Source organism: Pseudophryne corroboree, chromosome 8, assembly GCF_028390025.1.
Source record: "Pseudophryne corroboree isolate aPseCor3 chromosome 8, aPseCor3.hap2, whole genome shotgun sequence".
Lineage (NCBI taxonomy): Eukaryota > Metazoa > Chordata > Amphibia > Anura > Myobatrachidae > Pseudophryne > Pseudophryne corroboree.
The window spans coordinates 438,026,510-438,170,688 of NC_086451.1; the positions used below are offsets into that span (position 1 = coordinate 438,026,510).

Below are 144,179 nucleotides of genomic sequence, written 5' to 3' on the forward strand. Positions count from 1 at the left end.
GGGTTGTCACTGATGTCAGGCCTTGCCGTGAAATTTTGGGTCAAATATTCCATACAATCATGTGTGTCCTCCTTTGTATTAAATCCTCCTTCCCCACCACTCTCATCCTCCACCCTTTGTGCCTGTCCAGGCACACCTGGGAGATATGTTGCAGGATTTAATGCACTGCATCTCCTTATGGTGATGTTTACGGGGGCCATTAGTGCTAATTCCCATCTTGTAAACCGCGCTGATGAGACGTGCCTGGTTTGGGCAGAATTTAGCAAGGCTGACACTGCATGTGGTGTATGAATTGTGAGGTTGTGACCTAGCACTACATCTTCGCTTTTCGTTACTAGCAATGCTATCGCAGCAACGCTTCGCAAGCATGTGGGGAGGGATCGCGCTACCGTATCTAGCTGAGCGCTATAATATGCTACCGGCCTGCTGGCATCACCGTGCTTTTGGGTTAGGACGCCTGCCGCGCAACCAGCACTTTCTGTTCCGTACAGCTCAAAGGGTTTCCCATAGTCTGGCATACCTAATGCTGGTGCCTGCGTTAGGCACTGTTTAAGTCTCTCAAATGCCATTTCGGACTCGTCTGTATGCGAAATCCGATCAGGCTTGTTTGAGGAGACCATCTCCTGCAAAGGTAACGCTAGAATGGAAAATCCTGGGATCCAGTTACGGCAATACCCACACATTCCTAAAAATGTTCTGATTTGTTGCTGGGTTTGTGGCAGAGTCACGTCTCTAATTGCTTGAATTCTATCAGCGGTCAGGTGTCTCAGTCCTTGTGTTAGACAGTGTCCCAAATATTTTACTTTAGTTTGGCATAATTGTAACTTGTCTTTGGAAACCTTGTGTCCTGTGTCTGAAAGATGAAACAGGAGCTGTTTCGTATCTTTCAGGGACGCTTCCAATGAATCTGAACACAGCAGTAAATCATCCACATACTGTATCAATATTGATCCACTCTCTGGTTGGAAAGACTGTAAACAATCATGCAAAGCCTGGGAAAATATACTTGGACTATCTATGAAACCTTGTGGTAACCGAGTCCATGTGTATTGGACTCCTCTGTATGTAAATGCGAACAAATATTGGCTGTCAGGGTGCAGAGGTACCGAAAAGAAAGCGGAGCAGAGGTCAATAACAGTGAAAAATTTCGCAGTGGGAGGGATTTGCATAAGGATGACAGCTGGATTTGGCACTACGGGGAACTGACTCTCAACTATTTTGTTAATCCCCCTTAGATCCTGCACTAGCCGGTAACCCCTCCCCCCACTCTTTTTAACAGGGAAGATGGGACTATTGGCAGTGCTGGATGTTCTTACCAGAATGCCCTGTTGTAGCAAGCGCTCTATTACAGTATACACTCCTAACTCCACCTCTGGCTTCAGAGGGTACTGTGGGATTTTTGGAGCTATCCTACCATCTTTTACTTGTACAACTACCGGAGCTACGTTTGCCATTAATCCAGTGTCCTGTCCATCTTTAGTCCAAAGTGACTCTGGTATCTGAGATGTCATTTCTTCTACTTGGGATGGAGTCCTATTTGTCATAATGGTATGTGACATTAATTTTGATGGGGAGTCGCACTTCCTGAGCGTGATTCTCAGGTATGTCCAAGAATACACCTTCAGGAGTACAATAAATGACGCACCCCATTTTACACAATAAGTCTCTTCCCAGGAGATTAGTCGGTGCCGATGCAGCCAGCAAAAAGGAATGCTTGGTATGTAAAGGCCCTATTGTAATCTCGGCTGGTTTGCTAACAGGGTAGTGCTGGACTACTCCCGTTACTCCCATGGCTGGAATTGTCTTACCAGTGGTTCTCATGCCCACTGTCGAATTTATCACTGATTTGGCCGCCCCCGTATCTACAAGAAAGTTTAATGATTTACCAGCTACTTTAATTGCAATTTCGGGTTCACTTCCAAGACTTGCAATCAATTTTACTGGCTGCAGATTACAGGTATGGCCACACCCCTATTGGGTATGGTGACCTTCCTGAATCCCGCTGGCAGCAACTACTTGTGAAGGGGTTAAATGGGAACTACCAGAGGCGTGCCAGTCTCTGTTTGGGGGGTATCTTTTTGTTTCCCCTGCATGTGGCTCATAACTCCGTCTCTGTGGACCCTGATCCCAATGTCGTGTGTCGTGTCGTTGTCTAGGGGGTTGGTATGATCTTTGTGAATTTTTCGCTCTACAGTCTCGTGCTATGTGTCCCTGTTTATGACAAAAATAACATGTTACCACATTTGACTTACCCACAGGGTTTGGTGATTTAAACGAAGGCTGTTTTGTGGTCAGGGCCTGTATACTTACGGACATTAACTTATCACCTTGTGACTCCCTGTGTCTGGTGATATTCCGGTCGTGATCAATAGCAGCCTCTCTCAAAGTAGCCACCGACAGACCTCGCCAACATGGTTGCGTGGTCTGTACCCTTGTCTTTAATGCTTCTTTTAAACCATCCATTAGCACAGATACTGCTACTTCTTGATGGTTTGCATTGGTCCTAATGTCCTCTATGCCAGTGTATTTTGCCATTTCTAATAGTGCCCGGTGAAAATAATCAGCAGCTGTTTCTGTCTCTTTTTGTTTAATGGAAAAAATTCTATTCCATTTGGCTACAGCTGGAAAATACTCCTTTAACTGTAAATTTATTCTTTTTACATTATCTTTGTTGTACACATCTGTAAGAGGTACATCCTGATCTAATCCACAGTCAGCTAAAAATTGAGCTGCGTCGACATTGGAGGGTAAACATGCCCTCAGCAATATCTGCCAGTCTTTGTTATTGGGCTCTAAAATGTTCCCTAGGTCTCTGATGTATTTTTGGCTAGCAACTAAATCTTTCCTAGGGTCAGGGAATTCAGACACTATGGTTCTTAATTCCATTCGGGAAAACGGGCTGTACATGGCAATGTTCCTAACAGGAGTGACTCCTGAAGTGTCCGTTTTCCCATTTGGCACTGCTATTACCCTAACAGGATTAAGTCTAGCAACATCATTCTGTGTAGATTCTACAGCCTGTGGTGAAACAATTTCAGCATAGTGTATGGTGCCGTACTTACCCGTTGATACGACCTCACCTGTCCCTCCACTAGGGGCCTTTGTTACTAATCTCGGGGGTGGAGCCATGCCTACTGTTGTCTCTGCTATGGTGGCTGCTAGAGAGAGTGCCGATATTGTTGCCGATTCGTCCTCTTGATCACACTCCTGGCGAAAGTTCAAAACAGGGTACAACTTGCACGGGTTAATACTTGCATTGGTTAACTTATTAACATTTACACAGTTGCTAAGTGTTTGTTTGTTACACCCTAGTGCGTCATTCTCCGCAACCAATTTCTCTCCTGATATGTATGGTGGCGGTGGGGCCGTGGCTATCAGTTTCCTGATAGGATTAGATCCCGCCGCCTGAGCCAATCCTCTCTGTATTTCACCCTCCTGTTGCCATAACTGCAAATAATCATAATGTTTGATTCGTCTCTTTGCTGATTTAATGAGACATATCCTCCTCCTTAGATTTTGTAACACTTCTGGGCTAAAGCTGCCTACTCTTGGGAATTTCTTCCCGTCATGTACAGTCATTCTCTCCCATTCATCACATAAAACTTCTGTGTGTGAACCGTATTTTTCACACATTACATACCTTGCCGACCCGACTGGTCGGTTCACTGAATCAACCCGAACCGAGGTTGATCGCCCCCTTCCTGAACAACTGGCCCCCATACCTGCAGGTGTTGCTTTCACTACCTCTGACCTTAATCAGGGTCTTCAGCGAACCCTTACAATAACCAAAATGTTCAAGATAGGCTGACGGTGAAGTTTACCGAGTACCTCACTCACTCGCCCACGCCGACCAATATGCCTACACACTGTTATAGCGCTGGCGTACTCGACCCAGGGCCCCTATGAACCTTTGTTTACTGGAACATGTAAGTGTGATCCGAAGAGCATTAACCCTTTCCAGTAACTGTGGGGTTGTCGGATAATTCCTGAGTGACCAGCGAACTTCCCATTTTGAAAAATAAAAAATGACACAAATCACGTTAGAATGTACAAATAGCGTTTATGACCCCTCCCGTACACAAATGGTACTAGGTCAGATTACTAACTAATGCACACAATTACGTGCGGTACAATCGTTCAGTACATAAGCAACTAATCTTATGTACGGAGCGACCAACGGAATCGACATTCGGCAGCTGCGAATTCCTTCAGCCTGAGCTTTATGGCCTATATGGGTTCCGCCCCAACCCTTCTTGGTGTTGGGCTACTTGACTCTATAGCGGACTTCTTTGTCTGCTGTACCTAGACCTCCTGGTCTGTTATACGACCTCCTGGTCTGACCTCCTGGTCTGCTACAGTATGACCTCCTGGTCTGCTACACTCTAATGCTCTTTATATGTTTAACAAGGGATGCCTCCCTAGCCACCATGTATGTTACTTACACGTATGTACCTTCACGAGAACTCGATGATTTCTGTGGTTCAATCCCCAAAATTGTAAAAACTTATATATGTAAAACACTCACTCACCACATGTACACTTTTGTTTCTATTTCTATTTCTGCGCAGAAATTTTTCTTTAGACCAGATGTGTTGTAAATTTGGAGAAGGATCTGTTAGTCTAAATTTCGGACACTAAAAATAGACTTGCGCTATTTATCGCGTTGCCACCTCTTCGCCTGTTAAAAATAACACTTATCGTGTGATTTGAGTTACGTGGGCGTACCCAGACGCTCCGTTGCGTAATTTACGCTGCGTGCGTCGGCCTTTGCGTACTCGAGTCTCACCTTTTGTTAGAGACACGTGTACACCAGTCTTTTATCCACCGTAACACAACTAACACGTTTATCAATGTAGATGATCCTCGATCGTCTACCGAGCACCACACCAATCTCTCCTTGTACCTTTAGGTAGAGCTGCGTGTGTGCTTTACAATTTATCCCTTAATATATTACTTTTACACTTTAACTATGAAATAGCGACAAATCTCTCTTAGCACGTTTATCAATTATAAAATGGCAAACAGGAGAGTGATATATGAAAATACACGAATGAAAAGAAATGCAGATATATGCGTGCGTGTGTACGCAAGACAGAAATAAACAGTTTTAAAAGACACTAGCGTTTTGTTCTTACCTCCGGTTCCGGATTCCCTCAGCACCCTTTACTAAGCGAAGCAGACGCTTATCCAGACAGCACTATGAGGAATATGATCTCCCGCCCTTTGCTGATGGATAATGTCTGCTGTAATTACCTAGCAGAGATATGTGAAGGACGGACGAGCCGCCAATTGATAAAGCTAAATATTTATCTTATTTAAAACCCTTTGAGAGGTCTAAGAACACTGTACGCTATTGACGTATGGAATACCGTAAGGGTACGCACGGTGCGTAACAATCGCTTAGCCGTAGTCGAGACGCTCAAGTGTGTGAGAGGAGACTGGCACTGCTGCTGTCTGTACTGTACCTGTGCTGTGTATACATGTCATGGTGTAGTAGTGTGTGAGAGGAGACTGGCACTGCTGCTGTGTGTACTGTACCTGTGCTGTGTATACATGTCATGGTATAGTAGTGTGTGAGAGGAGACTGGCACTGCTGCTGTCTGTGCTGTACCTGAGCTGTGTGTACATGTAATGGTGTAGTAGTGTGTGAGAGGAGACTGGCACTGCTGCTGTCTGTACTGTACCTGTGCTGTGTATACATGTCATGGTGTAGTAGTGTGTGAGGAGGAGACTGGCACTGCTGCTGTCTGTACTGTACCTGTGCTGTGTATACATGTCATGGTGTAGTAGTAGTGTGAGGAGAGACTGGCACTGCTGCTGTCTGTACTGTACCTGTGCTGTGTGTACATGTCATGGTGTAGTAGTGTGTGAGGAGGAGACTGGCACTGCTGCTGCTGTCTGTGCTGTACCTGTGCTGTGTATACATAGTGTAGTAGTGTGTGAGGGTAGATTGGCACTCTCTATACTGTACCTGTGTATACATGGTGTAGTAGTGTGTGAGGGTAGATTGGCGCTGTCTGTACTGTACCTGTGCTGTGTGTACATGTCATGGTGTAGTAGTGTGTGAGGAGGAGACTGGCGCTGCTGTCTGTACTGTACTGTACCTGTGCTGTGTATACATGTCATGGTATAGTAGTGTGTGAGAGGAGACTGGCACTGCTGCTGTCTGTACTGTACCTGTGTTGTGTATACATGTCATGGTGTAGTAGTGTGTGTGAGGAGACTGGCACTGCTGTCTGTACTGTACCTGTGCTGTGTGTACATGTCATGGTGTAGTAGTGTGTGAGGAGGAGACTGGCACGGCTGCTGTCTGTACTGTACCTGTGCTGTGTATACATGTCATGGTGTAGTAGTGTGTGATGGGAGACTGGCACTGCTGCTGTCTGTACTGTACCTGTGCTGTGTGTACATGTCATGGTGTAGTAGTGTGTGAGGGGAGACTGGCACTGCTGCTGTCTGTACTGTACCTGTGCTGTGTATACATGTCATGGTGTAGTAGTGTGTGAGAGGAGACTGGCACTGCTGCTGTGTGTACTGTACCTGTGCTGTGTGTACATGTCATGGTGTAGTAGTGTGTGAGGAGGAGACTGGCACTGCTGCTGTCTGTACTGTACCTGTGCTGTGTATACATGTCATGGTGTAGTAGTGTGTGAGGAGGAGACTGGCACTGCTGCTGTCTGTACTGTACCTGTGCTGTGTGTACATGTCATGGTGTAGTAGTGTGTGAGAGGAGACTGCCACTGCTGCTGTCTGTACTGTACCTGTGCTGTGTATACATGTCATGGTGTAGTAGTGTGTGAGGGGATACTAGCACTGCTGCTGTCTGTACTGTACCTGTGCTGTTTATACATGTCATGGTGTAGTAGTGTATGAGGGGAGACTGGCACTGCTGCTGTCTGTACTGTACCTGTGCTGTGTATACATGTCATGGTGTAGTAGTGTGTGAGGGGAGCCTGACACTGCTGCTGTGTGTACTGTACCTGTGCTGTGTGTACATGTCATGGTATAGTAGTGTGTGAGGGGAGCCTGACACTGCTGCTGTGTGTACTGTACCTGTGCTGTGTATACATGTCATGGTGTAGTAGTGTGTAAGGGGAGACTGGCTCTGCTGCTGTCTGTACTGTACCTGTGCTGTGTATACATGTCATGGTGTAGTAGTGTGTGAGGGGAGACTGGCACTGCTGCTGTCTGTACTGTACCTGTGCTGTGTATACATGTCATGATGTAGTAGTGTGTGAGAGGAGACTGGCACTGCTGCTGTCTGTACTGTACCTGTGCTGTGTATACATGTCATGGTGTAGTAGTGTGTGAGAGGAGACTGGTGCTGCTGCTGTCTGTACTGTACCTGTGCTGTGTATACATGTCATGGTGTAGTAGTGTGTGAGGAGGAGACTGGCACTGCTGCTGTCTGTACTGTACCTGTGCTATGTGTACATGTCATGGTGTAGTAGTGTGTGAGGAGGAGACTGGCACTGCTGCTGTGTGTACTGTACCTGTGCTGTGTATACATGTCATGGTGTAGTAGTGTGTGAGGAGGAGACTGGCACTGCTGCTGTCTGTACTGTACCTGTGCTGTGTATACATGTCATGGTGTAGTAGTGTGTGAGGAGGAGACTGGCACTGCTGCTGTGTGTACTGTACCTGTGCTGTGTATACATGTCATGGTGTAGTAGTATGTGAGGAGGAGATTGGCACTGCTGCTGTCTGTACTGTACGTGTGCTGTGTATACATGTCATGGTGTAGTAGTGTGTGAGGAGGAGACTGGCACTGCTGCTGTCTGTACTGTACCTGTGCTGTGTATACATGTCATGGTGTAGTAGTGTGTGAGGGGAGACTGGCACTGCTGCTGTCTGTACTGTACCTGTGCTGTGTGTACATGTCATGGTGTAGTAGTGTGTGAGGGGAGACTGGCACTGCTGCTGTCTGTACTGTACCTGTGCTGTGTATACATGTCATGTCATGGTGTAGTAGTGTGTGAGAGGAGACTGGCACTGCTGCTGTCTGTACTGTACCTGTGCTGTGTATACATGTCATGGTGTAGTAGTGTGTGAGGAGGAGACTGGCACTGCTGCTGTGTGTACTGTACCTGTGCTGTGTATACATGTCATGGTGTAGTAGTGTGTGAGGGGAGACTGGCACTGCTGCTGTCTGTACTGTACCTGTGCTGTGTACATGTCATGGTGTAGTAGTGTGTGAGGAGAGACTGGCAGTGCTGCTGTCTGTACTGTACCTGTGCTGTGTATACATGTCATGGTGTAGTAGTGTGTGAGAGGAGACTGGCACTGCTGCTGTCTGTACTGTACCTGTGCTGTGTATACATGTCATGGTGTAGTAGTAGTGTGTGAGGGGAGACTGGCACTGCTGCTGCTGTCTGTACTGTACCTGTGCTGTGTATACATGTCATGGTGTAGTAGTGTGTGAGAGGAGACTGGCACTGCTGCTGTCTGTACTGTACCTGTGCTGTGTATACATGTCATGGTGTAGTAGTGTGTGAGGAGGAGACTGGCACTGCTGCTGCTGTCTGTACTGTACCTGTGCTATGTGTACATGTCATGGTGTAGTAGTGTGTGAGGAGGAGACTGGCACTGCTGCTGTGTGTACTGTACCTGTGCTGTGTATACATGTCATGGTGTAGTAGTGTGTGAGGGGAGACTGGCACTGCTGCTGTGTGTACTGTACCTGTGCTGTGTATACATGTCATGGTGTAGTAGTGTGTGAGAGGAGACTGGCACTGCTGCTGTGTGTACTGTACCTGTGCTGTGTACATGTCATGGTGTAGTAGTGTGTGAGGAGAGACTGGCACTGCTGCTGTCTGTACTGTACCTCTGCTGTGTGTACATGTCATGGTGTAGTAGTGTGTAAGGAGACTGGCACTGCTGCTGTCTGTACTGTACCTGTGCTGTGTATACATGTCATGGTGTAGTAGTGTGTGAGAGGAGACTGGCACTGCTGCTGTCTGTACTGTACCTGTGCTGTGTGTACATGTCATGGTGTAGTAGTGTGTGAGGGGAGACTGGCACTGCTGCTGTCTGTAATGTACCTGTGCTGTGTGTACATGTCATGGTGTAGTAGTGTGTGAGGAGAGACTGGCACTGCTGCTGTCTGTACTGTACCTGTGCTGTGTACATGTCATGGTGTAGTAGTGTGTGAGGGGAGACTGGCACTGCTGCTGTCTGTACTGTACCTGTGCTGTGTACATGTCATGGTGTAGTAGTGTGTGAGGGGAGACTGGCACTGCTGCTGTCTGTACTGTACCTGTGCTGTGTATACATGTCATGGTGTAGTAGTGTGTGAGGAGACTGGCACTGCTGCTGTCTCTACTGTACCTGTGCTGTGTATACATGTCATGGTGTAGTAGTGTGTGAGGGGAGACTGGCGCTGCTGTCTGTACTGTACCTGTGCTGTGTATACATGTCATGGTGCAGTAGTGTGTGAGGGGAGACTGGCGCTGCTGTCTGTACTGTACCTGTGCTGTGTATACATGTCATGGTGTAGTAGTGTGTGAGGAGGAGACTGGCACTGCTGCTGTCTGTACTGTACCTGTGCTGTGTGTACATGTCATGGTGTAGTAGTGTGTGAGAGGAGACTGGCACTGCTGCTGTCTGTACTGTACCTGTGCTGTGTATACATGTCATGGTGTAGTAGTGTGTGAGGGGAGACTGGCACTGCTGCTGTGTGTACTGTACCTGTGCTGTGTGTACATGTCATGGTGTAGTAGTGTGTGAGGAGGAGACTGGCACTGCTGCTGTGTGTACTGTACCTGTGCTGTGTATACATGTCATGGTGTAATAGTGTGTGAGGAGGAGACTGGCACTGCTGCTGTCTGTACTGTACCTGTGCTGTGTATACATGTCATGGTGTAGTAGTGTGTGAGGAGGAGACTGGCACTGCTGCTGTCTGTACTGTACCTGTGCTGTGTATACATGTCATGGTGTAGTAGTAATGTGTGAGAGGAGACTGGCACTGCTGCTGTCTGTACTGTACCTGTGCTGTGTATACATGTCATGGTGTAGTAGTAATGTGTGAGAGGAGACTGGCACTGCTGCTGTGTGTACTGTACCTGTGCTGTGTATACATGTCATGGTGTAATAGTGTGTGAGGAGGAGACTGGCACTGCTGCTGTCTGTACTGTACCTGTGCTGTGTGTACATGTCATGGTGTAGTAGTGTGTGAGAGGAGACTGGCACTGCTGCTGTCTGTACTGTACCTGTGCTGTGTATACATGTCATGGTGTAGTAGTAATGTGTGAGAGGAGACTGGCAGTGCTGCTGTCTGTACTGTACCTGTGCTGTGTATACATGTCATGGTGTAGTAGTGTGTGAGGAGGAGACTGGCACTGCTGCTGTGTGTACTGTACCTGTGCTGTGTATACATGTCATGGTGTAATAGTGTGTGAGGAGAGACTGGCACTGCTGCTGTCTGTACTGTACCTGTGCTGTGTGTACATGTCATGGTGTAGTAGTGTGTGAGAGTAGACTGGCACTGCTGCTGTCTGTACTGTACCTGTGCTGTGTATACATGTCATGGTGTAGTAGTGTGTGAGGAGGAGACTGGCACTGCTGCTGTCTGTACTGTACCTGTGCTGTGTGTACATGTCATGGTGTAGTAGTGTGTGAGAGGAGACTGGCACTGCTGCTGTCTGTACTGTACCTGTGCTGTGTGTACATGTCATGGTGTAGTAGTGTGTGAGGAGTAGACTGGCACTGCTGCTGTCTGTACTGTACCTGTGCTGTGTGTACATGTCATGGTGTAGTAGTGTGTGAGGGGAGACTGGCACTGCTGCTGTCTGTACTGTACCTGTGCTGTGTGTACATGTCATGGTGTAGTAGTGTGTGAGGAGGAGACTGGCATTGCTGCTGTCTGTACTGTACCTGTGCTGTGTATACATGTCATGGTGTATTAGTGTGTGAGGGGAGACTGGCACTGCTGCTGTCTGTACTGTACCTGTGCTGTGTGTACATGTCATGGTGTAGTAGTGTGTGAGGAGTAGACTGGCACTGCTGCTGTCTGTACTGTACCTGTGCTGTGTGTACATGTCATGGTGTAGTAGTGTGTGAGGGGAGACTGGCACTGCTGCTGTCTGTACTGTACCTGTGCTGTGTATACATGTCATGGTGTATTAGTGTGTGAGGGGAGACTGGCACTGCTGCTGTCTGTACTGTACCTGTGCTGTGTGTACATGTCATGGTGTAGTAGTGTGTGAGAGGAGACTGGCACTGCTGCTGTCTGTACTGTACCTGTGCTGTGTATACATGCAGTGCCAGATTAAGGGCCACATGGGCCTGGAGCGGAAATATATGAAGGGCCTATTGTATGCCGCCACGGTGAGTGTAACCATCACCGTGGGGGTATGACTGTTGTGGAGGTGTGACCAATATTGTGGGGGCGTGGCATGTGTCATGGGGTGTAATTAGAACTAGAACTTTGCGGGCCCCTTAGCAACATTTTGAAGTGGCCCCCTGCAGCTTCTAGAGACACCTCTCTCTGCAGTGCTCCACCAGTGTTAGTAATGTACTGTTTATTAGGAGAAAGCTCCGCCACTGATAAAACTACAAAATAATGTAAATTGACAATTCTAGAAACACTGCATTGCAATAAAACAGACTAAATGGGACAATGGGGGTAATTCTGAGTTGATCGCAGCAGGAACTTTGTTAGCAGTTGGGCAAAACCATGTGCACTGCAGGTGGGGCAGATATAACATGTGCAGAGAGTTAGATTTCTTGCCCAACTGCTAACAAAGGTCCTGCTGCGATCAACTCAGAATTACCCAAGGCAGGTGATTAGGGTAGAAAAATGCAAGCATCACCACCCCAGAAATATTTTTTCCAAATAGCACTCTGCACTGCAGTGATACCACCACCTCCTTACTGTATGTGCAGTTTGTTTTTATTCTACCTGTACTGTACGTGTAACCCCTGCTCTTACATGTGTATCAATTTCCCCATCATACTGTATGTTATACCATGTAACACACAAGTTTCCGAACAACTACACATATACTGAGACCAACATCCTCAATAGGGTCACAAGCCCGGTGCCATAATCCTGGGCGAGCGCATGTCGGGCTGCAGGATAGGTAAGCCATGGGGGGGGGGGGGGATTAAGGTTAGGTTTAGGCTGCGGGAGGATGGTTAGGGTTAGGATGAGGGTGAGTTAGGTTTAGGTACCCCCGGGGAGGGGTAAGGTTAGGCTGTGGGAAAGGGGGGAGGGTTAGCTTTAGGTAGCGGGAAAGGGGGGTTAGGTTTAGGCACCCATGGGGACGGTTAGGCTGTGGAGAGGGTGGGTAGGTTTAGGCTGCTGCAAGGGAGGGTTAGGGGACCATTGGGGAAAGGTAACTATACTTACCCTCCCCCTGTCGGGATTCTGAATAGCGGGATGCTGCAGTCGGTATTCTGACTGCCGGCATCCTGTTCACTGGCATTTTAATCCCTACTTATTTGTGCTATGCTTACAGATACTTTCATTCACATATACTGTATAACGCTTTGCTCTTACCTGTGTCACAACTGAATAACCAACACTAAATGATTTATTTTTTACTTACATGAAGGATCTCTTTGCAAATAGTTTTTTTTTTTTTTTTTAAATGTCCTATGTACTTTTACAAATAATCTAAAGCATAGAACGTGATTATAGGGCATCCCCAACTGACATACTTTATGTCTCAAACATGACATGGTTATTTAACTGGAGGTCTACTGCTTAGCAGATAAAACAGTATTGGCAAAAGTATTGCCCTTTCACCCCAAGTGATAAACTCTCTGACCTTCCATTCTCTGAACATCCCCTAATCCTTCATGTTCCGCGGGAGACGACTACGTTGCAAGTGCTTCCTGAACCTGGATTCCTTCAACAGCAGCCAGTTTAATGCCTATGCATGACACAAGGGGAGTGACAGATCGCACGGTATCTGTAATAAGGTGGCTGGGGAGGCCGGGGCCAGCCAGCCAGCCACAAGGGGGTGAGTAGTATTCAGATGGAACTCCTGGGTGGCCAGGCTCTTATGCGTCCCCTGCCATTGCCAGGCATCAGGAAAATTTGTTTAGTCGGAAGCCTATGGCTGGATGCTGCAGGGGGAGCGACGGGACTCGTGGTGGCCTGGGCTCTGTAGAAGCCGCGCCCCTGGTGTGACATCACATGCTGAGAAGGACGCGCTTAGACCCTGTGCAGCGCCGCACTGCAATCAGTATTATGTCAGGGATTCTTGCTTTTTCCGACGAACAGGGCATAGGAGGGAAAATTTTGCGGTGGCTATTTTATATAGGTAGGTCCGTGGACAACTGCTGAAATGCTGTGCAAGCCGGGGAAAACAAAATACTATCCCCAAGTTCAGCAGACCCTGTGGGCCTATTTTCATTGGGGGCTTGGAGCTGCAGCTCCATCCGCCCCATTGTTAATCCGGCCATGTATACATGTCATGGTGTAGTAGTGTGTGAGAGGAGACTGGTACTGCTGCTGTCTGTACTGTACCTGTGCTGTGTATACATGTCATGGTGTAGTAGTAATGTGTGAGAGGAGACTGGCACTGCTGCTGTCTGTACTGTACCTGTGCTGTGTGTACATGTCATGGTGTAGTAGTAATGTGTGAGAGGAGACTGGCACTGCTGCTGTCTGTACTGTACCTGTGCTGTGTATACATGTCATGGTGTAGTAGTGTGTGAGAGGAGACTGGTACTGCTGCTGTCTGTACTGTACCTGTGCTGTGTATACATGTCATGGTGTAGTAGTGTGTGAGGGGAGACTGGCACTGCTGATGTCTGTACTGTACCTGTGCTGTGTATACATGTCATGGTGTAGTAGTGTGTGAGGAGAGACTGGCACTGCTGCTGTCTGTACTGTACCTGTGCTGTGTATACATGTCATGGTGTAGTAGTGTGTGAGAGGAGACTGGCACTGCTGCTGTCTGTACTGTACCTGTGCTGTGTATACATGTCATGGTGAGTAGTGTATGAGGGGAGACTGGTGCTGCTGCTGTCTGTACTGTACCTGTGCTGTGTATACATGTCATGGTGTATTAGTGTGTGAGGAGGAGACTGGCACTGCTGCTGTCTGTACTGTACCTGTGCTCTGTATACATGTCATGGTGTAGTAGTGTGTGAGAGGAGACTGGCACTGCTGCTGTCTGTACTGTACCTGTGCTGTGTGTACATGTCATGGTGTAGTAGTGTGTGAGGAGGAGACTGGCACTGCTGCTGTCTGTACTGTACCTGTGCTGTGTATACATGTCATGGTGTAGTAGTGTGTGAGGAGGAGACTGGCACTGCTGCTGTCTGTACTGTACCTGTGCTGTGTATACATGTCATGGTGTAGAAGTGTGTGAGGGGAGACTGGCACTGCTGCTGTCTGTACTGTACCTGTGCTGTGTGTACATGTCATGGTGTAGTAGTGTGTGAGGAGGAGACTGGCACTGCTGCTGTCTGTACTATACCTGTGCTGTGTATACATGTCATGGTGTAGTAGTGTGTGAGGGGAGACTGGCACTGCTGCTGTCTGTACTGTACCTGTGCTGTGTATACATGTCATGGTGTAGTAGTGTGTGAGGGGAGACTGGCACTGCTGCTGTCTGTACTGTACCTGTGCTGTGTATACATGTCATGGTGTAGTAGTGTGTGAGGGGAGACTGGCACTGCTGCTGTCTGTACTGTACCTGTGCTGTGTGTACATGTCATGGTGTAGTAGTGTGTGAGGAGGAGACTGGCACTGCTGCTGTCTGTACTATACCTGTGCTGTGTATACATGTCATGGTGTAGTAGTGTGTGAGGGGAGACTGGCACTGCTGCTGTCTGTACTGTACCTGTGCTGTGTATACATGTCATGGTGTAGTAGTGTGTGAGGGGAGACTGGCACTGCTGCTGTCTGTACTGTACCTGTGCTGTGTATACATGTCATGGTGTAGTAGTGTGTGAGGGGAGACTGGCACTGCTGCTGTCTGTACTGTACCTGTGCTGTGTGTACATGTCATGGTGTAGTAGTGTGTGAGGGGAGACTGGCACTGCTGCTGTCTGTACTGTACCTGTGCTATGTGTACATGTCATGGTGTAGTAGTGTGTGAGGGGAGACTGGCACTGCTGCTATCTGTACTGTACCTGTGCTGTGTATACATGTCATGGTGTAGTAGTGTGTGAGGGGAATACTGGTGCTGCTGCTGTCTGTGCTGTACCTGTGCTGTGTATACATGGTGTAGTACTGTGTGAGGGTAGATTGGCGTGGTCTGTACTGTACCTGTGCTGTGTGTCAGTGGTGAAAGTGGAATATATAAATGGCAGTATGAAAGTTTGCACAGCCAGTCAGTAAGTACCTGTGAGTAATGAAAGTACTAGGGCAGCACTTAATTTGTCTGCTTAGTTGTATACAGTGACACAAACAAATGGAAAATACAACCAACAGCGCTAGAATACAATGCACAATTACAACCAAACCTCCCTTTTCTAGGGTTGGAATCTCCCGAAGGACTGATCTTTCAAAAATCCCCTTGAATCCTCCATTAAGTTCCTCTCATGTGATGTATCATGTACAGCAAAACAAAAAAAACTCCAATGGTGCAGTATGTCTAAATTCGGGTTAGGGATATCACTCTCGTGTATTATATTCTGGAACAATGTAAAGATAGTACATGGAACCCTTCACCTTCTTTTTAATAAGAGTGATAGCTGATATACCGTACTGACAGGAAAGGAAGCAGTAATGTGTACATAAAGGTATCTTTAATTCCTATATGCACGGGTATCGAGATTGAAAAGTTATCAATCCCGGGATACCCGGGATTGTGTTGACGATTCTAAAATTAAAATATTCAGTGCCCCCCCCCCTCCCTTCCTAGCCCACAGAACTGCTCACCATCGTCTTGTAGTGCGGGTGGGTCATTTGCTGTAGGCAGCCATGTGCGGTTCGGGCAGGGTGGGCATCTGGCGTTAGACTGTGCAGCATGACCTCTGACTTCACGTCACGCTGCGCAGTGCGCACAGCTGGGGGCAGGGGGAGCCGGGAGGAAGGAGCTGGGCAGCATCTGAGCCTCCTGAGGACGCTCCATGCTGCCTTGCATTGAAAAAACAAGGGGGCTTTCTAATCCCGAAATCCTGGGATTGAATCCCGGCCAATTTTAGGCCTAAATCCTGGGATTGGCCACCCTAGTCGTACCCCAACTCACAGTGGTATGAGGGAAAAATACACATAAAGGTATCTTTGTGCCTTAGGTGAATGGTTGGGCGTTTTCCAACTCACGGTTAGAAATGCTGGATCAAGCACATAACAGTATCTTCCAACATGTCAAGAGTCACGGAAGAGAAAGGGTATTTCTTAAATACAATCCCATACAAATTGAGTAGCATATGGATACGTCCAAGATAAAAAAAATACGTTTTAAAATCAATATAAAATGTAAAATTCCTAGGGGTTCAAGACACAATGCTACTAAGGGAGAAGGCCGTGGGAAAATATGATTGAATCACAGGAATAGTTTTTAATTTTAGTAATTATATTAAGGTTATCTTATTAGCCCTACGCAACTACAGTATGTAGCACTGCTTCATTTTCTTTCTACCTATAAGTTGGGGTGCTACTGTACATTATATTGCTCAAACCAATGGGAAGACCTGAGCGAAGCAGCTTCCACAGATCCATCACGTTGGGAAGTAAGCATTACTGAAGTTTACCTGTGTTTGTTCATAGGTCATTCTCTGCAATGCTTCTCGTGTTTTGATGAATGTGTAGACAAGACCACCACAACGTGTGGCCCCGGGGCCCAATGCATGATACGTGATACATGGCTGGGTAAGACTTCCTGATTATGCCATTCTGTGAGATGTTATGTAATAATGTGTCTTTGATCATGTCACCGTCTATTAATAACAAGTTACTTTAACTACTCCCCGTACAAGCAAATATGCCACAGGGTCCTTATAGCACGCACACATTAAGCGTTATTGGTGACTCATTCAGTATGTCTTCTCCATTATACCTCTCATTACCATCACACCCGCAGGATGGACATACGGCATCATGCTGGCAGATGGGGGCCTGTGGCATTTACTGCCGTGGAGGACTGTGACTCTAGCCACTCTTTTCCTTGTGACCACTCTTTCAGTACCCTAATTGGCCTTTATATGAGATACACTTCACTGGACCAATGGATCGCACTAGAATAGCCAAGTTCTCCAAGTTAAATAAGTCTCTCACAGTGGAGATTTACCAAAGATTGGAGAGTGATGAAGTGGAGAGTATAAGGGAGTCATTCCGAGTTGATCGTAGCTGTGCTAAATTTAGCACAGCTACGATCATCTTCCCTAACAAACGGGGGGTGGACGCTCAGCACAGGGCTAGTCCGCATCGCATTTCAGTCCGGCGCCTGCACAAATACAAAAGCATGGCACAGCGGCGATGCTTTTGTATTTGTGGAGTAACTCCGGGCCAGCGCAGCTCCTGCAGCTGGCCGGGAGTTGATCGTCGCTGCCACTGGCCGCAGTGACTTGAGACGCCACTGGCCACAGAGACGTCACGCAGCCGCCACGGCCCGCCCCCCCAACGGTCTGGCAAAGCCTGCGTTGGCCGGACTGCGCCCCCTAAACGGCGGCTTGATGCCACCGTCCAGCCCCCTCCCGCCTTGCAACCGCCTCTGCCTGTCAATCAGGCAGAGGCAATCGCTACTGAACGACGGCCTTCGGTCGTCCAGCATGCAGTGCGCCGGCGCATGCGCAATTCGGACCCGATCGCTGTGCTGCGATAAGCTGCAGCGAGCGATCGGGTTGGAATGACCTCCAAAGTACCAGTCAATCCTCTTCTGTCATGTTACGAGTTGGGTACGGGACATCGGTGGTCAGAATTCCGAGAGCAGTTTCCCGACTGACCATAATCCCGACAGGTTTGAGCAACTAAACTAACCCTACCATTCCCTTCATGCAGCCTAACCCTAACCCTCCCCTCTCACAGCCTAACCGTAACCCTCCCCCTAGTACCTAAACCTAACCTCCCCCCCGCAACCTAAACATAACCCTCCCCGGCATACTTACGTTTGGGATTCCGGCATCGGTATTCTGTCCGTGTGGATGCCAACTACAGCACATTCCCATGTTACAGGCTGTGTTTGAAGAATGGCTATAAGTTGATTAGTTGGTACTTTATCACTCTCCATTTTAGCTATCTCCAACGTTTGGAAAAGGGGAGCCTTGGTAGAGATAATGTGGAGTAGTTGCCCAAAACGCCCAATCAATTTTTAAATCGTTTTTTTTTGTGTGTGTTTTCGCTGTACAGTGACCGGGAACCCCAATTAGTGCACCGTGTCCCTTCGCATGGCGAGCAAACCGCTGCGCTCGGCACAGGTTACCGTTCCCAATCGTAGTCCACGTGGATTGTAGAGTATGAAAAAGTTCAATAAAAGAAAAAAAAAGTGAAAAACTCATGTCGACCTTTTGACCTGTCGACCTAGAACAAGTTGACCTAGAGACCCTGTCAACCTAGAAACCCTGTCGACCTAGTTACTGTCGACCAATAGTGGTCGACATAAACACTGTTGACCTAAGTCTTGTCGACCTAGAGACCGGATACCCACAGATATGTCCGCTTACATACGTATGGTAGCAGCAGCTTCTGCTTCCCATGCAGCATATCCCACGGAAGCCGGCGGAGGTGGCGGGGAGCGATGCTTCCACTACCCATAATTGCACGGTGGAGCCGGCAGAGGTTCATAAGCAGGGGTAGCAGGGAGCGGCGATAGTGCACATACATACGCATGCTCCCCACTACCATAGCATTCAATGGGGGAGCTGGACGCTGTGAGAGGATGTGCTATGCCGCAATGCGCGCCGGGAGATGCGGTCTCCCGCAGCAACAGTGCAGGAGGACACATCTATAGTCATTTGGTTCATTTGTACGCTAATCTTTTTTTCCATCATATCAATGACTCTCTCCCTCTCTCATCCTCTCTGTGATCATCCTGCTGTTACACTCTTATATCCTCTTTTCCATACCTGTCTCATCTGAAGCTTTCCTAGTTCTTCCAGTTCCAACTCTGTCCACCACACACACCTCAAGTGTACAGTATGTGACAATTCAGAGTCATATTGAAAGAATTACTGTATACTGGCCACACATACAGTGATACAGGCAAATTGACCCCACGTCACCCCTCTTGTTTGGCCAGTGGTGCAAGTAGAAATATTTCCTTAGTGGTACTGAGTGATGAAGAATGGGCGTGGTCACATGCTGCTAGTGGGAGTGGCTACATGACACTAGACACTAGTGGGAGTGGCTACATGACACTAGTGGCGTGGCCACACGACAGCCCCTTTTTTTGTTTTTTATCTGGAGGCAAGGCTAAACATATATAGTAGTACCTCCAATATAATGGAAATACTGTATATAGTGATACCTCCAGTATAATAGAAAATAGGATTTTGGTACCTACCAGTAAATCCTTTTCTCTTAGTCCGTAGAGGATGCTGGGGACTCCAAATGGACCATGGGGTATAAACGGATCCGCAGGAGCTTGGTCACACTATAAAGACTTAAACTGGGTGTGAACTGGCTCCTCCCTCTATGCCCCTCCTCCAGACCTCAGTTAGAAATCTATGCCCAGGAGAGATGGACAATTTCGAGGAAAGAATTTATTGTTATAAACACGGTGAGTGTCATACCAGCTCACACCTCAAACACACCGTAGAACGTGGCAGTCAGTAGAATACCAGCCAACGGCATGAACAAAACACAGCTACATGCTGAGAAAATATGTAACACAACCCGTGTGTCCACAGAAGCAAAAATACGACCCCGCATGCTATGTCATGAACAACGGTAGCAACCGCCAGATAGAGAAGACACACCACCAGGGTGTAACCAAAAGCAATAACTGCAGACACGGTACGCACTGGGATGGGCGCCCAGCATCCTCTACGGACTAAGAGAAAAGGATTTACCGGTAGGTACCAAAATCCTATTTTCTCATACGTCCTAGAGGATGCTGGGGATTCCAAAAGGACCATGGGGTTTATACCAAAGCTCCAAAACGGGCGGGAGAGTGCGGACGACTGCAGCACCGAATGAGCAAACGTAAGGTCCCCAACAATCAGAGTATCAAACTTGTAAAGCATCGCAAAAGCGTTTGACCCCGACCAAGAATCCGCTCGGCAAAGTTGAACCGCCGAGACTCCTCGGGCATTCGCCCAAGAAAAGCCCATCCTCCCAAAAGAAGGAACCTCCACCGACTTCGGTGACGGCAAAGCAGCCTTAGAACGAACATGCCAAACCGCATCACAGATTCAGCATGTAACAAACTGCATAACGCAGTCTCCCAAAGTAAGCTGGGAACATACCAGATAAACAGGGCCTCTGTTTCTCCAAACTGAGCCAAATTGATGACTTGTATACTCAAATCCCTGGCTAGATCAAGGGAATTTGAACCAGCTAATGCCTAAGTAACCCCCGGCATCAAAATAGGCCGACTTCTGCGAAAATCAGAAACCACTCTTGGTAGAACTACCAACCCAGTGGCGCACGCAGGGGAGGTTTCCGAGTACCTGGAGACCCCCACCTTATGAGCCAACATTTTTATATTTGAGACGGAGACAAGAGTGTCTCCGTCTCAGTAAAAGCCACGATCGCGTACGCGTACGCGACAGCGGAACTGTAGCAGCAGAGAGCTATGTAGCTCTCTGCATGAAGAATGTCCTGGGGGAGCTGCTGGCTGCGCATGCTCAGCCATAGCAGCTCCCTCCGTCGGTCCGTCCACACAGTGCAGCCGTCTGCTCCCGCCTCCCGGCCCCTGATGGTACAGTACTATATATTCAAAATGTATACTGTATACTGTATACAGTGTGATAAGTTTGTGTGTATGTATGTTTGTGTGTGTGCTTCTGTGTACGTACGTTACGTACGTACGTACGTACGTACGTACGAGGTACGGTATGTGTGTCTGTATGAATGAATGGGTGTGCTGTGCTGTATGTATGTATGTATGTATGTATGTATGTATGTATATATATGTGTATATATATATATATATATATGTATATATGTACTGTATATATATATATATATATATATATGTATATATATATACACACACACATATATATGTGTGTGTGTGTGTGTGTGTTGGTATATATATATATATATATATATATACATATACATACTCACACATGTACACACATACACATGGAAACCCCACTGACTGGATCCTGCGTTTGCCCCTGCAACCGAGTACTCAGTTCCTCTCTATCCACCTAAAAGATCAAACAAGGCTCTTGTGAGACAAAACCACCACTTCCGACACCCGCCTTGCGGACGTCAAAGTCAAAAGCCTGACCACTTTCCAAAAGAGAAATTTCGTAAAGAAACTTAATAGGCTAGCCTCCACATCGGCTTGTAATGTATGGATAAGCAGGACCTAGCTGAAAGTCCTCCATAGGAGCCTTCCTGGATACACACCGAGACACATAATTACTCCAACAACAGTTGTAACGCTGTACCGTCAGCTCTTGCCTAGCCTGAAGAATTGAAGAAACGACTTCACTGGGAACACCCATTCGGCTTAGGATACGACCTTCAACCGCCCCGCCGTTAGACGCAGCCGCGGTAAGTCCTGATACACGCCCCGATCTTGTTGTAACATTACCTCACGTAAAGGAAGAGGGCAGTCATTTTCTATGAGTAAACCATGAAAATTGGATAGCCAACTATCTCTGGTTAGACCGGATTTCAGAGGATCATCGGAACCATCGATCATCTTACGTTTACCACTGTCAGAAAAGTGAAAGCGGAGAGGCCACCTAGACCGACTAAAAACACCCACGGTGTCACGAGGATGTCCGCTGCTATATCCTGAGTGTCCCTTAACCTGGAACAATCTCCTCGAGGCCTCTCGTTGAGGCGAGACGCCAACATGTCCAATTGCGACACTCCACAAAGACTTGTCACGTCTGGGAAAGCTTCTCGATGATGACAGTATTTTTCCGGGCTGAATATCATGTCCGCAAAGGAAATCTATTTCTCCGTCGTTTACCTCCGGAACGAAGACTGCTAACATAGCGTTTACCAGACTTCCCCCTCAACTGCAAACTGTGCATCTTCTGCTTTTTCCTTGTTCCGCCCTAGCGGCTTACTTACGCCATTGCTGACAAGGCTTCTGGCAGAATTAACATGGCAGAACACGAAGAATACGTTCGTCTAAAATAGCTCTTAATTCAAAAAAACTTACAGCAGACAAGTTTCCCAACCTGACCTCATCATCTGGAAATACGTCCCTTGCAAAGGACTGCTCCCCAGCTTCGGAGATCTATTGCACGGACACCAAATTCTAAACCTGGATCCCTAACCTTCATTCCTCTAGAAGGAAAGAACCGAGCAGACACCACAGGAGCGATGTCCTGGCCGTTTTGATTATATTTCGGTGCATGCGCAGGTGAGACCCGGACCACCTTTCAAACTGGTCCCATGAAAATCACTCTGGTATTAGACCTGCTCTCCGAAAAAAAGTCCACTTATGCCGCATCCATCTGTCTTATTAATGGAACCTATTGATGAGGTGTCACCTCAAAGCCGATCCAACTCTGGATCCTCAGACCTCTTTCCTCAGGAAAACACGAACCTTAACCGGTCAGTATCTACTCTGAAACCCACTTCTGACATCTGCGTCGTTGGGAACAGGCCAATTCCTGCGCCGAAGAACAGTCAGAGATAAACAACGATATGCACCGTCTTACAGGGACAACCAGACACTGTCCTGAACGTGACGCACCTCTGTATGGCGTTGCGTGTTACCTTCCCTTCCATAGGGGAGAGGCAAAATCTATTAGAAAAACGGTAAGGGGAAACAACCGTAACTCAGAATGTTCCCCTTTGGCTTCTATGAATAACTCACAGGTCCTAGTCTACTCCTGGACTAACTGAAAATTAGTAGACAAGTGGTCACCGGAGAGGGGACCAGCCAGATAGACTCAGCAACAAGTGGTGTATGTAGTGGAAACAGCAACTACGTCCACTTCTGAGAACCTAACAAGGCTGCAGAACACTTACCTTTTCACCTTCCACTGTCTACACAGAAAAGGAAAAAAGAACGGTCTCGAACCGGTTAAACGACTGCATCCCACAAAAGAATGCGTCACCAACCGTTGTGAAGGAGGTTAACTCACGAATTTAGACTTCCCAGCGGATACCGCCGAGATTGACTGAACAGAGGTCACACCAACCAGCTGTATACCTCCCACCAGCATCTCCCGGAGACCTCCTCTGCATTTTTCTAGTCACACCACCTGCTGTCACGTGGCAGCCTGCTGTAATGTTATAAGGAAAAATAAACATAGGCAAGCCTACCCACTCTGGGTAATATAATTCTACCGGATGCCTACCCGACTACGACACTCCCTCAAGTGCATACATTGCAAATAAGGTCAAAGTATAGAAATAAAATTTCACTTAGCTGCCTGTGTATGATCCTTTGCGACCGGACTCTGCATCGACCAGGAGTTGATTGTCATCATTTTCTCTCCGCGTTGTGAAGAGACTAATATTCGGACTCCTTGAGAGGATCGAAACCAACTCGTCCCGGCCAATCTAGAGCTTAATCAACAGAGCGACCACCACATGAGAAGATAACCATTATTTCAGCATTCATGGATATACATAATGTAATACACAATAAAACACCCATATCGTAATCATGCATATATAAAGTCATATCTACACATATATACATAACCTATATGCAAGTGGATTGTCCAGACCCGTCAGGTCCCTAGTGACAGTAATGTGTTGTGAATATGTATGACCATGTACTGACGTGCCCCCGATGTGGATCTAGCAGGAACTTTACGGCCGACAGAAACTGAGTAAATGTCGACAGCATGGAATAGTAAGCGGGCAGAAATAATAATAATCTTGGAACCCCAAGGGGTCTGAGGGAAGCATACCTCTACAATTGTAATAACACTCCCCCTACTTATATATATATATATATATATATAAAATATATATATACCAATACAGGCACAAGGCAATAACAGCCTGTTCATTCTTTTACCCAGACATTACTGTTGATGCCGACAGGGCATCGACCGACCACCGTGTCTTCCCTAGCGTGTTTACTTGTTTTTAAGTACACAAAAGTAACCTGCCAATACTTAGTTGTTTGAATCAAGTACCGTCAAGCGTCGGCGAAACCGACAGTTATCCCCACAGGCGCCTTTGACAAAGCCCTCACACCTGTCGATACATGTCGACTAACCAATAGTGGGTAAATAAAAAGGGAAACAGTGTATTTATGTATTACAACAAGGATTCTGCGTCCATTATCAATCCTAATGATATATGACACCCATACAGCATTAAAACACTCTGTGCCCCCCTTCCTTCTTAGTACACAGCAAGTCCCGGTGGGGGACTTAGGAAAATGGCGCTGACCCCTCTGTGAGGGCTAAGCTCCGCCCCTTCCCGGCGCGCTTAAGCCCGCTCGACAAAAAAAAAAAAATATATATATATATATATATATATATACCCTATATTGAGCCAGGGGACCCTACACAGGGAGATTTCACCTCTGGGAGGGCAACAGAACCCAAACACTATGTCCCGCACTGTGTTTGTGCTTGACGGGGACAGCAGGGAAAAATGGCGCTGACTCTGTGTGTGAGGCTAAGCTCCGCCCCTCTTGGCGCGCTATAGCCCCCCTGTATATCTAAAACCAAACAGGCCGAGCACTAAATATAGGGTAAAGACTCTATATTTACCCAGCACCATGCTGCTCAGGGCGCCCCCCTGCGCGCCCTGCATCCCAGGCAACCGATCGGGAAGCGGGAGCCCCGGCGCGACGTGCAACCGCCGCTCTCATGGCGGCGCCCGGGAGCTCTAACTATCTATGCTGCCCAGGGCGCCACCACCCCCCGGCGCCCTGCACCCATGGCGGCCGACGGGGACCACGGCATAACGCGCCTGCAGGGGTCTGTATACAGAGCCCCCGGCAGCGCGAGTTAGAGAACTGGTAAGAACTAACTCGCTGTCCATGGCGCTCCCCCCCCCCCCCCGCGCGCGCCCTGCACCCGTATAAGCGGTGGCGGGGAAATCATTAAAGTATGTTGGCGGGGGATGAACCATGGTGCTTCGACACCTAAATGCTTTTTTGCTAGTTTTTCACCTTAAGAAGACCAGTAACTTGGTGCCCAGGGCACCCCCCCCCCCCCCCCCCCCCAGCGCCCTGCACCCTGAGAGTGCCGTTGGTTTGTGGGAGCATGGAGCGCAGCACTACCACTGTACCTCTGTTACTGAAGTCTTCTGCCGTCTGAAGTCTTCTTTTCTTCCAATACTCACCCGACTTCTTTCTTCTGGCTTCTGTGAGGGGGGTGATGGCGCGGCTCCGGGAACAAGCAGCTAGGCGCACCAAGTGATCGAACCCTCTGGAGCTAATGGTGTCCAGTAGCCGAGAAGCAGAGCCTTGAAATTAACAGAAGTAGGTCTGCTTCTCTCCCCTCACTCCCACGCTGCAGGGAGCCTGTAGCCAGCAGGTCTCCCTGAAAATAAAAAACCTAATATAAAGTCTTTCAGAGAAATTCAGTGGAGCTCCCCTAGTGTGTGACCCATCACTCCTGGGCACAAAGTCTTACTGAGGTCTGGAGGAGGGGCATAGAGGGAGGAGCCAGTTCACACCCAGTTTAAGTCTCTATAGTGTGCCCAAGCTCCTGCGGATCCGTCTATACCCCACGGTCCTTTTGGAATCCCCAGCATCCTCTAGGACGTATGAGAAATATATAGTGATACCTCCAGTATAATAGAAATATATAGTGATACCTCCAGTATAATAGAAATATAAAGTAATGCCCCCATTATATCAGGAAAATACAGCCACCGTTGCACTCCCAGTAACCCTGACAAAGTGGGAGGAGCCGTCATGCTGCCAAGCTTATTACTTTGTGGCGCATTATAATTGTGGTAATGGCAAAGTGTGTGGCAGGTGGTACTGAGTACCCGCTGCCAAATTCTTATGGGTACTCCGTACCCGAGCGTACCTGCATACTTGCAACGCTGTGCTTGGCCCGAAACAACTATTTAGTTACTGTTTGGTTGATTTCTGAGCTAGCCTGTAACTCCAGTTGGCCTTTAAGCATGGTAACTGCACTGAGAGGGCCACATAATGTTCATTTGATCCGCTGGGCCCCCAATATCTCTAATGCTCCAGCTCTGCTCTCCAGCCATGTTGGGGACATGCCACTTCTGTCAACAATCAACATCCAAATTATATGAATGGGAAGTTCCCAGGGGAACGAGCAGTGACAACAGACAGCAGCTGCTTCTCTGATACAGGCCAGCAATTATCAGTATATGGCTGGCCTTATAACCAGGGCCGTTTCTTGGGGCAGGCGAGCAGTGCAGCCGCACTGGGCGCCCGCCGCGGCACTAACTGTGGCTCCCTGCTTCCCCCTCCTATTTCTCCCCGAGTAACCCGCTCGGGGGGTGGAGTTTCACGGAATGACGCGGTTGCGTCGTTACGTCACGACGCAACCCCGTCACTCCGCGAACCCCCCCCCTTCCCCCCTGAGCGGAGTACAGAGGGGGATCCAAGTTAGGAAGAGGGAAAGGCCGGCGCAAGGAGCGACTGGTGAGGCGGGCCGAACAGCGGTAATCGCCTCTGTAAGTATTCTCTCTCTCTCTCTCTCAATGTGTAAAATGGGGACACCTGCCGTAATGTGTGAAATGGGGACTCTTGCCTGCCGTAGTGTGGGGATTTAATGTATCAAGGGCATTGCGGTGTGTGGCATAATATGGTGCATGGGGCATTACTGTGTGGGGCTTAATATGGTAGATTTTTTTTTTCCTGTGGTTGTCGTGATCTGTTGGAGCAGGGTCAAAACTGGATTGTGAGGTAGTCTTTTCAGACGAGGCCATGCCCATTTAAATGAGGTCACACCCATTTAGATGAGGCCACGGCCCCTTGCCGGGTGCGCGCGCAAGTTTTTTTTTTTATCTAGGTGTGGGGGGCACATTTTTTTATGTCATGGGGGGGCGCATTTTTAAATCTCGCACTGGGAGCCAAATTGGTTAGAAACAGCCCTGCTTATAACATTGGAGGTACTGGGGGTCTCACTGTACCGCGCCCCAGTGATAAGACCATTCTTTTTTTTTTTGTGTGTGTTTTTTTACACACTTCTTTTTTATTTTGGCAAAACACTCAGAAGAAAATGTCCCGTTTTAACAAAATGTTCCTGGTTATACAATTCCTTGTCTGTGGTGCCTCTGTGAAGGGTATGGGTCGTTGGGTCAACTTAAGTCGACATGACCTAGCTTGACAGGTAAAAAGGTCGACATGAGTTTTTTGGACTGTTTTTGATGTCGTTTTCTCTGTAAAGTGACGGGGAACCCTAATTAGTGCACCGTGTTCGCTCGCCATGCTTCGGGCAAGGTGCCTCACTCCGCTACCGCTTCACTCGGCACAGGTTACCGTTCCAATCGTAGTCCACGTGGACCGTTAAGTATGAAAAATTCCAAAAGTTTTTTTAAAAAGTGAAAAACTCATGTCGACCTTTTGACCCGTCGCCCTAGTACATGTCGACCTAATGCCCATGTCGACATAATGCTAATGTCAACCTTAAGTGGTCTACCTAATGACTGTCGACCTAAATTGGGTTGACCTGACGACCGTATCCCTCTGTGAAGGCAAGTTCCCCAGACAAATTACCCATTTGCCCTGTCAAATGGGTAATGACACAACAGATGCGACATGTTTTCACAATCCTTAAAGGACACCTTCTGTGACGCCAACAGAGAACAAAATAGTACAAATGTATGTTTTCCCCTTTCCACAGTAAAATTAGGATTAAGATTAGGGATAGATTTATCACAGTTTGGATAGGTAGAGTGGTGGGGTCTATTCATGAAGCAGTGAAAAGTGTGGAGAAGTGAGCCTGTGGAGAAGTTGCCCATGTTACTTCAATGCTGATTGGTTGCCATGGGCAACTTCTCCACTGGCTCACTTCTCCACACTTTTCCCTGCTTTATGAATAGACCCCAAAGTACCAACCAACCAACCAACCAACCAACCAGCTGCCATGTTGCAGGCTGTGGGGCAGATGTACTAAGCCTTGGAGAGTGATAAAGTGGAGAGAGATAAACTACCAGCAACCAACTCCTAACTGTCGTTTTTCAAACAAAACCTGTATCTCTCTCCACTCTATCACTCCCCAAGGCTTAGTACAGTACATCTCCTCCACAAATGACAGGAGCTGATTGGTAGGTACTTTATCTCTCTCAATAGCTTTGATAAATATGCCCCCTAGTGGCAAGAGGCTTGACTTTCCTGGCACCATGGGGTGCGCACAGAAGCCCTTTTGTATAGGGATCTCACAGCACCATTATTGGCACAGGGCTACAGCTATACAGTATGGTACATTCTTCCTGTATATCACGTATTATTATATCTCCATGACAGGGGCTGGACGGAAAAGTCGGCAAAAGGACTGCCTGGACGCGCAGCGCTGCATTATGCATTCCAACGATCGCTCATCAATCCAGTGGTGCTGTGATACGGACCTGTGCAATGCGGATTTTCCCAGAACAACTCCTGCGACCACCTCACCACCTATGACCACTGGCACTAATATGACTACGACACTAGGTAAGTGTAATTTGCTGCAGTATGTTAGAATAAGAGTCATTGTACAAGTAAACAAGGGTAATAGTATAAGTAACATTTAGAAATAGATGGTTTGTGAATATATTTTATTTGTCCAGTGATTTACAGTGGAAGGATATGAATGTTTATACCAGGCACTATAGAGCTAGAAGACAAATAATGACATGACAGCTTCCTCCCTTACAGCTTCATTAAGTAGGACCAGCTAGTAAATAGGGGATCTGTATGTAATCCTGGCGGACGGAATTGTGATGTTCCTGAGTGGTCTAGCACAGACCGCTCAGAACACATCTCTCCCCCCCGCTCAGCACACAGCGCAATGTGCTGAGCGAGGGGGGGGGGGGGGGGTTGGACTGACCCGATGGCCGCTCATATCACCCAGCGGTGAAATGAGCGACCTGCTAGATTGTGCCTGCATACAGGCCAATCTAGCACCGGCGATAGCGACGTGTGGGACCACGTGTCACTGTCGCCGGCACACACGGAGCGATGTATTTTGCTAATTTCTAAGCAATCTAGTCAGATTGCTTAGAAATTAGCTGACCATTGCTCCGTGTGTACCCCCCTTAACCCTATTCTCCCCCCTTAGTGCCTAAAGGGGGGTACACACGGAGAGATCCGTGTTTAAATTCTAAGCAGTCTGACTAGATTGCTTAGAAGTTAAGCACGGATCTCTCTGTGTGTAAGCCCCACAGCGATAGCGATGTGCGGTCCCGCGCATCACTATCGCCGGCGCTAGATTGGCCTGCATGCAGACACAATCTAGCACATCGCTCATTTCACCACTGTGTGGCCCCCTCGCTCAGTACAGATCGCGCTGTGCTGAGCGGGGGGTAAGATGTGTGCTGACCGGTCTGTGCTAGATCACTCAGCACACATCTCCCCGTGTGTACGGGGCTTAACCCTAACCTCCCCCTTAGTGCCTAATCCTAACCCCCCTTTCTGCAGCCTAAATCTACACCCCTCCCTTCTTCACTGGTGATGCCCAGCCCCATCCCCCCTGCCTGCAGTCTAACCCTAACCTCCACCCCTTCCTCTGCAGCCTAACCCTAAACCCCCGGGTTAAAACGAAATCCTAACCCTTACGACAATACTTAGCTTTGGGATCCCGGCTGTCAGTACCCTGGCATCAGGATGCTGACCTGGTTGGAATTCCAGCGTCGGTCTTCTGACAGCTGTCGGGATTACAGTGTCGGTATTTCAGGTGCTGGGATCCCAACAGCCGGGATCCTGAACGTATACCCTAAATAGCAACATAGGCAACCAAGGGGAGAGAAAGAAAGAGAGAGAGCGCTCTCTAGTGTAGTATTATTGAGACAACAACAAAAAAAGGTGCACAAGTACTGTAATTTATATATGTACGTACTGTAAGTGCCCTGTGCATAATATGTACATACCTGTATATAACAATGGGTCCGAGTCAGACCTGATAGCTGCTGTGCGTTTTCCCAAACGTTTTCATGGTGGGTGTGTGACGTCAGCTCCGGTCCCGATCAGCTTGATTCCATCGCACTGGAGGAATAAGTATTGCGCTACGCACACATTGCACAGAATGGGAAAAACATTCAATGGTGAGTGTGATGGGAACGGTTTTGCAGCTGTCCGCTGACTGAGGGGAATTTTCGCACAGCGTACACATGCAATCGCACACTTGCAGTGGACAAGTTTTCACTCCCCCTGGGGGGCGACTATCTGATCGCAGGACAGTGTAATTTGCAGCACAGCGATCAGGTCTGCATTAGGCCCTATATTTCCAAAGTAAAAATTGTGGTAAATAAAAAAGGTTTATACAGTGCTCCTCAAAGATAAGTCCTGTAAGTGTTTGAAAATATATACTGCATATAGGTTCACACATGGGAAGGCAAGAGATCAGTGAAACTGCAGTAACTGAGGATATATTATCCATGTACCAGAAGATCAATATACTCACCAGTCTAGGGAGCTGGTCTGCGCTGCTTCTGCTGGGCTGCCCGGCGCCGGCCCCTGTGCGCTGCGGTGACCCCCAGTGCTGTAAGGTGCGCTGGCGCTTTGCAGCATCACTTTACTGCACCGGGGTCACATTGCAGCACATGGGGGACCCGGCGCCAGGCAGCGCTCACCGGCGCAGCGGACACCGGTGAGTATTTTTTTTTGTTTTTTGTTTTTTAACTTTTTTTAACTTTTTACACTGTGATGAGCTTGTGTGTCCATCGGACACACAGAGCTGATCACATTGACGGGTCCCCGCTCAGCTTTCTCTGCCAGGGGCAGAGAAAGCTGGGCAAATGCCAAATTATTGCAGTGCAGTGCGATGTGGATTACTAAAAAAAAATTTGAATTAAAGGGTTTGGAGCAGTTTTTCATGAAATGCCCTAAATGCCCTAAATGCCCTTTATTTTCACACCCTTTTCACATTATTTTAGTATCACCTGAATGTATTAATGTTAATAAATAGACCTCTTAGTACATCTGCCCCAGGAGAGGCCCCTCCCCACACTGACATGTACAGACATACTGTAGGAATTGTGGAGCAGTGAAAGGCGCACCCTTCTGTCAGTACTTGGGACTTAATTCCGAGTTGTTCGCTCGCTAGCAGTTTTTAGCAGCCGTGCAAACGCTAAGCCGCTGCCCACTGGGAGTGTATTTTAGCTTAGCAGAAGTGCGACCGAAAGGATCGCAGAGCGGCTACAAAAAAAGATTGTGCAGTTTCCGAGCAGCTCCAGACCTACTCAGCGCTTGCGATCACTTCAGACTATTAAGTTCCTGTTTTGACGTCGTGGACACGCCCTGCGTTAAGCCAGCATTTCCCCAGGCGTTTTTTCCACACACTCCCAGAAAACGGTCAGTTACCTTCCTTGAAACACCCACTTCATGTCAATCACTCTGCGGCGAGCAGTGCAACTGAAAAGCGTCGCTAGACCTTGTGTGAAACTACTTCGGCTGTTGTGAAAGTACGTCGCGCGTGCGCATTGCGCCACTTACGCATGTGCAGAAGTGCCGATTTTTAACTAAACGCTGCACTGCGACCGAAAACAGCTAGCGATCAACTCGGAATGACCACCTTGGAGCCTGCATACCCAGCGCCTTCTGTAGTGACACTGCTACATCTCTTGGGGAGGGCAGGGTGATAGAGATGGGGGAGAGAGATAGACAGACAAGAAGAGGATAGAGATGAGAGAGAGAGAGGGAAGATCTGCTGTAAGGAGAGAGTATTGACTGCATAGGAGAGGAAAGAGTTAAACATCTGGGGAGGGGTGGACCTAGCTGTGAGGAAAGTACAGCCTTCTTTAGGGGGAGGGTTTGCTATATATAGGGAAGGAGAGGCCATCTTAAGTCTCTTGGTGATTTGCTTTGGGGTGAGTGCTGCTTTGCAGAATCCCCCGATTTTCTTTTTCGGATTTATACATTTCAGTGTTTTGTCAGCTAGTCATGGGCAAAGTGATTCACTGAGCTGAGCTGAGACACATGACTCAGTTCAGTGAAGTGTCTGGAGTCAGTGTCTCGGCACATGAGTCATGACTCATCTGTAGTGGAATGTGTTGCAGAGACTGCACATGAATCAGTGAGTTGCCAGTGCTGGAGGATCAGTGCTGGACTCATGGAGTTATTCAGCTGCAGTGATTGTACAGTGTATCTGGGGGAGGCAGCTGCTTATGCCCTGATTGTTAATAATATGTTAACATAGATTTACTGTTATGTTGATATATTATTAATAACCACTTATTGCATACTAGTTATAGAATATGACATTACTTTTGGCTGAGGAGAGAAAGCTTAACAGCCATGAAACACATCATTCATTCTGTAACTAAACCAAATAAAACGTTTTTTTTTTTTATCTTGCATACTTTGCTAATTGGATGATTTTAGGTGGCCTTGGATTTATTATATTATCCACTATCTAGCCTCCAGGGAGTTTGCCACCCACAATCACACTGAGCAGGATCAGTGAGCACTGAGCCGAGAGCCCTGTACCACAGGGGCTCCACCTCCTGCTGCATGAATCAGATTCATTCACTGAGTCACTGAGTCTACACAGTGTACAACTGTCTCCCTCACTGGCAGACTCAGGAGGAATCATGATTCATGACATGGATCAGGCACAGCAGCAGAGCACTCACTGACTGGTGAGTCGTGACTGCTCCCTCCCCCCTCCCACTGGGTGTCACCTGGTATAGCCTCTGGCCAATCACAGCTAAAGACAGCAGAACACACTGACTGAAGGACACAGGACACAGAGTTTCCTCCCTCTGTCTGAGAGAAGCTGCTGCTGCTGCTGTCTCGACTCACGAGACAGTGAGTGACTCGAATCATTCACACTTCCTGATGATTCCAGTCACTGTGTTGAGACAGAGAGTCAGTAGCCATCTCTATTGTCAGCTCCCTGCATTTAGGTCACACATCAGTGCTCTGGCTGCCACTCGCCCACGACGGTCCGCCGGGACCCCAGCCCGTTACCGCTCATCGGGCGGTGGGGGCTGGTTCCGGGGGCGAGCTGGCTGGCCCTGGGGATGGCGTCCCGTCTCCTAGGGCCTCCTCGAGGGATCTGGCGGAAGCCGGGCCGGATGTGACTGGCGGGAGCGGCCGACGAGGAGGATCAGAGAGGGAGTCAGGCCGCCCGGAGGTGGGCGGGCAGCAGCCCTTGCCTCCGGGCATGGCCGGGGAAGCCCCAGTGCCGGGTGCCCGCGGGAGCGCGCCGCGCCAGGCGCTCATCCAGGGACCGGAGACTGAGTTCGATGCCCAGCTCTTCCCCCTTGCCGGGGCCGGCTAGTGGTTCCAGGCGGGGGGAGGGCACTGGGCGGGGGACGGTGGCCAGCCGAGCGAGGCCTGTCGCAGGGCCTCGCACGGCGTCATCCCCAAACGCTTCGGCTGAGAGAGCACGGACCGGAAGCGGTGGGACGCGCGCGCGCCCACGCGCGGCGCCGCTCGCGCACGTGTGCGCGCAGCGGCGCCGCTTTCCTCCTTGTCTCCTCAGCCCTCTCCCCCGCAGCCGGAACACGGTGTGGAGCGGGGAGGGAGGGGGAGAGGCAGTGATCAACCAGGTTAAGCTAATGGAGCTCTTAATGCAGGAGCCCAGACAAGAGGCCTTGTGGTGACAGAGAGCAGTGGGGCGCGCGCCCGAGGTGCGCGCGCGCCCACGCTCGCCTCTGGCGCCGCTAGCCGCGCACGTGTGTGCGCAGCAGCGCCGCCGGCCCTGCTGTCTCCCCTGCTATCTCCCAGGCAGCCGGAGTCCGGCGGGAGCCGGGGGGAGAGGGGAGACAGGGCAATTATGATCACTGGCAGGGCAGTGCGATACCAAGGAGAAGGGGTGCGGCAGCAAGAGGTCACCGGGTGCGCGAGCCCGTGTCCACTGAAAGCGGAGCAGTGCGCGCGCGCTCTGCTGCGCCGCGGGGTTCCCGGTCTTTTCAGATCACTCCCCCAGGGCCGGAATCTAGCGGCCTGCGGGGGAGGAGGGGGGACAGGGAATGGGTTAGTGGCCGCGGGGCTGCTGCACGCGCCGCAGGAGCTTGCGGCGGTCCCACCCCCCCCCCTCTGCGGCATCGGATAGTTCCGATACACGGGAAGAGGGGACAAATTCGGAGGCGAGGGCAGTGCGGGCGTCGACAGCGGTGCCTCCGCTTTCCCGCAAGGGCAGCGTGCGTCGGATGCCCGGCACACGCATGTCGGGCGGCGAGTGCGTGGTCGCACGCGGGCCCCGGCGAAGGACCCAGGACCGCGTTTTGGGGCAGTCACGACCCCTCCGGAGCGCTGGCTCGGCCCTGGCCACAGCGGTGAAGGTGTTAGGGCCGCTAGCCGCAGCTGCCTCCCCTAGAACGGCTGTTCGTTCCGGCGGGCTGCGGGCTATGGCGGCGCAGCGGGTGGCACGCGCCTGCCGTGAGCTCGGGACGGTCGCCGCAGAATTACAACAGGGTCCAGGGCAGGACGCGGGGGAGCTCACGGCCGCAACGCCCCCAGCACTGAGGCCGCGGCATGTGCCGCGAGTGCTGGAGGGGTCCTCCGCTTCTTCCTCTTTTTCAAGGGAGCTCGGGGATGAGGCGATGGCAGATTTCGAGGAGGAAGGCAACGATTTGGACGCGCCGGAAGATTCCATGTCGGGGCAGTCGGCGGCATCAGGTAAGGTGGTGCAGTCGGTATTCGGGTTCCTCCACGAGCTCTAGTTCGCGTAGTTCTTCCTCTTCCTCATCTTCAATGTCGTCACAGGCGTCCGAAGTCAGTAGCACAACTAGGGCAAAGAAGCGGGCAACTAAATTCGCCAAGAGGGCAGCGGAACAGGCGCAAGCGGCTTAGCGAGGAAGCGCGTAGGGCCAAGAAGCTCGCAATTTGCCCGGTGTCGTGCGATTCGTCTATACTGCTGTACTGCGGGGGCTGCGAGATAGCTGCCGCAAGAAGATTTGGAGGGGCGACTTCGTGGACGTGTTCGTATTGACGAAGGTCGCGAAGAAAGAGTATAAGGTGGTGGCGCAAAGAAGGGCATCGGGGCTGAGGCATTCCGTACCTTCGATAATTGCCTGGCCGGGTTCTGGGTCTTCGCGGCATCTTACCTGGAGGACAGGCCGGCAGAGCACACGAATATAATTAGGTACCTGCATCTCGTACATGACATGCAGCGCACGTCTTCGGGATCGGAGTGGCGCAGGTACGATCAGGAATTCAGGGAACAACAGGAAGGTTTGCAGGTCATGGACTTCGGGTTCAAGGACGTTGAGGTTGGGCTCAAGGTCACCCGGGCTTCGCTACAGGCGGAGGAGCCCCGGAAGCCGGGGGCGGACGGGCACCACGCAGGGTCGTCCTCCCAGTGGTTCGGCGCGGACGGCGGATTGGCCAAGTCAGGTAGGTCGGCAGTCCGCGCAGGGGGGCGTGCCACCACAAAAGGAAAATGTTTCACGTTTAACAACGCGGCGTGTTCCTTCGGGGGATGACTTGGTCATCTCTCCAGTGGGGGTGGTTCCTAAGAAGGCTCCAGGCGCCTTCTGGCTCATTTGAGTTCGCTTTTAGGTGTGTACTGCCGGAAGCTGTGAAGGGCGACTGCGGGGTGTGCCAGAACGCACCATTTCGTGCGTTTGTCCTCAGAGATTAAGAGGGATTTGGCAATATGGGCCTCGTTCCTCGAGGACTTCAACGGGGTGTGTACTGTATATGGCAGGCCCCAATGGCGGACAGCGCTAGGTTGCAGCTGTTCACCGACGCAGCGGGCGCCTCTGGATTCGGTTGCCATCTGGAGGGATCTTGGTGCGCGGCCTCGTGGCCGGCAGAATGGCATCGCGGGGGTTTCACGAAGGACCTTTTGCTTCTGGAGTTTTTCCCATTATGGTGGCGTTGGAGGTCTGGGGCGATCGGCTGGCTAATCGCAGCATTTTGTTTAGATGCGATTATCTGGGCGTGGTGCATGCGATTAATAACCAGAGGGCAAAGTCGTTGGTGGTTATGCGGGTGCTAGGGCAATTGCTTTTGACATGCTTGCATAGGAACCTGTGGTTCCGCGCGCAACATGTGCCCGGTTTGGAGAATGGGATTGTCGACGCTTTGTCGCGAGGACAGTGGGAGAGGTGTTGGTTGTTGGCACCTGAGGCCAACGAGCAAGGTTTTCATTGTCCCGGTTAGGTTTGGCAGGTGATCGGGCCGGACTGGAGGGTCTAGCGTTGCGGTCAGTAGCGCCAGCCACGCTCAAGGCTTACGAACAAGCTTGGAGTGAATGGGAGGAGTTTGTCCAAGGGCGTCAGCATCAAGGTAAGAGTAGGCATCGGCTGATGCTTTCTTTTATGTGGCAGCTTTAGGTCACGAGCAGTGGTATCGCGGTATTTGGCAGGCATCTCATTTTTCTGCAAGCTGCGAGGCGTCCCTGACGTAACAAAAAGCGAGGTTCTGCGGAAGGCAATGAAAGGGTGGGCGCGAGTTGCGCCGTCGCCACCGGATAGGAGGCGGCCCATCGATGCGGCTTTGTTGCCAGCCGTCATCGAGGCGGTAGGGCGAGTCGCGTCGTCCAAGTTTGAGACGCTTTTGTTTAGTTTGGCGTTCTCAATGGCTTACCACGGGGCCTTTCGAGTTTCTGAGTTGGTAGCGCCTTCCAAGAGAGCAGATTCGCGCATGCTGGTCGGGGACGTGGTAGTGGGTGAGAGGTCCTTGCTGTGCAGGTTGCGACGCTCCAAGACGGATCAAGTGGGGAGAGGGCGCTGGGTTACAATGGTTCCAGCGCTAGAGGAGAGCGTTTGCCCAGTTGGCTGGCAAGGCAATATGTGGTGGTGCGACCCGTTAAGGAGGGGTCTTGGCTGTTGCATTATGATGGGCTGCCAGTCACGAAATACCAGTTTCGTTGGATGCTGAGTCGTTGTTTGGCGGGCTTGGGCCTCCCACCCACTGCTTTCGGTACCCATTCCTTTCGCATAGGCGCAGCGACGTCGGCTGCTGCGGCGGGTTGCTCCAGAACTGAAATCCAAGCGGTGGGGCGATGGAAGTCGTCAAGTTACAGACGATATATTCGCCCCGTCACATGAGAGGTCGGTTTGCGCTTGGGGCTTTGTTTAAATGGCAATGTATTACGTTGTTCCAGTTCTGTGATTTTATGGTGTTGTGCGTCTGTTGGTGTTCCCCCTTTTTTATCCTACTCAGGGATTAGCTACTCGCCGTTGCTGGCATGAGTCGGCAGCGGGGGTCTGGAGTTATTTGCGATTTTTTGCCTGACTTGACGGACTGAATTCTAATCTATAATTCGGCTAATTTGGTCTAATCAGAGTCCCTCAGCAGGTCTTTACGTTTCACCTCCAGCTGAGTTATTACATGTGTTTCCCATTTTATATCCCCCCCTCTTTTTTTATTTCGTTTGTTTTATTTGATCCTTCCCCTTTGTGTCTTTAATTGCGCTTTAAATTGGCAACGGAACATGGTGCAGTCGGCTAGGCCGTGACTGCTGCAATGGCGAGATCTAAAGTTTTCTTTTTTGGCAGATCCTTCAGTATAAACAATTAATAAGCCTCTTAGTAATCAATTCTACCCCTCTTTTTCCCTTCAGGATGGTTTGGAGACTATTTGCCCATTTGGGTGGTTGGCCACTCTTACATTTACTGGGCGGCCAGGTTTGTGGCCTCGGAAGGGTCTCAGGCATTGCTAGGAACACAGGGTGTCAGATGGCTTGGCTGGCGAGGAATGATGTGGGGTGAGCTGTGGAGTAGGTTAGTGAGTCAGGCCAGCAAGCATGGAGTCCCTAGGGTTTTGGTTGTCCATCTAGGTGGCAACGACCTGGGGAAGAGGACATCCTTGGATCTGCGGTGGGCCATGATACAGGATCTGGCAAGTGTGACCGCGGCATGGACCAATTGTGTGTTGGTTTTTTCCATGATGGTGCCAAGATTGTGTTGGAGGGGTGTGGCGGATGGTCGCCAGATTGATGAGGCCCGGAAAAAGGTGAACGGAGCGGTGGCAAAGTGGGTGCTGTCCCACGGTGGGAGGGTGGTTCGCCACCCGAGGATACGGTTCAGAGACAGCCACCTTTTCCGGCGCGATGGAGTACATCTATCCAATGAGGGGATGATGTTTTTTCTGGAGGATCTAGGTTTCGCTTTGCAGGAGTTAGGGTAGGTTTATGGTGGCGGTGCGAAAGACTTTGGGGATGAGTCTTTCGCTGTTGGCGGAAAAGAACGGCAGTTTTGTATTGTAGGGAAAACTGTAGTGTTTTTTACAGTTTGTTGTGGTTTAGGTGCACTCACCTCCATCGACTTATGGCCGCTTGACCACCCGTCCGGGAAGGCAGCGGCAGGGCACCCAGGAGCGGTGGGTAGTCACTGTGGGGGTTGAGTTGTCACCTATTACCGGTTTATAGTAAGTTTTAGTAAATTTATAGGGTTAGTTATTTAAAGTTAATTCAGATTAATTGAGCCGTTCTTTTGGGCCGCCACCATATGCCAGCTGGAGCGGCATATTAAATTAATTTCTTTATTACAGGTTTCCTAATGGATAGGGACAAATAAATAGCTAGCAATTTTCTGCCAAAATTCAAGTCTCAGTGTCGTTATTTCTGGTTCTAGGTTATGAATGCTTTACTTTCAAAGAAAGGGGTCCACCAAATATCACTAAGATGTTTAGGAGAGAGTATTGACTGCATAGGAGAGGAAAGAGTTAAACATCTGGGGAGGGGTGGACCTAGCTGTGAGGAAAGTACAGCCTTCTTTAGGGGGAGGGTTTGCTATATATAGGGAAGGAGAGGCCATCTTAAGTCTCTTGGTGATTTGCTTTCCCACCCTCCCGCCCTGGTATTAAGAATTTGTGGCACGTGGGCTTTGGCTTTAAGTTGTTGGCTGTTTTCGTTGGCTATTTATTGGCGAAAAAGAACGGCAGTTTTGTATTGTAGGGAAAACTGTAGTGTTTTTTACAGTTTGTTGTGGTTTAGGTGCACTCACCTCCATCGACTTATGGCCGCTTGACCACCCGTCCGGGAAGGCAGCGGCAGGGCACCCAGGAGCGGTGGGTAGTCACTGTGGGGGTTGAGTTGTCACCTATTACCGGTTTATAGTAAGTTTTAGTAAATTTATAGGGTTAGTTATTTAAAGTTAATTCAGATTAATTGAGCCGTTCTTTTGGGCCGCCACCATATGCCAGCTGGAGCGGCATATTAAATTAATTTCTTTATTACAGGTTTCCTAATGGATAGGGACAAATAAATAGCTAGCAATTTTCTGCCAAAATTCAAGTCTCAGTGTCGTTATTTCTGGTTCTAGGTTATGAATGCTTTACTTTCAAAGAAAGGGGTCCACCAAATATCACTAAGATGTTTATAAAATTGTGTTCTACTTCTAACTCCATTTTGCAATGCATTTCCTAAGCTGGGCATTTGGTACCATTCACTTATTCACAGCTGTGCTGCTTTCCTAAAATATTTCCTCTGTGTCTGTGGCACTTGCCTGCAAAACACAACAGATAGCAAGGGAAAAAATCTTACAGGGGAAGTGGCACGTAGAGCTTTACTTTCACATTAATCTTTGCATAATAATATATATCATACTTACCTACTCTCCCGGAAGCTGCGGGAGGCTCCCGTTTTTTGGGGTAGCCCTCCGCACCCCCGGAAGAGAGGGCAGGTCTCCCGCATCCTGCTCGCACCCTAGTGATGCGAGCAGGATGGAGAGATAACCTCCCGCATTTGCGGGTCCGTCGAGTGGAGAAGGGGTTAAAATGTCACAGCCCGGCCCCGCCCCCCGAAGACACTGCAGCGTCTCCTCTCCGGGCTTCTCCCGGAGAGGAGAAAAAAAATGTAGGTAAGTATGATGTATATCTATTTATATGTGGAGAGAGAGAGAGAGAGAGAGAGAGAGAAGGAGGGAGGAAAGACAGAGAGAGGGAAAGCGAAAGGACAGATAGAGGTTGGGAGGGAAGGTAAAGAAGAATTCCCAAAATATATTGCTACTGGGCCCCATAGCAATGGCATCCCTTTCATCCACTATAACTAGGGGCCTAATTCAGACATGATTGCTAGGGTGCATTTTTTGCAGCCCTGCGATCAGATAGTCGCCGCCTACGGGGGGGCTAATTCGGTGCGCAGGTTTGCAAACGCTTTTGTAGGAGAGCTGCACAAACATCAGTTTGCGCAGTCTCTGCGCAGCCCAGGACTAACTCAGCTGCTGCAATGTAATCCTGCTGATCGGGGCCGAAGCTGACGTCAGACTCCCTCCCTCCAAATGTCTGAGCCCGCATGCGTTTTTCTGGACGCTCCTGTAAAACGGTCCGTTGCCACCCACAAATGGCCACTTCCTGTCAATCACCTTGTGATCGCCTGTGCGATCGCTCTTTTCGCACCATCCAATCGCTGAGCACCGATGCACGGTGCTGTTGTGCAACGCGCCGGCAGATTGCAGTGCACACGCATGCACAGTTCACATCTGATCGTACGCTGTGCGAAAACGCACAGCAGCGATCAGGCCTGAATACCCCCCCATGATTTATTTTTTATTTAGATTTCAGTTTGAATACACCCCACCGAAATCTAACTCTCTCTACACATGTTACATCTGCCCCACCTGCAATGCACATGGGGGGTAATTCCAAGTTAATTGCAGCAGGAAATTTTTTAGCAGTTGGGCAAAACCATGTGCACTGCAGGGGGGGCAGATATAACATGTGCAGAGAGAGTTAGATTTGGGTGGGTTATTTTGTTTCTGTGCAGGGTAAATACTGGCTGCTTTATTTTTACACTGCAAATTAGATTGCAGATTGAACACACCTCACCCAAATCTAACACTCTCTGCACATGTTATATCTGCCCCCCCCCCCCCCCCGCAGTGCACATGGTTTTGCCCAATTGCTAACAAATTTGCTGCTGCGATCAGATGTGAATTAGGCCCTTACACTTGGATCCTCCACAAGTGGTGACTTCCTTACAGATTGTCGTGTTTCAGCCACTTTCTTCTTTGTGTCTTTTATCCTGAACTGAGATATCAAGGGGCCTATAACAAAAAGTATTTGCGGCTATGTCCCAGAAAACACCAGTTTTCGGGTGCTAACCACAAATACTGGGTATCCCCCCATATGTATGAAGGAGGGATCGCAGCAGGTATCGGAGATACCTGCTGCGATTCCTCCATTTCCGCCCGCAGCCTGCTCTCCATTGCTGCCCGCAGTGTGCCCGATGTATCAATTCGGATTCCCGATATTGACCCCTGCAGCTACCGCAATTTCCTGATTGCAGTAGCCCATTGTAGCCTATGGGCTACATATCGCGGGATGTAGTTCCGGCAAGGTTCCACGGGAATTCTCCGCCGGAAACGGCCCCTGTGCACAGCTGTCACTATGAAAGCGTATGCGCAGAGGCCCGGACGCCTCGCTTGGCACGTCGCAGGGATGGGTGATACATGCCGCCGATAGGATCGCACATTTGCAATGCGATCCTGGGTGGTAAGATGCCGCTTGATAAATGAGCCCCCAAAGTGTCTCAACCACTGTCACTTGTATCTTCCAGGTGTTCCGCTGAAGTGTTATACATGTAGTGCGCTTTGTCTCGTGAAGTCAGAGACCACCTGTAATGCGCAGGAGGTTTGTTCAACCAACACAGCACAATTCGGTGAGTAGTATTTTATTAATTTTTTTTTAACTGTTATGAAATGACACTTGCAGAATCAGACCAGTCACTGGTAAAGCTGTTAAGTAAATGGAGCCACCCACAATGCAACACGATAGCAGGGGTGGTCTTCAGTATGCCGACTGTCGAGATCCCGGCGCAGTGTGGCGAGCGCAGCGAGCCCGCAAGGGGTTTATTTGTGCTCGCCACGCCGTCGGTATGCAGGCGTCGGGCTCCCGGCGCAGGTATGCTGGTCGCCGGGAGCCCGGCCGCCGGCATACCATACTACACCCGATAGCAGGCCTGATTCAGAGGTGGATGGTAATCCCATCGCGACCACCTCTTTGTATGCAGCGGTATTGAGAAGTTATGCTAATGCCACAGCCGCTGGGATTTGTACTGGCTGCATCTCTTATCCGCACATCGGACGCAGCATCAATCTTCCCAGAAACCTTATGGCTGCTCAGAATGTTTATCGGAAACTAAGACACCTGGTCCTGCGAAACTTCATACAAAGACACAGGCGCTGGCTGTGACATGCTCACAAAACGCTTGCAGCATGCCCTCATTTCTCAAGCCCCCCCCCCTCCCCCATTACCACCCATAAATGCTCCCTCATTGACTATCACTATGCATCCAAATCCTCCGCCATCCATGAACCATGGACGCATTTTCTGTAAAAAAAGAAGCAAAAAGATGCTCGATGCTAGAAGATTCTCACCCGACCTGGCGTGACATATCTGTATGTGCCTGTTGTGGCTGTACTGCACTGCTGTCCCTTGAGGGAAGGGGGGGGGGAGTTGGGATGAGAGGGAATGGATACGTGGTAATGTTATTTCTATGGGGTGTACGGCTTCCCTGTGCTAAAATCCTAAAGCACCTGTGTGTTCACTGAGGTTAACTGGACTCCAATTTTGCGCCTGGCTACAATATACAGATGGAGCCTCGCTCATCTAGGCTTCTCTGCTGCACCTAGGTGCACCAAGGCTTATTAGCATAAGCCTTTCATCTTTTGTTCTCAGCTGCAATACAATACAGAGAGAACAATACAGCAGGGGATTAAGTCAATGACTCCTATTAAAGGAATAGATGAGCAGGGCTCCATCTGTATGTAATATGCAGTACAGGAATGAGTGGCACTCGCTCTGCACCATAGATGGATCATTGGGGAACTCTATTTCAGTAAATTAAGTTCTACAGGTGGTGACTGACTAGTAAAGAAAATCAGTGAAATTCGTTAAGAGCAAAAACAATAGGAGTAGAAATGTAAGCAGTAAAAGCTGTGCAGAGGGGCCGGTGTAGAGGTGGGACGTACGGACATTTATTTTATGTAGGAGAAGAAGGACCTAAGAAGAAGTTACCTTGCATCTGACGCACCTTGTGATGCAGACAACTCAATAACAGTAGTGTATTGCCGTATAATACATACACTAGGCTGATGCCAGGCGTACCACTGCGTGTGTGTATGCTGATAGATTCATAAGCATTATGGGGACTATTTATCATTTAGTATTTGCTGAATATTCCACAAAAACACTCTGACGCACCTATTTGTGGATATCGCCCTAATAAACATCCTAGTGATATTTGGTGGACCCCTTTTATTAAAGTAAACCTTAGTTACCTTCTATACCAGTAAATAAAGACACGGAGACATGATTTTGGCAGAAAAATTGCTAGCTATTTATTTGACCCTAACCATAGCAAACCTGTAAATGGAAAAATTTGTTAAGCTGCCGAATCAGCCGGCAAAATGGTGGCAGAAAAAAGAACGGCTCTATTAACCTATTGGTAAACTTAAATTGGTAAACTGACCGAAACCGTCCAACACCTTATCAAAAACCGGTAATAGGTGTCAACACAACCCCCACAGTGACTTCCCACCGCTCCTGGGTGCCCTGCCGCTGCCTCCCGGATGGGTGGTCGAGCGGCCATTAAGTCGATGGAGGTGAGTGCACCTAAACCAAATAAACTGAAACTTACTACCTATATAAACGATACAACTACAAACTGCCGTTCTTTTCCGCCTATAAATAGCCAACGAATGAAAACCAGCCAGCAATTAAAACGCCAATGCACTCCGCATAAAACAAAACAACCTCTATCCCATAGGGCGGGAGGGCGGGAAGGAAATTCAAACAGCAAAGAGGCCCAAAATGGCCACTGCAGTCTATATATACCCTAACCCTCCCCCTTTTCCTAAGGCTGTACTACCTCACAGCTAGGTCCACCCCTCACAGGATGTTTAACCCATTCCTCTCCTATGTAGTCAATTCTTTCTCCTAAACATCCTAGTGATATTTGGTGGACCCCTTTTATTAAAGTAAACCTTAGTTACCTTCTATACCAGTAAATAAAGACACGGAGACATGATTTTGGCAGAAAAATTGCTAGCTATTTATTTGACCCTAACCATAGCAAACCTGTAAATGGAAAAATTTGTTAAGCTGCCGAATCAGCCGGCAAAATGGTGGCAGAAAAAAGAACGGCTCTATTAACCTATTGGTAAACTTAAATTGGTAAACTGACCGAAACCGTCCAACACCTTATCAAAAACCGGTAATAGGTGTCAACACAACCCCCACAGTGACTTCCCACCGCTCCTGGGTGCCCTGCCGCTGCCTCCCGGATGGGTGGTCGAGCGGCCATTAAGTCGATGGAGGTGAGTGCACCTAAACCAAATAAACTGAAACTTACTACCTATATAAACGATACAACTACAAACTGCCGTTCTTTTCCGCCAAAAGCGAAGGACTCCCTCCCAGAGTCCTCGCACCGCCACCATAACCTACCCTAACTCCTGCAACACTAGGAACAGATCCTCCAGGAAAAACATCATCCCCTCATTGGATAGATGTACACCATCAGGCCGAAAAAGGTGTTTGTCTCGGAACCGAATCCTAGGGTGGCGAACCACTTTGCCTCCGTGGGCCAAGACCCACTTCGCCACCGCCCCATTCACCTTTATCCTGGCCTCATCTATTACGCGTCCGTCCTCCACACCGCGCCAACTCAACCTTGGCACCATCAGGGAAAAAACCAATACACAATTGGTCCATGCTGCGGCCACCTTTGCCAGATCTTGTATCATGGCCCACCGTAGCTCCAAGGAAGTCCTCTTCCCCAGGTCGTTGCCACCTAAGTGGACAACCAAAACCTTGGGAACTCCATGCTTCCTAGCTTGACTGACTAATCTACTCAATAGATCTGTCCACATCATTCCTCGCCAACCAAGCCATCTGATTCCCTGACCTCCAGGAAACCTCTGAGCCGTATCAGAGGCCAAAAACCTAGCTGCCCAAAAGACATAAGAGTGGCCAACCACCCAAACGGACAAGCCATCAGCGAAACAACCTGAATGGAAGGAAAAGGGGTAAAATGTGTTACTAAAATCTATGCCATAAATCGAAATTGCGTTCACCTGAAGGATCTGCCAAAAAGAAAAATTATTTTTATATTCCTAAGTCGCAGCAGTCACGGCCTAGCCGATCTCCCGAGGTTCTAATAAATTTGAAGCAAAAGCATTAAGACATTAAGGGAAAGGAAAAAAGAAATCAAAACGAAATCAAACGGGGGGGGGGGGGGGGGGGTATGAAAAAAGAGGGTAAAACATGAAATAACTCAGCTGGAGGTGAAAGCATAAAAACCTGCTGAGGGACTTTGATAGCACAGATTAGCCGAATTAATGATTAGAATTCAGTCCGTCAAGTCAGGCAAAAATAGCAAAATAACTCCAGACCCCCGCTGTCGGCTCACGCCCGCAGCGGCAAGTGGCTAATCCCTGAGTAGGATCACACACGGTAAACGAACCAACATACAGTGAACATAACATATGCATAAACCAATCAAACCTTATCTTACACTAACTTATTGACGCCAGCTACGCTTACGCAAAGTATCTCAGGCGACGGGGCGAATGTACCGCTTATAACAGGACGACTTCCATCGTCCCACCGCCTGGATCTGTGCTCCCGAAAAACCCGCGGCCGCTGCCGCCGTAGCAGCCCCAATGCGGATGGAGTGTGTACCGAAGTGGGAGGGGGAAAGGCCCAGGCTCGTCAGACAGCGACCCATCATCCACCGAAATTGGAACTTTGTTACCGGCAGCCCATCATAGTGCAGCAACCACGACCCCCGACAGTCGGGCCTTACTGCTCCATATTGTATTGCCAACCGTACCGGGCATATGCTCTCCTCAAGTGCCGGAACCAGTGTGACCCATCGGCCCTTCCCCACCTGGTCCGTCTTAGAGCGTCGCAATCTGCACAGCAAGGACCTCCCACTCACCACTACGTCCCCCACCAGCATGCGCGAATCCGTTTGCTTAGAAGGCGCTACCAACTCCGAAATCCTAAAAGCGCCGTGGTAGGCCATCGAGAACGCCAATCTAAAAAGCAGCGATTCAAACATAGACGATGCGATGGCTCCAACCGACCCAATGATGCCAGGCAGCAAAGCTGCATCAATGGGCCGCCTCCTGTCAGGCGGCGTAGGTGCTACGCGCGCCCATCCTTTCATAGCCTTAAGCAGAATCACGCTTTTCGTCAGATCGGGAACACCCTTAATTCTGCAGAAGAACGCAATGCCAGCCAAGTACCGGGACACCACCGCTCTAGATCTACCCGAAACATAAAGCTGCCAAATAAAAGAAAGCATCATCCGATGCCCGCTCTTACCTCGTTGCTTCCGTCCTCTAGCAAATTCTTCCCATTCGCTCCAGGCCTGTTCGTAAGCCTTAAGCGTGGATGGCGCGACCGATCGCAGTGCTAGACCTTCCAGTCCGGCTCGATGACCTGCCAGACATAACCGGGACAATGAAAACCCCGTTGATCGGCCTCGGGAGCCAACAAGTAAAACCTATCCCAATGCCCTCGCGATAGCGCATCAGCGACCCCGTTCTCCAGACCCGGCACATGCTGCGCACGGAACCACACGTTCCTGCGCAGACAAGTAAGCAGCAACTGCCCTAGCACCCGCAGCACCACCAGCGATTTAGCCCTCTGGTTGTTAATCGCGTGCACCACGCCCAGATTGTCGCATCTGAACAGGATGCTGCGATGCGCTAGCCTCTCGCCCCAGATCTCCAGCGCAACCATGATGGGAAAAAGCTCCAGGAGCAGTAGGTCCCTAGTGAGACCCGCCTGGTGCCATTCCGCTGGCCACGATGCCGCGCACCAAGATCCCTCCAGATAGCACCCAAAACCGGATGCCCCTGCCGCGTCGGTGAAAAGCTGCAATCTGGCGCTATCTACCGTCGGTGCCTGCCATATTCGAACCCCGTTAAAATCTTCCAGGAACGAGGCCCACACTGCCAGATCTCTTTTTATCTCGGCCGACAACCGTACAAAGTGGTGCGGCCTGGCACACCCCGCGGTTGCTCTTTCCAGCTTCCGGCAGAAAACCCTGCCCATCGGGATGACCCGACAAGCAAAGTTAAACATGCCCAGCAAGGATTGCGCCTGCCGCAGCTTAACCTTACGCGAGCCCATGAACTGGCCAATGGCCTCGCGAAGCTTAGCCACTTTGTCCAAAGGCAGGCGACACTCGCCTGCCACTGTGTCGATCTCGATACCCAGAAATGACAGGCAAGAGATCGGCCCCTCCGTTTTGTCTTCGGCAACTGGCACTCCGAAGTGACAAAACAATGCTCGTATACTGAAAAGCAGGTTGCCGCACCGCGGCGAACCTGCCGGACCCGTACAAAGGAAATCATCGAGGTAATGGGCAACGCCGTGCCCACCCGACGAAGACTCAACGCACCAATGTAGGAAGGTGCTAAAGCGTTCAAAATACGAGCATGAAACGGAACATCCCATCGGCAAACATTTGTCGATGAAATATTCCGATCCAATCCGGAAACCCATAAAACGGAATGAGTCTGGATGGAGGGGTAGCAATCTGAACGCGGATTCGACGTCAATCTTTGCCACAAGGGCCCCAGCTCCGTAGCTGCGGACCAAATTGAGCGCCTCGTCAAACGATTGATATACCACCGAGCAATGACCCGGAGGTATAGCGTCGTTGACCGAGGCCCCCGGTGGGAAGGAGAGGTGCTGGATCAGTCGGAAGGCCCCTGGTTTCTTCTTGGGTACCACCCCCACCGGGGAGATGACGAGATCAGCCACGGGGGGTGATGCAAACGGCCCCGCCATCCTGCCCAGCCTGACCTCCTTATCGACTTTTTCCCGCAACACTAAAGGCAATGCCCGAGCCGACTGAAGGTTCCTCTGCGCCCTAACTGTAACCTCGCTTGCAACAGGCAAGCGGAACCCAAAACTAAAACCCTCGTATAAAAACCCGGCATCCTCCTTATTCGGATACCAACTCAACCATTTACGCATAGCCTTTAACCTAATTGGCGTTGGCGCCCTGAGGAGCACTTCCGCCGGGTGCTCCTCTAGAGTAGGGTTGTTTAGCGCGGGGACCCTGCCGAGTATTCTTGAAGCAGGAGGAGGCAGGGTGGGAACCCCCGCAATGGAGGCAAGCGTGACGGAACCGACACTGCTTGCCGTAGGTACATGCCGCGTTGTTAAACGCGAAGCATAACCCTTTCGTCGCTGTCTGTTTCCCAGTCCGAACGGCCGACCTAACTGGCTTGGCCGACCCGCCGTCCCCGCCGGGCGCATGGGCGGACGGCCCGACCCGGTGTCCGTCCGCCCCTGTGCCCCGGGGCTCCTTGGCCTGCTGCGAGGCCCTGGTGACCCTAAGCCAAACCTCCATGTCCTTGAACCCGAAGTCCATAACGTACAACCCGTCCTGTTTCTCTCTGAACTCCTCATCATATCTACGCCATTCGTCACCCGCCGAAGTGCGTTGCATATCATGCACGAGGTGCAGGTACCGGATGACATTCATATGCTCGTCTGGCCTATCCTCAAGGTAACAAGCAGCGAAAACCCAAAACCCCGCCAGCCAGTTATCGAACGTGCAAAATGCCTCGGCCCCTATGCCCTTCTTAGCGGTAGCTGCCTTGAACTCTTTCTTCGCGCCTTTCGTCAAGACGAAGACATCCACGTAGTCCCCCCTACGAATGCTTTTGCTGCAGCTATCCCTAAGCCCCCGCATGACAGCGGTATATTCGCAGCGAACCACGCCTGGCAAGTCGCGCCGCTTCCTAGCCTTGCGAGATTCTTTGCTAACCCGCCTTCGCCTCTTATGCCTCTCTTGCCTCCCAGCCGCCTTTTTGGCGTATTTGATCGCCCTTTTCCTCGCCTTCGCCGTGCTACTTATGTCGGACACCGCCGAGGAAAGGGAGGAGGAGGAAGAAGAGGAAGAAGAGGACGAAGGGGACGAGCTGCGCGAACTTGAAGGAGTACTCGCAACCGACCCAGACTGCTCCGCCTCACCTGAAGCCGTAGAATGGTCGGATCCAGATTCCTCAGGCGCGATGTACGAAACGTCCTCAACTTCCGATTCCGCTTCCTCCGTATCTGTCTGATCAACTGCGGGCAAAAAGGGGGAAGAGGACCCAGAGACACACAGAGGCGAGCGCCTAGCACTTCCAGGCGCTGGCGTGCCGTATGAACGCACATTCTCATCTCGCCGTGGCTGCTGCTGCAGCTGAGCCGCGGCCGCACCAAGCTCGCGGCACGCACGCGCTACCCTCTGCGCGGCCGAGCCCGCACCCGCGCCCGATGCGCTAGGAAACCCCCCGGACCCAACCTCGCGCTCGGGGGCCGCTGAGAGCGGACCCAAAGCTGCCACCACCGTGGCGAGGGCCGCAGCGAACGCGTCTTGCGTTAAATTTGTACCCCGTGTCGTAGGAGCGCCGCCTGCTGGTTGCCGAGCGGGCGGAACGCGCCGTGTGGACCCGCCGCTGGGCACGGGAAGCCATGACCCATCCGGACCACAAATCGGTCGGCCCTGTGGGGAAAGGTCCGTAGTGCCTGGGCACCTCACCCTGGACATAGACCCCCCCCTGCTTCCTGTGCCCGCTCGCCCAGGTCCCCCGGAAGTGCCGGATGAGCTGCCCTGCCCAGCCCGGGAGGCCCCGCTCTGCGCATCATGTGACGCCCGCGGCGCCGTGCGTACCGCACTGCTGGGCGAAAGGCCCCGAAAACCTGGTTGATCTCTACCAGGCCTACTTTCCCTCCTCGCCCCGCCGGAAGCAATCCGCAGCGAGGAGGGCTGAGGGGACACGGAACGATGCGGCGTCGCTGCGCGCACCCGCGTGCGAGCGACGCCGCAGCCGCGCGTTGGCGCGCGCGCCCGTCGTGCGCGCGCCCCACCGCCTCCTGTCCCGGCGCCCCCCGCCGCCGATGCAGCCTCTTGCTGAGCATTTCTATCCGACGATCCCGCGCTGGGCTCACCGACGGGCCCAGGCCGGATCGCCGTAACTCCTGACGCCCGCCCAGCTCTCCCCCGCCGCGTGGAGCCTCTAAGCGGCCCTGGCAGGCGGGACCGGCCGGGTGTCACAGCAGCGGGTGCCGAGCGGCGTCCAGCAAGGCGCGCCGGCGCGCGCCCGCGGGCTCCCACCGTCCCGACACCCCCGACCTCCCCCGGAGGCGAGGACCGTTGGTCCCCTCTCTCCAGGAGGTCAGACCTCCGGGCCGCCACGCGCCGCCCACCGCGGCCGCCAGCAGCTACACCCGCGACCGCAGGGTCGCCGGAGGAGCGTGTCCTGCGCCCTGGACCCAACGACCTCGGAGCAGCCCCATGTGCAGCAGAGGCCTCCCCGGCGCCGGACATCCCGGCCCCGGGCTCAGCCCCGCTGGTCTGGTAACGGGCTGGTGCGCCTACTGATCGGCGTGGGCGGCTGGAGGCCATATTATAATTTGATTCCACAAACAAGTGTACTAAATATAAAAGGGTGAAACAATCTGCCAGGCAGAACTCACCCCAAGGAAATTCAAACAGCAAAGAGGCCCAAAATGGCCACTGCAGTCTATATATACCCTAACCCTCCCCCTTTTCCTAAGGCTGTACTACCTCACAGCTAGGTCCACCCCTCACAGGATGTTTAACCCATTCCTCTCCTATGTAGTCAATTCTTTCTCCTTATGGTGCCGCGGGCACTTTGCATCGGCTGTGGACCCGATGCATGGAACACCTGTGAGGTGTGTTACTGGCGCAGGGTGTGAGGTCCGGAACCCCCCCAGGGGCCCGTGGGCACTGCACACCCTACATCTATTATAGATATGCCCTTGTACAGAACTGTCACCGCCCTACTTGTACACATCCTAATAATGTAATAAAAATAAAAATAGGATTTTAATACCTACCGGTAAATCCTTTTCTCTTAGTCCGTAGAGGATGCTGGGGACTCCAAAAGGACCATGGGGTATAGACGGGATCCGCAGGAGACATGGGCACACTATAAGACTTTGAATGGGTGTGAACTGGCTCCTCCCTCTATGCCCCTCCTCCAGACCCCAGTTATAGAACTGTGCCCAGGGAGACGGTCATTTAGAGGAAAGAATTTCATACCAGCTCACACCTTAAACATGCCGAGAACGTGGCCTTCAATAGAACACCAGCCGATGGCATGAAAAAATATACAGCAATATGCTGACCGAAATTGTAACACAACCTGTGTGTAAACACGACCAATAGTAGAAAACCGCATGCCATGGCATGAATAACGTCATCAACAGACTGACTGAAAAGCAACCCAACGTATGTAACCATAACCAACAACTGCAGATACAGTACGCACTGGGACGGGCGCCCAGCATCCTCTACGCACTTAGAGAACAGGATTTACCGGTAGGTATTAAAATCCTATTTTCTCATACGTCCTAGAGGATGCTGGGGACTCCAAAAGGACCATGGGGTCTATACCAAAGCTCTAGAACGGGCGGGAGAGTGCGGATGACTCTGCAGCACCGAATTGCCCAAACAAGAGGGCCTCAACAGCCAGGGTATCAAACTTGTAAAATATTTGCAAAATCGTTTTAACCCAACGAAGCAGCTGCTCTGCAAGGCTATAAACCCGAGACCCCTCGGGCAGCAGCCCAGTATGAGCCCACCTACTTGGTAGAATGGGCTTTCACCGATTTCAGTAACGGCAATCCAGCCGTAATACGAGCAAGCTTAATCGTATTACAGATCCAGCATGCAATAGTCTGCTTGGAAGCAGGAACCCCAATCTTGTTGGGAGCATATAGGATAAACAGAACCTCCGTTTTCCTGATCTGTGCCAATCTGTCAACACAAATGTTCAAAATTCCGACCACATCGAGATACTCCAATGTCGCCCAGGTGTCAGTAGCCACCGCCACCACAATAGGGTGGTTCAATTGAAACCGATGAAACCACTTTTGGCAGAAACTGTTGCCGAGTTCTCTACTCCGCTCTATCTTCATGGAAGATTAAACAGGGCTCTTGTGAGACCAAACCGGCAACTCAGACACCCGCCTTGCGGATGCCAAGGTCAACCGCATGATCACTTTCCAAGTGAGGAATTTCAACTTAACCATACTGAAAAGTTCAATCTAAGAAATTGCAGTAACCGCAACACCACGTAAAGATCCCATGGTGTCTCAAAGGTACAAAGGGAGGATGGATGTGTAAGACTCCTTTTACCAAAGTATAAACTTCTGGAAAGGAGGCCCATTGTTATTTTTGGAAGACAACCGATAAGGCTGAAATCTGAACCTTAATCGAGCCCAACCTAAGATCGCCTCCACACGATCTTGTAAGAAAAGAAGGGAGAAAACGATCCAACTGGAATTCTTCCGTAGGAACTTTCTTGGATTCATACCAAGACACAAAATTTCCCCCAAATATGGTGGTAATGATTTGACGTTACTCCCTTTCTGACTGAAGAAGAGTAGGGAAGACTTCACTGGGAATACCCTACCGGGCTGGGATCCGATGTTCCATCTCCAAGTTGTCAATGGAAACCGCGGTAAGTCTTGGAACACACACGGCCCCTGCTATAACAGATCCTCTCGCAGATGAAGAGGTCAGGGATCTCCTATGAGTAAACGCTGAAGAACCGGATACCAGCCCTCCTTGACCAGTCTGGAGCAAGGAGGATCATCTGAACTTTTGTTCTTCTTATAAGTTTTAACATCTCTGGAAAGAGTGGAAGTGAAGGCAACACATAGGCCGACCGAAACACCCACGGTGTCACTAGGGCGTCCGCCGCTATCACTTAAGGGACCCTCGACCCGTAACAAAATTTCTGAAGTTTCTTGTCGAGGCGAGACGCCATCTTGTCTATTTGCGGAACTCTCCAAAGACTTATCACTTCTGTGAAAACCGCTTGATGAAGTCTCAATGTATCCGCCGAGGAAGCCTGCTTCCCAGTTGTCCACTCCTGGAACAAACATTGCTGATAGAGCGCGTAAATGTTTTCGTCGCCCAGCGGAAAATCTTTCTGGCTTCTACCATTTCTTCTCCGGTTATTGTCTGTAGAAAAACGTTATAAACGGCCCTTAACTCTAGACCGTTCATGGGGCGACAAGTATCCTAACATGACACTTGTCCTCAGTGAGAATTGCGCCGCTACCACAGGAGCGAGATACTAGTCTTGAAACCATGATTATCCCAGGTGGGAACCGGACCACTTGTCCAACAGGTCCCGCTAAACACTCAGGCCTGCAACCTGTCCACTGAATGGCCTCGTAGGCCCCAACCAACTTTTTCAGCAACTGAATGTATCGACGGATTGACACCGTTGCAGGACCGCCAGACTCTGAATTCTCAGAGTTTCCACCTTTCTTTTTTTTTTTTTTTGGAAGCAAATAAACTCTTCTCAGTACTGCCTCTAAAAATATTACCCAACCCGATCTCTGGGTCGTTGGGACCAACAGGGATACTGGCAAGTCCTGTTGTTGAAGAACTGTCAAGGAGAAAACAACGTTTTGCACCATGCAGCTTCTTGATCTCTCCGTAATTCGGAGAGCGATCCAGTACAGAATAAATATGACTCCTTACTATCGAAGGAAACCCATCATACAGCCATCACCCTGGCGAAATGGTAACAACAATCCTGAATCGCAAATCTCAGGCAAGCCTAATGCAGAAGAAACCGTAATTAGACCTCCTTACTCCACTTTCAGAGTGGAGAACCCTGCCATGAGAGATTCCCACATGGAGTTTAAGTAGGAAAATTGGGAATTGTCTGACTGAGTCGTCCAGCCTCGGGAGCACAAAAAAACTTGAACAACAGCTTCTTCTTTTTTTTTTTTTTTATGACCGGAATAGCAGGACAATGACCTGATCCTGACACAACTCTTGTATTGCGTCACATACTACCTGTGATGAGGAGGATTGGTAAGGTTGATTTGAAAAAAATCAGTGAGGGGGACGTCTGGAACTCCCGTATGTTCCCCTAGGGACTATATCCTTTACTCACTTGTCCCTGTCCTTTCCGGGACTGACTGAAGAGTTTTAGACGAGGTCCCACCAGTAGGGGCCCCCACAAGATAGACCCAACGTCCCACGGAGGACGTGGCAGAAAAAATGGATGATTTCTGCTCCTGTGAACCTGAAAAGGCAGCTGACCTCTTACCTTTTTTTTTTTTTTACCTTCCCTTACCTGCAAAGAAAGTGGAATCCTTATCTATTCGGTCGAAATGACTGCATCCTACAACAATGCGTCACCAACATAGGGCAAGAAGGTAGACTTACCTGTGGCACCTGCCGAGAGCATATTAACAAGGCCATCACCAAACCAGGCTTCACCTTCATGGGGAAGAGACTCCACTTCTTTTCAGAGTCAGCATTTGTGAATCCACAACGCCCTCCTAGCCGAGACCGCCATGGAAGTGGCCCGCGCACCCAAGAGTTCCATCCCTTACAGTCGCACGGCAGTATGTTGCAATGTCCTAGACATGACCCAACTTAAGGAGTATCACATCTCTCCTCAGGGTAATTATATCGGATGACAAAGTAACCGACCATTTCTGAATACAAGCACTCCCTCCTGCGCATGCAATGCAAGTATAATCAAAGCATATAATTAAAATATCACTTAGCTTCCTGTAAACGATCCTTTGTGACAGGGCCCCGTGCAGAACAGGGGTTGACTCTCACTTTATTCTATCCATGGCGGGAAAAGAATAAACACTCGGACTCCTCGTGATGATTTGAAACCATCTTGTCACGGCTGACCTAGAGTTATTCAACAGAGCGACCAGCACGAGAAGGAAATGTTTACTTCAGCATTCATTATAATATTTTTGTAGAAATATACACATTTAAATACACACATATATCTATATATACATATCTCATATATATATATATATATATTTTTTTTTTTTTTGTTGTTGTCAGGAACAGCAGGGTCCCTAGTGACATTAATGCGTTCTTAATGTGTATGAACATGTACTGAATGCCGACGTTGTGGATCTAATCAGGAAACATTATGGTCGACCTAAGATATAGTATTTGTGTCGACAGCAGGGAGTAGTAACATGTATGCAAAATAACATGTATGCGACCCCGAGGGCTCTGAGGGAAATATATACATATTTTTAATATTACGCCCCCACAAATATTACTACGTCTGTGCTCGAGCTACAGATCAATGCAACCGTACCATACATATACATATATATCTCCTATATAATAGCCCTGTGACTCTGTGCCTGGCACAGATCTGGGTGGGTGGATGCAGGCCAGGAACAGTCCCCTCCCTCGGTCCGCCCATCCCCTCCCCATCTCCGCCCACTCCCCTCCTCCCCGTACACCCCCTGCACCCTGGTGACACTGCTGCCCGTGAGTCTTGCGGCTGCCGCACAGTCTGGAGGAGAATGCCGTGGATGACCTCTGACTGCCGCCCCCGCCCCCCTCCCACCCGCAGCACCCACAGTGTCCACCACATCTGCCCCCCACCTGCGACACACACGCCTCGCTCCTCCCCACACATGCAGCACCCACCCACGGCACTCCCGCCCCTCCCCCACCCGCGGCAAACGCCTCTCCCCTACCCGCGGCACTCCCGCCCCCTCCCCCACCCGTTGCACCCATACCTGCAGCAACCCCGCCCCTCCACCACCCGCGGCACTCTCGCCCCCTCCCCCACCCGCGGCACCCCTGCCCCTTCCACACCCGCAGCACCCACAGCACTCACCACATCTGTCCCCCACTTACGGTACACGCCCCTCCCCCACCAGCGCCACTCCCACCCCCTCCCCCACCCGTAGCACCCACAAACCCCGCCACCCCCGCCCCTCCCCCACCTGCGGCACCCCCGCCCCTCTCCCACCCCCATACCCACCTCTGCCCGCCGCTACACCCCTGCACCCTCCACCCCACCCGCGGCTCCCCCACCCGCCCTTCCCCCACCCGCGACACCCACAGTATCCACCACATCCGCCCCCCACGGGCGGCACTCCCACCCCCTCCCCCACCCGTAGCACCCACACCCGCAGCATCCCCCGCCCCTCCCCCACCCGTGGCACTCGCGCCCTACCCGCAGCACCCCCCGCCCCTTCCAAACCCGCTGCACCTGCCACATCCATCCCCCACCCCGGCACACACTCCTCCACCACCCACGGCACTCCCACCCCCTCCCCCACCTGTATCACCTACATCCCGCAAAACTCCTGCCCCTCCCCCACCCGCAGCACCCCCGCACCTCCCACACCCCCATACCCATCTCTCCCCCCCACTACACCCCTGCACCCTCCACCCCACCCACCCCTCCCCCACCCGCGGCACCCCTGAACCTCCCCCACCCCACCCCCATACCCCACCCGCACCTCCCCCACCCACGACACCCACAACATCCACCACATCTGCCCCCCCACTTGGGCCCTCCCCCACCCGCAGCACCCCCGCACCTCCCCCACCCCCATACCCATCTCTCCCCCCCACTACACCCCTGCACCCTCCACCCCACCCGCCCCTCCCCCACCCGCGGCACCCCTGCACCTCCCCCCCCGCACCCTCCACCCCACCCGCACCTCCCCCACCCACGACACCCACAGCATCCACCACATCTGCCCCCCCCACTCGCGGCACACGCCCCTCCCCTGCCTGCTGCACTCCCTCCCCCACCGGTAGCACCCCCTCCCCCACCCGCACCAGCCCCGCACCTCCCCCACCCACCCCCATACCCAACTCTCCCCCCCGCAACACTCCTGCACCCTACATTGGATTAATAAAAAAAAGTAATACTGTGGCCATTATGTGTCTAAGCCACACTGCTACCTGTGGCCATTGTGTATAAGTGGCGCTGCTACCTGGGGGCACTGTGTGTATACGCGGCTCTGCTACCAGTGGCCATTGTGTGTATAAGTGGTGCTGCTACCTGTGGCCATTGTGTGTATAAGCGGTTCAGCTACCTGTGGCTACTGTGTGTATAAGCGCCTCTGTTACCTATGGGAATTGTGTGTAGAAGTGGCACTGCTACCTGTGGTCATTGTGTGTCTAAACTGCTTTGCTACCTGTGGGCACATTGTGTATAAATGTCTCTGCTACCTGTGGGCACTGTGTGTATAAGCTGCTCTGCTACCTGTGGGCACTGTGTGTATAAGCGGCTCTGCTACCTGTGGGCACTGTGTGTATAAGCGGCTCTGCTACCTGTGGGCACTGTGTGTATAAGCGGCTCTGCTACCTGTGGGCACTTTGTGTATAAGCTGCTCTGCTACCTGTGGGCACTGTGTGTATAAGCGGCTCTGCTACCTGTGGGCACTGTGTGTATAAGCGGCTCAGCTACCTGTGTCCATTGTGTATATACGCGGCTGTGATACCTGTGGCGTAACGGGTCGTAGCCTCTTGCAACGGTATTTTCTGTCTAACACCATCCCTCTCTTTATCCTCTCTCTACCACCCTGCCTCTCCCTATCCTTTACCCATCGCACAGCATTTCTGTACATTCCCTTTCTCCCTCCCTACGCCTCTCTATTTTTTCTCAAACGGACACCATTTCTGTATGCCCTCTATACTGCCCTGCGTTTCTGGATGTTATCTACCGGCCTGCGTATATTCAAAGGCGTGCAGGGGTTAATGGGGCGTAGCCCCTAACGACGGTGTGAACAGCGCCCGTAGGGCGCGATGAATCACCTAGTATATATATATATATATATATATATATATATATACACACAGGTATAGCTTTTTTGAAATGCATCACATCATCATGTTAATTTATACCCAGTCATATTAGTTGGTGCCGACAGGGTCACCCACATACGTCTGTGTCTCCCATATAGTGTTTACTTTGGAAAAGCATACAACTGCTGACATGCTGACAATTAATCTCATGAACCAAGTATCATCAGGAGTCGGCGGTGCCGACAGAGGGATTCCCATAGCCGTTTGTGGCAGAGCACTCACACATGCAGACACACGTGTACTAAACACCATCGACATTACACTGACTATAATGGGTAGATCCCAGTATCTGACAGGGAAAACACATAAAACGTTTACCAACTCATCTACCACACGCTCATTATATATAATGAGCTGTGCAACCGTGTTTTGGCGGGGCCAGCATCTCTGAGGAGAAAATGGCGCTGGATAGAGTGGTGAGGGCTAAGCCACGCCCCCCTTATCAGCGCGCTTCAGTCCCGTTAGTTATTTACGTTATTATACTGGCGGGGGTCTGTATACAGTGCCTAAGCACTGTATACCACTTTGCCAGGTCATAACATGAGGTATATTGCTGCCCAGGGCGCCCCCCCTGCGCCCTGCACCCTTGTAGTGCCGCTTGTGTGTGGGAGCAATGGCGCGCAGCGCGACCGCTGCGCGGAACCTCAGACTCTGAAGTCTTCTGCCGTCACTGAAGTCTTCTGTTCTTCCTTTACTCACCTGGCTTCTTTCTTCTGGCTTCTGTGAGGGGGTTGACGGCGCGGCTCCGGGAACAAGCAGCTAGGCGCACCAAGTGATCAGACCCTCTGGAGCTAATGGTGTCCAGTAGCCAAAGAAGCAGCGCCTTTGAACTCACAGAAGTAGGTCTGCTTCTCTCCCCTCAATCTCATGCAGCAGGGAGCCTGTAGCCAGCAGGTCTCCCTGAAAATAATAAACCTAACATAGGGGGTGATTCCGAGTTGTTCGCTGGTTGCCGATTTTCGCTATACTGCGATTATCCGCTAACTGCGCATGCGCAATGTTCGCAGAGCGCATGCGCTTAGTTATTTTACACAAAAGTTAGGTATTTTACTCACGGCATTACGAAGCTTTTTCATCGCTGTGGTGATCGTAGTGTGATTGACAGGAAGTGGGTGTTTCTGGACGGAAACTGGACGTTTTATGGGAGTGTGCGGAAAAACGCAGGCGTTTGAGTTCCAAAACGCGGGAGTGTCTGGATAAACGGGGGAGTGGCTGGGCGAACGTTGGGTGTGTTTGTGACGTCAAACCAGGAACGAAAGGACTGAGCTGGTCGCAATGGCTGAGTAAGTCTGGAGCTACTCAGAAACTGCGGGGTAATCGTTACGAGAAAATTAGCGAAGCTTTCGTTCGCAATTCTGCTGTGCTAAGATACACTCCCAGTAGGCGGCGGTTTAGCGTGTGCAATGCTGCTAAAAGCAGCTAGCGAGCGAACAACTCGGAATCACCCCCATAAAGTCTTTTCAGAGAAACTCAGGAGAGCTCCCCTAGTGTGTATGCAGTCTCTCTGGGCACAGAATCTAACTGAGGTCTGGAGGAGAGGCATAGAGGGAGGAGCCAGTTCACACCCATTCAAAGTCTTATAGTGTGTCCATGTCTCCTGCGGATCCCGTCTATACCCCATGGTCCTTTTGGAGTCCCCAGCATCCTCTAGGACGTATGAGAAATCCTATTAATTAAAGCTGAATGTCACATTTACTAATATTAAGTACAACACGGGTCCCTAATCCAGAGATGTTTACCTGGAACCTATGTGTGCACTCTCTCTTATATGTTGGATGTAATTTAACCCTCCGTGGCATACGGTAGGTTTCTTTTTATAATATGAAAAAAATATGCAAAAATCAATGTTACATTATAAAAAAGTATGTTCCCACTTGCAAACAATGGGGGTAATTCTGAGTTGATCGCAGCAGGACATTTTTTAGCAGTTGGGCAAAACCATGTGCACTGCAGGGGGGGCAGATATAACATGTGCAGAGAGAGTTAGATTTGGGTGGGTTATAGTGTTTCTGTGCAGGGTAAATACTGGCTGCTTTATTTTTACACTTCAATTTAGATTGCAGATTGAACTCACCACACCCAAATCTAACTCTCTCTGCACATGTTATATCTGCCCCCCCTGCAGTGCACATGGTTTTGCCCAACTGCTAAAAAATTTCCTGCTGCGATCAACTTGGAATTACCCCCAATGTGCAGAGAACAACAAAATTACTTTGCTAATTCTAATACTAATCGGGAACATTAGCCAACAGGTGGTTAAGATGGGATGCGTTTAGCATCCTGGCTTTTGGGTTGCCGGCGGTCATGTGACCAATGCTGGGATCCCGACACTTCTCAGGACACAGGAGTCGGATCACTAACAGCCGACATCCGCAAGGTGAGTATCAGGGTAAGGGTTAGGGTCAGCGCCTGGGGGTGGTTGGGTTAGGGTTAGGCACTGGGGGGATGGGTTAGCTCTAGCTACCTCCCCCCCTCCCCGAGGGTTAGCCGTAGCTGAGACGCCCGGGGGGTTATCCCTAGCCGCCACCCCCCAAGGGTTAGGGTTGGGGACAGGAGGGAGGAATAAAAATACTTACCCCCTCCGATGTCGGGCTCTATAATGTCGGGATGCCACAGTCCGTCAGCATCACGACAACCGGGATATAGTATGTATTCCGTTATGATATGTGCAACTCAAAATCCAAAAGCAAAGATGCAGGCGTGCAGATGTGTTTTTACTCCATGTAATTGAGATGCTGTTTTTTACTCCTCTTTATATTATTTGTTAACAGTTACTTATATAGCGCACACATATTCAGCAGAGCTCATTATAATAGGCCCAAAGTGGGGATAGGTAGGTGTTAAATCAGTGATGGCTACAGACCCTCCTGAAATGAGGGATTGCATCGGCTGCAGCCCTGAAACACAGAAGTGCTGTCACATTGGAAGAGCTTCCTGCTAATCACAGTCCACAGAAAACTCCTCCCCCCTGGGATTACCAATCTGGTGTGTGATTAGCACAAGAAAGCGCTTCAGCGTGACGCCAGTTTGCTTACTGGGGACGGTGGTTTACCAGGCGGGCTGTAGCCCCTAAGCTATAATTAGTCACACAAAACAGACGACAAAAAAGCAAACAAAAAGTTGTAAATGTGAATAGGCAGATTTCAAAGCGGTTTTACTGTCAAACTGTATTTCTCTATGAACTAACGAGGCTGCACTCTGTGTAAGTACATACAAGTGTACAGACAAGCGACCTGAAATCATTCTCTGTTTTTGCATTACAGGTGGAGTAAACTTCAACTCGCGAGGGTGCGCAAACACCTCAATCTGCTCTACAGTGACCAATCAGAACGTTGCTGGTACAAATATGGCAATCAAACATGAATGCTGTAACACCAACCTGTGCAATTCTGGGAATCGTCATTCTGCCATTCACCGAGGGTTTCCTGCTGTTGTCCTGGCAGCTGTACTGGCGGTGTGGACTGCCATGACGCCCTGACTGTGATAAAGGATGTCTGAGATCGCCATAACGTTTGTCTGCCATTCATTCGCTGCTGTTTCAATGGGTCTCACAGGTATTTCTGTACATGGAAAACGGGAATTACTTAAATATTAACAAAATATATTCATCTTATCACCCTGAATATTTTTTTTCCCCATTAAAGTATCCAACTACAGTATCTTGAGTTTGGTTGGCTTTCAATAAAATAATTTTCTTTTACCATTGTCACGGCTACATTTGCTTTTGTTCTTTTAAATATATTTTATTAATCACTCTTCAATTAGCAAGTCTTAAGGGAAGATTGATGCAAAGAATGAAATAACGTGAAAGGAAGGCAGGGGCATATGACAAGACAATGGGGGTGATTCAGACCTGATCGATGGGCTGCTAACTTTGCTGTAGTGCGTTCAGATAGTCGCCGCTGTGCAAGTGTGTGATCCCATGTGTACACCGAGCTACAAAAATCCAGTGTGTGCAGTATGGACCTCATTCCGAGTTGATCGCTAGCTGCTTTCGTTCGCAGCGCAGCGATCAGTTCAAAAATCGTCAATTCTGCGCATGCGTATGGGGCGCACTGCGCACGCACGTCGTACTTTCACAAAAGCCAATGTAGTTTTACACAAGCACTAGCGACGCTTTTCAGTCGCACTGCTGATCAGTGATTGACAGGAAGTGGGTGTTTCTGGGAGGTAACTGAGCGGTTTCGGGAGTGTGTGTAAAAACACAGGCGTGCCAGATAAAAACGCAGGAGTGGCTGGAGAAACATAGGCGTGGCTGGCCGAACGCAGGGCGTGTTTGTGACGTCAAAACAGGAACTAAATAGTCTGAAGTCATCGCAAGGTAGGAGTAGGTCTGGAGCTGCTCTGAAACTGCACAATCTTTTTTTTAGTAGCAACGCTGCGATCCTTTCGTTCGCACTTCTGCTAAGCTAAGATACACTCCCAGTGGGAGGCGGCTTAGCGTTTGCACGGCTGCTAAAAGCAGCTAGCGAGCGAACAACTCGGAATGAGGGCCTATGTACGCAGCCCAGGAATTACTCCTACAGAGCGATAAGAACAGGATGATCGGGGCCGAAGCTGACGTCAGACACTCCCTGAAAATGCTTGGACACTCCTGCGTTTTTCCAGACACTCCCAGTAAACGGTCAGTCGCCACCGACAAACAGCCTCTTCCTGTCAATCACCTTGTGAACGCCCGTGCAAATAAAATTTCAGCACCATCCTGTTGCTGACCGGCGCTGCCCGTTGTTGTTGGCCGACGCGTGTGCACATTGAGGTGCATATGCATGCGCAGTTAATGCCTGATCACCCGCTGTGCGAAAACGCACAGCAGCGATCAGATCTGAATATTCCCCTATGAAAGATATCCAGCTAGGACAGTGGTTCTCAAACTGTGTGCAGCGGCACCCTGGGGAGCCTCAGGGGATTTGCAGGGGTGCGCTGGGTTGGTGATCTAAGACCAAATTACATTATTTATGGTCAGTGTAATAGGCAAAACCAGTGCTGGTGGCTGCCAGTCATAAAATATGTGGCCAAACAGAAGCAAATCCTGTCCCTCACCACACACCTGACCCTAAGAATGACATGTAAACACAATTTACTTCATTTAATGTTTCTTTCTAAATTTCTCAATAAGAATCTCTTGGCCTAGGGGTGCTGTGCCCCCAGCATGCGTTAACAAGGATTGCAAATTCTGCTACTTATCAGAATTTGCAATCCAACCTTCAGCACGTGTTCCCGTTGCGTCTGCCTACGGTGGGCCATTACCGATGGCGTCATAAGGGCAGGCAATGTCGCTGATTGCTGTGTGAGTCCTTAAGGCATCCCCCTTTATACATCATCCTCAGAGCCCCTCTTCATGCCCCTTTGTATACAAGCCTCAGAGCCCCTCCATCATGCAACTTATAATGCCAACCTCATAGCACCTCAGTCATGCCCCTTTATATGCCAACCTCCGAGCCCCTTCAGTCATTATAATTTCTAATTTACCTTACCTAAAAAAATTACATTTATTTGCTGGATATTCTTTCTTTATAAAGTTATTGCTTCAAACGCCAGAAAGGTTTTATTCAAGTTCCCCATATACAATTGTCTACTTGGGGCATTGCTCCACTGCAATATGGCAGCTCCCACTCTACTTAGGGTGTTGTTCCACTGCAATATGGCAGCTCCCACTCTACTTGGGGTGTTGTTCCACTGCAATATGGCAGCTCCAATTCTACTTGGGGTGTTGTTCCACTACAGTATGGCAGCTCCCACTCTACTTGGGGAGTTGTGCCACTGCAATATGGCAGCTACCACTCTACTTGGGGTGTTGTTCCACTACAGTATGGCAGCTCCTACTCTACTTGGGGAGTTGTGCCACTGGAATATGGCAGCTCCCACGCTACTTGGGCTGTTGTTCCACTACGATATAGCCAGCTCCCACTCTACTTGGGGTGTTGTTTTAATGCAATATGGCAGCTCCCACTCTACTTGGGGTGTTGTTCTACTGCAATATGGCAGCTCCCACTCTACTTGGGGTGTTGTGCCACTGCAATATGGCAGCTCCCACTCTACTTGGGGTGTTGTGCCACTGCAATATGGCAGCTCCCACTCTATTTGGGGTGTTGTTTTAATGCAATATGGCAGCTCCCACTCTACCTGGGGTGTTGTTCCACTGCGATATGGCAGCTCCCACTCTACTTGGGGTGTTTTTCCACTACAGTATGGCAGCTACCACTCTACTTGGGGTGCTGTGTCACTGCAATATGGCAGATCCCACTTCATTTCTCCCATTTCATTTCTGCAAGTATGTCGTGCAAATAATTTCTGTCAATATTTTATTGATATGTCATATTAAATACAGTGAAAAACAATGACGTTAAATTACTGTGTCCGTAAAACACTTGGCGGACTACCCCGACAGTAACATATTATGCAATCTGTATAGCTTAAACATAGATCCCGGAAGTGAACAAGCCCGTAAGGGCGAAACGCGTTTTCCACGCAGGGACCACTCCGTGGAAGGACCCGATGGCACCAGCTGCACCCAGGACATGACATCCCTATCACTCCCTCTGACTGTCACACTGGGAGTTTCGTAAGCCTGCACCCGCTGGGTGAAAGCAACCTTTACTATTACACCTATTGTGACAAGAACACTGGGATAGTGTTTGAGGGCAGGTATATTTGTCCCAGGTTCTTGTCTTACATGTTTTAGAAAATGTTAACTTCTAGGAAAAATGCTTTTTGTTTTGTCTGAACCTTTTCAGTTTGCTGTAAAAGCTGGGTAAAGGCTCTGAGAGAGAGATAAGGCGAGTTCTAGACATTGGGCCCAGTTCGGGTCTTTGGCCTCACAGAGGGCTAATCAGGGTTTCAGCTGTGTAAGTGTGTTATAGTGCTGCTAACCTGATTAGTATGGGCAGACTGCCTGGGAAGGCTGAGGGATCTGTGTGTGAGAGACACGCTTTCTGATGCAAGTGAGCTATACAGTATGTACTGAAGAACTCTGTGTTTTGTTTAGTGACAGTTAGGAATATCTTATGTTTAGTTAGTGCCGGACAGGCAAGGTATTTTTATTTTGGGGTTTGTTTTATTTTCTGTTTCAATAAAACTGGCCGGGGTCAGTTGTACCAGAAACTGGACTTGTGTTGTTCCTCAGCTGCTGCGTGCTACCATATTCCCCAGGAAAAGGCGCCTTGCACCCCTACAGTGTTACAACTTGGTGGAGAATGCGAGCAACCCCGTTCTGCGCATAAGTGAAAGCAGCAGCTTTGTGAGGCCTGCAGAAAACGGTGGTTTATGCAGATACAGCCCAGTGTGAAGTTACTGAGACTCACCCCTGAGGGTTTGATATATGTCTTGGGTGAAAGCAGCTACAAAGCCGCCTGAAAAATCTGTCGACATGGAGGATCTGCTTAAAGCCTTGCTGCAAGCTACAGCGGCTCAGCAGGAGGCCAACCGACAGCAGCAGGTGGCAATGGAGGAAAATAGGAGACAGCAGCAGGTGGCTATTGACGAACTTTACCGGCAACAGCGTCAGGATAGAGAGGCCTTAACAGAAGTGGTGCAGAGCCTTGCAGCCCGGATTGGAGATGTGGCCGTCAGTGCTCCGACCAGCTCTAGTTCTATACGGGCCAGTCACTTCTTGCAGAAAATGACAGAGGCTGACGATGTGGAGGCCTACTTGACCACGTTTGAAAGGACTGCAGAGCGTGAGAACTGGCCAAAAGCACAGTGGGCCAGTCTGCTGGCACCTTTTCTGTCAGGTGAGCCCCAAAAAGCGTACTTTGATTTAAGCCCTGCTGAGGCTCGGGACTATGATAAACTAAAGACTGAGATCCTGACCCGCCTGGGAGTCACGCTGTCAGTACGAGCACAACGGGTGCACCGTTGGGTGTACGCCATGGAGAAGCCTCCGCGCTCTCAGATGCACGACCTTATTCAGCTAACAAAAAAATGGCTACAGCCAGAGACATTAACTGGTCCCCAGATGGTTGAAAGAGTCGTCATGGACCGCTACTTGAGATCTTTGCCCATGGTCCTGCGCAAGTGGGTGAGCCATGGAAACCCGGGTACTGCTGACCAATTAGTAGACATGGTAGAGCGGTATTTGGCAGCAGAGGAACTACTGATGACCACCCAGCAACCCATAGATCCTCGACAGCGCCCTTCAGTAAAGACTGGTAAGACTGTTCCGTGGGAAAACGTTGCTGGGCGGTTAAGAGAACGCAAGGCTGGAGAGACTGTAAACACTGGCCCTGGAGACAGGCCAATGGGGCTAGAACGGTCTATGTTGCCCAAACGGGTTGATAATCGTGTGGTTAAATGTTTTAGATGTGGTATGCCAGGTCATGTTGTTGCCAATTGCCCAGTCATGCAAGAACCCATGCAATGTGATGCTGCCTTTGAATGTCGCAGAATGTCTTTCTTTGCTAGGTTAGCCTGTACTGTGGTACCTTCACCTGAGCTGGAAAAACAAATGTGTGATGTGTTCTTAGAGGGTAACCGGGTAGAGGCCTTGCTAGATTCAGGAAGTTTAGTTACCCTCGTGAAAGCTGGGTTAGTGAACCCCTTAAAGGTCCAGCAAATACCTATTGGGGTAACTTGCATACATGGGGATACCCAACATTATGCCACTGCTGAGGTGAATATAGAAACTTGTTGTGGGTCAGCAATGGTTAAAGTGGGACTGGTCCCTACCTTGGTGCATGAGGCCATAATAGGGAGGGATTTTCCTCATTTTTGGAAACTGTGGGAATCACGGTTATCAACAGATGTGAGAAGTAAAAAGCCAGTTGATAATACCGGTGATTTTATGGATGTACGTGGGTCTTCGGAACTTTCTGGCCCTTTGCCTTTTGCTAGTTTGGCTGGGGAAGTGACAGATGGGGAGTCCAGTGAGGACCCTCTTGCCGGGAACAGAGACATAGTAGTTAGAACTGAAAGCGTGCCTGACCTGGAGGTAAAGAAGGATCTGTTTGCGTCTGAACAGTTAAAGGATCCTACCTTAATAAAGGCTAGAGAGAATGTTAAGATTGTTAATGGGGAACCTGTGGTACCAGGTGACAGGGTTACGTATCCCCACATGGCCATCTGTAATGAGCTCTTGTACCACATTGTCAAAAGGGGTGAGGATGTGGTAGAACAGCTGGTAGTTCCCCAGCCTTATCGGAGAACGGTACTAGATTTAGCTCATAGTCACGTTACCGCAGGACATTTACGGGCAGAAAAAACCACTGAAAGAGTTTTACAAAGGTTCTTTTGGCCAGGGGTTTATAAAGAAGTGTCTGAATATTGTTCTTCCTGTCCTGAATGCCAGTATCATGCCCCTAGACCCCATTTCAGGAGCCCACTAGTTCCCATGCCTATTATAGAGGTCCCGTTTGACAGAATAGCCATGGATCTCGTGGGGCCCTTGTTAAAGTCTGCTCGGGGCCATCAGTATATCCTGGTAATTATGGACTATGCCACTCGATATCCTGAGGCTGTCCCTTTACGCACTATCACAACCAAGGCGATAGCTAAGGAGCTGGTGCAGGTATTTAGTAGAGTGGGAATACCAAAAGAAATTTTGACTGACCAAGGTACTCCATTTATGTCAAGGATCATGAAAGAATTGTGCAAGTTATTTAAGGTCACTCACCTCAGGACGTCCATCTACCATCCCCAAACTGACGGGTTGGTGGAAAGGTTTAATAAAACATTAAAAAGTATGTTAAAAAAGGTTGTTGAGAGAGATGGGAAAAACTGGGATTGTTTGTTGCCCTACTTGTTAATGGCCATCAGAGAAGTTCCTCAGTCCTCTACGGGGTTTTCTCCATTTGATTTGTTGTATGGTAGACACCCCAGAGGGCTGTTGGATATTGCCAAAGAGACGTGGGAAGGACAGCCCACTCCTTATAGAAGCGTTATTGAGCATGTAACACAAATGCAGGATAGGATTGCAGCCGTGGTACCTGTTGTCAGAGAGCACATGGAACAGGCCCAAAGTGCTCAACAGAGGGTCTATAACCGGAGTGCCAAGATACGGGAATTTGCTCCTGGAGATAGAGTTCTTGTTTTGGTACCCACTGTGGAAAGCAAATTCCTAGCTAAATGGCAGGGTCCATTTGAGATTAGGGAAAAAGTGAATGAGGTTAATTACAAAGTATACCAGCCGGGAAAGAGAAAACCCGAACAGATTTACCATGTTAACTTAATCAAACCCTGGAAAGATAGGTTGTCTCTGTCAGCGGAGCCTTGCCCTTCGGTGTCTTCACCCCGGTTGCTTCCCGCAGTGAAGGTGTCAGAGACATTATCAGCTGATCAGAACAATCAGGTTAAAGAATTTCTCATCCAAAATAGGGAGGTATTTTCAGAGCTGCCTGGCCGAACGACCATAATAAAACATGACATTGTCACAGAACCAGGGGTCAGGGTTCATTTAAAGCCATATAGGATTCCTGAAGCTCAGCGAGAAGCTATTTCTAAGGAAGTTAAAACCATGTTAGAACTTGGAGTCATAGAGGAGTCTAACAGTGAGTGGTCCAGTCCCATAGTGCTCATCCCGAAGCCCGACGGTAGCATACGCTTCTGTAATGACTTTCGTAAGTTAAATGAGGTGTCCAAGTTTGACGCATACCCCATGCCCCGTGTGGATGAGCTTGTAGAAAGGCTGGGAACAGCCAGGTTTCTCACCACATTGGACCTGACCAAAGGTTACTGGCAAATACCTTTATCTGATAGCGCCAAAGAAAAAACAGCCTTTTCGGTTCCGGAGGGGCTGTACCAGTATAAGATGTTACCCTTTGGGTTGCATGGGGCTCCAGCAACCTTTCAACGGGCGATGGATAAAATTTTGAGGCCCCATAGAAAATATGCAGCTGCCTATTTGGATGATGTGGTAATTCACAGTACAGACTGGGGGTCCCATTTGGTTAAAGTACAAGCAGTACTGGACTCAATCAGAGAGGCAGGGTTAACTGCTAACCCAAAGAAGTGCTGCCTCGCAATGGAGGAGGTCAAATACTTGGGCTTCACCATAGGCAGAGGTCTGATTAGGCCCCAATTGAATAAAGTTGATGCTATTCAAAACTGGCCTCGTCCAGTGAATAAAAAACAGGTAAGGGCTTTTTTGGGAATTACTGGGTACTATAGACGGTTTATTCCTAATTTTGCGACCACAGCGGTGCCGTTGTCAGACCTTACCAAAGGGAAGCAGTCAAATGTGGTGAAATGGAACCCTGATGCAGAAAAGGCGTTCCAAGCGTTAAAAGTGGCTTTGTGTTCACAACCGGTGTTGATAACACCAGATTTTTCAAAAGAATTTGTGGTACAGACAGATGCCTCAGAGGTAGGGATAGGTGCTGTGCTGTCCCAAACCAGAGATGGGGACGAACACCCTATCATTTATTTGAGTAGGAAACTCAATGAGCATGAAAAAAGGTATGCCATTGTGGAAAAGGAGGCTTTGGCCATTAAGTGGGCACTAGATACCTTGAGATATTACCTCTTGGGTAGACAATTCAGACTAGTGACAGACCATGCCCCTTTAAAATGGATGTATGTAAATAGAGGCAAGAATGCTCGTGTAACTAGATGGTTTCTAGCGTTGCAGGACTTTAAGTTTACTGTCGAACATAGACCGGGAACACAATTGGCCAACGCAGATGCATTGTCTCGCATCTTCTGTTTGGGGGCTACAAGTGTTCCGGCCCCTAGGTCGAAACAGGGGAGGGGGATATGTGACAAGAACACTGGGATAGTGTTTGAGGGCAGGTATATTTGTCCCAGGTTCTTGTCTTACATATTTTAGAAAATGTTAACTTCTAGGAAAAATGCTTTTTGTTTTGTCTGAACCTTTTCAGTTTGCTGTAAAAGCTGGGTAAAGGCTCTGAGAGAGAGATAAGGCGAGTTCTAGACATTGGGCCCAGTTCGGGTCTTTGGCCTCACAGAGGGCTAATCAGGGTTTCAGCTGTGTAAGTGTGTTATAGTGCTGCTAACCTGATTAGTATGGGCAGACTGCCTGGGAAGGCTGAGGGATCTGTGTGTGAGAGACACGCTTTCTGATGCAAGTGAGCTATACAGTATGTACTGAAGAACTCTGTGTTTTGTTTAGTGACAGTTAGGAATATCTTATGTTTAGTTAGTGCCGGACAGGCAAGGTATTTTTATTTTGGGGTTTGTTTTATTTTCTGTTTCAATAAAACTGGCCGGGGTCAGTTGTACCAGAAACTGGACTTGTGTTGTTCCTCAGCTGCTGCGTGCTACCATATTCCCCAGGAAAAGGCGCCTTGCACCCCTACAGTGTTACACTATATACTCATATCTATCACACTTTGTAATTATATGTGAGTAGTATACCTGGATACAGTCTTATGTGTATTGTGGGTATACCCACATTTGCTGCACAGCTGTTTATATGCGGTCAGTGTACACATATGTACGAGATTATTATAGCCAGGTCAACCAGCTATCTCTGTTTATCTTTGTGTGCGGCAAATAGTTTATAAGTATCAGTGACCAGTTTGAGTCACTAACAATTAATATACTGTCCGGATTAACAGTTTATTTACAAGTGATACCACTGTTACTTCTCAGCTTATTCTCCCCCTCTTTTTAGACTTATATAAAAGTTATCTTTAGACAATAATCAGTAAGTGCAAAAATTGCATACATTTCTTCCACAGGGTCTTGTAATAGAATTATGCCCAATTTCTTCTGATTACAACAATACTTGATGTCTCCAGTTAGGAGAATATATGTCTAGATTCACACATGATTCATAAATCTGCCTGACGTTTTAGGTTTTCTTGGAGTTTTTTTACTCCTACACAACTTCTTATTAAATTATAAAAATAATAAAAAATAATAAAAAAATCAATAACTTAAAAGACAATAATTCTGTACAAAAATGTATTTATTTTTTCTTTCAAAAAAATTTTTTTTTCTGACTTACTATCTTTCCGTGGACTCTCATCCATGATCCAGGGCGCACGACACCACGGTGGTGGTAGTCGTTGCACCTTGCCTAACGGGAAAGCAGATCCACACTTTATATCCTATCCTCTTTCAAATTATATTCTTTACTGTGTCCATATAGGTGCACTCTCATTGGTACATAGTTCCTCTACTATCATACCACGCTGCTAATGCCCGATCTCGTCCGATCTAGGAAGCTAAACAGCGTCGGGCTGGGTCAGTACCTGGAGAGGAGACTCCATGGGAATACCCGGAGTTGTAGAGTAGGAACTATTCCCTTTATTTAAAAGGTGAACACCAACAGCAGTATCACCACTAATCTTTTTTCTTTCCTTTGCTCTGTTATATAACAGTTCAGTGTCAGGTTTTGACAACAGTAACAGATATCCAAAATAGGTGTGTAATCCGAGCAACTGGTGGCCAGCCAAGTGTATAACATAGATCCAACCATATTGGTTCTTTGAAGATACATACATCACACACTGTGTTCCTTCCTTACTCTCATCAATACAGAATTTCTGTACTGGTCAGGTGAAGTGGCTGTTAGACAAACAAGTGTCTACAACCATTCTAAAAAGACCAGAACATTTTTAACATTTTTTCATATATTATTCACAATCCTTTCTACTTCACATTTTGGATCATAGATGGGTAACGATTTTAATTTTGAATAATAAACGGATGTTTTAAATATTTTCCTGACACACTTTTGAAGAACTTTCTTCCTTGCATAGGTGTGCGCAGGGGGGGTTCCTGGTGCGCACAGGCACCCCCTAATGTCTGGCACCCCGATCTCGCATGCCTGATGCAGCGATCGCGAGCAGGCTGATTACTGTCCCCTCTGCGCTGCACCCTGTCAGGAATGCATTACTGACTGGACGCCTGGGTTAATCAAGGGTGCCACTGACACCGGCTTTCAAATTCCCAGCTCCACCTCCATATACAAAAACAGCGTGATGTGATTACGTCATGCTGCTCGCATGCCCACCCGTCACATGCCACTTCTCTCCTTCTATGCTATGCCAACGTCAGCCACTGATGAGGAGCAGCATGCAGCCAGCGTTCCTCTTAGGAGCTTGCAGGGGAAAGAGAGGGGCAGCAAGACCAGGCTGAAGAGGAGCAGTGTAATTACAGTGAGTGTTCGTTTGGTGCACACCACAACATCTGACAATGTATCTGCTTTATTAGGATTGGTACAAAGATGGATATTTTATATGTGTTGACAATCAATAGATGGTACTAAACACGCCCACAAGGCGGTGCTAGACACACCCCTTCGACGGTGCACCCCCTAATAAAATGTGCTGCGCACGCCAGTGCTTCCTTGTATAAGAGTGCGCCCACACAAGAGCTTTCTTTCTCTCCTGTTGCTAGTACTTGTACTTTCTGGCTCTGGGCGCACCACCAATTAGGACTATAATTGAAAGATACAAATTTTCTTTCCATAAACTAAAACTGTCCACATTTGGTTTTTTACACATATAAATCACAATCTATTTTGGACCAGTGCCTGGTCGTTCTTTGTTCTTTGGCTTAAACATAGTCATAGTCATGCTACACAATGCAACCATTGGTGGCACCTCACCCGTGCCCCCCAAATACTCACCTCTCATGGTGGTGGCACGCTTCCGCCTCTGCATTCTTTATATACAGGCTGTATACAGTGAGGAGTGTTTTCCGAGTCCCCTCATCAGCGATACAGACGTGATGTGTCGTATAACTCCTGCCCCATTTCCCTCTGCTGTGTTCTTCTTTCCTTCAATCAACAGATATTTTAATCTGAAGAAGAAGAATGGTGGAGTGCACTTACAGAATTTAGAGAGATAGGAGATTGACACGAGAGTTACTGTAATAAGAGGGGTATTTGGAGAATAGGAGGGGGGTACTGAGAGAAGGAAAGGGATTCTGAGATAAGCTTTTGGAGAAATGTGGGAGTACTGACAGAACAGGGACAGTATGGTGAGAGTAGGCGGCATTTGGAGAATATGGGGGGGGGTGGGTGTACTGACCGGACAGGGAGGGCATTGTGAGATTAGAGGGGTATTTGGAGGGTATGGTGGAGGTTGTACTAGCAGAAAATAAGGAGCGGTATTTGGAGAATATGGGAGGTGAGGTGGGGAGACTTACATAACGTGGAGGGGTGTCACGAAATTCTACATACACCAAATAAGAAATGATCTGGAGGACTATTTCTCCTCCAGCAATCCCCATTCCTATAGAACTACCATACAAATTTAAGCCCTCATTACACACTCAGCGCAACATAAAGGTATACGTCCCTTTTCTCTTTTGGATGTTGATATTCCTTCTCACGATTCCTCTGGAAGGTGCTTTCTGATCCATTGACTCCAAAATGTGGAAAAAAAAACAACCACCAATGTGTAGATCGTTCTTTTTTTAAAATAAATCGTCTCTATATCAATTGTTTTAAATCAAGTTTGACTTCAGCGTACCGAGACTCACACAAAATAGCATAAATATATGTTCATAAAGGTATCTTTATCTTCTCTTTCCAAATAACTAGTTCTCGATTCACCACAAAGTGTAAAAACAGAAGTAGAATAGGTGAAGGATAGTCTGGTTGGGAGCGTACCCCGAAACTCACACAGCAGATACAGGTTGTAAACACATCTAGGTATCTTTGGGGTAAGACACACAGCGTACCCAAACTCATACTGCACGACGTATGGTGACTCCTATAAAGGTATCTTTCAAAGGTTGTGATTCATCTGTCCGTTCTCCAGCCGGATGACTTGTGTGCTCAGTTTTTAACTTAAAAATAAAAACAAAATAAAAAAATAATGTGTTCTGTTAGGTCAATTTGCATATGTATTAATAAGGAATTTGGACCAGCTCATACCCAAACACTGAAAAAATAGGATTTTGGTACTTACCAGGTAAATCCTTTTCTTTGAATCCATAGGGGGCACTGGAGTACTCTTGGGGATATGGAGTATTCCCGTAGGAACAGGGCACTGAATATTTAAATTTAGAACACTCCACACCGACATATCCCCGAGTACCTCAGTGTTTTTTACTGAGCAGAACAGGAACTATAGAGAGGTTGACAATGGAGTATTACATATAACATAATGGACAACAACGAAGTTGACACATAACGTTACTGACAACTAAACAGTTGACACCATAACCAGCACGTGATCATTTGAACCAGTCGGTGAAAGTGTGTTACCATAAGATCCTCTGAACTTACCACAAACCAGGTAAAACTGCTCTGGGTTGGCGTCCAGTGCCCCCTATGGATTCAAAGAAAAGGATTTACCTGGTAAGTACCAAAATCCTATTTTCTTTTTCATCCACTAGGGGTCACTGGAGTACTCTTGGGACGCACCAAAGCTTCCCCCGTGGGCGGGATAGCTGTTTGGCACCTGTAACACTAGGCGGCCAAAGCTAGATGCTGATGCCGCAAATGTATCAAACTTGTAAAAGCGCACAAACATGTGCACTGAAGACCATGTAGCCGCACGGCAAAGCTGCGTCGTAGAAGCTCCACGACCAGCTGCCCATGAAGTTCCCACAGAACGTGTGGAATGAGCTGCTACTGATGTAGGTGGCTGTAACCTAGCATGAAGGTAAAATACAAATGAAATACAAGGGAGATCTCAGTGCGCAAAGGCCAAGCTGCTGGATAGCAAACCCCTTCTCCAAAGAAGGTTCCCAAATCCTTCACCATACGTGTCAAAGAAAAAATATGAGAAAGGGGGACTTATCCCTTTAGCATGAAGGTAAGCCTGACGTATGGTCAGTTTTATCCATTGGATAAGGTCTGCTTAGACGCTGGCCAACCTATCTTGGCAGCATCATAGAGAACAAACAAGTCTTACGAACTGAAGACGTTCGGGATACATAAACGCGTAATGCGCGTACCACATCCAGAGTTCCAGAATGTGCTGTTAACACAGGAACTACTATTGGTTGATTGATGTGAAAAGATGACACTACCTTTGGTAAGAAAGCGGGATTCGTCCGAAGTTCCGCTCTGTCATCATGAAAGTGATGAAACACCAAATACGGTGGCATGACAAGGCACCCAAATCTGAAACACGCCTTGCCGAAGCTAAGGCTAGAAGAAAAATTGTTTTCCAAAGTGAGAAACTTTATATCCACTTGCTGTAAGGGTTCAAAATATGAAGACTGTAAGAAATCTAAAACCAGATTCAAGTCCCATGGCGCTGTAGGTGGAATGAATGGAGGCTGTACTCTGAGGACACCTTGCAGAAAAGTGTGTACCGACGGCAATAGAGCCAATCGTCTTTGAAAGTAAATTGACAACGCAGATACCTGCACCTTTAGTGTAGATAAACGCAGTCCTCCCTCTAACCCCATCTGTAGAAATAACAAAAGACGGGATAACTTGAAAGATGATGTCGGAAACTTCCGAGTTTCACACCAACCTATATACGCACGCCAAATTTTGTAATAATGAGCTGCCGTAACTGGCTTCCTAGCTCGTAACATGGTTGGTATAACCGATTCTGGAATGCCCTCTCTTCTTAAGAGGGCGGTCTCAACAGCCACCCCGTCAAACGCAGCCGCGCTAAATCGGGGTAAAGGAACGGACCCTGTTGTAAGAAGCCCGGACGTAGAGGGAGCGGCCAAGGATCGTCTGCGAGTAGCCCGCGGAGATCCAAGAACCAAGCTCTCCGAGGCCAATGAGGCGCCACTAATATGACTGTGACAGACTCTCTTTTGATCCGTTTTAGAACCAGAGGGAGCAGTGGAAACGGTGGAAACAGATACACGAGGCTGTACGGCCACGCGACGGTGAGAGCATCCACCGCCACTGCCTTTGGATCTCTCGTTCTGGACACATACTGGAGCGTTTGGTGATTGTGTCGAGACATCATCAGGTCCACCTGAGGATAACCCCACCGATGAACCAACATGTGAAACACTTCTGGATTTAATGCCCATTCTCATGGATGAAAATCCCGACGGCTGAGATAATCCGCTTCCCAGTTGTCCACTCCCGGAAGGAGAGAGAATTGACTAACATAGGAGAGGAATGGGTTAAACATCCTGTGAGGGGTGGACCTAGCTGTGAGGTAGTACAGCCTTAGGAAAGGGGGAGGGTTAAGGTATATATAGGCTGGAGTGGCCATTTTAGGTCTCTTTGCTTGCTGAAATTTCTTGTGAGTACTGCTTGGCAGATTTTCATTTAAATTCATTCGAATTTAATTTCATTCGTTTAAATTTACAAGTTTATTTAACTTGAAAGCATGGCCTCCAGCCGCCCACGCCGGTTTGCTGGCGCCCCAGCCCGTTACCTGTCTGGTGAGGCTGGCCCCGGGGCAGGGGTGTCCGGCTCCGATGTGGCCATTTCTTCCCCTGGGGCCCCTCTGAGAGCTAGGGGTACGGAGCGTAGAACCCGCTCCGCAGGGGAGATGGACGGGTCCCCCTCTACGAGAGGGCGCGCTCGGCGGTCCGGGGCGGCTGGGCAGTCTGGCCGCACGGAGTGGGGCGACCAACAGCCCTCACCTCCGGGGTCGGCCAGGGGTGCCGGGTACACGGGCGCCCGCGGGCGCGCGTCGGCGCGCCCTGCCGGGCGCCTTTCGGCATCCGCTCTGGTAGCTCCCGCACCCGCTCTCTTGCCGGGGCCGGGTAGAGGCCTCAGGCGGGGGGCGGGAACCGGTCGGGAGAACGCTACGATCCGGGCTGGGCCTGTTGTGGTGCCCAGCGCGCGATCGACCAGGAGCCTGGGCCTGCCGGCGGGTGCTCTGGGAGAGACCGCAGCTGTGGGCGCTCAGGCAGCAAGTGGTGGGGCGCGCGCACAGCGTGCGCGCGCGCCCACACAAGGCTCTGGCGGCGTCTCTCGCGCACGAGTGCGCGCACGAGTGCGCGCACGAGTGCGCGAAGCGGCGCCGCAGCCCTCCGTGTCCCCCCAGCCCTCTTCGTTACGGCCGGAGTCCGGCGCGACGAGGGGGGGGAGGAGGCCTGGCAGGGATCAACCAGGTAGTGGGGTGATCTATAACAGTGGTGCTGGGGACCCAGTACCACGGGCAATTATTTCCTCACGGCGCGGGGCCAACCCTGCTGGCGGTGCTGGCTCCGTCAGGCGGGGGGTGGGCCTCAGTGAGGGGTTAGAGCAGAGGTCAGGCATCACTCCAGGGGGGCGGGGGCGGGGTGGGTCCGGAAGTATACCCGTTTTTAGAGACCCTGGCGTTATTTGCCCCCCCCCCCCCCCGGGGCCGGCCTGGCCGCGGGCCAGATGGGTCTGGGTTGCCTATGCCCAGCGGTGGCTCTAATCGCCGCGTGCCCCCGGCAAGGCAGTCATCAGGTGACGACGCGGCGTTACAAGGTCACGCTGAACCGCCCGGGGCGTTCGCGGCGGCCCTTGCCACGGTGGTGGCGGCATTGGGTCCGCTCGCCGCGGCCCCGGAGCTCGAGGGCGGGTCCAGGGAGGCGGCGGACGGCGCGGGCGCAGGTGCCTTTTCAGCCGCCCAGAGGGTTGCACGCGCGTGCCGGGAGCTGGGGGCGGCCGCAGCGCAGCTGCATTTACAGCCAAGGCGGGACGAGAGTTTGCAGTCACCTCGCACGCCGGCCTTAGGTCGGGCTGGGCGCACGCCATTTTTGTTGTCCGGGTCCCCTCCCCCTTTTCTGCCCACAGATGTTCAAGCGGATGCAAGGGTGTCGGAATCGGAGGACGAGGATGTTACATATGTCGCGACTGAGGAGTCTGGATCTGACCAATCTACGGCTTCAGGTGAGGCGGAGCAATTGGGGTCGGTTTCTAGTACGCCCTCGGGTTCGCGCAGCTCTTCCCCTTCCTCCTCCTCTTCCTCTTCTTCCTCTGCTTCCTCCTCTTCCCTTTCTTCGGCAAAGTCCGACGTCAGTAGTGCGACAAAGGCGAAGAAAAGGGCGATTAAATACGCCAAGAAGGCGGCTGGGCAACAGGAGAGGCGTAAGAGGCGAAGGCGGCTTAGCAAAGAATCTCGCAAGGCCAGGAAGCGACGCGACTTGCCAGGCGTGGTCCGCTGCGAATATACCGCTGTCATGCGGGGGCTTAGGGATAGCTGCAGCAAGAGGATTCGCAGGGGGGACTACGTAGATGTCTTCGTCTTGACTAAAGACGCTAAAAAAGAGTTTAAGGCGGCAACCGCTAAGAAGGGCATAGGGGCCGAGGCGTTCCGCACGTTTGATAACTGGCTGGCGGGGTTTTGGGTTTTCGCGGCTTGCTACCTTGAAGACAGGCCAGACGAACATATGAATGTCATTCGGTACCTGCATCTCGTGCACGATATGCAACGCACGTCGGCGGGTGACGAATGGCGTAGGTATGATGAGGAATTCAGAGAGAAGCAGGACGGGTTACACGTTATGGACTTCGGTTTCAAGGACGTGGAGGTATGGCTTAAGGTCACCAGGGCCTCGCAGCAGGCCAAGGAGCCCCGGAGCGCAGGGGCGGACGGACACCGTGCTGGGCCGTCCGCCCATGCGCCCGGCGCGGACGGCGGGTCGGCCAAGCCGGGTAGGTCGGCCGTCCGGGCTGGGAAACAGCCCGCAACGAAAGGATTATGTTTCGCGTTTAACAACGCTGCATGTTCCTACGGCAAGCAGTGTCGGTTCCGTCACGCTTGCCTCCATTGCGGGGGTTCCCACCCTGCCTCCTCCTGCTTCAAGAATACTCGGCAGGGTCCCCGTTCTAAGCAATCCTACTCAAGAGGGGCACCCGGCGGGGGCGCCCCACAGGGCGCCAACGCCAATTAGGTTAAAGGCTATGAGTAAATGGTTGGATTGGTATCCGAATAGGGAGGATGCCAGGTTTTTATATGCAGGTTTTAGTTTTGGTTTCCGCTTGCCTGTTGCGAGCGATGTTACAGTTCGGGCACAGAGGAACCTCCAGTCTGCTCGGGCCTTGCCTTTAGTGTTGCGGGAAAAGGTCGATAAGGAGGTCAGGCTGGGCAGGATGGAGGGGCCGTTTGCAACACCCCCAGTGGCGGGTCTCGTCATCTCCCCGGTGAGGGTGGTCCCCAAGAAAACACCTGGTTCCTTCCGACTGATCCAACACCTTTCCTACCCAGCGGGGTCCTCGGTCAACGACGCTATACCTCCGGGTCATTGCTCGGTAGTGTATCAGTCATTTGACGAGGCGCTTAATTTGGTCCGCAGCTACGGCGCTGGGGCCCTCATGGCAAAGATTGACGTCGAATCCGCTTTTCGGTTGCTACCCCTCCATCCGGACTCATTCCGTTTTATGGGTTTCCGGATTGGATCGGAATATTTCATTGACAAATGTTTGCCGATGGGATGTTCTGTTTCATGCTCGTATTTTGAACGTTTTAGCACCTTCCTGCATTGGTGCGTGGAGTCTTCGTCGGGTGGGCACGGGGTTGCCCACTACCTCGACGATTTCCTTTGTACAGGGCCGGCGGATTCGCCACGGTGCGGCAACTTGCTTTTCAGTATACGAGCTTTGTTTTGTCACTTCGGAGTGCCAGTGGCCGAGGACAAAACGGAGGGACCGGTGTCTTGCCTCTCATTTCTGGGAATCGAGATCGACACGGTGGCAGGCGAATGTCGCCTTCCTTTGGACAAAGTGGCTAAGCTTCGCGAAGCCATTGGCCAATTCATGGGTTCGCGCAAGGTTAAGCTGCGGCAGGCACAATCCTTGCTGGGCATGTTTAACTTTGCTTGTCGGGTCATCCCGATGGGCAGGGTTTTCTGCCGGAAGTTAGAAAGAGCGACCGCGGGGTGTGCTAGGCCGCACCACTTTGTACGCTTGCCCGCTGAGTTAAAAAGGGATCTGGCTGTATGGGCCTCGTTCCTGGAGGATTTCAACGGTGTGCGCATATGGCAGGCACCAACGGTCGACAGCGCCAGATTGCAGCTTTTCACCGACGCGGCAGGAGCCTCCGGTTTTGGTTGCTATCTTGAGGGATCTTGGTGCGCGGCATCATGGCCGGCGGGCTGGCACCAGGCGGGTTTGACTAAGGACCTTCTGCTCCTGGAACTCTTTCCCATCATGGTTGCGCTGGAAATCTGGGGCGAGCGGCTAGCGCATCGCCGCATCCTGTTCAGATGCGACAATCTGGGCGTGGTGCACGCGATTAACAACCAGAGGGCAAAATCGCTGGTAGTGCTTCGGGTGCTAGGGCAGTTGCTGCTTACTTGCCTGCGCAGGAACGTGTGGTTCCGGGCACAACACGTACCGGGTTTAGAGAATGGGGTCGCTGACGCGCTATCACGAGGGCAATGGGAGAGGTTTTACTGGTTGGCTCCTGAAGCCGAGGAACAAGGTTTTCATTGTCCCGGTTATGTCTGGCAGGTCATCGAGCCGGACTGGAAGGTCTAGCACTACGTTCGGTAGCGCCATCCACGCTTAAGGCTTACAAGCAGGCCTGGGGCGAATGGGAAGAATTTGCTAGAGGACGGAAGCAACGAGGTAAGAGCGGGCATCGGATGATGCTTTCTTTTATTCGGCAGCTTTATGTTTCGGGTAGGTCTAGAGCGGTGGTGTCCCGGTACTTGGCTGGCATTGCATTCTTCTGCAGAATTAAGGGTGTTCCCGATTTGACGAAAAGTGGCATTCTGCTTAAGGCTATGAAAGGATGGGCGCGCGTGGCGCCTACGCCGCCTGACAGAAGGCGGCCCATTGATGCGGCGTTGCTGCCAGGCATCATTGGGTCGGTTGGAGCCATCGCATCATCTATGTTTGAATCGCTGCTTTTTAGATTGGCGTTCTCTATGGCTTACCACGGCGCCTTTAGGATATCGGAGTTGGTAGCGCCTTCTAAGCAAACTGATTCGCGCATGCTAGTAGAGGACGTAGTGGTGAGTGGGAGGTCCTTGCTGTGCAGATTGCGACGCTCTAAGACGGACCAGGTGGGGAAGGGCCGATGGGTCACCCTGGTTCCGGCACTTGAGGAGAGCATATGCCCAGTACGGTTGGCAGTACAATATGAGGCAGTGAGGCCCGACTGTCGGGGGTCGTGGTTGCTGCACTATGACGGGCTGCCAGTAACGAAGTTCCAATTTCGGTGGATGATGGGTCGCTGTCTGACGAGCATGGGCCTTTCCCCCTCCCACTTCGGTACACACTCCTTCCGCATTGGGGCTGCTACGGCGGCAGCGGCCGCGGGTTTTTCGGGAGCCCAAATCCAGGTGGTGGGACGATGGAAGTCGTCCTGTTATAAGCGGTACATTCGCCCCGTCGCCTGAGATACTTTGCTTAAGCGTAGCTTGCATCAATAAGTTAGAGTAAGATAATGTTTTGCTTGGTGTTATGCATATGTTATGTTCGCTGTATGTTGGTTCGTTTACCCGTGTGTGATCCTACTCAGGGATTAGCCACTTGCCGCTGCGGGCGTGAGCCGGCTGCGGGGGTCTGGAGTTATTTTGCGATTTTTGCCTGACTTGACGGACTGAATTCTAATCTTTAATTCGGCTAATCTGTTCTAATCAAAGTCCCTCAGCAGGTTTTTATGCTTTCACCTCCAGCTGAGTTATTTCATGTTTTACCCCTTTTTATACCCCCCCCCCCCTTGTTAATTTCGTTTTGATTCTTTTGCCTTTCCCTTAATGTCTTAATGCTTTTACTTCAAATTGGCTAGGAGCTCGGGAGATCGGCTAGGCCGTGACTGCTGCGACATTAGGAAACAATAAAAAAAAATTCTTTTGGCAGATCCTTCAGGTTAACATAATACATGCTATGGCGTAGAATTATAGTAACACATTTTACCCCTTTTTCCTTCCATTCAGGTTGTTTCGCTGATGGCTTGTCCGTTTGGGTGGTCGGCCACTCGTATGTCTTCTGGGTAGCAAGGTTTTTGGCCTCTGATACTTCTCAGAGGTTTCCTAGAGGTCAGGGAATCAGATGGCTTGGTTGGCGAGGTATGATGTGGACAGATCTATTGAGTAGACTAGTCAGTCAGGCCAGGAAGCATGGAGTTCCCAAGGTTTTGGTTGTCCACTTAGGTGGCAACGACCTAGGGAAGAGGACTTCCTTGGAGCTACGGTGGGCCATGATACAAGATCTGGCAAAGGTGGCCGCAGCATGGACCAATTGTATATTGGTATTTTCCCTGATGGTGCCAAGGTTGAGTTGGCGAGGTGTGGAGGACGGACGCGTAATAGATGAGGCCAGGATAAAGGTGAATGGGGCGGTGGCGAAGTGGGTCTTGGCCCACGGAGGTAAAGTCGTTCGCCACCCTAAGATTCGGTTCCGAGACAAACACCTTTTTCGGCCTGATGGTGTGCATCTATCCAATGAGGGGATGATGTTTTTCCTGGAGGATCTGTTCCTAGTGTTGCAGGAGTTAGGGTAGTTTATGGTGGCGGTGCGAGGACTCTGGGATGGAGTCCTTCGCTGTTGGCGGAAAAGAACGGCAGTTTGTAGTTGTATGGTATTTTATAGGTAGTAAGTTTCAGTGTTATATGGTTTAGGTGCACTCACCTCCATCGACTTAATGGCCGCTCGACCACCCATCCGGGAGGCAGCGGCAGGGCACCCAGGAGCGGTGGGAAGTCACTGTGGGGGTTGTGTTGACACCTATTACCGGTTTGGATAGGGTGCTGGACGGTTCCGGTCAGTTTACCAATTTAAGTTTACCAATAGTTTAATAGAGCCGTTCTTTTTTCTGCCACCATTATGCCGGCTGATTCGGCATCTTAACAAAATTTTCCCAATTACAGGTTTTGCTATGGTTAGGGTCAAATAAATAGCTAGCAATTTTTCTGCCAAAATCATGTCTCCGTGTCTTTATTTACTGGTATAGAAGGTAACTAAGGTTTACTTCAATAAAAGGGGTCCACCAAATATCACTAGGATGTTTAGGAGAGAGAATTGACTAACATAGGAGAGGAATGGGTTAAACATCCTGTGAGGGGTGGACCTAGCTGTGAGGTAGTACAGCCTTAGGAAAGGGGGAGGGTTAAGGTATATATAGGCTGGAGTGGCCATTTTAGGTCTCTTTGCTTGCTGAAATTTCTTCCCGCCCTCCCGCCCTAAGGGTAGAGGTTGTTTTTGTTTGACGCGGAGTGCATTGGCGGTTAATTGATTAGCTGTTTTCATTCGTTGGCTATTTATAGGCGGAAAAGAACGGCAGTTTGTAGTTGTATGGTTTTTTATAGGTAGTAAGTTTCAGTGTTATATGGTTTAGGTGCACTCACCTCCATCGACTTAATGGCCGCTCGACCACCCATCCGGGAGGCAGCGGCAGGGCACCCAGGAGCGGTGGGAAGTCACTGTGGGGGTTGTGTTGACACCTATTACCGGTTTGGATAGGGTGCTGGACGGTTCCGGTCAGTTTACCAATTTAAGTTTACCAATAGTTTAATAGAGCCGTTCTTTTTTCTGCCACCATTATGCCGGCTGATTCGGCATCTTAACAAAATTTTCCCAATTACAGGTTTTGCTATGGTCAGGGTCAAATAAATAGCTAGCAATTTTTCTGCCAAAGTCATGTCTCCGTGTCTTTATTTACTGGTATAGAAGGTAACTAAGGTTTACTTCAATAAAAGGGGTCCACCAAATATCACTAGGATGTTTATGAACACTGCGGACAATATCACCTGGTGGCATTCCGCCCAATTTAGGATTCGAGCTACTTCCTGCATTGCCATGCGGCTTCTCGTTCCTCCTTGTTTGTTGATGTATGCGACCGCCGTCGCATTGTCTGACTGCACCTGGACAGTGTGAGACCGAAGCATGTGCACTGCTTGTCGTAGCGCATTGTAAATTGCGCGGAGTTCCAGGACATTTATAGACAGCAATATTTTGTGATCCGCCCAGAGACCCTGGAGCTGACAATTTTGAACTACAGCTCCCCAACCTCTGAGACTGGCGTCCGTCGTTAGAATTATCCAATTCCAGCCGCCGAACAGTTTCCCTGCGGTTAAATTGTGTTTCTTGAGCCACCAGAGCAGAGACACCCTTGCCCTTGGCGACAACCTCACCCTGTGGTGAATCTGCAGATGCGAGCCCGACCACTGTGCGAGCACATCCAGTAGAAATGGACGCGAGTGAAATCTTCCGAACTGAAGCGCTTTGAAAGCCGCCACCATTGTGCCTAAGAGGCGAATACACAAATGTACCGAGACTGTGCGTGGCTTGAGCGCTAATTGTACCAGATGGCGAATAATCTGTACTTTCTGTTATTTCTTTGATTGACCGTATCGAAAATCATACCTAGGAATTGAAGGCATTGAGACGGAATTAGATGTGATTTCTTGAAGTTGACAATCCAACCGTGGTGAACCAGTACATTGTACGTTAGCAGCGCATGTTGAAGAAGTATCTGTTGAGACGGGGCTTTGAGGAGCAGATCGTCTAAATACGGAACTATTGTCACTCCCAGGGATCTGAGATGAGCTATCATCACAGACATCACTTTGGTGGATACCCTAGGAGCTGACGATAGGCCAAACGGTAGAGCCTGAAACTGGTAATGGTTCTGGCGTATTGCAAACCGCAAGAATCTCTGATGAGGCTGCCAAATCGGAATGTGTAAGTACGCATCCTTGAGATCTAGCGCAATCATGAATTCCTTTGGCTCTAAACCCGCAATCACTGAACGCAGAGATTCCATCTTGAATCTGTAGTAAGTTACGTACCGATTGAGACCCTTTAAGTTCAATATTGGTCTGACTGAGCCATCCGGTTTCGGTACCACAAACAGACTGGAATAATAACACTGACCCTGTTGGTGTACAGGGACCGGAATCAAAACTGCTGAATCCAGTAGGGACTGAATGGCAATTTGCAGAACCGCCCTCTTGTCGTCCGACAGAGGCAATCCTGTCTTGAAAAACCGCAGTGGCGGAAGACAGTCGAACTCTATTTTGTAACCTTTTAACACTAAATTGCGGATCCACCCATACGCGGATGTCTGGAACCACGCCAACTGGAACGTCTGAAGGCGTGCTCCCACAATCGGAGAACTGAGATGGGCTGGTAGCCCGTCATGCCACTGGCTTGTCGGTAACCTTAGCGTCCTGACGACTTGTGTTGGTTTGTTGGAAACCACGTCCACGACCACGTCTACCAGGCGTGGCTGTTCCTCTGCCACGTCCTCGAAAGGACTGAGGTCTAAAGGATTTGAACGAAGGTCCAGAGTACCTCCTTCTTGGTACCGGTGGAGGCAATGGTAAGAAAACCGACTTTCCTCCCGTAGCCTCAGAAATCCATGTGTCCAATTCAGGACCAAACAACTTCTTGCCATCGTAAGGTAATGCCTCTATACCTCGTTTGACCTCTGCCTCCGCTTGCCAAGCACGCAGACAGAGTGCTCGTCGTGCCGTAACTAGCGACGATGAAATACGAGAAGTGAGCTGACAGACGTCAGTAGAAGCTGTACAGAGATACTCTGCAGCCTCACACATTTGATCAGCAAGAAGTATAAGGTGTTCGTCATGTAAGGCAGACTTAAGTTCTGTTATCCATACTATGAGCGCCTTAGTGACCCAGATACCAACCAAGCCAGGTCTCAGCAGCACTCCTGCTGCTACATACATGGACTTTAGCATAGTGTCTATTTTGCGATCAGAAGGGTCTTTAAGCGTAGTAGCCGCTGGCACTGGTATGGTTAATTTCTTTGTAAGCTTCGACACTGACGAATCAACTATTGGGGGATTCTCCCATGTACATGTTACCGAGTCTGGAAACGGGTAACTAGACTTAAATCTGCGAGGTATAGAAAACCGTTTATCTGGAGTCTGTCGTGTTTCTACTAACATCTGATTAAGAGACTCTGACACAGGAAAACTTATTGGAGTTCTTTGTCGTTTAGTAAATACGACCTGATCATTTGTGAGAGGCTCCTCAGTTTCTGTAAACTTCAGAGACTGACGCACCGCTCTGATGAGATTATCAATGCCTGAGCTGTTAAAATCCTCACTATCTGACTCCACTTCGCCCTCCTCACCCTCATCTTGTGCCGTGAGGTCTGGCATGGAATTGTCAGAATGCAACATAGCAGAAACTGGTAAATCATACATATACATATACATATGAAATGTATCCCGTCTACCCAAAATGGATTTGGACCTTTCGCAAGGCTGAGACACCTCCGGTAGTTCTAGACTCAGATCTTGCCGTTTGCCGCTCCTGTCGAGCGGCGGTCAATTCTGATTGCAACCCAGCCAGTACATTGGCTAGCATTTCCCATGGAGGGTCCGGGGAGGAAATTGGCTTTAAAACCGGAGCAGAATTTTCATGCGGAACCGAATCCACAAAACATACTGTATATGTGGTAGATCCATCCGGTAACACACTGCTACAGACTTTGCAATTATGCTTTTTAGTTTTTGCTGGTGCCTTACTCATTATGGCGACAGACAATACAATACACCAAAAATAGACACTTGCACGACTCAGTAAAATAGTACTAATGCTAGCCATACATCAGACCAACTTTTCTCCAACACTCCAAACTTCCAACCATCCAACTTGTCTGTTCAACTAAAACAGTGCCCCATACATCTCACCAACTTTTTACCAGTGCTCCACACATCTAACCAACTCTTCATCAGATCAACCAACCTTCCAACTTCTGTCCAACTTGTGATGTCACCGAAGTAGGCGGACAGTGCCTTCCTACAGTTCTTCAGTTTTGTTTTGTTTTTTTTCATTTCAAAACATGCAGAATTGTCTTTTTTTCAGTGAAACTGGGCTTTTCTTTCACCACCATACATTTATTAGATTTACTTGTTTTTATACTGAACTATGGATACCAGCATGGTTGGGCTGCCAAGGCAAATTATATATATATATACCAGATGTAGATGTTCGGCACTCCCAATGTAGTAAAATGTACAGCTTGCCTGGTGCCCTCCTGAGCTTCAAAAAGCAAACATATCACAAACGATAGGCGGCACTCTAGGACTTTTCAAAAATCAAGAACATACGTGACCCTGTTCTGACAGCTTAACGTTTCGGTTTCGGTCATTTTCAATCCGCCACACTTTGCTGGCGGAATCTAATAAAAAATGTTAAAAACATGTTTTTTTTTGTGTTTTTTGGGGTGGGTAATAGCATATCTATTTATATTAGAAGGGATTAGGTACTTGGTTTGTCTTTTTTGGAGGCACAAGTATTATTTATATATTTTTAAAAAGATTATTATTATTATTTTTTTTTAAAAATGGAATGGGAAAAACCTGAAAAAAAATTGCGTGGGGTGCCCCCTCCAAAGCATAACCAGCCTCGGGCTCTTCGAGCCGGTCCTGGTTCTAAAAATCCGGGGAAAAACGGACAGGGGATCCCCCGTATTTTTAAAACCAGCACCGGGCTCTGCGCCTGGTGCTGGTGCAAAAAATACGGGGGACAAAAAGAGTAGGGGTCCCCCGTATTTTTTACACCAGCATCGGGCTCCACTAGCTAGACAGATAATGCCACAGCCGGGGGTCACTTTTATACAGTGCCCTGCGGCCGTGGCATTAAATATCCAACTAGTCACCCCTGGCCGGGGTACCCTGGGGGAGTGGGGACCCCTTCAATCAAGGGGTTCCCCTCCTCAGCCACCCAAGGGCCAGGGGTGAAGCCCGAGGATGTCCCCCCCATCCAAAGGCTGCGGATGGGGGGCTGATAGCCTTGAGAAAATTAAAAGAATATTGTTTTTTCCAGTAGTACTACAAGTCCCAGCAAGCCTCCCCCGCAAGCTGGTACTTGGAGAACCACAAGTACCAGCATGCGGGAGAAAAACGGGCCCGCTGGTACCTGTAGTTCTAAGGAGAGAGTATTGACTGCATAGGAGAGGAAAGAGTTAAACATCTGGGGAGGGGTGGACCTAGCTGTGAGGAAAGTACAGCCTTCTTTAGGGGGAGGGTTTGCTATATATAGGGAAGGAGAGGCCATCTTAAGTCTCTTGGTGATTTGCTTTGGGGTAAGTGCTGCTTTGCAGAATCCCCCCATTTTCTTTTCCGGATTTATACATTTCAGTGTTTTGTCAGCTAGTCATGGGCAAAGTGATTCACTGAGCTGAGCTGAGACACATGACTCAGTTCAGTGAAGTGTCTGGAGTCAGTGTCTCGGCACATGAGTCATGACTCATCTGTAGTGGAATGTGTTGCAGAGACTGCACATGAATCAGTGAGTTGCCAGTGCTGGAGGATCAGTGCTGGACTCATGGAGTTATTCAGCTGCAGTGATTGTACAGTGTATCTGGGGGAGGCAGCTGCTTATGCCCTGATTGTTAATAATATGTTAACATAGATTTACTGTTATGTTGATATATTATTAATAACCACTTATTGCATACTAGTTATAGAATATGACATTACTTTTGGCTGAGGAGAGAAAGCTTAACAGCCATGAAACACATCATTCAGTCTGTAACTAAACCAAATAAAAACGTTTTTTTTTTTTATCTTGCATACTTTGCTAATTGGATGATTTTAGGTGGCCTTGGATTTATTATATTATCCACTATCTAGCCTCCAGGGAGTTTGCCACCCACAATCACACTGAGCAGGATCAGTGAGCACTGAGCCGAGAGCCCTGTACCACAGGGGCTCCACCTCCTGCTGCATGAATCAGATTCATTCACTGAGTCACTGAGTACACAGTGTACAACTGTCTCCCTCACTGGCAGACTCAGGATGAATCATGATTCATGACATGGATCAGGCACAGCAGCAGAGCACTCACTGACTGGTGAGTCGTGACTGCTCCCTCCCCCCTCCCACTGGGTGTCACCTGGTATAGCCTCTGGCCAATCACAGCTAAAGACAGCAGAACACACTGACTGAAGGACACAGGACACAGAGTTTCCTCCCTCTGTCTGAGAGAAGCTGCTGCTGCTGCTGTCTCGACTCACGAGACAGTGAGTGACTCGAGTCATTCACACTTCCTGATGATTCGAGTCACTGTGTTGAGACAGAGAGTCAGTAGCCATCTGTATTGTCAGCTCCCTGCATTTAGGTCACACATCAGTGCTCTGGCTGCCACTCGCCCACGTTACCGCTCATCGGGCGGTGGGGGCTGGTTCCGGGGGCGAGCTGGCTGGCCCTGGGGACGGCGTCCCGTCTCCTAGGGCCTCCTCGAGGGATCTGGCGGAAGCCGGGCCGGATGTGACTGGCGGGAGCGGCCGACGAGGAGGATCAGAGAGGGAGTCAGGCCGCCCGGAGGTGGGCGGGCAGCAGCCCTTGCCTCCGGGCATGGCCGGGGAAGCCCCAGTGCCGGGTGCCCGCGGGAGCGCGCCGCGCCAGGCGCTCATCCAGGGACCGGAGACTGAGTTTGATGCCCAGCTCTTCCCCCTTGCCGGGGCCGGCTAGTGGTTCCAGGCGGGGAGAGGGCACTGGGCGGGGGACGGTGGCCAGCCGAGCGAGGCCTGTCGCAGGGCCTCGCACGGCGTCATCCCCAAACGCTTCGGCTGAGAGAGCACGGACCGGAAGCGGTGGGACGCGTGCGCGCCCACGCGCGGCTCCGGCGGCGCCGCTCGCGCACGTGTGCGCGCAGCGGCGCCGCTTTCCTCCTTGTCTCCTCAGCCCTCTCCCCCGCAGCCGGAACACGGTGTGGAGCGGGGAGGGAGGGGGAGAGGCAGTGATCAACCAGGTTAAGCTAATGGAGCTCTTAATGCAGGAGCCCAGACAAGAGGCCTTGTGGTGACAGAGAGCAGTGGGGCGCGCGCCCGAGGTGCGCGCGCGCCCACGCTCGCCTCTGGCGCCGCTAGCCGTGCACGTGTGTGTGCGCAGCAGCGCCGCCGGCCCTGCTGTCTCCCCTGCTATCTCCCAGGCAGCCGGAGTCCGGCGGGAGCCGGGGGGAGAGGGGAGACAGGGCAATTATGATCACTGGCAGGGCAGTGCGATACCAAGGAGAAGGGGTGCGGCAGCAAGAGGTCACCGGGTGCGCGAGCCCGTGTCCACTGAAAGCGGAGCAGTGCGCGCGCGCTCTGCTGCGCCGCGGGGTTCCCGGTCTTTTCAGATCACTCCCCCAGGGCCGGAATCTAGCAGCCTGCGGGGGAGGAGGGGGGACAGGGAATGGGTTAGTGGCCGCGGGGCTGCTGCACGCGCCGCAGGAGCTCGCGGCGGTCCCCCCCCCCCCCCCTCTGCGGCATCGGATAGTTCCGATACACGGGAAGAGGGGACAAATTCGGAGGCGAGGGCAGTGCGGGCGTCGACAGCGGTGCCTCCGCTTTCCCGCAAGGGCAGCGTGCGTCGGATGCGAAGGACCCAGGACCGCGTTTTGGGGCAGTCACGACCCCTCCGGAGCGCTGGCTCGGCCCTGGCCACAGCGGTGAAGGTGTTAGGGCCGCTAGCCGCAGCTGCCTCCCCTAGAACGGCTGTTCGTTCCGGCGGGCTGCGGGCTATGGCGGCGCAGCGGGTGGCACGCGCCTGCCGTGAGCTCGGGACGGTCGCCGCAGAATTACAACAGGGTCCAGGGCAGGACGCGGGGGAGCTCACGGCCGCAACGCCCCCAGCACTGAGGCCGCGGCATGTGCCGCGAGTGCTGGAGGGGTCCTCCGCTTCTTCCTCTTTTTCAAGGGAGCTCGGGGATGAGGCGATGGCAGATTTCGAGGAGGAAGGCAACGATTTGGACGCGCCGGAAGATTCCATGTCGGGGCAGTCGGCGGCATCAGGTAAGGTGGTGCAGTCGGTATTCGGGTTCCTCCACGAGCTCTAGTTCGCGTAGTTCTTCCTCTTCCTCATCTTCAATGTAGTCACAGGCGTCCGAAGTCAGTAGCACAACTAGGGCAAAGAAGCGGGCATAAATTCGCCAAGAGGGCAGCGGAACAGGCGCAAGCGGCTTAGCGAGGAAGCGCGTAGGACCAAGAAGCTCGCAATTTGCCCGGTGTCGTGCGATTCGTCTATACTGCTGTACTGCGGGGGCTGCGAGATAGCTGCCGCAAGAAGATTTGGAGGGGGGACTTCGTGGACGTGTTCGTATTGACGAAGGTCGCGAAGAAAGAGTATAAGGTGGCGGCGCAAAGAAGGGCATCGGGGCCGAGGCATTCCGTACCTTCGATAATTGCCTGGCCGGGTTCTGGGTCTTCGCGGCATCTTACCTGGAGGACAGGCCGGCAGAGCACACGAATATAATTAGGTACCTGCATCTCGTACATGACATGCAGCGCACGTCTTCGGGATCGGAGTGGCGCAGGTACGATCAGGAATTCAGGGAACAACAGGAAGGTTTGCAGGTCATGGACTTCGGGTTCAAGGACGTTGAGGTTGGGCTCAAGGTCACCCGGGCTTCGCTACAGGCGGAGGAGCCCCGGAAGCCGGGGGCGGACGGGCACCACGCAGGGTCGTCCTCCCAGTGGTTCGGCGCGGACGGCGGATTGGCCAAGTCAGGTAGGTCGGCAGTCCGCGCAGGGGGGCGTGCCACCACAAAAGGAAAATGTTTCACGTTTAACAACGCGGCGTGTTCCTTCGGGGGATGACTTGGTCATCTCTCCAGTGGGGGTGGTTCCTAAGAAGGCTCCAGGCGCCTTCCGGCTCATTTGAGTTCGCTTTTAGGTGTGTACTGCCGGAAGCTGTGAAGGGCGACTGCGGGGTGTGCCAGAACGCACCATTTCGTGCGTTTGTCCTCAGAGATTAAGAGGGATTTGGCAATATGGGCCTCGTTCCTCGAGGACTTCAACGGGGTGTGTATATGGCAGGCCCCAATGGCGGACAGCGCTAGGTTGCAGCTGTTCACCGACGCAGCGGGCGCCTCTGGATTCGGTTGCCATCTGGAGGGATCTTGGTGCGCGGCCTCGTGGCCGGCAGAATGGCATCGCGGGGGTTTCACGAAGGACCTTTTGCTTCTGGAGTTTTTCCCATTATGGTGGCGTTGGAGGTCTGGGGCGATCGGCTGGCTAATCGCAGCATTTTGTTTAGATGCGATTATCTGGGCGTGGTGCATGCGATTAATAACCAGAGGGCAAAGTCGTTGGTGGTTATGCGGGTGCTAGGGCAATTGCTTTTGACATGCTTGCGTAGGAACCTGTGGTTCCGCGCGCAACATGTGCCCGGTTTGGAGAATGGGATTGTCGACGCTTTGTCGCGAGGACAGTGGGAGAGGTGTTGGTTGTTGGCACCTGAGGCCAACGAGCAAGGTTTTCATTGTCCCGGTTAGGTTTGGCAGGTGATCGGGCCGGACTGGAGGGTCTAGCGTTGCGGTCAGTAGCGCCAGCCACGCTCAAGGCTTACGAACAAGCTTGGAGTGAATGGGAGGAGTTTGTCCAAGGGCGTCAGCAGCAAGGTAAGAGTAGGCATCGGCTGATGCTTTCTTTTATGTGGCAGCTTTACGTCTCCGGTAGGTCACGAGCAGTGGTATCGCGGTATTTGGCAGGCATCTCATTTTTCTGCAAGCTGCGAGGCGTCCCTGACGTAACGAAAAGCGAGGTTCTGCGGAAGGCAATGAAAGGGTGGGCGCGAGTTGCGCCGTCGCCACCGGATAGGAGGCGGCCCATCGATGCGGCTTTGTTGCCAGCCGTCATCGAGGCGGTAGGGCGAGACGCGTCGTCCAGGTTTGAGACGCTTTTGTTTAGTTTGGCGTTCTCAATGGCTTACCACGGGGCCTTTCGAGTTTCTGAGTTGGTAGCGCCTTCCAAGAGAGCAGATTCGCGCATGCTGGTCGGGGACGTGGTAGTGGGTGAGAGGTCCTTGCTGTGCAGGTTGTGACGCTCCAAGACGGATCAAGTGGGGAGAGGGCGCTGGGTTACAATGGTTCCAGCGCTAGAGGAGAGCGTTTGCCCAGTTGGCTGGCAAGGCAATATGTGGTGGTGCGACCCGTTAAGGAGGGGTCTTGGCTGTTGCATTATGATGGGCTGCCAGTCACGAAATACCAGTTTCGTTGGATGCTGAGTCGTTGTTTGGCGGGCTTGGGCCTCCCACCCACTGCTTTCGGTACCCATTCCTTTCGCATAGGCGCAGCGACGTCGGCTGCTGCGGCGGGTTGCTCCAGAACTGAAATCCAAGCGGTGGGGCGATGGAAGTCGTCAAGTTACAGACGATATATTCGCCCCGTCACATGAGAGGTCGGTTTGCGCTTGGGGCTTTGTTTAAATGGCAATGTATTACGTTGTTCCAGTTCTGTGATTTTATGGTGTTGTGCGTCTGTTGGTGTTCCCCCTTTTTTATCCTACTCAGGGATTAGCTACTCGCCGTTGCTGGCATGAGTCGGCAGCGGGGGTCTGGAGTTATTTGCGATTTTTTGCCTGACTTGACGGACTGAATTCTAATCTATAATTCGGCTAATTTGGTCTAATCAGAGTCCCTCAGCAGGTCTTTACGTTTCACCTCCAGCTGAGTTATTACATGTGTTTCCCATTTTATACCCCCCCCCCTTTTTTTATTTTGTTTGTTTATTTGATCCTTCCCCTTTGTGTCTTTAATTGCGCTTTAAATTGGCAACGGAACATGGTGCAGTCGGCTAGGCCGTGACTGCTGCAATGGCGAGATCTAAAGTTTTCTTTTTTGGCAGATCCTTCAGTATAAACAATTAATAAGCCTCTTAGTAATCAATTCTACCCCTCTTTTTCCCTTCAGGATGGTTCGGAGACTATTTGCCCATTTGGGTGGTTGGCCACTCTTACATTTACTGGGCGGCCAGGTTTGTGGCCTCGGAAGGGTCTCAGGCATTGCTAGGAACACAGGGTGTCAGATGGCTTGGCTGGCGAGGAATGATGTGGGGTGAGCTGAGGAGTAGGTTAGTGAGTCAGGCCAGCAAGCATGGAGTCCCTAGGGTTTTGGTTGTCCATCTAGGTGGCAACGACCTGGGGAAGAGGACATCCTTGGATCTGCGGTGGGCCATGATACAGGATCTGGCAAGTGTGACCGCGGCATGGACCAATTGTGTGTTGGTTTTTTCCATGATGGTGCCAAGATTGTGTTGGAGGGGTGTGGCGGATGGTCGCCAGATTGATGAGGCCCGGAAAAAGGTGAACGGAGCGGTGGCAAAGTGGGTGCTGTCCCACGGTGGGAGGGTGGTTCGCCACCCGAGGATACGGTTCAGAGACAGCCACCTTTTCCGGCGCGATGGAGTACATCTATCCAATGAGGGGATGATGTTTTTTCTGGAGGATCTAGGTTTCGCTTTGCAGGAGTTAGGGTAGGTTTATGGTGGCGGTGCGAAAGACTTTGGGGATGAGTCTTTCGCTGTTGGCGGAAAAGAACGTCAGTTTTGTATTGTAGGGAAAACTGTAGTGTTTTTTACAGTTTGTTGTGGTTTAGGTGCACTCACCTCCATTGACTTATGGCCACTTGACCACCCGTCCGGGAAGGCAGCGGCAGGGCACCCAGGAGCGGTGGGTAGTCACTGTGGGGGTTGAGTTGTCACCTATTACCGGTTTATAGTAAGTTTTAGTAAATTTATAGGGTTAGTTATTTAAAGTTAATTCAGATTAATTGAGCCGTTCTTTTGGGCCGCCACCATATGCCAGCTGGAGCGGCATATTAAATTAATTTCTTTATTACAGGTTTCCTAATGGATAGGGACAAATAAATAGCTAGCAATTTTCTGCCAAAATTCAAGTCTCAGTGTCGTTATTTCTGGTTCTAGGTTATGAATGCTTTACTTTCAAAGAAAGGGGTCCACCAAATATCACTAAGATGTTTATGGGAAAAAAATACCCAAATAAAAACAGGAGACACACACCGTGACAGTAAAACTTTATTTCACACATGTCGACACACACATACTTACCTATGTTGACACGAAGCAGTTGGTCCTCTTCTCCAAGTAGAATCCACGGGTACCTGAAAATAAAAGATAATTATACTCACCTGATCCAGGGTCCAGATTATAATCCACGTACTTGGCAAAACAACAAACCGAACACCCGGACCAAACGGACTGAAAGGGGTCCCATGTTTACACATGGGAACCCTTTCCACGAATGCAGAGACACCCCGGTCACAGCTGTCACAGAAGTGTCTCTTCAGCAATCAGGAAGCGCCACTCCGTGGCACTCACCTGATTGTCTCCGCGCGCGTCTGAAGTGACAGAAGGCTGGCGGAGGGGGGCCGCGGGGGGGGGATAGCGGTGCGGGAGCCGGTGCGGGCTGGAGCTGGCCCTGGTGGTGGTGAGGGGGAAGGGGTGCCGCGATCTTGGAGGGCAGTGACTGCAGGAGGGGAGCAGAGGTCCCGCGATCGCTGGTGATATGCGGGGGGTGCCGCGATCGTGGGTGGGGTGCGGGGGGTGCCGCGATCGCGGGTGGGGTGCGGGGGTGCCGCAACCGCAGGTGGGGTGCCAGTGATCGGGGGTGGCGTGCGTGGGTGCAGCAATCATGGGTGGGGTGCGGGGGGTGCCGCGATCGTGGGGTATTGCGGGAGGGGTGCCACTGGGTGTCCTGTGACAGCTGCAGCCCGGCAGCAGTGATGTGCTACCGTAGCGGGCGGGGGTGCGGCGAACTAGCGGTGGGGTGCGGAGGGGGTGCGGCGAATTAGCGGTGCGGGGGGGGATGCGGCGAATTAGCGGCGCGGGTGCGGGGGGGTGCGGCAAATAAGCGGTGAGGGTGCTGGGGGGGTGCGGCAAATTAGCGGTGCGGGTGCGGGTCTGATTATCGGTGCGGGTGCGGGGGGGGTGGCGAATTAGCGGTGCGGGTGCAGGGGGGGTGCGGCGAATTAGCGGTGGGGGGGCGGCAAATTAGCGGTGCGGGTGCAGGGGGGGTGCGGCGAATTAGCGGTGAGGGTGCGGGGGGGGGTGCGGCAAATTAGCGGTGCGGGTGCGGGGGGGGGGGGTGCGGCTGATTAGCGGTGCGGGGGTGGGATGGTGGCTGGCGGGCGGGCGGCCGATGCGGGGGAAGGAGGCTGGCTGGCGGCCGGGCGGGCGGCCGGGCGGCCGGTGAATTACCGGTGTGGCAGCCGGTGCAGGCGGAGGGAGGCTGGCGGGCGGGGTGAAAATTTGCGGTGCCGGGCTGAGCAGGGCTGAGGGAGGCTGGCGGGAGGGATGGGGCGGCCGGCGGAGGTGTCGCGTTCGTTACTGGAGGTGTCAGTGTGACAGGGGCAGCCCGGCAACAATGATGAACTGCCGCGGCTACCCCTGAATCTCCTCCCGGCTCCCACACTACTTCTGCTGCTGCCAGGGTGACAGGGGCAGCCCGGCAGCAGTGATAGACTGCCGCAGCTGCCCCTGCACTTCCTCCCGGCTCCTTCTCCACACAGTGCTGCCCGCAGGCAGTGATGGTGAAAGAAGTAGGCGGAGACTGCTGGCCAGTGTCCGCCTACTTATCGTTCAGTTGGGGGGAATGTTCCCCCTACATCTGAACGATTAGTTGGGAAAATCAAACAAGTTTGATTTTCCCAACTAGTCGGACAGACCGTTTCTGGCCGTTTTACAGCGTGTGGGAGCAAACGGCTGATAATCGTTTGCTCCCACACACTGCCAGATTATCTTTCCAACCAGCCAACTAGTTGGCTGGTTGGAAAGATATCGTCTTGGTGTATGGCTAGCTTAAGGTGTCTCTATATATATATCTGGCCAAGTGCAGTACACATGGTCAGTACTATGAAATGTGATCCCAAATTCCCACTAACACCCCTGCGCCTCCGGTGGAGTAGAGATGTAGTACTGGAACGTTCTGGAATCACAGCAGGAAGACACAGGAAGCATGGTTAACAATGGCTGCCATGCTCACACATATCACAGTGCAGGTTAAAGTGCCATTTATATGAAATCCTGTGCAAATAACCCTGCAGTCTAGCATACTGCTGTTGCTGCAGGTTTACCCTCTTATGCCGCTGTATTGCCCCCTCTGTGTAAATAATCACCGTGCTGTAATGCCCCCCTCCCCCCTGCATGCTCCGTTTCAGATGCAGAGCGGGCGGGCAGCGCAGCGTGTGGGGCCGCCAGCGGGAGCCGGGTAGCAGGACGTGCAGTGACAGAGAGCGGGGAGTGCGTCTTGAAGCGCTGTGAGCAACGGCCATGCAGCGGTGGGGGCCGGAGCAGCGGCGGCGGCCGGAGCCGGCGGCGGGCGTCTGCAGAGGGATCCCGGCGTCAGTAACGATGTCCCCACACATCTGTAAGTCTCTCTTCCAGGGCCAGGATCTCTCCTGTGGTGGCTGAAAGGCTCTCACCTTCTAGAGGGACGTCGATTCGGAATCCAGGACTGGGTTCTGCTGACCACAGATGTAAATCTCCGAGGCTGGGGAACAGTCACGCAAGGAAGAAGTTTCCAGGAAAAATGGTCAAGCCAGGAGTCTTGTCTCCACATAAATGTTCTCGAGTTAAGAGCCGTTTACAACGGCCTCCTACAAGCGAGGAACCTTCTTCAGGGTCTCCCTGTCCTGATCCAGTCGGACAACATAACAGCGGTGGCGTACGTAAACCGCCAATACGGAACAAGGTGCAGGGCGGCAATGGCGGAAGCCACAAGAATTCTCCGTTGGGCGGAACAGCACGTGAGCGCTCTGTCAGCAGTCTTCCTCCCGGGCGTGGACAACTGGGAAGCAGACTTCCTCAGCAGACACGATCTCCAGCCAGGAAAGTGGGCTCTTCATCAAGAGGTATTTGCAGAAGTGAAAAGGCGTTGGGGCACTCCTCTGATAGACATGATGGCGTCTCGCCTCAACAAGAAGCTTCCGAATTATTGTTCCAGGTCGAGGGATCCCCAAACCTGTGCGGTGGATGCCCTGGTAACTCCGTGGGTGTTTCGGCCGGTGTATGTGTTCTCTCCGCTTCCTCTCAGCCCCAAGGTGTTGAGGATCATAAGACGAACAAGGGTTCAGGCTATACTAGTCGCTGCAGATTGGCCTCGGAGGGCCTGGTATCCGGATCTTCAGGAATTGCTGTTGGAAGATCTCTGGCCACTTCCTCTAAGAGAGGACCTGTTACTGCAGGGGCCATGCGTGTTCCTAGACTTACCGCAGCTGCGTTTGACGGCGTGGAAGTTGAATGCCAGATCCTAGCCCGGAAAGGTATTCCCGGGGAAGTCATCTCCACTCTCCTTAAGGCTAGGAAGGAGGTCACAGCAAAACATTATCACCGTATTTGGGGAAGGTATATGTCGTGGTGTGAAACCAAAGCAACTCCTGCGGAGGAGTTTCACTTGGGTCGTTGCCTCCATTTTTTACAGGCAGGCGTGGACGCAGGCCTGAAATTGGGTTCCATCAAAGTGCAGATTTTGGCTTTACCTATCTTTTTTCAAAAAGAATTGGCCATCCTTCCTGAGGTACAGACTTTCGTGAAGGGAGTGCTGCATATCCATCCTCTATTTGTACCACCTGTGGCTCCGTGGGATCTTGGAAGTGGTGTTGCAGTTTCTTATGTCTCACTGGTTTGAACCTTTGTGTAAGGTTGAGTTGAAGTTTCTCACTTGGCTTCATGCTTTTGGCGTCTGCCAGACGAGTGTCCGAGTTGGCGGCTTTGTCTCACAAGAGCCCATATTTGATATTTCATGTGGATAGAGCGGAATTACGGACTCGTCAACAATTTCTGCCGAAGGTGGTGTCTTCGTTTCACATAAATCAACCTATTGTGGTACCTGTGGCTATGAATGCTGTGGCAGTTCCAAAATCTCTTGATGTTGTAAGCGCTTTGAAAATTTATGTCGCCAGAACGGCTCATACTAGAAAAACAGAGACTCTGTTTGTTCAGTATGCTTCCAACAAGATTGGAAATCCTGCTTCTAAGCAGACTATTGCACGCTGGATTTGTAATACGATTCAGCTCGCTCATTCTTCGGCTGGGCTACCATTGCCGAAGTCAGTAAAGGCCCATTCTACCAGGAAGGTGGGCTCATCTTGGGCGGCTGCCCGAGGGGTCTTGGCGCTTCAAGTTTGCCGAGCAGTTACTTGGTCGGGTTCAAACACTTTTGCTAGATTCTACAAGTTTGATACCCTGGCTGATGAGGACCTTATGTTTGCTCAATCGGTGTTGCAGAGTCGTCCACACTCTCCTGCCCGGTCTGGAGCTTTGCTATAGACCCCGTGGTCCTTTTTGGTGTCGCCAGCATCCTCTAGGACGTAAGAGAAAATAGGATTTTAATACCTACCGGTAAATCCTTTTCTCCTAGTCCGTAGAGGATGCTGGGCGCCCGTCCCAGTGCGGACTGTTCCTTGCCGTTGTTTTGATTCTGGTTACTTTCGGTTACATGAGGTTTGTGTATCGGTGTATTCAGCTTGTTGCTGTTGTTGGTTCATACTGTTATCTGGTTCCTGTTGTTCCAGTTGTACGGTATGTTTGTGGTGTGGGCTGGTAGTTTTCTCGCCCTTAGTTAACAAAAATCATTTCCTTGAAATGTCCATCTTCCTGCAGCAGCAGAAAGCGGCTACAGTATGGTTTAGCCCAGAGTGCACGGAACTTCACCACAGATGCACTGCGCTTAGCCAGTGCTCCTCCATCTCCTTCATAATCATCCACAGTATACGGTGCTGGGGTTAAGTTACTGTACAGTGGAGGGGAGTCCTGATGCAGAGATAGCAATGTAGGGACAGATATATATATATATATATATATATATATATATATATATATTGTGTGTGCTTATCTTATGGCCAGACAGCAGGGGACTTTTCACTAAGACTGTTTATACCTCTCTCACACCAAAATCCTGGGTCCAGCCCAGGTTACTAGTGTATGGACAGTTTGAGCTGATGGGCATTTTGTTCCGATTGCGGTATGAAAGATGTCACTCAAGTGTGTACCCAGCTTTATCTTCTCATAACAGGCCACCCCTATGACTTGTGCATCCTATTTATTCTGCATTGGTATACCTGTACTTACCTCTTTGGACGGTACACCTCTCTATTGCTTGAACTCCTAGGTATACTCGATAATCGGTCATACGCCTCTCCTTGCGGTTCCCTGCTGAGTTGTTGAGTGGTTGTTATTTTATTCCCCCCTTTGCCCACTGTCCGTAATAACAGGCTCTTTCTGGCAGAAATGGTGCCCTGCCTTGTCTCATACATTGAAGATTGTCAGTGGGATGTGTAAAATCATCTCACCTTCCGCCGGGAGCTTTGAGTGTCACTAATATTATTGCAGTGTTAGATTCAGAACAAGATGGCGGTATTCTGTCAGACACAGACTGGATGGTTGTTATGGGCGTGCTTCTTGCTGACAAACAGCAGGAACCAGCTCAGATTAGGTTCAAAAGGTACAACCTCTCCCTTTCCTCTCCCCTGGTCTTATTGCCTGGGTGTAAGGGCCTCCTAGAAGTATAGATGACCCCCATAAAGAATATTACAATATTTCTTGCTAAATGGCTGTCGGTGCAGCAGATGGAGCAGAGTACCAAGTTGACGCGCTCCTGTTCATGTCTGAGAGCGTGCCACTCCTGTTCTTATACAGTGCAGTATGGAGCCACATCCTACTTACATAGGCATCTGTCCCACTCATGCCAGGTAGGCCCTCCACCCTCAGGGGCTACCTAAACTTGCAGATAGGATAAATGCTTTCACCATGGCTCATATCAAGGATCTGCCTTTACTTTGGTTGGTTTCTCGTCAGCTGCTAAGACAATCTGAGCCTCCCAGCCCAGGGTTGTGGTACTGGGTTGAGCGGTCCCTTTCATGTGAAAAGATGCTGTGCACGGTGGCACGGCAGGCTGTTAAAGGGCGCGGGGCCTACATTGAAGACGATTTACGCGTCAGCGGTCCAGGGAGCGCCGAGTAGCTCCCGGCCAGCACGCTAAAGCTGCGATGACCGGGAGCTACTCCTAAAGTGCAAAAGCATTGCCGCTGTGCGATGCTTTTGCACTTCTGGGGGGGGGGGGGGGGGTTGGCACTGACGTGGGGCGGGATAGCCCTGTGCTGGGCGTCCCCCCGCATGTCTATGGGCTACGATCAACTTGGAATCACCCCCATTGTACCCATTATGCACACTGGCCTGAGGTCCAGCACTAAGGATATTGTACCCATTATACACAGTGACCTGAGGTCCAGCACTAAGGATATTGTACCCATTATACACAGTGACCTGATGTCCAGCACTAAGGATATTGTACCCATTATACACAGTGACCTGAGGTCCAGCACTAAGGATATTTTACCCATTATACACAGTGACCTGAGGTCCAGCACTAAGGATATTGCACCCATTATACACAGTGACCTGAGGTCCAGCACTAAGGATATTGTACCCATTATACACAGTGACCTGAGGTCCAGCACTAAGGATATTGTACCCATTATACACCGTGACCTGAGGTCCAGCACTAAGGATATTGTACCCATTATACACAGTGACCTGATAACCAGCACTAAGGATATTGTACCCATTATACACAGTGACCTGAGGTCCAGCACTAAGGATATTGTACCCATTATACACAGTGACCTGAGGTCCAGCACTAAGGATATTGTACCCATTATACACCGTGACCTGAGGTCCAGCACTAAGGATATTGTACCCATTATACACAGTGACCTGATAACCAGCACTAAGGATATTGTACCCATTATACACAGTGACCTGAGGTCCAGCACTAAGGATATTGTACCCATTATACACAGTGACCTGAGGTCCAGCACGAAGGATATTGTACCCATTATACACAGTGACCTGAGGTCCAGCACTAAGGATATTGTACCCATTATACACAGTGACCTGAGGTCCAGCACTAAGGATATTGTACCCAGTATCCTGACATCCAGCACTAAATATATTGTACCCATTATCCACAGCAACCTAACGTCCAGCAGTATCCTGAACATTGGAAGAGTGAGAGCAATTGTACTAGAATACACTACTTTAATAAAAGAATAAACATGAATCAGGTGTATACATATCTGAAATCACATGCAGATTTATTCAGATCACACAAGCTAGTTCTCTGTAGTGTCTTCTCCAATGCAGGTGAGTGTCAGTGGTAGTCACTAGGAGCAGATGCAGGGGCTGTATGTGCTCACCTCCCAGGGGCTGGAATCTGCTCCGGGATAAGCTTGGTGTGCAGCTCGTGCAGATCTAGTTGCTGCGCCACTTGGAAGACAGCTGGATGGACGAGTCGGTCAGTGCGAAGTAGAATCCACACTAGATGTTGGGAATATTGAACTCCCTGGGGTGAATCGGAGGCAGAATGAGGAGCTGTAGAGTGGAGTAAAGGGTAAGGGAGTGGCCAGAAAGTAGGTGTATTAGCTTGGCAAACAGGAGCTCCAGAGATGAACTTCTAGCTCAGGCGGCTCTCACCCTCTGTAGTTCTCACTGTAAGTAAATCCCAGTTCACGTAACAGGTTGTACTGTATGTACCCTTTTGCGCCTTAGAAATATGTTGCGCAGTGATGTTCTTACTCTGTATATGAAGGCTCGCCAGCCAGCGCCTGGAGTCATTCCCAGCAATCTCTCCCTTACTTTTCTCTCTTCCTGCTGGAGTGCCCTCAATTCAGCTTTTTTCTTTTTTATTTCCTCTCTTACTTCTCTTTTGCACTGTTCTAATGCCTCTCTTGTATCCTCATTAGGAGCAGCTGGTGTTATTTTCTCCTGTTCCTGTGCCGCCTCAGCCAGGCTGATCCTTTTGCTGTCCCCCAGATCACTTTCCATCTCGTCACTGCCAGCGTTAGGACGTTGTGGAGTTTCTATGTGGGTCCACATTGCACTGTATTCAAATTCTCTCTCCATCCAGCCTAGATAAGGGTTAAAATACCATGATTTTGGCGCACCAACCATCTCTATCACTGTAGAGCCATTCAAGGTGGTCACCCTCAGTAGGTCGTCACCTGGATCGACTGAATCCACTTGGGAATCAACATATGTGCGTTCTGTTATAACATATTGTAAGTCCAGATTTTCTTTTCCAATACACTGGGTACTGGATTCCTGTATGTTGCTCCATTCATAGTACATTCCAGCCATCGTTTGGTAAGAACGTAGACCAAATCTGTAAGAGCTGCTTCACTGTACTTTGAGTCTGCAACAAGACAAGTGTTTGTACAGTAAGCAGCTTTTTATGGGACAAATGCCATTATGACATCATCATGACATCACAGCAACCCCCCACCACACACACACACTCCCCCCACCCCTGTTCCAGTGCTTTACTGACAGTATGACCAGCTTCATATTTATTTAATAAAGTTTAGGTTATGGTAAAATAGAAAGAGAAGAAGTTATAGAATAAAATATTAATTTAATGTAACAGTGTATCCTGTTATTTTATCTTTATGGATAAAAAGATAAATTTTACATTGGAAAAAAAAAAGTTGCTGTACCCAAGACAGCTATTCCCCAGATACATTATTTTACTGCAATATCACTGCCACTTAGGTGGAAATTCAGATGTTGTTAGCGCCACCAGCTTGCAGATGGCACACAGTGGAGCTATTCAATTGAGGCTCCGTTCAGGAGCATTCGGCAGCTGACGTTACTATTTCAGCTTGCGCTCCCCCGGGTATGGTGATCTAAAATATACCAAAAGTGACCTGTATGGGCGCCCAAATGGCATTTATGCTTATCACGACCACTACTTTAGTCTGGTTTAGCTGCTTTACGTGGCTAAACCCAACACTAATGGGTAACATAGGAGGCAGCAATTGAATATCGCCCCTGATCTCCCGTCACTTTAGAATATTCTAATACGCTAAGGGGACATTCAGTTGTACCGGGAAACATTTATGTAATGGTATGGTGGGACATGCATTAGATTATTAGACACACAGGGAAGCTGTGTCCTAGGCGTCTTTAGCCCCATGCATCACAGTAAGACCCGATAACATTATACAAAATCCATCTCTGTAGCCCTGTAAGGAAACTGCCATGTAGACTTTAGTTTTATTATCAGTAGAAGTAAAATCATATATTAATGTGATTTATAGAATTGTATTGTTTTCATATACAGTTTAGTGGCACCTAAATATTTTAACTACGGTAATCTAACAGCACACCAGTAATTCCTTTCTTTCTCATACGTCCTAGAGGATGCTGGGGTCACATCAAGAACCATGGGGTATAGACGGGATCCACAGGAGACATGGGCACTTTAAGACTTTGAAGGGGTGTGAACTGGCTCCTCCCTCTATGCCCCTCCTCCAGACTCCAGTTTAGAATCTGTGCCCAGTGAGACTGGATGCACACTGTGGAGTTCTACTGAGTTTCTCTGAAAAGACTTTGTTAGGTTTTTTATTTTCAGGGAGCACTGCTGGCAAGTCTCCCTGCTTCGTGGGACTGAGGGGAGAGACGTCAGACCTACCTCTGTGAGTTTAAAGGCTCTGCTTCTTTGGCTACAGGCCACCATTAGCTCCTGAGTGTCTGATCGCTAGGTACACCTAGATGCTCGTTCCCAGAGCCCGCCGTCACCCCCCCCTTACAGAGCCAGAAGTCAGAAGACAGGTGAGTAGAAGATCAGAAGACTTCAGTGACGTCTTTGAGGTACCGCACAGCGGCCGCGCTGCGCGCCATGCTACCACACTCAGAGGCACTACAGGGTGCAGGGCGCGGGGGGGGGGGGGGGAGTCGCCCTGGACAGCATTTTAACCTCAAAATAACTGACTGGCAAGAGCGGACATAGTGCCAGGGCACTGCCCGGGCCCCCGCCAGTATAAAAAAAGTTTTAAAAAAGAGCGGGTCTGAAGTGCGACATTACGGGGGCGGGGCTTAGCCCTCACAGCACACAGCCCGCCGCCATTTTCTCTACACAGGGTGCAGAGACGCTGGTCCTTCCTCACACTGCTGTACAAGTAACGGTACAAAACGGGGGGGGCACAGTGATTTTGGTGCATTGTATATCATTTATAAAAGCACTGCAGGTCTGGGACATTTTCTGTAGTGTTCAGATCTGGTTTGGGCGCTGGGGTGTGGGCTGGCAATATCTCCCTCTGTGTCTCTCTGACAGGCTTTACTGTGGGTCTGTCCACTATAGGCCCAGTGTATCTGCGTGTGGTGGTTGCACGTGTGTCGGCATGTCTGAGGCAGAATGCTCTTCCCAGGAGGAGACTATTTTAGGGACACAAACGGCTGTGGGAGTGACCCTGTCGGCACCGCCGACACCTGATTGGGTGAATGTTTTGAGTGCTTTGAATGCAAATGTGGCTCTGATAAATCTGAGTCTCAGAACCAGGCTTGGAAGAAATCCGTAGAGGATGTATTGTTTCAAGTCCAGACCCCCTCGGGGTCACAAAAACGTTCATTTGCCCAGCTGACAGACACGGATACCGACACGGACACTGACTCAAGTGTCGACTATAATGATGCCAGATTAGATCCAAAACTGGCAAAGAGCATTCAGTACATGATTGTGGCTATAAAAGATGTATTACATATCACTGAGGACCCTAGTGTTCCTGATACTAGGGTCTGTATGTTTAAAGGAAAGAAACCTGTGGTAACGTTTCCTCCCTCTCATGAACTGAACATGCTTTGTGAAAAGGTTTGGGAAAGTCCTGACAAAAAGTTTCAGATTCCCAAAAGGATTGTAATGGCGTATCCGTTTCCCTCTGGGGATAGGGAAAAATGGGAGTCACCCCCATTGTGGTCATAGCTCTGTCACGGCTGTCCAAAAAGGTGGCTCTCCCGTCCCCTGACACGGCAGCCCTAAAGGATCCTGCGGATCGTAGACAGGAAAATACATTGAAATCCATTTATGTCACTACGAGTACGCTACTCAGACCAGCCATTGCATCTCCGTGGGTGAGTAGTGCTATCGAATAATGGGCAAATAACTTGTCATCTGAAATGGATACCCTAGATAGGGTTAGCATTCTTTTGACACTAGGTCATATCAGGGACGCTGCAGTCTACCTAAAGGAAACGGCAAGAGATACTGGCCTCTTGGGATCACGAGCCAATGCCATGGCAGTCTCAGCTAGGAGAGCATTGTGGATTCATCAATGGAATGCTGATGCTGACTCTTAAGAAAGCTATGGAGTCTCTACCGTATAAGGGTGGTGTGTTGTTTGGTGATGGCCTCGCTAATTTGGTATCTACGGCTTCCGCGGGTAAGTCATAAATTTTACCTTATGTGCCTGCGCCACAAAAGAAAGCACACCACTATCGGATGCAGTCCTTTCGGCCCAATAAATACAGAAGGGGCCCAGAGTCTTCCTTCCTTGCTATGAGAGGAAAGGGAAAAGGTAAACGATCACCGGCCGTGGCCGGTTCCCAGGAGCAGAAGTCCTCCCCGGCTTCTGCCAAGTCCACCGCATGATGCTGGGGCTCCTCTGCAGGAGTCCGCACCGGTGGGGGCACGTCTCAGGCTCTTCAGTCAGTTCTGGGCTCGTTCAGCCCTGGACCCATGGAAATAGTGTCCCAAGGGTACAAACTGGACTTTCAAGATGTCCCCCCTCACCGATTTTTCAAATCAGCCTTACCAGCTTCTCTTCCAGACTCCCTGTCTCTTCTTCACAATCGGCCCGTCTTGATTCAGTCGGACAACATAACAGCAGTAGCGTACATAAACCGCCAGGGCTGAACAAAGAGCAATGGCAGAGGCCACAAAGGTGCTCCGTTGGGCGAAAAGGCATACAGGCGCTCTGTCAGCAATCTTCATTCCAGGAGTGGACAACTGGGAAGCAGACTTCCTCAGCAGACACAATCTCCATCCAGGATAGTGGGGTCTTCATCAAGAGGTCTTTGCAGAAGTGACAAGTCTTTGGGGAATTCCTCAAATAGACATGATGTCATCTCGCCTCAACAAGAAACTTCAGAGATATTGTTCCAGGTCAAGAGACCCTCAAGCAATAGCAGTGGATGCCCTAGTGACACCCTGGGTTTTTCAGTCAGTGTCAGTGTTTCCTCTACTGCCACTCATTCCAAAGCTGATAAAGATCATCAGAAAAACAAAGGTTCGAGCGATCCTCATTGTTCCAGACTGCCCAAGAAGGGCTTGGTATCCGGATTTTCAGGAATTACTCGTAGGAGATCCCTGGCCTCTTCCTCTGAGGGAGGATCTGTTACAGCAGGGGCCGTGCGTGTTCCAAGACTTACTGTGACTTCGTTTGAAGGCTTGGAGGTTGAACGCCGGATCCTAGCCCAAAAGGGTATTCCCGAGGAAGTTATCCCCACTCTTATTCAGGCCAGGAAGGGAGTAACATCTAAACATTACCACCGTATTTGGATAAAATACGTGCTTTGGTGTGAATCCAGGAAGGCTCCTACGGAAGAATTTCAGTTAGGACGTTTTCTCCATTTTCTACAAGCCGGTGTGGATGCGGGCCTAAAGTTGGGCTCAGTTAAAGTTCAAATTTCAGCTTTATCAGTTTTCTTCCAAAAACAATTGGCCTCCCTTCCAGAAGTTCAGACCTTCGGAAAGGCATGTTGCACATCCAACCTCCCTTTGTGCCCCCTGTGGCACCATGGTATCTTAACGTGGTGTTGCAATGCCTTCAGTCTCATTGGTTTGAACCTTTGCAGAAGATAGAGTTAAAATTTCTTACTTGGAAAGTGGTCATGCTGTTGGCCTTGGCATCCGCAAGGCAAGACTCCTTATTTGATCTTCCATGAAGATAGAGCAGAATTGAGGACTCGTCAGCAGTATCTGCCGAAAGTGGTTTCGTCGTTCCACTTGAACCAACCTATTGTGGTGCCAGTGGCTACTGACGCCTTGCTGGAATCGAAGTTTCTCGATGTAGTAAGAGCTTTGAAAATTTATATCGCCTGAACGGCTCAGTTTAGGAAAACAGAGGCTCTGTTTGTCCTGTATGCTCACAGTAAAATTGTGACTCCTGCTTCCAAGCAGACTGTTGCGCGCTGGATCTGTCATGCGATTCAGCAGGCTCATTCTACGGCTGGATTGCCGTTACAGAAATCGGTGAAGGCCCATTCTACCAGAAAGGTGGGCTCGTCCTGGGCGACTGCCCGGGGGGTCTCGGCATTACAACTTTGCCGAGCAGCTACTTGGTTGGGTTCAAACACCTTTGTGAAGTTCTACAAGTTTGATACCCTGGCTAATGAGGACCTCATGTTTGGTCAATCAGTGCTGCAGAGTCATCCGCACTCTCCTGCCCGTTCTAGAGCTTTGGTATAACACCATGGTTCTTGATGTGACCCCAGCATCCTCTAGGATGTATGAGAAAATAGGATTTCTGCTGCGGGGTACACTGGGCTCCACAAGGAATGGACAATGGGGTGTAGAGTAGGATCTTGATCCGAGGCACCAACAGGCTCAAAGCTTTGACTGTTCCCAGAATGCATAGCACTGCCTCCTATATCAACCCGCCTCTCTGCACAGGATCTCAGTTTTGTAGTTGGTGCTGCAGTAGCAGGCACTTAACAGAGGGGCTGCTCCAGGCAGCCCTAAGTAGAGCTTTTTTCTGAGGAAAAAAGTGAAGACTTCAAGGGCAGCAGCAGTGTTACATGTCAGTGGACATTCATAGCTGCAGCTCCGGCTCTTCCCAGCGGCACTGTACACTCCCGAGCCCTGGTTGCCGGGTAACTACAGCAGGAGGCTCCGGTTTTCTTCTTGTCAGGCACACACGACAGGGGCTCTCCGGGATCGCGTGGCCGCGCTTCGGGAGGTGGTAAGTTGGTCTTATCCTCGAAGGTGGAAAAGAAATGGGACAGGAAAACAGCTAATAGTGTATTAAGTTCGGGATGACGGAGAAACCACTGAATACGGGTGCGTAAAAGAGTTTATAGATCGTGGCTCTAATGGTTAATGATCCAGTGTTTTCATCCTCTATACAGGAGATAGTGCGCGAAATGGAGGTGCTCAGAGTGCGTGGAGATCTGATGCGTACCGTACTCACGTTAAATCGTGGCTAGTCGTGCGTATAAGGGTATCTTTATTCCTTTGTTCTTCCTCTCTTTCTTCCTTTTGCCTCAAGGATGGCGCCGGATCATAAATTGTTCTTGGCCCCGAGAATACGAGCGCACAGGCGTCCGGCTGTGATGAGAGACATAGTGAGGGCGGATGGATATTTGACGGGATAGAGCCTAGTCCGACTTGTGGGCCAGCAGGAGCTGCGGCGTCTTACTGGGACCGGCAAATCCGAAGATGCCTGGAAAGGCCGGAACCAGGACAAGGTTGAAAAGGAGGATTCGGCGCTGCCCTTGTTCGTCGACGTCACAGTACCGTCACGACGTCCCCGTATGCCCACCGTTTTATTAGAGCCCGCAGTACCAATTGGTTTTGCCAGCAGGGGGATAGAGCTTGGACCTGAAGCCCCTCCCCCAGCCCCTGCAAATGTTCCTACCCCGGAGCTGCATATCTGTCTCTCCCTCGCTCCCTGGCAGTGTCTGCGGCGCCATTATCCCTCAGCTCACTGTTCCTGGAAATGCTTGGGCAAATCCTCCTATGTAAAGCCGCCTGGTAGTCAGTGCTGTGACTTTACAAGACACTTAAGTATTCTACCTGCCTTTTTTAGTCAGTGTTAGTTAAGAAAGAGTGCACTTAGTCTGGGTTTCCTAGTACAATTACCCTGTGATATACATCCAGTTCTTACTGTGTAGTTATATCTATTGTTATATAGCTGTGTAAGCTAGTCCAGTGCAGTATTATTGTTGGTAATAACCTCTGCATTGTACAAACTGTGACTATTTGTGTGTGGATTGATAGCTGAGTGGTGTCCATTTCGTGTCTTTCACTCAACCTGCTATCCCTATATTCTATAACCTGAGGGGTCTTGGTGCGTCAGGTTTTATATTTATATAGGATTTTCACAAAGATGTACTTTAATACGTATTTTTCTCTGTGATTTTAGTCACCATATCTCTCCTGTATCCCTGCTTGTGCTGACTACACTGCGCAGGGGTTTGGGTAAGAGGTATTGTGCTGCTGCCAATTGTACTGTGTTACCTGATACTGCTAGTTATATCATGTCTGTTTCTGAGGGTAACGGTTCTGGGGCTGAACACACTGCCGGTGTTGCTGAAGCCGCAGATACCTATGAGGAGAATATAGCAGCTTTGGGCTCTGGTTCTGGGGGCTCCTTGTCCCCCAGTGGGACGGTGGCAACAAGAGCAAATAATGACCCACCGTGGGCCGCTTTTTCCACGCTTCTGCATACGCTAGTTAATAAACGAACACCCCCTACGGGACCCCCAATGCCGGTGCAACCGTTTGTGGACCCTGCAGCTAACCCGCCGTGGGCGGGCGATTTATCTGCTCAAATAAAGAAGTTGAGCCAGTCCCTGACTACTAAAAAGTCTGACCGTCACTCGCCTACATCCAAGGGGTCCTCTAAGCGAGCGCTTGTCTGCTCACAATTCACTGCTGTCACTGACACCTCATCGGATGAAGACGGCACTTACACTGACCCCACAGGTTCTGACTCAGATACGGCTGATGGGGAGGGTGGTTCTCATGTGGATGTTCCTGATCTTTTGGAGGCTATTAAATTAATTTAGCAGTTTACGGATGATCCCGAGCCATCCGTTCCTCCTAAGAAACCAGATAGGTTCAAGCATCAGAAGGTGATTAAACAAGTTTTTCCTCACTCTGACCACCTGATTGATATACGTCAGGAACCCTGGGAAAACCCGGGTACGAAGTTTGTGCCTCAAAAGAAGATGCTGGCTCGCTATCCCCTCGCGCCGGAGCTGTCATAAGAATTGGGAAACGCCTCCTGCAGTGGCCTCACATGTGGCTAGGATGGTGGTTTCTCAGCTCTACCGGTCACCACCGTCACGTCTCTAAAAGTGTATGGATAGACGTGTGGAGGGTTGTCTGAAAGCGATTTACACCCTCATGGGTGCTGCACAAAGGCCCACTATTGCAGCTACTTGGGCTGCAGAGGCCATTGAAGCATGGGCCTTGGAGTTAGATGCTGAAATCTCCTCTGACCATGGTAGACAATGCTTGTCTTATATTGTCACAGCTTCTCGTTATATTAAAGAGGCGGCTTCTGATGCCGGTATCCTGGCAGCCAAGGCCTCTACTACGTCAGTCCTGGCTCGCCGGATATTGTGGCTGAGGTCCTGGTATGTGGATCTGGACTCTAGAAAAACCCTGGAGGTACTCCCCTTTTAAGGGAGATATTCTGTTTGGGGAGGATTTAAATAAGATTGTGGCTGACTTGGCTACTGCCAAAACTGCCTGTCTGTCAAGTACTGCTCCTTCTGTGTCGAAGGCTTAAGGTACTTCCTTACGCCCCTTACGTCCTTCAGGTAAAGCAAAAGGTCAGGCGTACAACAAGCAGGCCCGCACTTCCAAACCTGGTAAGCCTAAGCCCAAAAGAGCCAGCTTCCAAGACAGAAAAGCCTGCCGCATGACGGGGCGTGCCTCCCTCTGGGGGATCCCAGGGTGGGGGGCTGGCTTCTAGGGTATACCCAGGAATGGTTGAAGACCACTTCAGATGCCTGGCTACGGGAAGTAGTCACTCGAGGTTACGCCATAGCCTTCAAAAACCGACCCCCTCATCGATTTTGCCAGACAGATGTCCCGTTGGACAAGACAAAGGCAAACACTCTACATTCGGTGGTACAGACCCTCCTGGATACAGGAGTCGTAGTACAGGTGCCTCTTGCGCAGAGGGGCCAGGGGTACTATTCTCCGCTGTTTCTAGTCCCGAAACCGAATGGGTCCTCCCGGCCCATTCTCAACTTCAAGGCATTGAACAGGTTTGTGAAGGTTTCCAAGTTCCGGGTGGAAACCCTTCGCTCTATAGTTCTGGCCTTGGAACCTGGGGACTTCATGGTCTCCCTGGATACACAGGATGCTTACCTGCATATTCCTATAGCAGTGTCTCATCAGCAATACCTGAGATTTGCGATTGGCAACTGCCATTACCAGTTTCGGGCGTTACCTTTTGGTTTAACTAAAGCTCCGCGAGTCTTTACAAAAGTCATGGCGGTGATGACAGTGGTACTCCGCCGTCAAGGGGTCAGGATACTGCCTTATTTGGATGACTTGTTAATCTTGGCAAATTCCCCAGAACTTCTCCTGCGTCATCTAGATGTGACGGTCCGGTTTCTGCAAGCCCACGGGTGGCTCATCAACTGGAAGAAGTCATCCCTGATCCCTGCTCAAAGCATGGTGCATCTGGGAGCACTATTAGACACTCACAACCAGTGATTGTTCCTGTCTCAGGAGAAAGTCCTGAAACTTCAGGACAGGATTCGTTGCTTACTATCTTGTCCGCAAGTGTCGATACATTCGGCGATGCAGGTGCTGGGCCTCATGGTGTCAGCATTCGACATGGTGGAGTATGCTCAATTTCACTGTCGCCCTTTCCAGTGGCTGATTCTAGCCAAATGGGACGGCCCGCCTCACCAGATCAGGTCTCAAATGATCTCATTGACTCCGGAGGTCTGTCTCTCGCTGCTCTGGTGGCTCTGGGACCAACAACTGTGCAGGGGCCGTCCCTTCTGGATATCCGACTGGGTCCTGTCGACGACAGATGCCAGTCTAAGAGGTTGGGGAGCGGTGCTGGAGCAACACTTCCTCCAGGGGCATTGGACCAAGGAGGAGTCCCTCCTCTCGATCAATATTCTGGAGTTGCGGGCGGTCTTCAATGCCTTGAACCTAGCCCAGCATTTAATTCAGAACCGTCCTGTTCAAGTACAGTCGGACAACGCCACCACAGTGGCTTACATAAATCATCAAGGCGGCACTCGAAGCTGCCTAGCAATGAAGGAAGTCTCACGGATTCTACAGTGGCAGAACTCTATCTACCGGCCATATCAGCAATATTCATTCCGGGAGTCCTGAATTGGGAAGCGGACTTTCTCAGTCGTCAGGACATGCATGCCAGCGAGTGGGGACTCCATCCAGAAGTGTTTCAACTCCTCGTGGAAAGGTGGGGCCTTCCAGATGTAGATCTGATGGCGTCTCGACACAATCACAAGGTTCCGGTCTTTGGAGCAAGGACAAGGGATCCTCAAGCAGCATTCGTGGATGCGCTGGCGGTACCGTGGAGGTTTCGGCTGCCATACGTATTCCCTCCGGTGTCACTCCTGCCCAGGGTAATTCGGAAGTTCAAGCAAGAAAAAATAATTCTGCTTCTCATAGCTCCAGCGTGGCCCAGACGGCACTGGTTCTCAGACCTGCAGGGCCTATCGTCAGAGCGTCCAATTCTACTTCCACAATGCCCAGACCTCCTCGTTCAGGGCCCCTGTGTCTACCAGGACCTAGCCCGGCTATCTTTGACGGCGTGGTTCTTGAAGCTTCCGTCTTAAGGGCTAAAGGGTTTTCTGAGGCGGTCATTCAAACTATGTTGCGGGCCCGGAAACTGGCTTCGGCTCGGATTTACTATAGGGTCTGGCATTCTTACTTTGTTTGGTGCGCATCTAACGATTATGACGCTTCCAAGTTTAGTATAGCCAAGTTGTTTTTTCTTCAGCAGGGCCTGGACTTAGGTCTGCGTCTGGCCTCCCTCAAGGTTCAAACATCTGCCTTGTCGGTGTGGTTTCAGAGAAAAATTGCGACCTTACCTGATGTGCATACCTTTACTCAGGGCGTGTTGTGTATCCAACCTCCCTATGTCCCGACTGTGGCTCCTTGGGACTTGTCGGTGGTTTAGGAGGCGTTACAAGAGTCTCCGTTTGAACTTCTTGGTTCAGCTGACCTTAAGTGGCTTTCCCTTAAGGGTGTATTTCTGCTGGCTATTGCTTCAGCTAGAAGAGTGTTGGATTTGGGTGCATTGACCTGTAGTTCCCCATATCTGATATTTCACCGTGACCGGGCGGTTCTTAGGACACGTCCCGGCTATCTACCTAAGGTGGTTTTTTCGTTCCACCTTAATCAGGAGATTGTAGTTCCTGATCTGTCTCCCAAAGAGCGGTCTTTGGATGTGGTACGGGCTCTCCGTATCTATGTGAAGAGAACTGCTCCTATTAGGAAATCTGATTCTCTTTTTGTTGTGTTTGGGTTTCACTAACGGGGCTGGCCTGCTCACAAGAAAACTCTGGCCAGATGGATTAGAACGGTGATTGCACATGCTTATATGAAGGCTGGTCTCTGCTCCTGATCACATTAAGGCCCATTCTACTCGGTCTGTTGGACCTTCTTGGGCAGCCCAACGTGGTGCGACCCTTGAACAATTGTGCAAGGCGGCTACGTGGTCCTCTGTGAACACGTTCATAAGGTTCTATGCCTTCGATACTGCCGCTTCCCGGGATGCTTCCTTTGAATGCCAGGTTCTTGTGCCCGCTACAGTGTGTCCACTCCCATAAGGAACTGCTGTCACGATCCGGGTATCTGGACGCCATTACTTACCCTTCAGATGCCTCCTAAGGCTGGCTCAGCGTTCCAGGACCGGATTCCGCTGTTCCTGAGTTTCCACATGCAGAATGTCAGAGTGGTGATTTCATCAGCCGCGGCCTCCGCTGTGCCCGCGTGGTTAAATGTGCGCTTGTCAGTCTGGCGTCTCCTGTCTCCTGTGGCCGGCGTCGCCATTACTGTTTCAATTCTCACATGGATTACAAACCAAACTTCCCTCCAAGTGTCTGCATGGGCGCAGCCATCTTGGATTTTGTCATCTGATCATTTCCACCAATCTGCTGTCTGTATTGTTGATTTGCATAATTGCCTAGCCAACCCCTTCCTTGCTGCAGGTATAAGTAAGCTGTGCCTGAGCAAGGAAGGCGTCAGTGCTGTGGTTGTCTAACCTAGTTCCAGTTTGTCTCTCTCCTGTGGTTGTCTTCCAGGTTCCAGCTCCTGTCTCCAGACTTCTGCTATAGAGACCCGCACCAGCATTCCATCTGCGGTGTAGCCTGACTCTCCGATCCATTCTGGACTCACCTGTTTCCAGCTACAACAATCACCTGCTTCCAGCCCAGCTTCCAGCAGTGTGCAGCTTCTCTTAAAGGGCCGGTGTCCTTTCTGCAGTTTACCACTCTCCACCGGTATTATTATTTCACCGCTCTCAAACAATCACCTGCTTCCAGCCCAGCTTCCAGCAGTGTACAGCTTCTCTTAAAGGGCCGGTGTCCTTTTCTGCAGTTTACCACTCTCCACCGGTATTATTATTTCACCGCTCTCAAACTCCAAACTTCATTATTATTTCATCGCTCTCAAGTTCGTTTATTATTTAACTGGTCCCAGCCAGTATCCACTCCGTATCAACAACAGTCTGGTTCCAGCCAGTATCCACAGCAGTCGTTTTAGCTTCAGCAGCCCAGCCTTTCCTGGAACACCGGCTGGTACGATCCTGGGTTCTCTCCATTGCTACAGTCAGGCCTGGTAAGGACTTTCCAACTAGAAGATTATAAGAACTGTCTCACACTACCAGTGCCTGTGGCCCTTGCCACCCTGTAGTACCCAGGAATTGTATTTATCCTCTGTTGACTTTTATGTTTCCTTTTACTACTGCTGTGTTACGGAGTTTGTCATAATAAACATCATTGACTTTTATCCTGGTTGTCGTGGTCACGCCTTCGGGCAGTTATTCTACATGTTACTTACATGTCTAGGGGTCTGATACAACCTCCCAGGTTCCGTTACATCTCAGCCCCTACAACTGAGGCTGCCTCCCGTCAGCTCAGGCCCTCAGTTGTGACAGTAAGCACTGACCCTAATGAATCCAGCCGGAGACCAGGATCAAGCGGCCAGGCCGATGCAAGAACTGGCAGCCCGACTTGAACATCAGGAGGCTGCACAGGGCCACATCATCCGCTGTCTCCAGGATCTCTCTACACGGCTGGATGGGATTCAAACGACCCTCCGTGGACCTGGCACGTCCGGTGCGTCCACTACAGTGACACCAGCTGTAACCCCACCCACCTTACCCATTTCCAGTCCACATCTTCATCTTCCAACGCCAGCAAAATTTGATGGATCTCCAAGGTTCTGCAGGGGATTTCTCAATCAATGTGAAATCCACTTTGAGCTTCTACCTGGCAATTTCTTCAGTGACCGTACCAAAATTGCCTATGTCATCTCCCTTCTCAGTGGCTCAGCCCTTGACTGGGCATCACTTTTATGGGAGAAGTCTGATCCCCTGCTATCCTCCTATACTGACTTTGTAGCTACATTCAGGCGCATCTTCGACGAGCCAGGCCGGATAACATCTGCTTCATCTGAGATTCTTCGTTTACGCCAGGGAACACGTACTGTGGGACAGTATCTTATACAGTTTAAAATCCTGGCATCCGAACTGGCATGGAATGACGAGGCCCTGTATGCTGCATTCTGGCATGGCTTATCAGAACGCATCAAGGATGAGTTAGCTACCAGAGACTTGCCCTCTAAGTTGGATGAGCTAATTTCTCTTTGCACGAAGGTTGATCTACGTTTCAGAGAGAGAGCAACCGAGCGAGGAAGATCATCTACTCCTAAATCTTCTGCTCCTCCTCCTCGTCAACCATCTCCATCCGAGGATGAGCCTATGCAAATTAGTCGTTCCCGTCTATCTCCCGCTGAGCGCCGAAGACGTCTCTCCGAGTCTCTCTGTCTTTATTGTGCAGCTCCGTCTCACACCATTAATGCCTGTCCCAAACGTCCGGGACTCCAAATCCTAGCTCGCCAAGGAGAGGGCCGGCTAGGAGTAATGATCTCCTCTCCATCTCCTCATGACTGTAACCTCCCAGTGTCGCTCCAAATTGCTCAACGTTACAGGAATGTCATTGCCCTCCTTGATTCCGGAGCAGCTGGGAATTTCATAACCGAAGCTTATGTTAAACGGTGGTCCCTACCCACCGAGAGACTGTCCTCGTCCATCTCTTGGACTGCCGTGGATGGCAGCAAGATTTTTGACGCAGTCATTTCCTTATGGACTCTTCCAGTTCGTCTGAGAGTGGGAGTTCTTCATTCTGAGTATATTTCTTTTTTAGTGATTCCAAGAGCCACACATCCAGTGGTTTTAGGCCTTCCATGGCTCCGTCTCCACAACCCATCAATTGACTGGACGACTACGCAAATACTGGCATGGGGACCCTCCTGTGCTGAGACTTGTTTAGCCAAAGTTCATCCTGTTTGTTCTTCCTTCCCCAGGTCAACTGATGTTCCGCCTCCTCCATATCAAGACTTCACGGATGTGTTCAGTAAAGCCTCTGCTGATATCCTTCCTCCTCATAGAGAATGGGACTGCCCAATCGACCTCATTCCAGGGAAGGTTCCACCGCGAGGCCGAACTTATCCGTTGTCTCTGCCCGAGACACACTCCATGGAAGAGTACATCAAAGAGAACCTGGCGAAGGGTTTCATCCGACCATCTTCTTCTCCAGCCGGCGCAGGCTTCTTCTTCATTAAGAAGAAAGACGGTGGTCTGCGTCCGTGCATCGACTAGAGGTCTGAACGACATTACCGTCAAGAACCGATACCCTTTTCCCCTGATTACCGAGCTCTTTGATAGAGTTAGTGGTGCAACCATTTTCACAAAGCTGGACTTGAGGGGTGCCTACAATCTCATCCGAATCCGTGAGGGTGACGAGTGGAAGACCGCCTTTAACACCCGTGACGGACATTATGAGTACCTCGTCATGCCCTTCGGATTGAGCAACGCTCCAGCAGTCTTCCAGCACTTCGTGAATGAGATCTTCAGGGACATCTTGTACCGCCATGTCGTGGTTTATCTAGACGACATCCTCATCTTTGCTAATAATCTCGAAGATCATCGTTTCTGGGTAAAAGAGGTTCTTTCCCGTCTCCGTGTCAATCACCTCTATTTTAAATTGGAGAAGTGTGTGTTTGAAGTTAAAACCATTCCGTTTCTAGGTTACATTGTGTCCGGTTCCGGACTAGAGATGGATCCTGAGAAACTCCAAGCAATCCAGAATTGGCCTATACCCTTAAGCCTCAAAGGGGTCCAGAGGTTCTTAGGGTTCGCCAATTATTATAGAAAAAATTATACGAGACTTTTCCACCATTGTGGCGCCTATCACTGCATTAACCAAGAAAGGTGCTAATCCGTCCAAGTGGTCCGAGGAAGCTACACAGGCCTTTCACCTTCTGAAGCAACGGTTCATCTCTGCACCAGTTCTGAAACAGCCTGACACCGACTCTCCTTTTATCTTAGAGGTAGACGCCTCCTCCGTTGGAGTAGGAGCAGTGTTATCCCAGAGGGCCAAAGATGGACATCTACATCCTTGCAGTTTCTTCTCCCGGAAGTTCTCTCCAGCTGAGCGCAACTATGCCATTGGCGATCAGGAGTTGCTAGCCATCAAGCTCGCTCTGGAGGAGTGGAGATACCTGTTGGAGGGAGCTTCCCACTCAATCACCATACTCACCGACCACAAAAATCTTTTATATCTCGAAGGCGCACAATGTCTGAATCCTCGTCAGGCCAGCTGGGCACTTTTCTTCTCTAGGTTTGACTTTAAACTCCAGTTCTGTCCGGGTTCTCAGAATCGTAAGGCCGATGCCCTTTCCCGCTCATGGGAGCAAGAAAATGAGTCCGAGTCTGCAGACAAGCATCCTATTATTAATCCGTTGGCATTCTCCACGGTAGGGATGGACTCTACGCCTCCACCAGGGAAAAGTTTTGTTAAGCCAGTTCTAAGGAAGAAGCTCATGCATTGGGCCCATGCTTCCCGTTTTGCTGGACATACAGGCATTCAGAAAACCCTTGAATTTATTTCTAGGTCCTACTGGTGGCCAACTCTGAAGAAGGACGTTATGGAATTTATTGCCTCCTGCCCAAAGTGTGCCCAACACAAAGTCTCCCGCCAGTCGCCTGCGGGGCAACTGGTTCCATTATCTGTTCCCCGTCGACCATGGACCCATTTGTCGATGGACTTTGTTTCCGATCTACCTATCTGCAACAAGTTTAATACCATCTGGGTGGTAGTTGACCGGTTCACCAAGATGGCACATTTCATTCCTCTCACCGGTTTTCCGTCAGCTTCCAAGTTGGCTCAAGTGTTTATACAAGAGATCTTCCGACTTCACGGTCTTCCTGAAGAGATCATCTCGGATCGTGGAGTACAATTTGTAGCCAAATTTTGGCGAAGTTTGTGTCAAGCCCTCCAAGTCAAGTTAAAGTTTTCCACGGCTTACCATCCTCAGACCAATGGTCAAACCGAGAGGGTGAATCAGGACTTGGAGGCCTTCCTCCGTATATATGTGTCTTCCTCTCAAGATGACTGGGTTCAACTCCTTCCTTGGGCCGAGTTCAGCCACAACAATCAATACCATTCCTCATCTTCTTCTACACCATTCTTCATTAATTATGGATTCCACCCTAAAGTCCCAGAATTCCAACCGCTTCCCGCAACTTCTGTTCCAGCAGTGGATGTCACCTTGCGTCAGTTTTCAAATAACTGGAGGAACGTCCGCGCAGCCCTGCTTAAAGCCTCATTCAGGTATAAGAAGTTTGCCGATAGGAAGCGTAGAGCGGTTCCTGCTCTCAAGGTGGGTGATCGTGTGTGGTTGTCCACGAAGAATTTGAGGTTGAGAGTTCCCAGCATGAAATTTGCACCTTGCTACATCGGACCCTTCAAGATTGAACAAGTCATCAATCCTGTTGCCTACAGGTTACAGTTACCATCCTTCTTGAAAATACCCAGGACATTTCATGTTTCTTTGTTGAAACCGCTGATCCTGAATCGGTTTCATTCCGCACTTCCTCCAGCTCCCAAAGTTCAGACTCAACGGGGAGTCGAGTACGAGGTGGCCAAGATTTTGGACTCACGTTTCCGTTACGGTCAGTTACAATACCTCATTGACTGGAAGGGCTATGGTCCTGAAGAACGCTCTTGGACCAATGCCTCAGACGTCCATGCTCCTGCCTTGGTCCGAAATTTCCACGCAAAGTTTCCTTTAAAGCCTAAGAAGTGTCCTGGGGCCACTCCTAAAGGGGGGGGTGCTGTCACGATCCGGGTATCTGGACGCCATTACTTACCCTTCAGATGCCTCCTAAGGCTGGCTCAGCGTTCCAGGACCGGATTCCGCTGTTCCTGAGTTTCCACATGCAGATTGTCAGAGTGGTGATTTCATCAGCCGCGGCCTCCGCTGTGCCCGCGTGGTTAAATGTGCGCTTGTCAGTCTGGCGTCTCCTGTCTCCTGTGGCCGGCGTCGCCATTACTGTTTCAATTCTCATATGGATTACAAACCAAACTTCCCTCCAAGTGTCTGCATGGGCGCAGCCATCTTGGATTTTGTCATCTGATCATTTCCACCAATCTGCTGTCTGTATTGTTGATTTGCATAATTGCCTAGCCAACCCCTTCCTTGCTGCAGGTATAAGTAAGCTGTGCCTGAGCAAGGAAGGCGTCAGTGCTGTGGTTGTCTAACCTAGTTCCAGTTTGTCTCTCTCCTGTGGTTGTCTTCCAGGTTCCAGCTCCTGTCTCCAGACTTCTGCTATGGAGACCCGCACCAGCATTCCATCTGCGGTGTAGCCTGACTCTCCGATCCATTCTGGACTCACCTGTTTCCAGCTACAACAATCACCTGCTTCCAGCCCAGCTTCCAGCAGTGTGCAGCTTCTCTTAAAGGGCCGGTGTCCTTTCTGCAGTTTACCACTCTCCACCGGTATTATTATTTCACCTCTCTCAAACAATCACCTGCTTCCAGCCCAGCTTCCAGCAGTGTACAGCTTCTCTTAAAGGGCCGGTGTCCTTTTCTGCAGTTTACCACTCTCCACCGGTATTATTATTTCACCGCTCTCAAACTCCAAACTTCATTATTATTTCATCGCTTTCAAGTTCGTTTATTATTTAACTGGTCCCAGCCAGTATCCACTCCGTATCAACAACAGTCTGGTTCCAGCCAGTATCCACAGCAGTCGTTTTAGCTTCAGCAGCCCAGCCTTTCCTGGAACACCGGCTGGTACAATCCTGGGTTCTCTCCATTGCTACAGTCAGGCCTGGTAAGGACTTTCCAACTAGAAGATTATAAGAACTGTCTCACACTACCAGTGCCTGTGGCCCTTGCCACCCTGTAGTACCCAGGAATTGTATTTATCCTCTGTTGACTTTTATGTTTCCTTTTACTACTGCTGTGTTACGGAGTTTGTCATAATAAACATCATTGACTTTTATCCTGGTTGTCGTGGTCACGCCTTCGGGCAGTTATTCTACATGTTACTTACATGTCTAGGGGTCTGATACAACCTCCCAGGTTCCGTTACATCTCAGCCCCTACAACTGAGGCTGCCTCCCGTCAGCTCAGGCCCTCAGTTGTGACAACTGCTTTAGGACATCCCCTATGTCTATCCTTGTGGAGCCCAGTGTACCCCGCAGCAGAAAATGAGTTTTATGGTAAGAACTTACCTTTGTTAAAACTCTTTCTGCGAGGTACACTGGGCTCCACAAGGCGCCCACCCTGACGCACTTAGCTTCTTTGGGTTGGTATGGCATTAGCCGCTGACACGACTCCTGTCGTGAGAATGCAGTGTTGTGGCTACTAACCGTTGTCGTCTCTTTTCCTGCTACTGCATTGGACTGGTTAACTAAAAACTGAGATCCTGTGCAGGGAGGCGGGGTGATATAGGAGGCGGCGCTGTGGATTCTGGGAACAGTCAAAGCTTTGAGCCTGTTGGTGCCTCGGATCAAGATCCTACTCTACACCCCATTGTCCATTCCTTGTGGAGCCCAGTGTACCTCGCAGAAAGAGTTTTAACAAAGGTAAGTTCTTACCATAAAACTCGTTTTTAATACCTACCGGTAAATCCCTTTCTCTTAGTCCGTAGAGGATGCTGGGCGCCCGTCCCAGTGCGTACTGTATCTGCAGTTATTAGTTGTGGTTACACACATGTTGTGTTACATTTATAGTCAGCCTGTTGCTGATGATGTTCATGCCGTTGACTTGCGTTGTGTTAAATGCCATGTTGTACGGCGTGCTTGAGGTCTGAGCTGGTATGTATCTCACCTTAGTTTAACAATAAATCCTTTTCCTTGAAATGTCCGTCTCCCTGGGCACAGTTCCTTTAACTGGAGTCTGGAGGAGGGGCATAGGGGGAGGAGCCAGTTCACACCCCTTTGAAAGTCTTAAAGTGCCCATGTCTCCTGTGGATCCCATCTATACCCCATGGTTCTTGATGTGACCCCAGCATCCTCTACGGACTAAGAGAAAAGGATTTACCGGTAGGTATTAAAATCCTATTTTTTCTTTTTAGTTCTCTCATGTCACTCATGGTCATTCGATGTTTTGATAATTCAAGATTTTATGGCGAGAAGCAGCAGTACAGAGTAACAAGCGGGGAACTTTGCAACTTCTAGAAAAATATTCTTTTGTGGCTGGTGATTACTGAAACACTACAGCCTCTGTCTTTTTGTTCTTATAATGCACTCTCATCATCTGCATAAATTGCATGCAGACGGTTACCACTAGCAACCGACAGTAGATGCACTTTACTTCCTTCCTTCCTTCCTACCTTCCAAATATCAATTACACTCGCTCACTGGCTACCCGATGTTCCAATGATTTATTTTATGATGGTGAGAAGCAGCAGTGCATAACAACTCGTGGAAGGATATCAATTATATTGCACTCGCTCACTGGCCATTCGATGTTGCAATTGTTGGTAATCGGATGGTGAGAAGCAGCGGTGTATGATATTTCTTTATGGGGCTTGATCACTTACCTATTCCTACTGGCTTTCAGTGTCCTACCCTATTCTATATACATCTTTCAAAAAGAATAAACATGAGACAATTTGATGTCAACACTCAGCGTGAAAAAATGTTGTACAAAAATGTTTTTACCAAGGGTAACAGGTTGTAATGCGGCCACGATTACTGATTTGGACACAGATGTGATAAAGTATCAGTATAGTGGCAACATTTGATGGAGATTTGAATTGAATTATTTTGTTGCCATTTTTCCCTGTACAGTATGTGGCTAAAGATTCTACATTGTTGCAGTGTATAGCAGACACATTTTCAGTGACAATACTGTCTTAATGCACAATGCTTAGATAATTGATTCCTGCACAAAAAAAAAGTCTTCTACATAGAATTTGTACCATTTTGATGTCGCAGGAATAATGTTTGAATTGTAATATGTGGTACTACAGAGGAGTTTGATCCTACATACCGCTATACAATTCAACTCATGTGCAACACAAAAATCATACTTTGCCAATACAGGTAACACCTAGTAGAACAAGTATCCTTCGCACAATATATAACAACCCGCATTACTAAAATTATAGGATTAGTTAAATTTTGGGTTCTATGGATGCTAATACCCAATTTGTCCGCAAATTTGACCTAACCAGTCATAGTTTATATGTTAAACGTGTGTTTGTCTGCAAGTGAGTCCATACATACAAGTTAAGTTTTAGCAATATTATTGAAGAGTGCCCCATTAAAGAGTTTTCTTTTGTTCTTATTTTTTGTACAAGAAAATAGTATGTCAGTCCTGCAGCACAAAGTTTATTCCCCTTCTGGGGGATCTCTATTGTGTGCTCAGTGCAGCCCCCTTTCACAAGGAAGCAGCACTCAGGAGACAGCATGGCTGGACTCTATAAAAGGGATGATTACAGACATATCCTCTGAACTGGTAACTGCCAGACATGAGAGGCAGGATTTTTAAAAATCTATGGATTATTTCATGTTACAGAAAGCTGACCATAGGCCAGCTTCTCAATGCTGGTTTCACCGAAATGCACACTGCCCCATGTTCTCCAGTCTGACTCCGATGACGATATGCCAGACCTGGGAGGTGGAGACTGACAAGGGTTAGGGTACTCTCTCTCAGGGAGTAGAACCCCTTATATAGTCTATTCGAGATGTTCTAAATATTCTGGATACTGAGACCGAAATAGTGGAGGTATCGTATTTTAATGTAAAACCAAAGTCCACTGCTACTGTACATTTCCAGTCTCAAAAGTGTTAAACGCTTTTTAAAGCATGGGTGAATCCTGATAAAAAAAAAATCAGATCCCTAAGAGGTTACTGACTTTGTTTCCTTTTCCCTCTGAGGATAGGAAGGTGTGGGAAAATCCCCCATCAGTGGATAGGCTGTTGCATAAACTTGTGCTGCCAGTACTGGGAGCTATCTCCTTAAAAGACCCTGCTGATAGTAAAATTGAGACTACACTCAAATCTATTTACACTGTAGTTGGAGTGGCTCAGAAACCCACCATTGCGTGTGGTTGGATTACACAGGCCATTGTTAAATGGACAGGTAATATACTTGAAGGTTTTGACGCTATGCCCCAGGAGGAGCTTATTACACTCCTGCAGCATGTTCAAGATTCGGCTAATTTTATGAGCGAGGCAATCAAGGAACTTGGCATAATAAATGCACGCTCTATGGCTATGTCAGCATGCCAGGCGATATGGCTGTGACAGTGGTCAGCGGATGCTAATTCCAAAAACGGTGTTGGGAATCTTCGCTTTACAGGGTAGGCTTTATTTGGTGAGGAATAAATAAATGGATTTCTCAAGCGACAGCATTTAAGTCCACATATCTGCCATCGGCGGCCCCTCTGGCTAGACGTGCTACCCTGGCACCTCTCTGCAGTTCTTTTGTGTGGCCAGGTTATGAGGCAAGGCCAGGGGTACTTCCAACACCGCCAGAGGTAACTGAGGACAGCCACGCAGACCAGTGGCTGATGGTTCCCTGGAGCAGAACTCTGGCTATCCCGCTTCCAAGCCCTCCGTCTGACGGTCGGCCCCAACTTCAGGGAAGGACTTACAGGTGGGTGAGCGCCTAAAGTATTACCGCCATGGTTGGGCGGAATCCTGCCCGGACCCTTGGGTGTGAGACCTAGTCTCCCAGGGTTACCATTTGGCGTTTCAGACGCTCCCACCTCACAGATTTTTCAAGTCAAGCTTACCAGTTTCAGGCCTTACCCTTTGGTCTTTCCACAGCTCCAAGGGTGTTTACGAAAGTCATGGCAGAGAAGATGCTTCTTTTGCGCATGATGGGAGTCAACATACTGTAGTTGCGTATCTGGTAGAGATGAGCGGGTTCGGTTTCTCTGAATCCGAACCCGCCAGAACTTCATGTTTTTTTTCACGGGTCCGAGCGACTCGGATCTTCCCGCCTTGCTCGGTTAACCCGAGCGCGCCCGAACGTCATCATGACGCTGTCGGATTCTCGCGAGGCTCGGATTCTATCGCGAGACTCGGATTCTATATAAGGAGCCGCGCGTCGCCGCCATTTTCACACGTGCATTGAGATTGATAGGGAGAGGACGTGGCTGGCGTCCTCTCCGTTTAGACACTTGATTTACTAATTTTGGGGAGCATTAGGAGTACTCAGCAGTGTACAGTGCAGAGTTTTGCTGATAGTGACCAGTGACCACCACTTTTATTTATAATCCGTTCTCTGCCTGAAAAAAGCGATACACAGCACACAGTGACTCAGTCACATACCATATCTGTGTGCACTGCTCAGGCTCAGGCCAGTGTGCTGCATCATCTATTATCTATATATAATATTATATATCTGTCTGACTGCTCAGCTCACACAGCTTATAATTGTGGGGGAGACTGGGGAGCACTACTGCAGTGCCAGTTATAGGTTATAGCAGGAGCCAGGAGTACATAATATATTATATAGTGAGTGACCACCAGACACACAGTGCAGTTTATTTAATATATCCGTTCTCTGCCTGAAAAAAGCGATACACACAGTGACTCAGTCAGTCACATACCATATCTGTGTGCACTGCTCAGGCTCAGGCCAGTGTGCTGCATCATCTATATATATTATATATCTGTCTGACTGCTCAGCTCACACAGCTTATAATTGTGGGGGAGACTGGGGAGCACTACTGCAGTGCCAGTTATAGGTTATAGCAGGAGCCAGGAGTACATAATATTATATTAAAATTAAACAGTGCACACTTTTGCTGCAGGAGTGCCACTGCCAGTGTGACTAGTGACCAGTGACCTGACCACCAGTATATAATATTAGTAGTATACTATCTCTTTATCAACCAGTCTATATTAGCAGCAGACACAGTACAGTGCGGTAGTTCACGGCTGTGGCTACCTCTGTGTCGGCACTCGGCAGCCCGTCCATAATTGTATATACCACCTAACCGTGGTTTTTTTTTCTTTCTTTATACATACATACTAGTTACGAGTATACTATCTCTTTATCAACCAGTCTATATATTAGCAGCAGACACAGTACAGTGCGGTAGTTCACGGCTGTGGCTACCTCTGTGTCGGCACTCGGCAGCCCGTCCATAATTGTATATACCACCTAACCGTGGTTTTTTTTTCTTTCTTTATACATACATACTAGTTACGAGTATACTATCTCTTTATCAACCAGTCTATATATTAGCAGCAGACACAGTACAGTGCGGTAGTTCACGGCTGTGGCTACCTCTGTGTCGGCACTCGGCAGCCCGTCCATAATTGTATATACCACCTAACCGTGGTTTTTTTTTCTTTCTTTATACATACATACTAGTTACGAGTATACTATCTCTTTATCAACCAGTCTATATATTAGCAGCAGACACAGTACAGTGCGGTAGTTCACGGCTGTGGCTACCTCTGTGTCGGCACTCGGCAGCCCGTCCATAATTGTATATACCACCTAACCGCGGTTTTTTTTTCTTTCTTTATACATACATACTAGTTACGAGTATACTATCTCTTTATCAACCAGTCTATATATTAGCAGCAGACACAGTACAGTGCGGTAGTTCACGGCTGTGGCTACCTCTGTGTCGGCACTCGGCAGCCCGTCCATAATTGTATATACCACCTAACCGTGGTTTTTTTTTCTTTCTTTATACATACATACTAGTTACGAGTATACTATCTCTTTATCAACCAGTCTATATATTAGCAGCAGACACAGTACAGTGCGGTAGTTCACGGCTGTGGCTACCTCTGTGTCGGCACTCGGCAGCCCGTCCATAATTGTATATACCACCTAACCGTGGTTTTTTTTCCTTTCTTTATACATACATACTAGTTACGAGTATACTATCTCTTTATCAACCAGTCTATATATTAGCAGCAGACACAGTACAGTGCGGTAGTTCACGGCTGTGGCTACCTCTGTGTCGGCACTCGGCAGCCCGTCCATAATTGTATACTAGTATCCAATCCATCCATCTCCATTGTTTACCTGAGGTGCCTTTTAGTTGTGCCTATTAAAATATGGAGAACAAAAATGTTGAGGTTCCAAAATTAGGGAAAGATCAAGATCCACTTCCACCTCGTGCTGAAGCTGCTGCCACTAGTCATGGCCGAGACGATGAAATGCCAGCAACGTCGTCTGCCAAGGCCGATGCCCAATGGCATAGTACAGAGCATGTCAAAACCAAAACACCAAATATCAGTAAAAAAAGGACTCCAAAACCTAAAATAAAATTGTCGGAGGAGAAGCGTAAACTTGCCAATATGCCATTTACCACACGGAGTGGCAAGGAACGGCTGAGGCCCTGGCCTATGTTCATGGCTAGTGGTTCAGCTTCACATGAGGATGGAAGCACTCAGCCTCTCGCTAGAAAACTGAAAAGACTCAAGCTGGCAAAAGCACCGCAAAGAACTGTGCGTTCTTTGAAATCCCAAATCCACAAGGAGAGTCCAATTGTGTCGGTTGCGATGCCTGACCTTCCCAACACTGGACGTGAAGAGCATGCGCCTTCCACCATTTGCACGCCCCCTGCAAGTGCTGGAAGGAGCACCCGCAGTCCAGTTCCTGATAGTCAGATTGAAGATGTCAGTGTTGAAGTACACCAGGATGAGGAGGATATGGGTGTTGCTGGCGCTGGGGAGGAAATTGACCAGGAGGATTCTGATGGTGAGGTGGTTTGTTTAAGTCCGGCACCCGGGGAGACACCTGTTGTCCGTGGGAGGAATATGGCCGTTGACATGCCAGGTGAAAATACCAAAAAAATCAGCTCTTCGGTGTGGAGGTATTTCACCAGAAATGCGGACAACAGGTGTCAAGCCGTGTGTTCCCTTTGTCAAGCTGTAATAAGTAGGGGTAAGGACGTTAACCACCTCGGAACATCCTCCCTTATACGTCACCTGCAGCGCATTCATAATAAGTCAGTGACAAGTTCAAAAACTTTGGGTGACAGCGGAAGCAGTCCACTGACCAGTAAATCCCTTCCTCTTGTAACCAAGCTCACGCAAACCACCCCACCAACTCCCTCAGTGTCAATTTCCTCCTTCCCCAGGAATGCCAATAGTCCTGCAGGCCATGTCACTGGCAATTCTGACGAGTCCTCTCCTGCCTGGGATTCCTCCGATGCATCCTTGCGTGTAACGCCTACTGCTGCTGGCGCTGCTGTTGTTGCCGCTGGGAGTCGATGGTCATCCCAGAGGGGAAGTCGTAAGCCCACTTGTACTACTTCCAGTAAGCAATTGACTGTTCAACAGTCCTTTGCGAGGAAGATGAAATATCACAGCAGTCATCCTACTGCAAAGCGGATAACTGAGTCCTTGACAACTATGTTGGTGTTAGACGTGCGTCCGGTATCCGCCGTTAGTTCACAGGGAACTAGACAATTTATTGAGGCAGTGTGCCCCCGTTACCAAATACCATCTAGGTTCCACTTCTCTAGGCAGGCGATACCGAGAATGTACACGGACGTTAGAAAAAGACTCACCAGTGTCCTAAAAAATGCAGTTGTACCCAATGTCCACTTAACCACGGACATGTGGACAAGTGGAGCAGGGCAGGGTCAGGACTATATGACTGTGACAGCCCACTGGGTAGATGTATGGACTCCCGCCGCAAGAACAGCAGCGGCGGCACCAGTAGCAGCATCTCGCAAACGCCAACTCTTTCCTAGGCAGGCTACGCTTTGTATCACCGCTTTCCAGAATACGCACACAGCTGAAAACCTCTTACGGCAACTGAGGAAGATCATCGCGGAATGGCTTACCCCAATTGGACTCTCCTGTGGATTTGTGGCATCGGACAACGCCAGCAATATTGTGTGTGCATTAAATATGGGCAAATTCCAGCACGTCCCATGTTTTACACATACCTTGAATTTGGTGGTGCAGAATTTTTTAAAAAACGACAGGGGCGTGCAAGAGATGCTGTCGGTGGCCAGAAAAATTGCGGGACACTTTCGGCGTACAGGCACCACGTACAGAAGACTGGAGCACCACCAAAAACTACTGAACCTGCCCTGCCATCATCTGAAGCAAGAAGTGGTAACGAGGTGGAATTCAACCCTCTATATGCTTCAGAGGTTGGAGGAGCAGCAAAAGGCCATTCAAGCCTATACAATTGAGCACGATATAGTAGGTGGAATGCACCTGTCTCAAGTGCAGTGGAGAATGATTTCAACATTGTGCAAGGTTCTGATGCCCTTTGAACTTGCCACACGTGAAGTCAGTTCAGACACTGCCAGCCTGAGTCAGGTCATTCCCCTCATCAGGCTTTTGCAGAAGAAGCTGGAGGCATTGAAGAAGGAGCTAAAAGGGAGCGATTCCGCTAGGCATGTGGGACTTGTGGATGCAGCCCTTAATTCGCTTAACAAGGATTCACGGGTGGTCAATCTGTTGAAATCAGAGCACTACATTTTGGCCACCGTGCTCGATCCTAGATTTAAAGCCTACCTTGGATCTCTCTTTCCGGCAGACACAGGTCTGCTGGGGTTGAAAGACCTGCTGGTGACAAAATTGTCAAGTCAAGCGGAACGCGACCTGTCAACATCTCCTCCTTCACATTCTCCCGCAACTGGGGGTGCGAGGAAAAGGCTCAGAATTCCGAGCCCACCCGCTGGCGGTGATGCAGGGCAGTCTGGAGCGACTGCTGATGCTGACATCTGGTCCGGACTGAAGGACCTGACAACGATTACGGACATGTCGTCTACTGTCACTGCATATGATTCTCTCAACATTGATAGAATGGTGGAGGATTATATGAGTGACCGCATCCAAGTAGGCACGTCACACAGTCCGTACTTATACTGGCAGGAAAAAGAGGCAATTTGGAGGCCCTTGCACAAACTGGCTTTATTCTACCTAAGTTGCCCTCCCACAAGTGTGTACTCCGAAAGAGTGTTTAGTGCCGCCGCTCACCTTGTCAGCAATCGGCGTACGAGGTTACATCCAGAAAATGTGGAGAAGATGATGTTCATTAAAATGAATTATAATCAATTCCTCCGCGGAGACATTGACCAGCAGCAATTGCCTCCACAAAGTACACAGGGAGCTGAGATGGTGGATTCCAGTGGGGACGAATTGATAATCTGTGAGGAGGGGGATGTACACGGTGATATATCGGAGGGTGAAGATGAGGTGGACATCTTGCCTCTGTAGAGCCAGTTTGTGCAAGGAGAGATTAATTGCTTCTTTTTTGGGGGGGGTCCAAACCAACCCGTCATATCAGTCACAGTCGTGTGGCAGACCCTGTCACTGAAATGATGGGTTGGTTAAAGTGTGCATGTCCTGTTTTGTTTATACAACATAAGGGTGGGTGGGAGGGCCCAAGGACAATTCCATCTTGCACCTCTTTTTTCTTTTCTTTTTCTTTGCATCATGTGCTGATTGGGGAGGTTTTTTTTGGAAGGGACATCCTGCGTGACACTGCAGTGCCACTCCTAGATGGGCCCGGTGTTTGTGTCGGCCACTAGGGTCGCTAATCTTACTCACACAGTCAGCTACCTCATTGCGCCTCTTTTTTTCTTTGCGTCATGTGCTGTTTGGGGAGGGTTTTTTGGAAGGGACATCCTGCGTGACACTGCAGTGCCACTCCTAGATGGGCCCGGTGTTTGTGTCGGCCACTAGGGTCGCTAATCTTACTCACACAGCTACCTCATTGCGCCTCTTTTTTTCTTTGCGTCATGTGCTGTTTGGGGAGGGTTTTTTGGAAGGGACATCCTGCGTGACACTGCAGTGCCACTCCTAGATGGGCCCGGTGTTTGTGTCGGCCACTAGGGTCGCTAATCTTACTCACACAGCTACCTCATTGCGCCTCTTTTTTTCTTTGCGTCATGTGCTGTTTGGGGAGGGTTTTTTGGAAGGGACATCCTGCGTGACACTGCAGTGCCACTCCTAGATGGGCCCGGTGTTTGTGTCGGCCACTAGGGTCGCTAATCTTACTCACACAGCTACCTCATTGCGCCTCTTTTTTTCTTTGCGTCATGTGCTGTTTGGGGAGGGTTTTTTGGAAGGGCCATCCTGCGTGACACTGCAGTGCCACTCCTAGATGGGCCCGGTGTTTGTGTCGGCCACTAGGGTCGCTAATCTTACTCACACAGCTACCTCATTGCGCCTCTTTTTTTCTTTGCGTCATGTGCTGTTTGGGGAGGGTTTTTTGGAAGGGACATCCTGCGTGACACTGCAGTGCCACTCCTAGATGGGCCCGGTGTTTGTGTCGGCCACTAGGGTCGCTAATCTTACTCACACAGCTACCTCATTGCGCCTCTTTTTTTCTTTGCGTCATGTGCTGTTTGGGGAGGGTTTTTTGGAAGGGCCATCCTGCGTGACACTGCAGTGCCACTCCTAGATGGGCCCGGTGTTTGTGTCGGCCACTAGGGTCGCTAATCTTACTCACACAGCTACCTCATTGCGCCTCTTTTTTTCTTTGCGTCATGTGCTGTTTGGGGAGGGTTTTTTGGAAGGGACATCCTGCGTGACACTGCAGTGCCACTCCTAGATGGGCCCGGTGTTTGTGTCGGCCACTAGGGTCGCTTATCTTACTCACACAGCGACCTCGGTGCAAATTTTAGGACTAAAAATAATATTGTGAGGTGTGAGGTATTCAGAATAGACTGAAAATGAGTGTAAATTATGGTTTTTGAGGTTAATAATACTTTGGGATCAAAATGACCCCCAAATTCTATGATTTAAGCTGTTTTTTAGTGTTTTTTGAAAAAAACACCCGAATCCAAAACACACCCGAATCCGACAAAAAAAATTCGGTGAGGTTTTGCCAAAACGCGTTCGAACCCAAAACACGGCCGCGGAACCGAACCCAAAACCAAAACACAAAACCCGAAAAATTTCAGGCGCTCATCTCTAGTATCTGGACGATCTCCTGATAAAGGCGGTGTCCAGGGAACAGCTGTTGCAAAGCGTCGATTTAACGACTCACCTGCTTATGGATCATGGTTGGATCCTAAATTTACAGAAATTTCACCTGGAGCCGTCTCGAGAATTCAGTTTCTGGGAATGATCCTGGATACGGTATCGCAGAAGGTATACCTTCCGATGGACAAGGCCTTAACTGTTCAGACTATGGTCCGCTCTGTGCTAAGACCACACAAAGTGAAAAAATGTTGTACAAAAATGTTTTTACCAAGGGTAACAGGTTGTAATGCGGCCACGATTACTGATTTGGACACAGATGTGATAAAGTATCAGTATAGTGGCAACATTTGATGGAGATTTGAATCGAATTATTTTGTTGCCATTTTTCCCTGTACAGTATGTGGCTAAAGATTCTACATTGTTGCAGTGTATAGCAGACACATTTTCAGTGACAATACTGTCTTAATGCACAATGCTTAGATAATTGATTCCTGCACAAAAAAAAGTCTTCTACATAGAATTTGTACCATTTTGATGTCGCAGGAATAATGTTTGAATTGTAATATGTGGTACTACAGAGGAGTTTGATCCTACATACCGCTATACAATTCAACTCATGTGCAACACAAAAATCATACTTTGCCAATACAGGTAACACCTAGTAGAACAAGTATCCTTCGCACAATATATAACAACCCGCATTACTAAAATTATAGGATTAGTTAAATTTTGGGTTCTATGGATGCTAATACCCAATTTGTCCGCAAATTTGACCTAACCAGTCATAGTTTATATGTTAAACGTGTGTTTGTCTGCAAGTGAGTCCATACATACAAGTTAAGTTTTAGCAATATTATTGAAGAGTGCCCCATTAAAGAGTTTTCTTTTGTTCTTATTTTTTGTACAAGAAAATAGTATGTCAGTCCTGCAGCACAACGTTTATTCCCCTTCTGGGGGATCTCTATTGTGTGCTCAGTGCAGCCCCCTTTCATAAGGAAGCAGCACTCATGAGACAGCATGGCTGGACTCTATAAAAGGGATGATTACAGACATATCCTCTGAACTGGTAACTGCCAGACATGAGAGGCAGGATTTTTAAAAATCTATGGATTATTTCATGTTACAGAAAGCTGACCATAGGCCAGCTTCTCAATGCTGGTTTCACCGAAATGCACACTGCCCCATGTTCTCCAGTCTGACTCCGATGACGATATGCCAGACCTGGGAGGTGGAGACTGACAAGGGTTAGGGTACTCTCTCTCAGGGAGTAGAACCCCTTATATACTCTATTCGAGATGTTCTAAATATTCTGGATACTGAGACCGAAATAGTGGAGGTATCGTATTTTAATGTAAAACCAAAGTCCACTGCTACTGTACATTTCCAGTCTCAAAAGTGTTAAACGCTTTTTAAAGCATGGGTGAATCCTGATAAAAAAAAATCAGATCCCTAAGAGGTTACTGACTTTGTTTCCTTTTCCCTCTGAGGATAGGAAGGTGTGGGAAAATCCCCCATCAGTGGATAGGCTGTTGCATAAACTTGTGCTACCAGTACTGGGAGCTATCTCCTTAAAAGACCCTGCTGATAGTAAAATTGAGACTACACTCAAATCTATTTACACTGTAGTTGGAGTGGCTCAGAAACCCACCATTGCGTGTGGTTGGATTACACAGGCCATTGTTAAATGGACAGGTAATATACGTGAAGGTTTTGACGCTATGCCCCAGGAGGAGCTTATTACACTCCTGCAGCATGTTCAAGATTCGGCTAATTTTATGAGCGAGGCAATCAAGGAACTTGGCATAATAAATGCACGCTCTATGGCTATGTCAGCATGCCAGGCGATATGGCTGTGACAGTGGTCAGCGGATGCTAATTCCAAAAACGGTGTTGGGAATCTTCGCTTTACAGGGTAGGCTTTATTTGGTGAGGAATAAATAAATGGATTTCTCAAGCGACAGCATTTAAGTCCACATATCTGCCATCGGCGGCCCCTCTGGCTAGACGTGCTACCCTGGCACCTCTCTGCAGTTCTTTTGTGTGGCCAGGTTATGAGGCAAGGCCAGGGGTACTTCCAACACCGCCAGAGGTAACTGAGGACAGCCACGTAGACCAGTGGCTGATGGTTCCCTGGAGCAGAACTCTGGCTATCCCGCTTCCAAGCCCTCCGTCTGACGGTCGGCCCCAACTTCAGGGAAGGACTTACAGGTGGGTGTGCGCCTAAAGTATGTCAAAGTCAGAAAAATGTCTCAATGCACGTTGCCATATTTGCACCGCACACTGGTCCGTGCTGCGCATGCGTACGCTCTCCCGTGGAAGCGCATACCCGCAATAGCGTGCACTCGCACGCGCAGTATGCGCATTTACGGTAGAGTTTATGTGATCGTAGCGTGCGACTCATTAGTTACAAATGTTCACAATTAATGTAGTTTATACATCATGATCCCTTTGATAGTTTCTGTAAGTTTGGTTAAAGTACAATGTCCCAGAGCTGAGGAATCCCTCTTTGCATCGTACGAAGGGTCTAACAGGAATCATACTGCAGTGTTTGGTACCCATCGGAAGAGTATTTAATTAGCAATATTCCGGTGTTGGTTTGGAGCGTATTAATCGCTCGTGCGAATAGTTATGGACATAAGAAGTTTATGTCCATTTCTATGATTTACACATACTCAGGTATGCGGCGGGAAACCCAGTTTCCCACCCACCTGAGCTGTTGGAAATCGTCACAGCCCACCTGTATGAATCACCCTATGACCTTTTGTTATGATGCAGGGCCGAATTCCTTCGGCCAATGGACAATGGGATTGTAGGACCAGGAGATTGCATTGTGTGTGGAGCATAAATAGGCAGGCCGACCATATCCAAACTCACTCTCTCATCAACGGTTATCTGCTGATAATCGGGAGCTGGATATCGAGGCGCTGGCGATCATACCCTTTGTGCGTAAGTTCTCTCCATAATCATTGTCTTTCTGCGAGCCAATTTCTCTCTCTCTCTCTCTCTATCTCTCTCACTCCTCTTTTCTCTTAAATACCTTATAGTATTATAGTATTGTATTGTATTTCATTTAGGTCAGCGTAGTATTGTCTTATTGTATTTATTGTTTAGTTCTGTGGTTAGGAGGTCTCTGTTATATTGTAGCGTATCATATGTACTGTTATCCCCTTTTACAAGTATATTAGATATAATACAGTTAATAGGCTTTGGAAACCTAAACCAGTATCAGTGTATTTACTATAGTGTTAAGTGTTCACTTGAGCGTCGGTGACGCTCAATCAGCTTTGTAGTTAGTCAGGTTACACAAGGTTGCATTTACACCCTGTACTCACATTAAGGTATTCTGTGTGTTTCATCGGTATAAGGTTTAACATAAAGGTATAGTGTTGTGAGCGTCTGCATCGCTGGTGACCTCCTCGTGGTCTCTAGCGTACGCTACGTTACAGCGAATCTTTCCCCTAGACATAACCAATAACGTGTCCTGTGATCCCTGGGCCGTGAGCGAACGTGACGCCTGAGCGTCTCGCCTACGGCTGAGCGATCGTTACGCAACTAGCGTACCATTACGGTACTTCTTAAGTAAACAGCGTACAGTGTTCTTAGCTTCATTAAGGGTTGTTTATACGACAAAGGAATTTAGCATTGTCAATTGCGGGCTCGTCCGGTCCTTTTCACATCTGCACTAGGTAGATCAGCAGACATTATCCCCCAGCAAAAGGGTGGGAGGTTGTCTCGCAGTTGCTGACGGGATAAGCGTCTGCTTCGCTTAGATAAAGAGTGCTGAAGGAACCCGGTAACCGGAAGTAAGAACAAAACGCTTGTGTCTTTTTAAAAACTGTTTATTTTTCTTTTGTCTTGCGTACGCATACATACCTGCATTTCTTTTCACTTGTGTATTTCATTTTTTCGTATATCACTATTCCTGTTTGCCAAATTTTATAGTTGATAGAAAGTGCTAGAAAGAGATTTGCTGTTATTTAATAGTAGAGGTGATAGTTAAAGTATAGAACAAACACACGGTTTGTCTGAGATACAAGGCAGTCAGTGTGGATTGCGGTAGATGATCAGGGATCACCTACATTGATAAATAAATATATTGTGTTACGGTGGATCCTTTGCATTGCGTACACGTGTCGCTAACTAAGACTAGCGTACGCAATCCAAAGGCAGACGCACGCAGCGTTCATTACGCAACGTAGCGTCCGGTTACGCTCACGTAGCTCAAGTCACGAAAAAGTTGAATTAGCGCAAAGCGATAATTAGCGCAAGGCGATAATTAACGCACAGCGGTAGATAACGCGAAGCGGTAAATAACGCAAATCTATTTTTAGAAAATCTGAAATTTAGTTTAACAGATCCTGCTCCTAATTGGTAACACTCTTGGCCTGAAGACAATTTCTGCGCAGAAATAGATATAGAAACAAAGTGTACATGTGTTGAGTGAGTGTGTTTTGTATACAAAAGTTTATATAACTTTAAGGTGGAACCAAAAGGAAAGCCGGGTACTCGTCAAGGGACATACGTGTAAGTGACATATACGGTGGCCAGGGAGGCATCCCTGGTTAAATAATATTTGAGCATTAGAGTATAGCGGACCATAAGGTAACAAGACCAGGAGGTCATAAGGTAACAAGACCAGGAGGTCGTAAGGTAAAAAGGTCCGCTATAAAAGTCCAGTGGCACAACGCCTGGGGTGTTGGTGCAGAACCCATATAGGCCACAAGCTCTGGCTGGAGGAATCGCGGCCGGAAACACCGATTCCATTGATCTTTCAGTACATGACAAGTAGTGCTCGTGTACTGAACGATTGGACCGCACGTAATTGTGTGCAGTAGTTAGTGATCTGACCTAATACCATTAGAGTAAAGTGGTCACAAACGCTATTTGTACATTCTGACGTGATTTGTGTAATTTTTTATTTTTGGAAGGGAAGTTCGCTGGTCACTCAGGAACTATCTAACAACCCCACCTTTACTGGAAAGAGTAAGTGTCCTGCGGGTAACCCTCATATGTTCCAGTAAACTGAAGGTTCCATAGGGGCCCTGTATCGAGTACGCCAGCACCACGTCGGTGTGATCAGGTCGTATTGGTCGAGGTGGGCGAGTGAGTGGGGTACTCGGTAAACCGCCACCGCCGGCCTACTGTGGAGTAATTTGGTTGTCTGAAAAGGCTTGCTGAAAACCTTGATACAAAGATCCAAGGAGGACTAAGCAACACCTGCAGACTATGGGGGCCAGTTGCTCAGGTAGGGGGCGATCAACCCTGGTTCAGGTTGATTCTGTGAACCGACCAGTTGGGTCGGCACGATATGTAATGTGTGAAAAATATGGAATTCACACCGAATCTTTATGTGATGAATGGGAGAGAATGACTGTACAAGACAGGGACAAATTCCCAAGAATAGGTAGCTTCAGTCCAGAAGTGTTACAAAATTTAAGGAGGAGGATATGTCTCGTAAAATCAGCAAAGAGACGAATTCAGCATCATGATTATTTACAGTTATGGCACCAGGAAGGTGAGATACAGAGAGGTTTGGCTCTGGCGGCAGGATCTGGGGCAGTCAGGAAGTTGATTGCCACAGCTCCTCCCCCACCATACATTGCAGGAGAAAAGTTGATTGCGGAGAGAAACGCACTGGGTTGTAAAACACAAACTCTTAGTAACACTGTAAATGTTAATGATGTTAACCAAATAACTCATGCAAGTATTAACCCGTGCAAGATGTACCCTGTTTTGAACCTTCCTCAGGAGTGTGATCAAGAAGACGATTCAGCAACAATTTCAGCTCTCTCTCTTGCAGCCACCATAGCAGAGACCACAGTAGGCACAGCGACACCCACGAGATTAGTGAAAGCCCCTAGCGGAGGGATAGGTGAGGTCGTGTCAACGGGTAAGTACGGCACCATGCACTACACTGAAACAATTGTACCACAACAAGCTGTAGAATCTACACAGGAAGAGGCTGTTAGAATTGCTCCTGTAAGGGTAATAGCAGTCCCCAATGGAAAAACAGATGTCTCTGGAGCCACTCCCATAAGGAACATTGCCATGTACACTCCATTTTCCAGAATGGAATTAAGAACAATAGTGTCCGAATTTCCTGACCCCAGGAAGGATTTAGTGGCTAGCCAAAAATACATCAGGGATTTAGGTAACACGGTAGAACCCAACAACAAGGATTGGCAGATACTGCTAAGAGCTTGTTTACCTTCCAATGTTGATGCAACTCAGTTTTTAGCTGATTGTGCATTGGATAAAGATGTACCGCTTACAGACGTGTACAACAAGGATAATGTAAAAAGGATAAATTTACAGCTAAAAGAGTATTTCCCAGCCGTTGTTAAATGGAATAAAATATTTTCCATTAAGCAAAAGGAGTCCGAAACGGCAACAGAATATTTTCACCGGGCACTATTAGAAATGGCAAAGTACACTGGTATAGAAGACATTAAGACCAACCCAAACCATCGAGAAGTAGCAGTATCTGTACTGATGGATGGTTTGAAAGAAACATTAAAAGCTAGGGTACAGACCACGCAGCCATGTTGGCGAGGTCTGTCAGTGTCCACCTTGAGAGAGGCTGCTATTGATCACGACAGAAACATCACTAGGCACAGAGAATCGCAAAGTGATAAGTTGATGTCCGTAAGTATACAGGCGCTGACCACAAGGCAGCCTGCGTATGTACCACCGAATCCTGTGGGTAAGGCAAGTGTAATAACATGTTTTTCTTGTAACAGGCCGGGACACTTTGCACGAGAATGTAGAACAAAGAATGTACAAAGGTCTTTTCAACCCCCTAGACAACAACACAACACACGACATTGGGAGCAGGGTCCACAGAGGCGGAGTTTTGAGCCACATACAGGGGAAACAAAAAGATATCCCCCAAACAGAGACTGGCATGCCTCTGGTAGTTCCCAGCTAACTCCCTCACAAGTAGTTGCTGCCAGCGGGATTCAGGGAGGTCAGCATACCCAATAGGGGTGTGGCCATACCTGTAATCTGCAGCCAGTTAAGTTGATTACTAGTCTTGGAAACGAACCAGAAATTGCAATCAATGTAGCTGGTAAAACTTTAAACTTTCTTGTAGACACAGGGGCGGCCAAGTCAGTGATAAATTCGACAGTGGGCATGAGAACCACTGGTAGGACAATTCCAGCCATGGGAGTAACAGGAGTAGTCCAGCACTACCCTGTTAGCAAACCAGCCGAGATTACAATAGGGCCTTTGCATACCAAGCATTCCTTTTTGCTGGCTGCATCTGCACCAACTAATCTCCTGGGAAGAGACTTACTATGTAAAATGGGTTGCGTCATTTATTGTACTCCTGAAGGTGTATTCTTGGACATCCCTGAGAATCACGCTCAGGAAGTACGAGACATGTTAGACTCCCCATCAAAATTAATGTCACACACCATTATGACAAATAGGAACCCATCCCAGGTAGAAGAGATGACATCTCAGATACCAGAGTCACTTTGGACAAAAGATGGACAGGACACTGGATTAATGGCAAACGTAGCTCCAGTAGTAGTACAAGTAAAAGATGGTAGGATAGCTCCAAAAATCCCACAGTATCCTCTGAAGCCAGAGGTGGAGTTAGGAGTTTTTCCCGTAATAGAGCGCTTGCTACAACAGGGCATTCTAGTAAGAACGTCCAGCACAGCAAATAGTCCCATCTTCCCTGTTAAAAAGAGTGGGGGGAGGGGTTACAGGCTAGTGCAGGATCTAAGGGGGATTAACAAAATAGTTGAGAGTCAGTTCCCCGTAGTGCCTAATCCAGCTGTCATCCTAATGCAAATTCCTCCCACTGCCAAATTTTTCACTGTTATTGACCTCTGCTCCGCTTTCTTTTCGGTACCTCTGCACCCTGACAGCCAATATTTGTTTGCATTCACATACAGAGGAGTCCAATACACGTGGACTCGGTTACCCCAAGGTTTCATAGATAGTCCAAGTATATTTTCTCAGGCTTTGCATGATTGTTTACAGTCTTTCCAACCGGAAAGTGGATCAGTATTGATACAGTATGTGGATGATCTACTGCTGTGTTCTGATTCATTGGAGGCATCCCTGAAGGATACGAAACAGCTCCTGTTTCATCTTTCAGACACAGGTCACAAGGTCTCCAAAGACAAGTTGCAATTATGCCAAGCTAAGGTAAAATATTTGGGACACTGTCTAACACAAGGACTGAGACACCTGACCACTGATAGAATCCAAGCCATTAGAGACATGACACTGCCACAAACCCAGCAACAGATCAGGACGTTTTTAGGAATGTGTGGGTATTGCCGTAATTGGATCCCAGGGTTTTCCATATTGGCACTACCTTTGCAGGAAATGGTCTCCTCAAACAAACCTGATCGGATTTCGCATACAGACGAATCTGAAACAGCATTTGAGAGACTCAAACAGTGCCTAACGCAGGCACCTGCACTAGGTATGCCAGACTATGGGAAACCCTTTGAACTATACGGAACAGAAAGTGCTGGGTGCGCAGCAGGTGTACTAACACAAAAACACGGTGATGCCAGCAGGCCAGTTGCATACTACAGCGCTCAGCTAGATACGGTAGCGCGGTCCCTCCCCACATGCTTGCGTAGCGTTGCAGCGATAGCATTGCTAGTGACAAAAAGCGAAGATGTCGTGCTAGGCCACAACCTCACAATCCATACACCGCATGCGGTATCTGCCTTATTGAATTCTGCCCAAACCAGACACGTCTCATCAGCAAGGTTTACGAGATGGGAATTGGCATTAATGGCCCCCGTAAACATCACCATAAGGAGATGCAGTGCATTAAACCCTGCAACATTTCTCCCAGGTGTGCCTGGTCAGACACAAAGGGTGGGAGGTGAGAGTGATGGGGAAGGAGGATTTAATGCAAAGGAAGATACACATGATTGTATGGAATATTTGACCCAAAATTTTACCGCAAGGCCTGACATCAGTGACAATCCACTAGAAGATGCAGAACTCACGTTCTACACGGACGGTAGTTGTCACAGACAGTCAGACTCGGGAGACTTGTGTACTGGATACGCAGTCGTAGATGACCAAGACACCATAGAAGCGGAACCGCTAGGCCCACCTCACTCAGCCCAGGTTGCTGAACTGGTCGCCCTAACCAGAGCATGTGAATTGGCTAAGGGAAAGTCAGCCAATATCTACACCGATTCCAGATACGCGTTCGGGGTAGTCCATGATTTCGGAGCCCTATGGCGGCTCAGAAATTTCATGACGGCAGCTGGCACACCGATAGCGCATGCAGCTCATATAAAAAGGCTTCTAACAGCGATACAGGAACCCGACAGAGTGGCTGTTATCAAATGTAAAGCACATACATATAGTCAAGACCCAGTATCCCTTGGTAACAGCCGAGCAGACGAAGCTGCAAAGCTTGCAGCTGCTACCCCCATACGGACAGACACCACACAACTGATGGTATTTAATACCATCAACACACGAAAGTTGTGTGAAATGCAGAATTTGTGTTCCACTCAGGAGAGAGCAGTCTGGAAGGCAAAGGGATATGGCCAGGAGTCCTCAGGGCTCTGGACGGATGGACATGGTAAACCAGTGGCCCCCAGGGCATACCTTCCGTGTCTGGCTGAAGCAGCTCACGGGCTGACTCATCTAGGCAAGGAGGGGATGTGCAAATTGATAAGAGCATACTGGTGCGCCCCAGGATTCTCCTCTCATGCTAGTAAAAGAGCAATGTCATGCCTTACCTGTCTGAGAAAGAATATTGGAAAGGCAATACCTACAGAACCATCCCATATCCCACCTGCCGGCGGCCCTTTCCAAGTAATACAAATTGACTTCATTCAATTGCCCCCATGTAGAAATTTAAAGTATGTACTTGTCTGTATAGATGTTTTCTCAAATTGGGTCGAAGCTTTTCCAGCAGCTACAAATACCGCTATGTTTACAGCTAAGAAAATTGTGCAGGAATTTGTATGTAGATATGGTATCCCTAGAATCATTGAAAGCGATAGGGGTACCCATTTTACAGGTGATGTCTTCCAAGGAATGTGTAAGTTGATGGGAATTGATAGCAAGCTGCACACTCCGTACCGTCCACAGGCGAGTGCGAAGGTCGAAAGAGTGAACAGCACTATTAAAAATAAATTGAGTAAAGTAATGGCAGAGACAGGATTGACATGGCCAGAAGCTTTACCCATTGTTTTGTATAGCATCAGAACCACTCCCAGGTCCCCTCTTAATCTGTCCCCTTTTGAAATCTTGTTTGGTCGACAACCGCATGTCATGATTAACCCTCAGGATGATTTGAAATGTAACAATGAAGTAACTGTAAAGTACTTGATTAATATGAGTAAGCAGTTGAGGAATCAAAATGATAATCTGAAGTTGGTGATTCCTGATTTACCAGATAGTAATTGCCATGACATTGAACCTGGGGATTATGTAATGATACGAAATTTTCTACGCTCAGGTTGTCTTATTGATAGATGGGAAGGACCATACCAGGTCTTATTGACTAGCACCACAGCATTGAAGGTTGCTGAGAGAGAGACTTGGGTCCATTCATCCCACTGCAAGAAGGTTGCTGATCCAGAGAAGTCCCGTGATAAGGAACAGACGGTAGAGGTTGTATCACTGGAGTGTCTGTTCCAGGAGGACTGAGGCGGCACCTGAGCCTTGAAGACCGGAAGCAGTTGTCGACTCCCCTCTCCCTTTTATTGTTTTTCTCCACTTCCCATCCCCTCTCCCTTAAAATTTCTGTTTCCACCTTCTCAATCTTCTCCATTTTCCTCCTCAAAGATGGACTTGCCCCAAGAGACTGTGATCCGGATTTTGATGTTGACCATGATGTTGACCAGAGCAGTCTATTCCGGCGAGAGTACCATAGAGGTCGAGAGAGGTTCTGGAATGGGTTCCGATTATGATGATGGAGGCGTAGTTTTCCAAGATCAACCAATCCAACAAGCAAAGGCGAGTATCAGAAAACGATCCGATAGAAGAAATTGTGATGGATTGTTAGCTGAAGAAAATTGTATCTGTAGGCTCTGTGATAATCTGGTTGAAGATGGATGCATAAAGAAATGCCAATCTAGTTTTAATATCCATATAGACCGGCATCCATTGAGTGACTATCACTCCTTAGTGGGTAACGTGTTAAACCAAACAGATTGTTGGGTATGCTCTCAAGTACCTCAGGGTCACAGTAAACCAGGGCTAGTACCATTTCCTTTAACGTTAGGGGAGGTACTTGAGCTAAGTGGTGGGAGACCGGTGGACCGGAGGTTTAACATCTCCAGCCCTCCTAGTTTGAAGCTCCACCAATACCATGTGGATAGGTCCCTCATATGTTTTAACATCTCCAATCCCAGAAAACCGGGAAATTGGGAAGTGTCATGGAGCAACCTTACCATGACCTTTTCACACAGAGCAGATAGAATGCCTACAGATACAGAGCTCGTACGCCACATAGCCAGTAGAGGAAAATCTTTCCGGTATCGATATACCTTAGGAAATAGGATTACTAAAGTTGGAGAGGTATCACCAGGATACTGTGCACATATCGTACAAACCGATACGTGCATTAGGCAGATGGAAGAATTAGGGTCAGGAGATTTCACCTGGAAGGTTTGTAACATGGTCATGTCCTTCTCCGTCCCATATGTTCTCCCCGATGATGCATATTTCATATGCGGGAGAAAGGCGTACAAGTGGCTTGCCCCAAACTCTGAAGGATTGTGTTATATTGGAAAAGTATTGCCTGAAGTGATGACTGTAACACATGACAAAATGAAGGACATACACCGTGGTGCCCAAGCTCCTTATACTCACACTCATTACGAACACCGAGTTAAAAGACAACTGTCAGAAAGGTTAGAGCATCCGGCCTCTGATCTTATCCATGAATCCACCGGGATTCAGGTTCTGGTAGCGTTAGATTTCACTCGTACCGCTCGAGGAGTGATGAATTATAGATACATTTCCGCACTCGCCAATTTGTTAGATAATATCACTGAAATGTATGATGACACGTTTAGATACACTGGAAGAGAACTTCAAGCTTACAAAACAGAACTAGTTCAGCATAGGATGGTTCTTAATTATCTTACAGCAGTAACAGGCGGATATTGTGTTACATTGGCAACACAGTACGGCATAAAGTGTTGCACGTATATCACCAATAGCACCGAGGATCCGGTAGAGGTCATAGACCAAAAGATGGATGATATTCTGCAATTAAAGTGGGAATTTCGTCGAAAACACAATCTCACCCTTGCTGCTGTAGGTAATGAGCTGACTGGTTGGGTGTCATGGTTGAACCCGCGAAATTGGTTCTCCGGTTTGGGAGAGTGGGCTCAAGGAGTCATAATGGATGTTGGAAAGTTTCTACTGTGTATTTTGGGTGTCGTTATATCGTTTGGATTGATATTTAGATGCGGGCAGGCTTTGATGAGGTGTAAACAAAGTACGAAAGTGATGAGCTTGAGGAGTGAGGAAACTGTAATTAACCTGGATTTGATTTATGACCCAATGCTAGAAACCATGACGTAATGATGTAATGAGTATACGGTCCGTCTTTCACCCATTTCTATGTTTTCCTCCGAGGTACAAAGACCCACGTAGACGAAGGATTTGATGAGCCAAGGGGCCGACAACGGAAAGATGGAAAGAAGAAGAGCAGACGACCTGATATACAAGATTTTGATGGACAATGCCATGGGTACCCCAGTTTCCCTAGGAACTTTAAAATCACGCTAGCCCAACATTTTTTGTAAATCCATGGACGTTGTTTGCTTTACTCACGATTTATGAGCAAAAGCACAAAGAAGAAGACTCCAATCAACCGACACCAATCAAGACCTCAATCGACGAATGTACATTTCCCTGACATAGAATACCATTGCATTTTCCATAAGTGTTCTTTATCTTCATCTCTACAACCCTCAGGTAATGACACACATAGACGATAGGGAATTCAGGCACAGATATCAGCAACCACATACCTCCCCCATTCATGTATCATCAACTAAAATGTGCATCCCCATTTTGTTACAACTACAGCCGAAATGAGCTCGGTAAAGTTTGACAGCCCATCCACAGACCTGTACCACAGGATAAGAAGGAATTCAAA

General features: G+C 49.4%; 1 protein-coding gene and 1 pseudogene across 2 annotated transcripts; both read left to right on the top strand.

Moving 5' to 3' along the window:
• Positions 1-12,806: 12,806 nt before the first annotated feature.
• Positions 12,807-61,353, top strand: LOC134949482 (uncharacterized). 2 transcript variants are annotated; one of them, XM_063938076.1, is made up of 5 exons: positions 12,807-12,965; positions 16,673-16,774; positions 28,410-28,595; positions 41,536-41,637; positions 60,912-61,353. In XM_063938076.1, exons 1-5 carry the CDS (start codon positions 12,872-12,874, stop codon positions 61,124-61,126), a joined length of 699 nt encoding a protein of 232 aa, XP_063794146.1. In that variant the 5' UTR covers positions 12,807-12,871; the 3' UTR covers positions 61,127-61,353. The 2 variants fall into 2 exon arrangements, with proteins under 2 accessions (XP_063794146.1, XP_063794145.1); XM_063938075.1 differs by lacking the exon at positions 12,807-12,965 and adding an exon at positions 13,019-13,268.
• A 9,365-nt stretch (positions 61,354-70,718) lies between these two features.
• LOC134951140 (5S ribosomal RNA) lies at positions 70,719-70,837 on the top strand (annotated as a pseudogene).
• Positions 70,838-144,179: the final 73,342 nt, after the last annotated feature.

What these genes read in the sequence shown, in the direction of transcription:
- LOC134949482 (XM_063938075.1), top strand. Translation starts at nt 13,142, where the DNA reads ATGCTGAGAAGGACGCGCTTAGACCCTGTGCAGCGCCGCACTGCAATC. An exon ending in GATACGTGATACATGGCTGG is followed by an intron (nt 16,775 to 28,409) that starts GTAAGACTTCCT and finishes TCTCCATGACAG; the next exon opens with GGGCTGGACGGAAAAGTCGG. An exon ending in TAATATGACTACGACACTAG is followed by an intron (nt 28,596 to 41,535) that starts GTAAGTGTAATT and finishes TGTATCTTCCAG; the next exon opens with GTGTTCCGCTGAAGTGTTAT.